Source organism: Castor canadensis, chromosome 5, assembly GCF_047511655.1.
Source record: "Castor canadensis chromosome 5, mCasCan1.hap1v2, whole genome shotgun sequence".
In the NCBI taxonomy this organism is placed as follows: Eukaryota; Metazoa; Chordata; class Mammalia; order Rodentia; family Castoridae; genus Castor; species Castor canadensis.
Window position 1 is genome coordinate 126,841,394 of NC_133390.1, and position 123,981 is coordinate 126,965,374.

At 44.4% G+C, this 123,981-nt stretch overlaps 1 protein-coding gene and 1 long non-coding RNA gene across 3 annotated transcripts; one reads left to right on the forward strand and one right to left on the reverse strand.

Annotated features, from left to right (window-relative positions):
- The first annotated feature begins 20,221 nt into the window (after window positions 1–20,221).
- On the forward strand, window positions 20,222–107,440 carry Cmtm8 (CKLF like MARVEL transmembrane domain containing 8). Of its 2 annotated transcripts, XM_020166070.2 has the most exons (4): window positions 20,241–20,569; window positions 97,860–98,033; window positions 105,686–105,802; window positions 107,028–107,440. In XM_020166070.2, exons 1-4 carry the CDS (start codon window positions 20,423–20,425, stop codon window positions 107,109–107,111), a joined length of 522 nt encoding a protein of 173 aa, XP_020021659.1. In that variant the 5' UTR covers window positions 20,241–20,422; the 3' UTR covers window positions 107,112–107,440. The 2 variants fall into 2 exon arrangements, with proteins under 2 accessions (XP_020021660.1, XP_020021659.1); XM_020166071.2 differs by lacking the exon at window positions 97,860–98,033 and having other exon boundaries at window positions 20,222–20,569.
- A 6,612-nt stretch (window positions 107,441–114,052) lies between these two features.
- On the reverse strand, window positions 114,053–115,540 carry LOC141423328 (uncharacterized). The gene is made up of 2 exons (XR_012448107.1): window positions 115,403–115,540; window positions 114,053–114,686 (listed from the first exon to the last, which is right to left on the reverse strand). It is a non-coding gene; the product is annotated as an uncharacterized lncRNA (long non-coding RNA).
- Between the last annotated feature and the right edge of the window lie 8,441 nt (window positions 115,541–123,981).

Here is a 123,981-nt window from a genome sequence, read left to right on the forward strand (position 1 = left end):
AATTCTATCAGACCTTTAAAGAAAAACTGATACCAACCCTCCTTAAACTGTTCCATGAAATAGAAAGGGAAGGAAAACTGCCAAACACATTTTATGAAGCCAGTATTACACTTATCCCAAAACCAGGCAAAGACACCTCCAAAAAGGAGAACTATAGGCCAATCTCCTTAATGAACATTGATGCAAAAATCCTCAACAAAATAATGGCAAAATGAATTCAGCAACACATCAAAAAGATTATTCACCACGACCAGGTAGGCTTCATCCCAGGGATGCAGGGGTGGTTCAACATACGAAAATCAATAAACGTAATAAACCACATTAACAGAAGCAAAGACAAAAACCAGTTGATCATCTCAATAGATGCAGAAAAAGCCTTTGATAAGATCCAACATCATTTCATGATAAAAGCTCTAAGAAAACTAGGAATAGAAGGAAAGTTCCTCAACATTATAAAAGCTATATATGACAAACCTACAGCCAGCATTATACTTAACGGAGAAAAATTAAAACCGTTCCCTCTAAAATCAGGAACCAGACAAGGATGCCCACTATCTCCACTCCTATTCAACATAGTACTGGAATTCCTAGCCAGAGCAATTAGGCAAGAAGAAGGAATAAAAGGAATACAAATAGGTAAAGAAACTGTCAAAATATCCCTATTTGCAGACGACATGATCCTATACCTTAAAGACCCAAAAAACTCTACTCAGAAGCTTCTAGACATCATCAATAGCTATAGCAAGGTAGCAGGATATAAAATCAACATAGAAAAATCATTAGCATTTCTATACACTAACAATGAGCAAACGGAAAAAGAATGTATGAAAACAATTCCATTTACAATAGCCTCAAAAAAAATCAAATACCTAGGTGTAAACCTAACAAAAGATGTGAAAGACCTCTACAAGGAAAACTATACACTTCTGAAGAAAGAGATTGAGGAAGACTATAGAAAGTGGAGAGATCTCCCATGCTCATGGATTGGTAGAATCAACATAGTAAAAATGTCTATATTCCCAAAAGTAATCTACATGTTTAATGCAATTCCCATCAAAATTCCAATGACATTCATCAAAGAGATTGAAAAATCTACTGTTAAATTTATATGGAAACACAAGAGGCCACGAATAGCCAAGGCAATACTCAGTCAAAAGAACAATGCAGGAGGTATCACAATACCTGACTTCAAACTATATTACAAAGCAATAATAATAAAAACAGCATGGTACTGGCACAAAAACAGACATGAAGACCAGTGGAACAGAATAGAGGATCCAGATATGAAGCCACACAACTATAAGCAACTTATCTTTGACAAAGGAGCTAAAAATATACGATGGAGAAATAGCAGCCTCTTCAACAAAAACTGCTGGGAAAACTGGTTAGCAGTCTGCAAAAAACTGAAACTAGATCCATGTATATCACCCTATACCAAGATTAACTCAAAATGGATCAAGGATCTTAATATCAGACCCCAAACTCTTAAGTTGATACAAGAAAGAGTAGGAAATACTCTGGAGTTAGTAGGCTTAGGTAAGAACTTTCTCAATGAAACCCCAGCAGCACAGCAACTAAGAGATAGCATAGATAAATGGGACCTCATAAAACTAAAAAGCTTCTGTTCATCAAAAGAAATGGTCTCTAAACTGAAGAGAACACCCACAGAGTGGGAGAAAATATTTGCCAACTATACATCAGACAAAGGACTGATAACCAGAATATACAGGGAACTTAAAAAACTAAATTCTCCCAAAACTAATGAACCAATAAAGAAATGGGCACGTGAACTAAACAGAACTTTCTCAAAAGAAGAAATTCAAATGGCCAGAAAACACATGAAAAAATGCTCACCATCTCTAGCAATAAAGGAAATGCAAATTAAAACCACACTAAGATTCCACCTCACCCCTGTTAGAATAGCCATCATCAGCAACACCACCAACAACAGGTGTTGGCGAGGATGCGGGGGAAAAAGGAACCCTCTTACACTGTTGGTGGGAATGTAGACTAGTACAACCACTCTGGAAAAAAATTTGGAGGCTACTTAAAAAGCTGGACATCGATCTACCATTTGATCCAGCAATACCACTCTTGGGGATATACCCAAAAGACTGTTACTCCAGAGGCACCTGCACATCCATGTTTATTGCGGCACTATTCACAATAGCCAAGTTATGGAAACAGCCAAGATGCCCCAGCACTGACGAATGGATTAAGAAAATGTGGTATCTATACACAATGGAATTTTATGCAGCCATGAAGAAGAACGAAATGTTATCATTCGCTGGTAAATGGATGGAATTGGAGAACATCATTCTGAGTGAGGTTAGCCTGGCTCAAAAGACCAAAAATCGTATGTTCTCCCTCATATGTGGACATTAGATCAAGGGCAGACACAACAAGGGGATTGGACTATGAGCACATGATAAAAGCGAGAGCACACAAGGGAGGGGTGAGGATAGGTAAGACACCTAAAAAACTAGCTAGCATTTGTTGCCCTTAATGCAGAGAAACTAAAGCAGATACCTTAAAGCAACTGAGGCCAATAGGAAAAGGGGACCAGGAACTAGAGTAAAGGTTAGATTAAAAAGAATTAACCTAGAAGGTAACACCCACGCACAGGAAATCAATGTGAGTCAATGCCCTGTATAGCTATCCTTATCTCAACCAGCAAAAACCCTTGTTCCTTCCTATTATTGCTTATACTCTCTCTACAACAAAATTAGAGATAAGGGCAAAATAGTTTCTGCTGGGTATTGAGGGGGGGAGCGGGAGGGGGGGGAGTGGGTGGTAAGGGAGGGGGTGGGGGCAGGGGGAGAAATAAACCAAGCCTTGTATGCACATATGAATAATTAAAAAAAAAAATAAAAAATAAATAAAAATAAAAGTAAAAAGAAAAAAAAAAAAAAAAAAAAAGTTCTGCTCCACCACAAACTGCCTACCATAATATCTTGCCTTACTGTAAACCCTGAAGCAATGGAGCCAAGCAATCATGAAATAAAACCTCTGAAACCATAACCAAAATAAACCTTTCCTCCTAGTAAATTGATTATCTCAGGTACTTTGTTACAGTAATGGAAAGCTGACTAACACAGCCTCTTTGTGTGGTTTGGGCTTCTTGAAGCATGGAGGCCTTGGAATTACCAAATTTCCTACAAGCAGCTCAGGGCATTGACAGTGAACATCCCAACAAATAAGGCAAAAGCTGATCTCCTTTTATGATCTACCTTCAGAAGTCTCATAGCATCATTTCCACCCATGTTCAAGGGTACAGCACACGTGACAGGGCCTAGACCTTGCCTCAGCATGGCAGGGCTGTCAAAGAATTTGTAGCCATGTTTTAAAACCACCACAAGAGTGGAACATGAATTTGATCTTATTTAGTGTCTAAGTTTAGCCACTGTTTCATTGGGAATGACCTGCAATTTGCACAATCCTCCACGCTACAAATCAGGCGCCTCCTGTGTGCAGGTTACCCCAGGGTTCCTTTTTCTTTCGTCTTTCCTTGCCTTCCTTTCCCTGCCCCCCTCCCTCCTCCTCCTTTCCCCTCCCCTCCCTCTTCTACCTTCCCTTCTCCTTTGCTCCTTTTCCCTCCCCCTCCCTCCCCCTCCCTTCCCCCTCCCTTCCCCCTCCCTTCCCCCTCCCTTCCCCACCCTCCTTCCCCTCTCTATCCTTCCCTTTCCCTTCACTCACATTTTACCACTTGAGCACATTCCACTCCTTTTGCTTTCATTTTGTTTTTCAGATAGATTTTTCTGCTTTTGCCTGGACCAACCTCAGACTATAGTCTTCTTACCTCCACCTCTTGAGTAGGTGGAAATATAGGCATTTGCCACCATGCCCAGCTTGTTTTTGAGATGGGGTGTTGCTAATTTTAGCCAGAGTGGTCTCTACTTTTGATCTTCCTGTCTCTGCCTCCTGAGTAGCTGGGATTACGGATGTGAGCCATCATGCTCAGCCTAGGCGGGCATTTTTATCCCTGTTCTATAGTTGAGGAAATCAAGGTGGTTTGGGGACTTATATAATTTGCTCAAAGCAGATAATCCTGACCTCCTGAGCCCAACTAGGGCTCTCTCCAGCACATACCCTGGCCTGTGAGGCAGAGGTACCAGTCAAACCACGTTTCAAAAATACCTCTCCCAGCAATTAAAGTTTCATTCCTCCGCGTGTGGAAGTCTCTGGGTCTTGTGCAAGACTGACAGTAGAGTCCCACGGAATACAAGTGGCATAAGCAAGCAGGAACAGTACCTGTCCTCCCTCATAGGGCAAAGCCCTGCTGGGAAGTGGCAAGGAAGAAGAGGTCAAGTGAGGAAGGGAAGAGCATCACAGACAGACCTACTGTGAGCCTACGGCCATGACAGCTGCTGCATACACCTCCTTTCATGGAAAGACACCACACATTGTCTCCTACATTCTCCTCTGCAGTTTGACATTGACACTCCTCATCTTGGGGTCTGATTCCTCTACTTTTGAATCTGATCTGATTTTATGACTCAGTGGCAACTAAAAGAATGTGAAAGAGATGGTGGAGTGGCTCAAGAGGTAGAGTGCCTGCCTAGCAAGAGTGAGGCCCTGAGTTCAAACCCCAGGACCACCAAGGAAAAATAATAAAATAATGTAAAGAAAATGATGTCACACGACTTCCCAGGTTCAAACAGAAAAGGCCATTCAGCTTCTACCTGGTTCTCTTGGGATGCTAGCTCTGGGTAAGCCAGCTGCTGTGTAAGAAGTCCAGATTTCCAAGGACTGCCATGCTGGTTGCCCCGCTCCATGTCCCAGCCCTGTCCACCAAGGTCCCAGACATGAGTGCCACCATTATGGACCCTCCAGACCAGTCATCTGCCAGCTGAGCAGCCTCAATACCATGAGGACTAAATAAACCACCCAGCCAAGTCGCCATGCACATTCTTGACTCACGGAATCTGACATAATACAGTGGTGGACATTGATTGGGTAACTAGTTATGCAGCAACATCCACCTTCATTTCCTGTAATCTTGATGGCAGCCATTATTATTTCTGGATTAAGAAACCAGGGGAAGGGAAGGTGAATAATTTGCCTGGCACCACCCATCTGACAACCAGACTATAATCCAGGTATTTCTGAATCAAGCTCTGCTCTTTCTACTGTCACATGCTGTTCTGGGGGCCGTGTATGTATGTGTGTGAATAAACCTGTATGAAAAATCTGCAGAATGCTAAGAAAAAGCACTGTCTCCTTTATGCTCTGTCTGGGTCACACTAGTTCCAGGATTTTTTTTTTTTTTTGAGACAGTGTCTCATTATGGAACTTGTGATCCTCCTGCAGGAGGTCAGCCTCCTGAGTGCTGGGATTACAGATGTGTATGACCGAGCTGGCTGGCTCCAGGATTTTTAATTATGAAAATAAATACCTCTCCCTGGAGCTCTAGGGCCAGGTTCCAGCAGCTACTATGTGACTTTGGTCTCACAAAGGTTCTGGAGAAAACTGTTGTTTGTTACACCTCCCTGGGTTTCACCTGGACAGAAAGCAGTTGGGTAGTGAGAGGTTTGTTGCCATCAGTGATGATGTTACTCCAGGACAGTGTAAAGTCCCCTTCACTGCTCTCTCACAGACCGACTTCCCACCCCACTGATAAGATTCCATCCTTCCTGAGGTTCAGGCTGAAAACCTTTTCCGAATTGTTGTTAATGCTTTCTTTTATTCCCTGAGCAACCTACCAGTGAATCCTGTTGACTCTGTCTTGAATATCTCTCCAGGACATAACCCTTCTCACCTCCTCCACTGAGACCACCAGGACTGAACTCCCATTATGTCTCCTCCATCCCCACCCATATTCCTCTGTAGTGCATAGCGCACATAGTAGTATGGAATGTTGTTGACTAAATGGGGTCACAGGCCCTCTTGAAAATCTGATGACAGCAAAGACTTTCTACTCAGATAAAAGCTTACACCTGCAGGATTTTGCAGTTTCTGGGGGTTCCCAGGTTCCCAGGACCATGAAGGTTAAGAAGGTCTTCTTTTAGAGTGGATATCTGTCTGTATTTAGAGTCTAGTTAAACATGAGTGATAGCTCATCCATACAGACATTCAACCCACATGAACTGAGACCAGCTAGGCATCAGCCCTGTGCTAATCACTAGAGGGGCACTATCTGCACAAAACTCAGCTCACTGGAAAGGCCACACATTACCTAACTCTAGGAAGATCGTTTCAAAACTGGAGGCTTGTGCATGGTCTGATGACAGCCTAAAGGATGCCATGACGAACTCTTGTTGGGAAGAACTCACTGACTTGAATTAAGTTTTGAAGGGAGAATGTATAATTCAGGCAAAAGGCCAACAAACTCCCCGGCATCTTCAAAGGGAAGACTAGGCATTTGGTCTAAAACCCCTTCCCTAACACTGAGACAGGCGTCCCTTTGTACCAATCAGGATGGCAGAAGGAGGGGAGAATATCCCCGGTTGCCTGGAGCCAATCTGGAGCCAGATGTGGAGCTGCGAGTCGAATCAAGGTCATCTCCTATCACAGCCTTCCATGGTGGAGGAGTATGATGGATGTTGGAGAGGTGACCTCAGTGTCCACCAAACCCACCCCCTCACACATGAACCCATCCTTCAACTTCATGACCTGGTCAGAGGAACTGTGCCTCAGTGTCGGTCCCAGGAGGCTGTTCATCGGAGCTGATTTGGGGAGATGACCAAGGTTCTGGTCTGTTCCGGTGTCTAGCTCTGGCCCCACCATAGCCCACAGTCACTGATGGCTGAAGGCTGCCCACCTCCTACAGATTTGAGTGCTCTGGTTTTGAGTTTCACTATCTGCTACAACCCATTTTAGGACACTCGATTCTCTCCCACAGAAAGAAAAAAGGAGGGAGTGGGGAAGTGAGCTCCCACTCCACACTGATTCGGTGATGATGGACATTGGAGAGAGGCAGCGCCCCTTTCCTAGAAAGCTAATATTGAGATGCCCCTTCCCCCTGTGAGAGCCACCTGCCATAAAAGGACAATTGTCCTCGTAGCTTTCAGCAATTCCCTTCAATGCTCTCTGGTGGGAGAAAACAAGGGCCGCCTGATGGGCTCTGTGCCTTTCAGCTTAGCTGCTCACAGTGGACAAAGGAGAAATTAAGGCTGAGACCTTAAGCAAAATCGAAAGCTTCCTCCAGCTGAGATGTTGAATCAATAGTGAATGGACACAGGTGAGCAGCAGGAAGCCTAATATTTGTTTCTTTTCTCCCCGTTTTCAAAAGGTGACTTGGAAGAGAGAGAAATGCATGCTGACTCTCAGGTGGAACTCTGAAGAGAGGAGGGGGAGGGGCAGGCAGACATTTCCCAGTCTATACTGATAAAGATCCAGGGGTGGGCTAGTGGAGTGGCTCAAGTGGTAGAACACCTGCCTAGTAAGTGTAAGGTCCTGAGTTCAAACCTCAGTACTATCAGAAAAAAAAAAAAAAGATTCAAGGGGAGCCCTTAAGGCTATTTTTTGCCTGGAGTTACTTTCTGCAGCCTAAATCAAACTGCACAAGAATGCAGTTGCTTGGAACTCAGTATCCTAACAGAAATGGGGTTTCTGCCCCAATTCCTACTTTGTGGGGAGGTGGGAGGTGAAGGAGAAAAGTATGAGGTGGGGAGCATAGGAAGGGAAGACCTCAGGCCAGGACTCCCAAGTTTGCTGCCCGTTTTGGTGTCCTAGGGAGCTCTCAGAAAGCCAGCACCTCACTGATTCAGTCAGAGACAGTCTCCAAGTGGTAGTACTGGGCTGGATGACGGGCATGTGTCACCACACCCAGCTTTATTGGTTGAGATGGCATCTCACCAACTTTTTGGCAGGGCTGGCCTCGAATTGTGATCTTCCCAAGCTCCACCTCCAGAACAGCTAGAATTACAGGCATGAGCTACTGTGCCCTGCCAAGCAGCTGTGTTTCTAACAATCTCCAGGGTGACACTGGGCACACTAGTCTGTGGATCACTCTTCAATGAGCAGAAGTTTCTTTAATCTCAGAAGCAAATGTGGCCACTGACAAATGACCGAGCAGAGCAAACAGCTTCTCAGAACACACAGTTCCTGACGAGATTGTTCTGGAAGGGCTCCTCCTTGCTGCTAACACCTGCCATACCCATCTCACCATAGCCTGCACATTGTCATCTGAACAACTTTTCATAAAACACCAGTCACAGTCTCTGGGGTAGTTTTTAAGGATAAGGTTTGTGTCCAGCCAGGGTTAAGGACTCCAGTCCTAAGTCCTCTGTCTCCTACTGTATCCATGGGAACCTCTCCCCATACCCACAGTTGCACTGGCCACTATTGATTGGATGGGGGACAGGCAGTTGGCCTAAGTCACCACACTGGGCCCCTTCCTGGGGAATGAGGCATGAGGCACAGATCCCAGCTGGGTCTGGCCTTCCTCCTTAATTCGGGAATTATGTAGTGTGGAACTGTTGACCACCATTCGTACCCACGAGGCAGCAGAGCAACATCTAGGACTGGGCTTCCCCCATCCCCCCCTTGAGTCTATGTGTGACAGAAGGAACAGGCACCTCAGTAACCATGGCCTTTGACCCTAGAAGAGAAGCAGCTTTCAGACTGGGGGACTCATGTGGCTGGTCCTACACCCTGGAAGGTGTCACACGACCAGCATGCCTTAGACATTCAAGTCTTTGAGAAAACTCAGACCACAGCACCATGTGTTCAGTAGTGACACCCTTCCCCATCCTTCTCCTGCAAAACTCATGAAAATGAGAATATAGGGACTGGAGGCACAGAGCACCGGCACGTACCTAGCAAGTGTGAGGCCTGGAGATCAATTTCCAGGAGACAGAGAGACAGATTTTGTAAGCAAGCTTCAAGAAGAGCGTGCAGACTGGTTTTACCTGAAGAGCAATCACCATCCTTGAGTCTCCACAACTGTGACTTCCCAGCCTAGGCCCACTGCTGACTTCGGGTGTGTAATTGCTTGTCTTGCCTGTTTTCTCGTCTATAAAATGGAACTAAGAGTACCAAAACTGATTAGTTGCTGTAAAGGGTAACAATAAAAGGGTTATAAATCATGGCACAGATGTAGAAATGCCTCTTACGAATGAGTCACTGCCTGCCAGATGCGTGCTGTGGAACAGTGAAGAAGAGGCCTTTGGGGAAGATGTGTTAAATCCCAGTCTCTCCAGCCACCTGTGTGATCTTAGGCAAACTGCCTCCAATTCCTCACGGCAGACACTGGCTAGCAGTACCGACCTTGCAGAACTTTTGCGAGGGTTGAATGAGATAATGTGTGGAGACTGGGGGATAGAATAGGTGCTGGAAGCTATGCTTCCCTTCCATTCATGACCTCACTGTTAATGTAAGGTAGACTGCACAGGATACAGTCATTGTTACAGTATCTCTGCAACAAACACTAGCTTCCTCACCAGCAACAATGACTATAGTCAGATAAAGCTTTCTGTACTCTGAGCATAAGGCTGATAAGATGTTTGCTGCGTTGGACACCCAGGCTCTGTTTCCTGTTGTCTTCCCGCCCTGTAGTTTAAGACTGTGATTTCTAGCTCACAGGAAGGACAGACAGTAGGGGGATGGAGAGAGGCAACCTCCCTCAAGAGTCTGGGCTGTGAGCTCTCTCCTGTTGGGCTACAGCCAGTGAGAGAGCTCAGTGCAAGCTCAGATGCCCGCTTTTGGGTCTGAAATCCCAGCTCTACCACAACCTATCTGTGTGGCCTTGACCAAGTCACCCTATCTTTGTGCCTCTGTTTTCTAGTACTTCACGAAGTATTGGGAAAATTAAATAGGTCAATGTATTGAAAGCACTTAGGATGGCTACCTGGCACATACACAAGAGGGTACACTATTGTTTTTATTCGTTCAGCCACATGGCCGCACCTAACTCCAAGGGAGTAGGAAGATGCCTTTTACCAAGTGGCATTGTGTTTAATTAAGACTTTAGGATTCTATTTTTGAAGAGAGGAGAGTGGACATTATGGGGCAACTAGAGTCTCTGCAAAAGGGGGGGAGGTCACAAAGACCCCTGCAGAGGTGTGATTGCAGTTTCTAGGTCATAAATAACCTACCCACTCTCCTCCCTGTGTGACGGGGCGAATGCGTGTAAACCTGTCGTAGAGACGGAGAAGAATGAAAATAATAATGTGTGAAGCTCTGTCTCAGTTGTCCACCAAGACTCTTTGAGTCCCTCCAGTGCTCTGGTTTGGGGAAAAGCGCCATTTCTTTCTACCCCGGAACATTTACCATCTGCCAGGCACTGTAGACATAGGCTAGGTGTCCATTTCTCTCCAGTTTGTGATATATCCTAAAGCTGTCATAGACAAAGACCCCATTCAGGCAGCTCCCCACCCCCCTTCTCACATCAGCCCTACACTCTGAGCGCACCAGGAGATCTAAGTGGCTTCTCTGGTTACAGATGCTCCAGGTCAAGGGAGGGGAGGAATTCAAGCACAGTTTGTCATCCAATAGTTATCCTGATGCTAATATTACTTCAACTCAGGCACTCAGGGCCTTGGTAGCCAGGCCCAGACTCTCTCCCTCAGCTCCCAAAGCAAGCCCATGCCAGGACCAAAGAAATAGTTATCTTCAAGCAAAGGGAATTTAAGTTGGACATCAAAATCAAACAAAAACCAAACAAAACAAAAATCCTCAAAGCACAGAGTGATTTTTAGCATTATAAACAAATAGGCCATAGACTTTTTAGAACAAAAAACTTTTATTTGCTAGCAACTCTTCAAGAATACATAAATAGCTGGATGCATGGCTCAAGTGGTAGTGCACCTACCTAGCAAACATGAGGTCCTGACAAAAAGAAAATAAAGGAATAAGAATGCATGAATATATGCTTTTGTATAAATTTGGTGTTTTATTGATGTTTTGTGGTGATGAGTATTTGGCTAAAGACCTTACCTCCTTTAAATTCCTCAGCTCCATGACCTCTCGCCAAATAGTTAATTGTCTATAAACATTTAAGTGCTTGTTGGCGCGTGCTCAGAAGAACCCTCCAATTATTTCTTTCTGAAGCAAAAGTACTTGGTAAGCAAATAAGCACTCCATAAATTGCTTGCTTCCTTTTGGAAAACACCTTGAGGTGAGGTGCATTGTGCTTTCCATCTCTGCTCTCCAACTTCTGGTGGCTTCTGGTGGCATTTGGGGGTATTCTTTGGGTGTGGTGAGTTTGGAAAGGGCAGATCCTTGCTTACCCAGCACCTTGGGCTGAGGAATTCACAGGTGGGTGCCTAATGAATGCTAATGAGCAAAAGGGCAGGGTATTGGGGCTTCAGATCCACCACTGTTCAAGTCCTTTTAAAAGAGCAGAGATTTCTTCTCAGCGCTATAAACAAATCATGTAGGTTTTGATCCACAGGAGCTCAACAAGGTGCTAGTAACCGGCTCGAGGTTATTTTAGCCGCCCTGCCTTCCAGTTTCCCAGCATTCTATGGAGCTGCTAGGGCAGCCCTCCGAGCTCAGCTGATCTCTTCTCAAAACCAGAGTCCATCTCACTTGGGCCTCCCGCACAGACACAGGTCATCTATGGGTCTCCTGCTTGTGAGTTATGCTGTCTGTTTCCTTGTTTGAATGTGACAAATAGGCTCCTGCCAGATATGTTCCAGGAAGACTTGCCCTTCCTTCAAAACACCTCCGTCATTTGGCATGGGGGGTCCCTCAGGCTGCCCTATAGGAGAAAGTTGACTGGGACTTTCTCCTCTCTTATCAATCCTTGTTTTATACTAGTTTGCTGAAGTAATTGCTGAAAAAAAAAGTATCAAGTCTGCAGACCAAGAGAGACTCAAGTATTTGACCCCTCTAAGAAGATTATAATATAATCTGCGCCCCTTCCCTCTCTTAGACAGCAGTGAGTGTGGTCAGACCTCAAGCTTCCTAATTGTCTACCCATGGAATTCCTCCAAACCTGCCCCTTCACCAAGCACAGTTCAGTGAGTGTTCATTGGAGGAGTGGAGAAGGAGCGGGGAAGGGCACTGGTTCCCCAACTGAAAGCAGGAGGGTGGATGCTAACTCTAGCTGCATTGCAAAGAAAACCAGCTGGTCCAAAGCTTCCGGCAGTGAAGGTTGTATCCCTTTTGGAATTTCCTCCTCTCTCCCCTTGCTTTTGCTTAGCTAACTCTGAATGGCCCTTAAAACGGTGAATGTCTGCTCCCCCAGAAAACTGTATCTATACCCCAGGCTGATCTTGCTACCCTCCCCCTGGGTGGGACTGACCCTGGGACCACCTCTGGGCTGGCAAGGGTTCCACTAACTGCTGCCAAGTCCCACCACCTTGATGTCATCACTGAGGGATGGGACAGTGTCTAATCGAGCTGTGTATGCCAGAAGTGAAAGGCACAGCTTAGGTACATCAATGTGGAGCCCATGAATGCAGCTAAGAACTTTGAGGAGTCCATCTTTCTCATTGAGATCGAGACCACTAGAGATTTTTTAGGGCCTCATGCACACTAGGCAAGCGTTCTACATCTGAGCTATACCCCAGAGTTTTCAAGATATTTATTTATTTATTTATTTATTTTTGTTGCACTGGGGCATGAACTCGGGGCCTTCACCTTGAACCACTCCACCAGCCCTATTTTTTTTGTGAAGAGGTTTTAGAGATAGGGTCTCATGGAACTATTTGCCTGGGCTGGCTTCAAAACGTGATCCTCCTGATCTCTGCCTCCTGAGTAGCTAGAATGATAGATAGGCGAGAGCCACAGGCACCCAGCATATTGTTATTTTTAATTGTGTAATGATCAGAACAGGGTAATTGACACATCTATCTCCTGAGACAGTTATCATATCTTTGTGTTGGGAACATTCAACATCCTGTCTACTAGCTATCGTTGGCATCAACTATGGTTACCCAACTATTCTATAATTTATCCTTCCTATTCAACCAGTACCCCTGTACTGGTTAACCATCCTCTCTCCATCACCCTCCTCTACATCCTTCCTAGGCTCTGGTAATCATTGTTCTATTTTCTACTTTTGTGAGATCAAATGTTTAGCTTCTGCATATGAGAATATGTGGCTTTTGTCTTCCTGTGACTGACCTATTTCACTTACCATTATGTCCTCCAGTTCCATCCATGTTGCTGCAAATGACAGAATTTCATTCTTTTTTATGGTGAAATATCTATATATATATAGATATATATAGATATATATATCTATATATATCTCACAATTTCTTCCATTCATCTGTGGACAGACACATCAGCTGATTCCACATCTTTGCTATTGTGAAAAGTGCTGCAGTAAACATGGGAGTGTGGTATTTCTTTGATTTCATTTTCTTTGGGTACATTCCCAGTAGTGGATTGATGGATTAAAGGGTAGTTCTAGCTTCTCCATACGGTTTTCCGTAATAGCTGCATTAGTTTACTTTCCCACTAACAGCGCAGGGGAGTTACCGTTTCTCCACATCTTCACTGACATTTGTTAGTTTTTGTCTTCTTGATAATAGCCATTCTAGCTGGGGTGAGATGATATCTCTGTCATTGAGGTTGTGACTTGCATTTCCCTGATGATCCAGGCTGGTAAGCATTTTTACTTATACTTGTTGGCCCTTTGTGTGTCTTCTTTTGAGAAAACTGGATTATTTGTTGGTTACTTATTCATTTGTTTGCTGTTGCGTTGTTATATATTCTGGATGTTAATCCCTTACTGGATGAATAGTTTCCAAATATTTTCTCCTATTCTGTAGGTTGTCTCTTTACTCTGTTGATTATTTCTTTTGCTATACAGAAGCTTTATTATTATTATTATTATTTTGGTGGCACTGGGGTTTGAACTCAGGACCTCGAACTTGCTAGGCACACATTCTACCACTTGAGCCACTCAAGTGGCCTAACCCGCAGAAGCTTTTTAGTTTGATTTAATCTCACTTGTCAATTTTTGTGTCTGTGGCCTATCCTTTTGGGGTCAAATCCAAAGTATCTTTGCCCAGACTAAAGTCCTGAAGCATTTCCTTTACATTTTCTTCTGAAGTTTCATTCAAATCTTTAATCCACTTTGAGTTGATTTTCATATATGGTGATAGATACGGGTCAAAGATTTTTTTTTTTTTAAACCAGTGACTTAGTAAAACCATTTAAAGACCTAAAACACGGCTTGGGACAAAACAGACCAACAATCGATTAGTTATTGTTAATCTGTTAAGCACCCCTATTTCTAGAGAGGCTGACTCTTTGCCTCCTTCCCTCCCCTCCCAATCTCACCTTTCTTGGCTTCCCTCTTCTGCCCTCAGCACCAGCCCAGGTGTTTCACAGTTTATTTGCCTTTGTCTTTAGCCTGTCCTCCAGCTACTTCGCTCTTAGCCACACCCTTTCTATGTGAACTGTTTTCTCTGAGGCCTCTGGAGCGCCCCAGGGGGAAGCCAGGGTCTGAGGGAGCTGGGAAGCAGAGAGGGCTCCGCCCTCTTTGCTAAAGCACAGGGTATCAACTGATGTTCTTAGATATGTCATGTTTGACCCACAAGGAAGGCATGTACCGTTTTAAAAATAACAAATTAGTTGCCAATATCAAAAGTCAGAATTTCTGGCAACACTAGTCCCAAATTCCTAGATGAAAACAATCAGGTAGTACAGAACCCAAGAACCCATTAGAGTGTTTATGCTCCTGTTTACCACAGACTCCACCACTCCCTATAACTCATCAGTTTTGAATGTTGGGGGCTGTTATTGCATGGCAAGTCCCCAAAATGTTCCTTTCCTTATGGAAGGAGAAAAGTGAAAGATTTCTTGTCCTGTTGTCTCAAACTAAAGCAGAAAAATTACAGTGAGACTCAGGAGGTCATATATTCCAAGAAAAATTAAGACCAAGTATACTCTGTGTTAAGCAAAGAGTTTTCCACAAAGTTAACATTTAAGTCCAAATGTGGCCCCAAAGAATACAGTTCAGAAAGCCACAGTGAAAACAATCTGACCTGGTCCTCTTATCTTATCTGCCTATCCCTGTGGTCTTTGGAACTTAAGACCTCTGCTCATATTGGTGGAGCCTCTTGGAACCCAAACAAACACCAGGCCCAAGAGATGGTTGGCCAATGGATTTGGCCTCATCGCTGCCTGTGCTCAAATTGAAGGCAGACTAGACGGGCCAGCAGCAGCTTTCCTGACTGGCGTGGGGAGAAGATAAATGCTTCTCAGCAATGTCCTGGCTTCCCTACAGTCGGGACAGTAATGAGCAGAGACCACAGAATACAATGGGTCTGGAGAATGTGCACTACAATGAGGATTAGAGAACTTTACTTTTAACCATTCATGAATATTTTTATTTTCTTAACTTTCAGTTTTGAAATAATTTAAGACTTGCCAAAGCATTTGTAAAAATAGTAAAAAAGGTTTGCTATAAACTTTCATCAGATACCCTGTTAACATCTTACTTCACTAGCTACAAGAATCAAAATCATGAAATTAAAAGACATGTTGTTGTCTGATCTACAAAATTTACTCCGATTTCCCCTGTCGTGCATTTGTGTTCTTTTGTGGCCGAGGATATAGTCTAGAACTTCACATTGCATTTTGCTGTCAGGCCTCCTTAAGTCTCTTTTGGTGTAGAAGAGTTTCTCAGTGTTTATCTTTCACGAACTTGACACTTAATAAAATGTCCCTCGATTTTGGGCTGTGCCTGCTCTTTCCTCATGATTAAACACGGGTTATGCGTTAGGGTGCAGACACTGTGGGGCTGATGTTGCATCCTTCTTGATGCATCATATCAGGAGGAATGTGGGGCTCCTGATGTCCCAGTGAGTTCTCCACTGAAGTTACGAATTTCAAAGGGAGAAACTTTGAGGTAATGTAACTACCCTTTTTCTCATCTACTTACACCCACTAATTCTACCATCCATTGATGATTCTTGCCTGAACCAACCAGAATTAATTTTAAACTGAAATAACGAGGGAAGCATATGGTAGGTGAACCTATGAAAAGCACCATATGAATGAAAATGTCCTGTTCTTTCTCACATAGCAGACAAAAGCCACAAGTGTTCACTTATTTCTTGGCATTATTGGTGAGTTCTAGGCCCCTCACTGGTTGGCCTAGGCCCTGTGGACCCTTGGGAGTGCAGTGTCTCATAACTTTTGCTTGTTGGGTCATATACCTTATGACAACCATATCTCATACCATGCAAAAACCTCCACCCTAACCTCATGCAAACAGATCTCCTCAAAAATTGACATTTGCACATGAACTGTTCTCCTGGCATCATGTATCACTCAGGCTGTACCTACAGGCTGAGTGATGGCCTACCTTTCTGCTCGCTTGTGTGTGTGTGTGTGTGTGTGTGTGTAATGGGTTTGAACTCAAAGCTTCGCTCTTGCAAAGCAGGTGCTCTACCCCTCCAGTTCATTTTACTCTGGTTAATTTGGAGAGAAGGTCTCAAAAACTATTTGCCCGGCCTGGCCTCGAACTTCAATTTTCCTGATCTCAGTCTCCCAAGTAGCAAGGATTATAGATGTTAGCCATTGGCACCCAGCTCTGTTTTTTTTTTTTTTCTTTTTTTCCCATTTTTATATTTCCCACAAGTCCCAGCTCTAAGTTTTGTCCTTTATTAAGTTTTTTTGGACTGGGCTGGGCCTTGCTTTGCAAGCACCAAGCACTGAGTTCAAACCCCAGTTCCACCAAAAAAAAAAAAAGAAAGAGAAAAGAAGTGGCAAAGAGGACATAAAACTAATGAATTCTGGAAAAAAAGAAAAGAATGACCATAATTAAAATTCAGAGGAAACCATAGAAAATGGGGCATTTGCAATGGGTTTGGGGATTTTTTTTTTTAATGGTACTGGGGTTTGAACTCAGAGCCTCATGCTTACTAGGCAGGCCCGCTATCCCTTCAGCCACATTCCCACCCTTTAATTTGCTTGACAGGGTCTCACTATGTAGCCTAGGCTGGCCTAGAACTAGTGACCCTCCTGTGTCAGCCTCTCAAATGCTGGGATTGCAGGCATATACCACAATGCTGGCTAAGGATGCAGATTTTGAGCTGTGTGTGAAGGTAACAAGCTTTCTGGGCTCAGGTTGAAGCTCTGGACACAAAGTGGTCATACTTACAGAGATAAATGAAAAACGTATTTGGACCAGAATGCAAAGCAGTCTAGAATGGCTGGGAAAGGACAGGTCAAACTTCTTACAGGGGCTCTTACACTGTGCACAGTGGGACCTTAGTGTGGGGTTTCAGGATAATTATTTTCTTTTTGTGGTGCTGGGATTCAGACTCAGGGCTTTGCACTTGCTTGACAGATGCCCTTCTGCTTGAGCCAAGCCTCCTGCCCCAGGATGATAACTGTTAAAGGAAGCTGTTGAGTGGACTGGATAGCATGTTACTGGAGTAATGGACCCGAGCAGGAGGATTCCATATAGATGAACACTGGAATTTAAGCAGATCTTGGAAAGGCACAGCCAACTTTCAGGCAACCATGTATGACCACTTCTCTGCAATTCTGAAACCCCAAAGCTGAAAAATGAAAGTTTCTTCTTAAATTTGCAGAAATGTGACGGTAGAAAATGTAGCTGAAGCTGGATGAGGCGGCTCACACCTCTAATCCCAGCTATTTGAGAGGTGGTGATCAGGAGGATTTCTGCTCAAGGCGAGCCTGAACAAAATGTTAGTTGAGACATCATCTCAACAAACAACCCAGGTATGATGGTATATGTCTGTAATTCCAAATATGGGGGAGGTGTAGGTAGGAGGATTGAGGTACAAGGTCAGATTGGCAAAATGCAGGAGACCTTATCCAAAAAAAAACTTAAGCAAAGGGCTGGAAGTATGGCTCAAGTAGTAGAGCACAAGGCCTTGAGTTTAAACCCAGTACTACCAACAGTGTGTGGGGGGGAACCAATGAAATTAAAACATTAGTGGAATGAGTTCAAAAACTCAGAACCTCCCAAAAGTAAACAAACAAAAACCACAACACACACACACACATATACACAAACAAACCCTAACTGAATCTGCTGTGAAGCTATTTGTCATCTTCATTTATCTCACTTAGCGAGTAGGAGAGGACCACAATTTTCTGCTGCCCCTCAGTGCACAGATGGGATCTGTTGCTTGTTTGAATCTGGGCTGGTCTTGTGTCTGCTCTGGCCTTGTGTTGGTTTTGCCCAGCAGAATGTTGTAGCTTGAGGGTCTGGGCCTTCAGAAGTCTGCAGCTTCTGCTCCTTTTGGAAAGTCCCCTCCGTAGTTGGCTGCTGCAGAAGTCCAGCTACCCTCAGCCTACCACGCTGTGAGAGGCTAGCAGAGCGAGCCCTAAAGGGCCTGAATGGGAGTGAAGCCTTTTTGGATATTTTAGCCCAGCCCCCAGCAAAGTTGCTGAGTGAGTCCCATAGGGAGGCTGGGGATGTAGCTCAGTAGTAGTGTGCTTGCCTGGCACCAGCACTTCAAGAAAATGGAGAAGAACCTGCCGTCCACGCCCTTCCCAAATTCCTGGCCCACAGACTCTTGAGAAAATAAAGCAGTTCTTTTAAGCCACTGATGTTTTGGAAAGCTATGTTTATGCTGCAATAGATAACCCAAACATAGGCTTACAACATTCGTGTATCTTCAATGCAGAAAATCAGTGTATTTCATTACAGTGTCACTCCTGACCTGAGAGTGTTAATTGATGTATACATACATTCTACCTTTCTAAATTAAAGTCTCAATTCTGAAGTCCATCTAGTCCCTAGGGTTTTAGAAAGGGACTGGTCTTTGTATTAAGGAACTACAACTGTCTAGACTTCCTTCTGATCTTGGACATTTGCTAAATGTCATGTTGTCTTCCACTCCTTCAGCCATTTTGCGTGGGTGTCTTATTTTCCCAGCAGCACCAGCCCTTGCTCTAATCAGCTGCTCTCTGGCTTCAGCTTCCTTCACTTTTTCAGAGTCTTATTCTCACAAGCCTTCCAGCTCTTCACTCAGAGGTTCTGATTCCATGGGTCTGAGGTGAGGGATTCCAGCAAGTTCCCAGGGGAGGAGGCTGAGGCTGCTGGTCCAGGGAGCAGCTTTGAGAACTGCTCTATTTAACATTTTTACTTTATTTACCCACCAGCCCTAGGTGCTTACCAAATGCTTACTAAATATTCACCCTTGCCATGCTTTTCACTTTGCTCCCTTTGGTCCTCCTGGCTAGGTCCCAGACTTAAAAGAAATTTAGTGCTTTCTTCTTAGCTCAGCTGATAAGACACTGGATAAAAGGCCCCTTCCAACCTCTTTTTTAACCTGTCTGTTGCCTTGGAACAGATCAGAGGAACGCCTTCACTTGTGAATACAACTTGGTGGTTCTGGATAAAATGCTTGTTGTCTCTCTTCACAAAACGGGAGGGGCACAGGGAAAACAATCTTTTTGGCCAGAGACCCATCCATCAAAGCCTGTCATTTTTACAGATGGCACCTCTGAGGCCCAGAAAAAGTAGAGCCTCTTGCTTGGGGCATAGAGCCGACAAATGCAAGTAACCGGGCTTGAGCTCAGGTTTCACCTGACGGCTAACAGCCACTCACTCAATAAGGGGGCCCATGTGTCCCCCACTCCCATCGCAGGAAAGCACAGCCCCTCCGTAAGCACAGACCACACCTCTCAAGCCTTTTTGAAACTCCTCCACCTCTCCAAGGGTGATGGGCCGGTCACAATGATTCATGTTAACTAGGGACCTCCAAAACGCCTCCCTCCTCCCTCGGGCCCTGGCGACATCACCCCGGCTCTACCGGTCCCCGCCTGGAAGAGTCTTGCCCTTGCGGCCCCGCGATTAAGTGGTTCCTCAAATTGTTCCCGACAGGAGAGGCAGGAAATAACCTCGGGCTCCGGTGGCTGCCGTGGCGGGAGGGGGAGAAGCGCCTCCGGGCGGTCCTGGGGGCCTCCATCGATCTCGGGTCTAAGGTCCGGTTGAGTCAAATTCCAGCCACCACCCAGCCCGCCTCTCTCCTTCGGCCACTGAGTCCCGGCGCCGCGTCACCAGCAGGACTGGGCTTCCCGGGACCGGTGCGCGCGGCCCCCGCGCGGGCAGATGAAGGAGACAGGTCGGCGACGGGCCGGCCGGCGGAGGCGGGGTCCCGGGAGGCCGAGACCTCGAGGCCCCCTCTGAGCGCCCTCTTGGCAGTGGTATCGGCCGCAACAGGTGACAGGCAGGGCCGGAGCGGCGGCCCTGGGCTGGGCGGTCCGTCTCCGCCGGCCTCCCGCCCCTCTCCACGCCCCTCCCCTCCCCTCCCCCGCCTCCGCCGCGTCCCCGCGGCCCAGCAGCCTCCCCTCGCGCCCCTCCTCCCCCCGGGCGGCAGCGCAGCCCCGGAGCCCGCGCGCGCAAGAGCCGGACACTCGCGGGACGCGCGCGGCGCCCGCATTGGCCGCGAAGGCGACTCCCGCGCGCCCCACTCCCCCTCCAGCTGTGCTCTCCTCCCGCTCGCCGGCGACCCCGGGCGCAGCGCCGCGCGTCCGGCCCCGGACACGCTGGGGGTCCCCAGGGACCGGCCAGTCGGGCCCGGGCGCGACGATGGAGGAGCAGCAGCGCACCCGCTCGCACACTGTCACCACCACCGCCAGCTCCTTCGCCGAGAACTTCTCCACCACCAGCAGCAGCTTCGCCTACGACCGGGAGTTCCTGCGCACCGTGCCCGGGCTCCTCATCGTGGCCGAGATCGTGAGTGCCCGCGGCCGGCCCCGGGGCGGGGGAGGCAGACGGACCCCGTGCGCTCGCGCCCCGCCGCGCCGCCCCTCCCCTCCCCTCCCCGGAACCTGCTGCGGTTTTCGGGCGGGCTTTGGGGGACGTTTTTTGCTCAGACGTGCCTTGTTCACAAAACTCAGGACCAGGTCGTTTTAACTTGGGCTCCCTTAAGAAGAGAGGGTCGTGGCCCGCAGGATGTTTACTGAGGGTGACACCAGCTTGCTGGGCCCCCTAGGTCGTGGTAGCCTGTCCTGGGAGCGGATGCTTGCTGGACATTGAATTGAGTGCCAGGCATACTGGCGCCTCCTTCACCTGATTCCCCACGTGGATGGCTGCTGTCTGAGATCCCTTGGAAGGGGGAGGGCTCACTCTTTTCCTGATGATCTCCCTGTGGTGAGATTGAAGTGTGTTAGGAAAAAGTTACTGAATAAAATCTGAGTCTCAACCTCCTTGAAAACCAAAAAGCGTCGCCAGTCTGGTGCCGTGCACATCCTAGTGTAGGCTTCAGAACATTCCTAGGGCTGGAGGAGTGGCTTAGGTGGTGCAGTGTCTACCTCATTAGTGTGAGGCCCTGAGTTCAAACCCCAGAACAGCAAAAGATAAAATAAATAATTAATTAATAAAAATATCCATGGGCTGGGGGTATGGCTCAAGTGCCTGCCTGCCTACAAGCTCAAGGCCCTGAATTCAAACTACAGCACACACACAAAAAAAGGCATTTTTAGATCTGGAGTGTGACTCAGCGCCTGTGTAGCAAGGGCTGAAAATTCAAACCCCAGTATTGGGGAAAAAAAATCTCAGGGAGGGGGCAGAGAGCTTGGAGGCCTAGACTCCCTAGATGTCTCCAGAAGTCCTCACCAGTCTTTCGTGGCTTAGAAAGGACAGGAGCCCTGCTGACAGCTACTGGCCATCACTGTTCTTTGACTCTTCACCATATGCCAGGGTTGCCAAGCTGTGTAGATGCTTGGAGCTCTCATATAGTCCACATAACTGTGAAGGAAGTGAGGCCTAGAGAGGGGAAGTTAAGCACACCTGTGATGGTGAAGGACTGATTCCAACCTAGGCTCCCCTTTTTCCTGGTCTCCGAGCTTCACTGCTGAGAGGCATCTTTTCCAGCTGTGTGACAGTGCCCCTTCTGCTATACCTGGAACAGTTGTGGAATAGGAGTGGTGCAGATGTGGCTGACACTCAGCTCCTCTGAGGGCCTTCTGCTCAAAATTTGTTTGCTGGCTCCAGTAGAGTCCCAGATCCATCCCAGACCCATTGGATTCACCTCCAGGTGGTTCCAGACACAAGAAAGTTTGAGAAGTGTTGGCTTAGCGTTTCTCCCGGCTGGATTCCTTAACCAGTACTGAGGATATCAGGAGACCAAATAAGTAGCTGAAAGTATTGGAATCACTTTGCCGGGTCTGGCTTTAAAGAGTTCAACAAATATTTGCTGTGTGAGCAAAAGGGTGCCAGCCCCACTCACGTCAGCAGAGCAAACAGAAGCTGAAGCAGAGATGGGGCTGGGGTGGGTTTGGACCAGGCACAAAGTAAAATAAATGCCTCATACTTTCTGATTTCAGATCAATCCACACTTTTTCAGGAAATGTAAAAACAAACAAACAAAAAAAGAAATGTAAATGAACTACACCACTAGAAATAAACACTGTCTATACATCGTATATCTTTTTGGATTTCAGTAAGCTCTCTTTTTTGATGGAAAACCTATAGCAAAACCATGCTTATTACTGCTTCAGTTGAGGGGTTTTTTTTTTTTTTTGGGTACTGGAGCTTCAGCTCAGAGTTATACACCTTGAGCCACTCCACCAGCCTCTTTTTTTTTTTGGTTAGGGTCTCGAGAACTATTTGTCCCAGTGGGTGTTCCTCCTGATCTTTGCCTCCTGAGTAGCTAAGGATAACAGGCATGAGCCACTGGCACCCGAGTTTTTATTTTTGACAGAGCTAATTGTGCAATTGTGAGTCAAATAGTTCTCCAGGCAGAAATACAAGTTTTGCCCACTATCTCCATACCTATAAGTACCCACATTCAAATCTCTGATTTAACATTTATAATGCTGTTTCGTGGAGGTCCCCACCCCCATCTCAGGCATTGCCTACTGCCTTTCCACTCACTTTCTTGGGCCAGCTCCAATTATACATATACCCTTTCTGTCTCTCAATATAGCTATCAGGCGGCTTGGGTTAAACCAGTAGCCAGTGTTGACCTATGACACCACAGACACTTCACTGCTGAACCAGGGAGTAACCTATGAATACTGTTTTTCCCTTGCCAAATTTCTTATTTTCCCTGGTGTTAGTAATTTACTTTTCCCATGTCTTAGTTCTTCAGATGTTTAGTCACTTTAATTTAACACAAGTGGTCTAAATTTGCTGGGAAGCAGAGAGATTGCTGTGTTCTAGCATGGTCACCCCCATGACCTTCCTCACTGGGAGCCTCTGACGGTTCCCCCTGCCTGATGGCGCCCTGTCACCATGGAGGCTCTCTGCCCCTTAGAGCCCTGCTCCCCTGTCCAGTATCCTTCTCTGATTTGCTCTGGCTTCCTTACTCCCATGGGAGGACACACGGCCTCTTCTGCTTTCCTAAGAAAGGATGCATGTGGAAACTGAAACTTGGATCTTTCAGAATGTCTCGACTCTACTGTTATACAAAATTGTTTGACTAGGTAAAGAATGTTAGGTTGGAAGTTACTTTTCTTCAGAATTGCAAAAGTATTTCTCTATTGTCCTTTAGCTATCCTGACTTTTTTTAAAAAAAATTATTCCAATTTATCATCTTTCTCCCAACCTGTATTGGAAGCCTGTAGAATATTCTTTTCCCCCAGAGATCTGATGCATGACAGTGAGAGTCTTCATATGAGTGTGAATTCTTCCCTTATACTGGGGCCTAGTATGTTCTCTCAAAGAAAGAAAAGTTGTTTAAGGAGAGTTAAAAATTTTTTAACTCTTTCCATTATTTTGGTTCTTCAAAAACTCCTGTTACACTTTTTTTTTTTTTCTTCCATGCATGTTTCCTTACTGATTTACTACACCATGAACATTTTTTAGTCTCTGATCTCTGGCATTATCAGTTTTCTGTCATAAGGAAGAACCATACTTGATCTCCTCCATCTTCCATTTTAAGATGAATGTGTTTCTACCTTTTCCTAATATGACCAGTACTATAGCAGTTGTCCTTTGTCCACCTGTTCACATTTGTCCAATGATTTTTCTTGAGAAAAAGTTCCTTAAAGTAGAATTGTTGGAGCTGGGTGCCGGTGGCTCACGCCTATAATCCTAGGAGTCAGAGATCAGGAGGACTGCAGTTCGAAGCCAGCCCTGGCAAATAGTTCCTGAGACCCTATCTTGAAAATACCCATCACAAAAAGGACTGGCGGAGTGGCTCAAAGTGAAGGCCCTGAGTTCGAGTCCCAGTACAGCCAAAAAAAAAAAAAAGTAGAATTGTTGGGTCAAAAGGTACACAAATTTAAGGGTTTTGTCACCTTAGAAGATATCTTCCCTCAAAGTTCTTTCCTCAAATCCCCTGTAAATGATCATCAGTAGTATATGTCTATTAAGCTAAATATGCTTTAAATTTATTTTTATTATTGGTATTGGAGTTTGAATTTCAGGCTGTGTACTTGCTAGGCAGACACTCTTCCACTTGAGCCACACCTCCGGCCCTTTTTGCTTCACTTTCCGGGGTCTCATCATTTTGCCCGGGGCCAGCCTTGAACACTGACCCTCCTCCCTAGGCCTCCTGGTATAGATGACGGGTCTGAGCCACCATACCCAGCTTCATTGGTTAAGATATGGTTTTGCTAACTTTTTGCCCAGGCTGGCCTCCAGCCATGATCCTCCCCATTTCTTCCTTCTCAGTAACTAGGATTACAAGTGTGAGCCACTGCACCAAGCCTAAATATACTTTTTAAAAGGATTTTGGAGGAACTCTTAAAATTCGAAATGCTAAGGATCACCTGAAAAGATATACTGTGTTTTAATTTGAAGATACTTTTTAGTTCATGGTTTAACATCTAGATAAGGATGCAGCTTATCATGAACTTTTTTTGATGTCATGAAATGATACCACTGACTCTTTATCTGCAGATGGGGTGTGTGTCTTAAACTATTCCAGTCCCATCCCTGAGATTAAGATACACCCGCCCACAAAATGCTACTTTCAGCCCTGTAAAAATACTGAGACAAAGAATTGTAAAGACTCGGACTTCTGCTTGAACCTGAGGAAATGAAATAATGGAAATCAAAATACAATGTTTCTCCCAATCTCTTGTCAAATTGCTTGCTCTGGCCAGTTCACAGGGCGATTGGTAGTAGCTGTTCCTGCTAAGACAGACAAGGCTTTGCCAATTTAACACTGTGTTGCCGCCAAATCGTGCTTTCCTTCCTTTTAAAGTTCTATAACAAGCTAGAAGCAGTCCAGTACATGACCTGTGAATTGTAGGATGCTGTGATCTCATAAGTATTACAAGTACTTGAAGAATAAAAGTGATTTGTAAGAAGCTGAGTTAATTGTGCCCTTCCTATTATTGGTGACTTTTAAATGAATTATAGCATGAATGCAGTAATGTTAGCTCACCTTTTATTTACTTACTGTGATGAGTAAACTTAGTTGGGGAAGGATAAGTAGGGTTTACTGAGAGCTACAATCTAAATAACTCTACCGTTTTATTGCGTTCCTTTTAAAAATAACAAGCAAAAGCAATGCTCAGTCCATAGAGAAATGCAGGTCAGAAAAACATCAAAAACGAGTTCTTGCTCCTCACAGTGGTTCCTCACAGGCATGGTACACCCCCAGTCTAGACGTGGGTATGGTTTTGAGGTTAGTTTTGTTACAGTAATGCCTGGGATTTCTCCTGGAACTCGGGACCCTGGGGGCCCGGAATGCTGACCGGCCTGAAGTGCACGGTGCAGTTTCCAAAATCACAAAGAGTTGCTTCACCAGTTGCCAGAGCTGTTGGCTCACAGCTCACTGCTGTGGAACTCTGAGTGAACCATCATTTACCCTTAGAGTAAACTGTTCCAGAATTTCTTAAGTGGTCATGAATTATTTACCGTAATTTTTAGGGGAAAATGTAATCCCTGGTAAACAACTCTTTGTTTCTTGCTATGACCGTTTGTGCTAGTTTCTTTCTTTTGTTTCTCAGATCCACTCTTCCTGCTCTCACCTGGGAGGCTGAACTGTGGAACTCTCAGGGGCTCCCCTGCCCTCTTATGTGCCTGTGGTGTTATCCTCTGGGGGCACCCACAGGTGGTTGTAGTCAAGGACAGCAGGTTCTGGGCATCCCTCCTCAGGATTCTTGCCTGCTGAGTTTCAGCAGATTGGCTGTGTCCTCTGTGAAAGGCAGAATTGTGGCTGGCAGCGGGCAGCCCTCTCCATGCTGCTGTTTGCTCTGGCTCTGATCGCCATGCATTCCCCTCTGCTTTCCCTTGCCAGGCTCTACACTGTCACTGTGGTTTTCCTGCACTCAGCTTTACAAATAACACCTTTATTCAACTCCACTCAGATTACCCAATCTGGCCTGGTTTCCTGCTGAGACTGGTACACTACCTTTCCTCATCAATCATTAATTTCTTACCACATTCTTAATGGCCACATAGTATTCCATTAAGGTCCAGGTTCTTCCCCTTCTTTTGACAACATTGTAACAAACATCCTTTAAACTAAACCTTTCTGGATGCTCTTTAATGTTTCTAAGGATGAATACTTAGAATTGACTTTAAAAAAAAAAGGGTAAATGAATCTTTAAAGCTGAGTATATTGGGTATAGAGTAAAACACACCCTTTTTAGTGTAGAGTTCTATGAGTTTGGTTATGTGCTTTTCAAAAAAAAATTTTATTGAGATAAATTCGTATATAAAATTGACCTTTTTAAAGGCTCTGATTTTAGGATAATCAGGGTTGTGCACCTATCACCGTTATCTAATTTTAGTACTTCACCTCAAAAAGAACATACGGGTACTTTATTCCTCTGTTGTCAAATAGTGTTCTCTTGTATAGATAGACGCATTTTGTTTATCCGTTCATCCACTGGATATTTGGGTTTTGCTTCCATATTTTTGCTATTATGAATTAATGCTGCTATGAACCTTCATACATGTTTTCATTTCTCTTGGGCGTTTAGCTAGGAATGGAATTACTGAGTCATATGGTGACTTTGTTCAATATTTTAAGGCACTGCTAGTTGTTCCCAAAGGCTGTACCACTTTCAGTCCCACCAGCAATATGAGAATTCTGATTTCTCCACATCCTTACTAAGATTTACTCTGTCTTTGATTTGAGCCACCTCACAGGGTGTAGAGTGATTTCTCACTGTGTTGTTTTTCTTTTTGGCAGTACTGGGATTTGAACTCTGCTTGGTAAGCAGGCACTCTGTCTCTTAAGCCATTCCACCAGCCTTGGTCATTTGTATATCTTCTTTGGAGAAATGTCTATTCAAATCTTTTGCCAATTTAAAAATCAAAAATTAGATTCCTTTGCCTTTTATTGCTGAGTTGTAAGAGTTCTTTATTCTGGTACAAATTCCTTATCAGATACATGATTTGAAAATCTTTCTCTTCCATTCTGTGGGTTGTCTTTTCACTTTTCTTAATAGTGGCCTTTGAAGTGCAAAAGTTCTTTATTTTGATGAAATTCAGTTTATGTATTTTTTTTCTTTTGTTGTTTGTGCTTTTGATGGTATAGCTAAGAAAACTTTGTCTAATCCACAGTCACGATTCACTCCTGTGTTTTCTTCTACGAGTTTTATAGTTTTGGGTCTATATTTATGCTTGTGATTCATTTTGAGTTCATTTTAGTGTATGGTGAAGTAAGGGTTTAACTTCAGGCTGTAACATACAGATATCTAATTGTCTCAGCACCATTTGTTTAAAAAATGGTTTTTTTTGTTTGCCATTCTATTTTCTGGGCACCCTTGTTAAAAATCAAATGAGGGGGGCTGGTGGAGTGGCTCAAGCGGTAGAGTGCCTGCCTAGCAAGCGTGAGGCCCTGAGTTCAAACCCCAGTACCACCAAAAAAAAAAAAGAAAAGAAAAGAAAATCAAATGACCATAAATATAAGGGCTTATTTCTGGATTCTGAGTTCCACTTGAAGGGTATAGTGTACATCCTTTATGTTAGTACCACACTGTACTGATTACTGACATTGTCAGAATATGTCCCTATCATTAAGCACCTCCTTCCCCTTTTCCCTTCTTTTTCTCAAGAGAGTGTTCTCTCTCTCTCTCTCTCTCTTTTGCAGTACCGGGGTTTGAACTAGGGGCCTATACCTTGAGCCGCTCCACCAGCCCTTTTTTGTATTGGGTTTTTTCGAGATAGGATCTCATGAACTGTTTGCCTGGGCTGGCTTTGAACTGTGATTCTGCTGATCTCTACTTTCTAAGAAGCTAGGATTACAGACACGAGTGCTGGCAAGAATATACTCTGTTACCTTTCCACCTTCTGCCATGGGATGACTCTGCAGGAAGCCCTGGGCCCCTCCACCTTGGACTTCCCAGCCTCCAGAACTATAAAATAAATCCCTGTTCTTTGTCTGATCTCAGTATTCTATGATTGCAGAATAAAATAAACTAAAGCAGTATTTGACTTTAATCTTGTAATTTATTTTAGCAGAATGTATAAAGTTGGGCTGTAACTTTGTTTTCAGATGTCAACTCAGTTGCCTTGACAACTGATAAATGCATTCTTCATTCACTGATCTGGATTGTTTGCAGTTTTTCATTTACTTAGTTCTTGTATCTCCTTGGTTTTAACTCTATATTTCATAGTCCATTCCACTTTTTGTTCCTGTGTTTAATATCTATAGCTTTATAATACATTTTAGCATCTGATTGGGTAATCCCATCCAGAAGGATGCTTATTCTCTATTTTCAGATGTTTATTCTTCAAGTTGTAATTTAGATTTTTTTTTAACTCATTCACTGCTATGTCCCCTGTCCCTTGTCAAATTATATTAAGTGGTTTTTTTGTTTTTTGTTTTTTTTTATAAAATACATAGACTAATTTTGGGAAAAGGGGTTCATGCTCTCTAGCTCCTAGCAGGGAAATTCCCTAACTATTGTCCTGTCTCAGGTTATGTGTTAAATCTTATACTTCTTAAGGTCTTTCCTAGCCTAAAATGCTAAGAGTTCTACATCATAAATTACGATATCTTGTTTATTCAGGCATCAAAATGTATTGAATATTTACTGTATGCCAGAATCTGTGTCTAGCACTTAGAATATATTGGTAAATAGCACCTTTCTGCTCCTTTTGTGTGTGAGCTGGACTAGGGTTTGAACTAAGGTCTTTCAAAGCAGGTGCTCTACCGCTTGAGCCACAGCTCTGGTCCAGTTTGCTCTGGTTATTTTGAAGATGGGATCTTACCAACTACTTGCCCAGGCTGGTCTCAAACTGTCATCCTCCTGATCTCAGTCTCCCAGCATCCTTCTATTTTTATTTTATTTTTCCTTTTTATTTTTTATTTATTTATTTTTTATTCATATGTGCATACAATGCTGGGGTCATTTCTCCCCCTGCCCCCACCCCCTCCCTTACCACCCACTCTGCCCCCTCCCTCTCCCCCCCACCTCCGGTAGATCAATGTTTAGCTTTTTAAGTAGCCCCCCAATTTTTTTCCAGAGTGGTTGTACTAGTTTACATTCCTACCAACAGTGTAAGAGGGTTCCTTTTTCCCCGCATCCTCGCCAACACCTGTTGTTTAGTTCACTTGCCCATTTCTTTATTAGTTCATTAGTTTTGGGAGAATTTAGTTTTTTAAGTTCCCTATATATTCTAGTTATCAGTCCTTTGTCTGATGTATAGCTGGCAAATATTTTCTTCCACTCTGTGGGTGTTCTCTTCAGTTTAGAGACCATTTTTTTTGTTGAGCAGAAGCTTTTTAGTTTTATGAAGTCCCATTTATCTATGCTATCTCTTAGTTGCTGTGTTGCTGGGGTTTTGTTGAGAAAGTTCTTACCTATACCTACTAACTCCAGAGTATTTCCTACTCTTTCTTGTATCAACTTAAGAGTTTGGGGTCTGATATTAAGATCCTTGATCCATTTGAGTTAATATTGGTATAGGGTGATATACATGGATCTAGTTTCAGTTTTTTGCAGACTGCTAACCAGTTTTCCCAGCAGTTTTTGTTGAAGAGGCTGCTTTTTCTCCATCGTATATTTTTAGCGCCTTTGTCAAAGACAAGTTGGTTATAGTTGTGTGGCTTCGTATGTGGGTCCTCTGTTCTGTTCCACTGGTCTTCATGTCTGTTTTTGCCAGCACCCTTCTATTTTTATTTAAACAAATGATCAATGATAGGCTGTGGGACACAAAAAAAAAATATGCTTAGGAAGATCTTGAATCATAGTAGGAAAAAACTCCAAGTTTTCAAGTTGAGCAGAACTGCAAGAGGCATTTATTCCTTGTAGGCCTCTGGTCCTTTATTGGCCTCATGGTATTAAATCTAAAATAGATGCAAAGAGATGCCAAGTACAATTTGTTTCCCTTTTCCCTGAGATTTATGACCAGTGCTTTTCCAGGAAGTTGACAGTCCTCTTTCTTAGATAAGCATTTTTACCACTTAAAGGGTTTTTACATTTATTATCTCACTTGATAATATACCAGCCCCAGGTTCTGAGGAATCCCTCCTTTGTTTCACTTTCATTTCTAGGTGAGCCATTATTTGAGGAAATCCTTCCCAAGTTATACATGAATGAGTCAACTGTACTTTTGAAGTAAAAGGTGAAACAAATCCTGTCAGATCGCTTGTGCCCCTTCCATATCCAGCCATCAGACTCAGGGTAACTAGCCCAGTAGCCTCTGCCTTCCATTGAAAAGTAGGATGTCCGTTGTCTTGGTCAGGGTTCAGAGGACAGGACCCATCATAGGTGGCTGAAGCAGCAAGGATTTACTGTGCATCACTGGATGATTTTCAGCATATTGGGGAGGGTTGGAGGAGCAAACTCTAGGCTGAACTTCCAGGAACACTTGGTCTGTCATCAGCAGGAAGGTGAGGAAGCAGGATCTGCTCTCACAGCTTCTGGGTCCTGGACCTCCATTGTCTCCATTGTCATACATGTACCAAATCGTAGAAGCCCTCAGACTTGCCTCTCAATCTATGAAGCTAGAAACAGGACACTGGGATTTTTCACTTACAGCACCACGGAAAAACTAAACGCCTTCTTGGATGTGTCTGCCAGACACAGAAGCAGCCAAATTATGTCCTCCAAATGTGATGTTGTGTTTTGCCTTCTAAATCCTGGGTGGGTGTGTCTGCCAAAGCTATGTCAGAGCTTCCCAGCCTCCAGTGAGCAGTAAGGTAGTCAGGCACACTGTGAGGGGAACAGTTAGAGGAGAGTCAATCCACATGGAGTATTTACTAATCTACTTTCATTGGATTCTGCTCAGCCACTGTGTTGAAGGTACAGAACACCTGCAACTTGTGCTTCTAGAACATTCTAAGGACTTGTCCTTTGTATTTAAAATATGCATTTGCGCTAGGTGCTGGTGGCTCTTACCTGTAATTCTAGCTACTTGGGAGGCTGAGATCAGGAGGGTCATGGTTCAAGGCCAGCCCAAGCAAATATCTTGAGACCCCCCCCCATCTCCAAAATAACCAGAGCAAAAGTGGACTGGAGGAGTGGCTTAAAGAGTAGAGCACCTGCTTTGCAAGCATGAAGCCCTGAGTTCAAACCCTAGTCCCACTCCACCCCCCAAAATGCATTTGATTCCTTGCTTTGTGCTGTTCTTCAGCAGACCTCGTATTTCCTGAAGGCCCATCTATAATAATGAGAAAGGTAATGATGACTTCACACTGTAGCAGAAGATCAAGTGAGCTAGAATATATGTAAGCCCTGTCCCAACAGTAAATATTAGTTTATTTTTTGGGCAAATGTAGGTTTATTTCTTCACTTTTTCCCACAGTGTATCTAGACTCATAAGATTAATCCTGCTTGAACAGCTGCCGCATTTGGAATGAGCTCTTAGTGTGTTTCCACAAACCCAGCAATGGGCACAGAATTTAGACCCTAATATGTGCTGGGTTTACAATTAGGTCATACATTTCAAAAAGCTTAATGCTTAAAAGCTACAGTAAGAACCAAAAAAGACCTACTTACTTTAATTTTTAGTATGTTGAGTTCATTTAGACTTTGTAAAAGATGAATAGAATGATCTAGCCACAATGATGAATGTTGTGCGGCTTTGTACATACAGTAGGAAGAGTGCATCAACTTTCATTCCCCTAGGTTTTATTCGAAGAAAGCCTAAAAAGTGATCAGGTGGTTCATTTTCCAGAGGTCTGAGTTTAATGACCTGTGCTGGAAAACATGCAAACCTCCAACCTAGTCTCACCTTGCCCTTTCCTTCATGTATCCAAAATCTAATTATAAAAAGTGCTGCTTGCTGGGGGAAAAGAATTTGGAGGAGAAAGACAACTTTATTGTTTATTTGAAACCTGCCTTGTTTCCCAGAAAGGTCTTGAGGCAGGACACAAATCATTAAATTGAGGCTGTAAAAGGCTGCAACAAGAAATTTGTGTCAGTCAGGGATGGAAAAGCATTGGAGATGACTTTACAGAAGAAAAACAAAATTGGAAGGCTAATCATTGAGCATGTTTGCAGGGGCTTCTGGAATAACATACTTGAAGACGGAGTGAGTGCCTGTGCTGCCCACCACCGTGCACAGTAGTGCACAGAGAAAGCACTAAGAACTTGTCTGCTAATTGCCCTTGAACCCTATCTTTGCTGCAGTGGGGGGATGTCTACGCGCTGAGGCTCTGGGCTTCTGGTTCACAGGCCCCAAACTTCTTAGAAATGGAGATGTTTGAGGAGATCTGTACTGAATTTTCTACTTGCATATATGTTGGAAAGTTTACTAAAGTTTCTTTAACTGTAACATGAATCTTGAGTGGTTTTCCTTTTCATTCGAATTTCAGGTGATGAGCTAATGTTTATACTGCCCTGGGAAACTGATGTTGGAGTTTTTAATTCCTTTCTGTGACTAAGTTGGTTTAATGAAAGGTGGACGGTGGAAGTTCAGTTCACTAGGTGCTGGTCAAGGCTGGCTTCGCTGCTCTGCAAACAAGAGCTCGGGGGGAGCGGCCACTTAGGCTTTCCCATCTCCCAAGCACTTGACAAATCGTACCAGTTGCTGACTTGCACAACTCAGAAGTGGGGTGGTGGCTTCTGTGGACTTTTCCCATGCTTCCAAAACTAAGATTCCTTCCTTTTTTAGATGAAACTTTCTTATGTGTGAAATATCATGAAGTTCTAAAACCCATATACAATTTAAAGTAAAATAAGACAGTTCGTAACCATATGCCACTTTAGTCTGTGCTGCAGTAAGGAAGACCCGAGACTTATAATTTATAAAGAACAGAAATTTATTCCTCACTGTTCTGGAGGTTGGGAAATTCAAGATTAAGGTGGCAGCAGGTTCATTGTCTGCTGAGGGTCAGGTCCCTGCTTCCAACATGTGCTGAGTCCTGCAGAGAGAGTGCTGTGTCCTCACAGGACAGAAGGCAGGAGGTCAGAAAGGACCAAATTCCCTTTGTCCAGGCTTTTTATTCGTGAGGGGCAGATCCCCGGCATGTAAACCCTACTCCAAACTCACCCACCCAACAGTGTTGCATCAGGCATTAAGTTTCCTCCACATGAATTTTGGGGTGGCATATTCAGACTGTAGCACCTGCGACTGCATTTAAGAAGCAGACATGGTCACCTCTTGGAGGCCCCAGGTAGGCCTGCCCTGTCACTGGATGCCACCACTGCCTTGTGTTTGGCTTTCTTTAAGCACGTATGTTCTGTAAAGTTCAAAATGTCCCGGGTACAGTAAACCCAGCTTATTCATGGATTTATTACATTTATCCAGTTTTGATCAAACATAATAAATAAATAAATAATAAAAATAAATTTCAAAACCAAAAACTTGAACTTCCCACACACATTCCACAGCTTAGTGGCTTCCAGCAGCTCTCAGCCAGTTGGCATGATCCCCAGCTGTGTTGAAATTGTGTGAGCTGCTGAGTGTTCCCCTGCCCTTCCTTTTGTGAAAATCTGCCTCTCAAAAGCCAGTGGTGTCCTTCAAGCAAGGTAAAGGTAACAAGTTTAATTGAAGTGACTGAGTGAGAATTTGAGACCTGTTGAAATTGGAAGTTGGGTGGCTGATTGGGGAGGTTTTCCCTCCATGGATGCTCCTGGTAGCCATAGACCTGTGAACACCCAGGGTCTCCTTTATTGTTAAGCCTGATTCATTTTGAATGCCACAGAACATAGGATCACTTGGGTGTTTTCCTCTGTGACTTGTTCCTTTCATTCATCAGTGGGTGTTTCACATGTTGATTCATTGTAACTGTTTCTCATTAACTTTAAAGTTGTGTCATTCTGCTTTATGAATGTACCACAATTTGCCCCTTTGGTGTAAATGACCTCTTGGGTTCTTTCAGACTGATTAATTTTTCCTTTTCTATTTCTTGTTCCCTTTTCTTCTGTTTATTTGGAAGTGATTCTGTCTATTCTTGCAGTAGATTCCCTCATGCTATTTAGCCAGTTTACAGGTTAAGTTAATCAGTGTTTTTTACCCTGCTCCTAAACAAAAGAAAGACCTTAGAACTCTTACCTCAGGTGACAGCCCTCACAACTCACAGTATTTCTATTGTTTAGTTCTATCTGCTTTTCCACCTACAAGTTAGGCATTGAATTGCTTTGTGCAGTCAGCAATTGAGCACTACCCACAACCGCATCGTGTCTTCCTTCTTATGCCCCAGATCTCCCATCTGTTTTTGTTTTTCTGAACATCTTTTTCTTCCTCATTTGTGAAAGATAATTACACAGGTTATGGGATTTGAAGTTGACAGTTATTTTTGTGTCACTGCATTGACGGTGTCATTCTTCTGTCTTACTGGTTTCCGTGATTGCTGTGAAAGTTGGCAGTCAGTTTTTAAATTGTTATTTCTTTCTACTTTAGCTGCTTTTGCTTTCAAATTTTTCCTTGCTTTGTATATAGCATCTTCATTATGATCTATCCAGCAGAGTAGAAGGATTATTGATCCTTCTACTGGAAAAGTCTCAGCCGTTATCTCTTGACATTGTGGAAATTGTTTTTCCTTCAAGTCCTTCTGAAGCTCTGATTATGCGTTAGATTCTCAGATGCTATCTTGCATGTCTTTTTTTTTTTTTGGTGGTACTAGTGTTTGAATTCAGGGCCTTGCACTTGTAGGCAGGCACTCTACCACCTGAGCCACTCTGCCAGCTTCCATGTCTTTTAAACTGATAATTTCCAGCCCCGGCTTCCTGGGCTACATTATTATTGTTGATACATATATATTTGGCTGTACTGGAGTTTGAACTCAGGACCTTTTGCTTGCTAGCCAAGCAAGCCCTCTACCATTTGAGCCACTCCCTTATTTGCTTTGTTTTGTTCAGATAGGGTCTTATGTTTTTTTCCTGGCTACTCTTTAACCTCTAACTGTAATCCTTCTATCTATGGCTCCCTCACAGCTGGGACCACAAGTGTATACCACCACACCCAGCTTTTTTTTTTTTTTTCTTTGCCTCAAGCCTTGATCTTTCTTATCGCTACCTGCTGAGTGGCTGAGATTACAGGCATGAGTCACTGCACTCAGCTACATTTTCTGTTTTAATAATTATGTCCTTAGCTGTTTAATTCACCCATTGATTTTTTTTTAATTATATTTCTAGAAATTCCCTAACTTTAAAAAAAAAATCTATTTTTTTTATTTTTGGTGGTACTGGAGTTTGAATTCATGCCTCCAGCCCTACGATGTTCTTTATGGCCTCCATAGACCCAGACCCTACCCAGTTGAGAGACTGAATGTGGCTATAAATTAAAAGTATGTGTGTGTCTTGTTGTGCCCCTCCCCCCTCGCTTTGCCTTTTGCCAAGATTCAGGTAGCTGAGTTTTCCTCACTCCCCATGGAGAGTGAGTTGACTCACCATCTTCATCTTAGAGGGATAGTGTTTTACTCTCCAAGCTTTGCGTGGGGCGGGGGTGGGGGTGAGTGTTACCTGTTAGACTGCTCACCATGGTGGGCCCATGGCTTTGTCTTGCACTGTCCAGCATCGAGATGGAAGCTTGGCAAAGGAAAAAGCTATTTGGGAAAAAAAGATGGACACCCAGGGGTCCCCAACGTTCTACAAACTCTCCTGTGGAACCTGGCTTTGGCATACAGCTACTCGTGGAGTTCCTGTCTTACTTCATTTTCAGTGCCTCTGCATCCTCCTTTCTTCTCATACTAGCTCAGCAGCATGTTTTAAGATGTTTTACATTTTATCCATATGTTTTCATTTGGCAGGATACCCAGTCTGTCCATACCACCAGAAACTGAAGACAGACTTCCCTTAATTAAAAGAAAGTTCAGATTCCTCAGGAGAACTGTAAGGGCATTGTAGTGAAATCCTCATCCACTCACTGGTTTCTCTAACACAGATATCCTCCATCACATTCCTCCCTGTCTGTCTCCTTCGCATTTTTGTGGAGTCATCTTGAGAGTGAGATACAGACATTGTGACCCCAAACACCCCAGGTACTTCTCCCACAAACAAAAGTACTCTTTACTTAACCGCCATCTATCAAGTTCAGCAAGGTGACCTTTGGTACTAATGGGGTCCATACTCAGGTCTTACCAGTTGTCCCTGTAATGTTCATTCTGTTCTTTGTCCCTGTGCAAGTTGAAGTCCAGGATCATGTGTTGTTTGTAGCCACCATGTCTCCCAATCCTGTGGCCTGGAACACTTCCTCAGCCTGTTATTCATAACCCTGTCAGTTCTGAAGACCACAACAAGACAACTGTTTTGTGGGATGCTTTGCAAATTGGGCTTGTGTGAGGCTTGCTCATGGATAGACTTGGGTGTGTGCTGGTGGTGGGAGTCCCACGGCAGTGATGCGTCCTCTGCAGTGCAGTGTACCAGGAGGCACAGGATGTCAGTGAGTCTAACAAGAGTCCCGGCATCTCTGTATAAGGAGCCCACGGGCCTCTGATTATTTCTTAATTCTCAAAAGCCAGTGTTAGGGCTGGAGAAGTGGCTCAAGTGGTAAAGCACCTCCCTAGCAAGTGTGAGGCCCTGAGTTCAAACCCCAGTACTGCCCCCCGCCAAAAAAAAAAAAAAAAAAGGCTTAAAAAGCCAGTGTTGGTGTCTCTGCCCCCTCATGGCTGTTGCTCATGTCTAGTGTCCACAAGAACCCATGCACCATGAAGCCCACGCGAGTTGGTTTTAGGTGCTGACCAAGGATGGGGAAGGGGTCCTTAGAGAGTGCATGCCTACCTTCCATTTCATGCTCCTCTCCCTCTTGTCACCCTTTCCTCTGGTATTGCCCATCCTCCTCACCTCCAAGTCCTTCTGCTACTGTGCAAGGATATACTCCAGATCCTACCTCCAAATCTGTATATTTTAACCCAGGGAGGGTGTCCCAGAAGGAAGGCTCATGACCAGACCAGGCCCAGCTCCCTGGAGGGTTGTAAGCAGGCTCTCCTTTGTCTGTAATATCATGGCTGTGACTGTGCTCTCTGTGCACTTCTGCAGACAAGGTGAGGGCATCTCTCTTATCTTCCCAGCAGTGTGTGGGCTGGACCTGTGTGGACAATACCTCTGATGAGGCACTGCCCAGCTGGCAATTACAGCATTTGCCTGTGGCACTCTGTGAACGTTTTTTAAGCTGTTTAACCTGAACTCTGGGGAAGAAAAGTGGGCTCAGCTGAAGTGGGATCACAGAGATCTTTGTTTATGGAGGTATGCATTGCCATGCACAGTGCTGATGCCACTTGAGTTGTGTCCTTATAACCTATCTCGTCATCAGTTGCTACATAATGAGCAATGGACATTGTGCTCACAGTGTCTGTCTTCTCGCGCCTCCCACTCCTTTTCCAAGGAGCTGTTTATCTGGGTGAACTTGTTTGGTGAGGCATCCAGAACTTCCATTTCATTTTTCGCCTGTTCTTTTGGCACAAGTGGCTAACATCTCGATGGACTATTTTCTAGCCATCTCTGGAGAAATTCTTTAATTTCTGGTTTGAGGGACCAGGTTGATCCATTCTCCAGGGACCAGACTGCCCTAGGGCATTGCCCCCAGGTGATGAGAGTTGGCAGGATCTGTCTCAGGTTGCCCAAACTGGCAGGACTGTCCTTTGTCACTGTTATCACTCTAAATTCCATTCTTTTTTCTAATGGAACAGAAGTGATACTGTTCCCCAAGCCAGTACAGGTCTTCAGTGTTGAAAAAATCACAATTAGTTGCCAATATGTAAAAGTCAGCTACAAGAAAATCTAGATTTCTCTTGGAAAATTAAATGTACAACACTGACCCCACAATCCCTCATGACAAGGATTTTTTTTTTTTGGAGTCAAGAAATGGCTGCCTTCTGCCTGCAAGAGATTGGGCGAGATGCCTATTTGAGTGCTGTAACAAAGACCAAGGTAGAAACCTGTTTTTCTCTCATTTAACAGTCAAAGTGCTGGTTGCCCAGGGCAGGTACTGTGGCCCCATTGTGTCAGAGACACAGGCCGTCTCTGTCTCCTACAGTGGGTCCTTCTGGTCCCAGATGCTGCTTTGTTTCCCACTGTCCTGTGGCTCCAGCCCACATGTCAAAGGGAAAGTGGAGAGTGAGCCCCGTTGGGGCCTATCCTGAGAATGAGAGTTGCATACTGGCATGGCCGCATTTGACTGCAAATGAAGCTGGGGACATGCCTTCATCTATGTGGCCATGTGAACAACTAAAACCCCCTTCTTACTGCAGCAAGAGATAGGTACTCACCTATTTTCTATTTGTGCTGCTGTGCTGTGTGGGCCTGCACGCACCTATTTTCTGCAGACCGTGGCTCCCTCTAGGCCTCCGTGTCTGAGGCCAGGAGTCGTTGCTTGCCTTTCATTGCCTTGTTCCTCACGTGCTTCACCCATCTATGGTGCCTGCTTGGACTGTAGACCTGAGAAGCTGCATTCTCACATGTGCCCTGGTAATCTCTGTCAGTGCACCCCATGCTTTATACTTGTGCTCCCTGTCAGACCTACCGAACTCTACCTTAGGATAACAGACAGCCCCTTGCTGCCTTTCCCAGATTGGGTTCTCTCTCCCTTGTCCATCATAATGCAGAAACTTCTTACTTCACTTTTGATTCCTTCCCTTCATGTACTCAGTAGCTGGCCCAGCACTTGGTTCATAATTGGCTAGTGATGGATCCATTTCCTGAGTGCCCATTCAGACAAAGACACTTTCTACAACTTTTGCAAACATTTTTAATATTGCACCATGAAATAGTACACACAATTGTGGATGATGGAAATTTGGCCAAATTGGCTTAAACCACCATAAAAGAAGACTGATGTATCTAGCAAGTAGGAGTATGGGTCTAGATTCAGTATGGCTGGAACCAGGGCTCAGTGATGGGGGACTTAGTCTCTCCATCTCTTTTCTCTCTTTCTCTCTTTCTCTCTTTTTTTTTTTGGTGTGACTGGGGTTTGAACCCAGGGTTTCACACTTGCAAGGAAGGCACTCTACTGCTTGAACCATGCCTCCAGTCCATTTTTACTCTGGTTATTTTAAGAGATGGCGTCCGTTGAACCATTTGCCTGGGCTGGCCTCAAACCATGATCTTTCCGATATTTGCCTCCCAAGCAGCTGGGATTATAGGCATGAACCATTGGTTCCTGCCTTCTCTTCATCTCTTGGCTGTGTTTTCTTCCATGTGGACTTCATTCTCATGAAGCCTCCTCAGCATAATGACAGAGACGCCACCAACAATCTGCATTATCCTTACAGTTACTGGTTCTAAAGAAAAAGAACATGATTCCTTTCTTCAAGGTGGAAACCAAGCACTAGAGGAGGTCATGAGTGACCCAGCTTGGTCACATGGCCATTCCTAGCTCTGTCCTTGTGGCCCGGGGCAGAGTACTCTGGCTATACCTAGGTCATTTGCTGCCAGGAGGTAGAGTAAACTCTACTCACATTACATTGACGGAAAGGTAGGTCTCCAAGGAGAAGTGAAAATGCAGTATGCTAACTGCATTTGGGAATACCCTTGTCCCATTTTACAGATCAGGAAGCCAGGCTGAAAAAGCTCGTGGAGACAACTAGGAAGTAAGAGAACTGTGATTCAAGCCAGGTCTTTCTTATTTCAAGTAGTAGGCTCTTAATTCCCCACAGTCACTGTTTCTGGGGCCATGGTCCTAGCACCCTTGTCTCTGCAAGGGGAAAACACTAAGGTTGACTCACTTGTGTATGGCCATCAGAAAGTGGAGACCTCCTGAAGCCTTGCATGGCAGGGCATTGTGTAAAGTACGAGTTTGGCCTTAAGCTCTTTTCCCAGAAATACTTCCAGTGGTTCTGCCTGAAAAGTGTGTTCCTTAGTCAGCGGAAGAGCTCTTGTTTCATATTAGTATGGGTAGGAAGAGTCCAGCAGCTGGGTTCTTCACTTCTCTTGGACCATTCTGGTTAATTTAGCGTATGCACTCTTACTCTCTCAGAAGGGTTCTCGGGTGGGAGGGCAGTGAATAAAGTGCATAGACACATGTGAACATGTAGTTAGACATACGGTTTATTGTGGCTTCAGTTTCCACCACAGCCTGTGCTGTGATGAATGCCATCTTGAAAACAGTAATAGATCCCCACCCCACCCCACCCCCATCACCTCATTTCTCTACTTTCTTGCACAACAAAACTTGAGGAAAGACTTGCTTTACTTTCTAACTAACTCCTCTCATCCCATGCACCTGGACCCCACTCCATCCTGAGCTCTGTTCAGGATCCCCAGTGGCATCTGCTTTCCTAACCCAGGGTAAGCTTTCCATCCTCCTCTTCCTGAGTCGATGGACCACGGGACACAGTGGACCCTCCTTCTTTCACTGCCTTCTTTATTTGACTCTGGGGTCACTGTCCTAAATTTGTTCTCTCTTTGCACTCTTTCTATGGCCTCATTTGCTTTCCTGGTGCCTTCTCATCTCTCCAACCCTAAATACAGGAGTGCCAGGGCTCAGGCCTTAGAATGCTACTCTGACTACCTTCAGTCTCCCAGTGGCTCTTCCAGGATCATTGTAACAATCACTGTTTATTTATAGAATCACCAGTTCATCACTATTAGTAAACTACATGTCTGCCACTTCTAATTTCTGTCTTTGGCTCAGGCTATTTCCTGAATCCCAGCCTTGACATCTCTGGAATGTCTCAAAGGCAGCTCAACACTAAGTACCAATTTTTGGGAAAAGGGGACAGAAAAATATTTAAAAACCCAGGGAGATACAATTAGCAAAATCCAGAGTGTATCTACAGGACAAGTGACCCAGTTTCTCAATAAATAAATAAAGAAACAAACAAATAAATAAATTTTAAGGAAAAAAAGGAGGGGAGAAGTAGAGAGGAGAAACTTATAGATTAGAAGAAACTTAAGAGGTAAATGTCAGTTCCAATGCATAAATCCTATTTGGATTCTGATTCAAACAAGCAAATGGTAAAATAATCATGAGATGAGCAGGAATATTTTAATATTGTGTAGATATTTGATGTTAAATAATTATTGTTACTTATTTTTAGCTATGATAATGGTAATTCGGTTATGTTAGGAAAATATTAAAAAAAAAAAACCTACCCAGAACGTTATCAGTTCTCACGACCTGCAGTTTTACCACCTTCAGCCAAACTAGCATCCTTGCTTATGTTTACTTTTGTCCTCACTGATTTGCCTGCTTCTGCACAGCCCCTCCGCCCCCAGCACACAGCAGACAAGAGATCCTGGTAAGACATGTCATAGTGTGTGTCATCTCATTCGTAGAAGCTGAACTCTGCTCAAGCTACAAGACCCCTGGGACCCTGTACCCCTGTGACCTCATGACTACTCATGACCTCCTGACCTGTCACCACTTTGGCCTCCTTGTTGCTTGGTAACAGAGCAAGCATGCTCTGGCCCTTTTCACAGGAGGGGAGTTATTTGGGGAGGAGATGTTTAGAAAGGTTCTTTTAGGAGTCACAGGGGTGATAAGAAAAAAAAGAGGTAGAGAAACACTGCCTTAGCCAAGCCACGGGGCAGCACCTGGTTGTTTTGGACCTGTTATTCAGTCAATACCGTGTTTGCATTTTTCTCTCCTCTTTTCCCAGCATTCCCGGGGACTATCTGTGCCCTGTCTATAACATCTGCCTGTCACACAGCAAGACTTCAGAGCTGGCTCTCATTGGAGAAATTTTTGTCCACTTGGATTTCTTCTTTTCAGGCTGGCCGCTGTCTTGAGTTCTTGCCGTGAGGCTTGTTTTCTCCTACGTTTTGTGGGAGCTGCAACAGACATGGACACGCTGGTGTCCAGCTCTCTGATGGAGGTGTCGTCTCGTAGATGAGGGTCCTACCCGGAGTGGGCATGTGTGACCAGCACCTCACAGGGCAGTGAGTATCCTTCCCCACGCAGACTGGAGCCTGTGCAGGGTGGGCAAATAACTGAGATGCTATCACCTGGGACACCTGGCATTTCAGGCTGCACAGCTGACTGTTGGTGGGACTGTCCCCCATGGCAGGATGTGTGCTCTCTCTGGTTCTAGGACTTATCTTGCCACCAAAAAATCTTCAACTGTTTCACCCATGTGTGAACACACCCCTCTTGAGAAGTGAGGTGTCAGGGAGGTCCTAAGCAGGAATGATGAAGATAATCTATACAGGACTCAAACACCTTATTAGTTGTTTTTTTGAGATCGTCTCACTATGTAGTTCAGACTGGCCTGGAACTTGGGATCCTCCTCCCTCTGACTCCTGAGTGCTGGGTTACAGGTGTGTGCCACCATACCCAGCTACTCTGTTGGTAGATGGTTCAAAACAATGCTTAGATGGAGGTGCCTGTGTGTCTTTTCTGTAAAGCCCCATGTATAAATATTTATAGGTTACTTCTTTCCAAAAAGGATACAAAGTAGCTTTATGTGGCTGCTTCTTCCTCCCACCCCACATATTCTTAGATTTAATAAAATAGCAGGGGATAAAAGAACTGTGGCTTGGGAGAACAGGAAGAAGCTGGTAAGTGAGCCCTGAGGGCAGGGCAGGGCTATAGGCTTTCTGCCAGCTCTAAGGGTATGCCTGGCTGCCTCAACCTTAGCCTAGGTCCTGCAGGATTTTTCATTATCATTCGTAATGTTTTCTCTTTTCATCAACTTGGGGTTTTTATTGAAAGTCTAAGTAACTAATTACATAGTATCATATTTGAAGTAGACATTCTAGATGATTCTTGTCTGTCTCCACCTCTGGCCTGTGATCACAGCCCCTACAGGGCGAGAACTGATTGTCTTTGTATCTGGAAGTAAAAACATTTCACTGAGTGAATTCATGGTGTTGTGGTTCTTGTTGGAAAGGAAGAAGCCTGTCCGTTACTTGAGGGAAAGGTCTTGTTTTTGTTTCTTCCTGGCCCTATTTTGGGAGTTCTCTGTGTGGGCACTTAGGTCAGGAATGTTGAGTGGTATCCTGTGCCTGATTTTGAGAAAACTTGGGAAAAATGCAGACACAGGACTGATGTGGCCTTTCCTTGTGAAACGGGGAGTTGATGCCAACACTGGAGACCATTTTGATGGGGTCCCAGAGGCCCAGCCTGTGTGATGTAGGTACCTCCTTTCTGGTGATCCAACCCTATCCAAGAACAAATGCAGACCCCACAGGAGAGGAGAGTATCTGCACTTTTATGGCAGCACTGGATACACACTGCAATAGTAAAATGCAAGGACCTTGTGTTATAAATGAAGATAGACCACACAAAAAATAATCAGTATACACAAAAATGGGTGAGATCCCTGTCAGCTCTGTAGACTAGGTAAGTATATTGCACCGTCTCCACTGCCTGCTTTTGATGAAGTTCCGTGGTTATGTAAGATGCTTCTGTTGGGAGGAGCTGGGTGATGGGTATATAAGATCTCTGAGTTATTTTCGCAACTTATGACCCTGTAATTAATTCAGGATGAGAAGTTTGTTTTCAAAGCAGGGCATCAGCAGCAGAGCTGGGTTCAATCCCATGCTATTCCTGCTGAGTGGTCACTTTTTCTCTTAACACTTACCATGATTGGTAACTACACGCAGTCATGTGTCACTTAATGACAGGTGTATTCTGAGGAACGCATCACCAGGCAATTTTATCATTGTGTGAACATCATAGACTGTACTTACACAAACCTAGATAGGCTAGCCTACACACTTGGCTCTGTTAGTGTATCTATATGTGCTAGCTTAAGGCTGCTAGGGCCGTGATGAGACAACCATGAGGTTAAGGCAGGTACAAAGAAAGTGACACAATCAAGAGACATAAACGTGAAGTGTTTGAGGCTGCTGCCAGCATAACACAGCATTTGTTTTATAGTAAACTTCATTTACTTTTTTTGCTTTTGGTTTTTGGAGGTAGGTTCTCACTATGTAATCCAGGCTGGCCTTAAACTCACTATGTAACCCAGGCTGGTCTCAAACTCATGATCCTTCTGTTTCAACCTCCCAAGTGCTGGGATTAATGGCATATCCTGCCACACATGGCCTGTAAATGTTTTTTTTATAAGTAGAAGGAATATGTTGTAAAATAATCTTGAAAAACATAGCGTAGACCAGTAATTTGGCCAGTAATTTGTCATTACCATGTGTAACGCTCTGTGCTATGCTTTCATACAACTGGTAACACGCAGGCTTGTTTGCATCTGTAAACACATCAGCAGTGCATTGCGCTTAGATGACAGCTGTGATGTCACTAGCAATAGGATGATGTTACTAGGCCATAGCAATCTCTCAGCTGCAGTATGAGCTGATGGGACCACTGTCACATATGCCACCCTTTGTTGATCAAAACATCATTTTGTGGCCCATGGCTGTACTTGCACTTGGCCTTACTCCCCTATGGGAATATAAACCCCTCAAAAGCAGAAGCCATGTCTGTTTTGTTCACTGCTTAATTTCTGCCTGCTAGCATAGTGCCTTGCTCCCATACTTTTGAACTCAAATGTTTGTAGGAATAACAGTGACTAAAGTGACTTAACCCTTTGAGGCTGTCCTGTCATCGCTTCAGTGAGGACAATACCATCTCCTCTGGGCATGGAAAAATCAAGTATCTGTAATGTTGCCAAGCTCAGGACCTGCTACAGAGCGAGTGCTCAACTCCAGAGGTCACAGACTTTCCTCAAGGGCCAGATGCAGCTTCTCAGGCTTCCCAAGGAAGGCAGCTATCACCACATGTGGATGAATGTAAACTTAAAACATTTTAAATCTTAAAAATAAGACTTTCTTTATAGACACTGAAATGTGAATTTCATGTGGTACAAAATACTCTTTTTATAAGCCATTTAAACATACTAAACCACTCTTAGCTCATAAGCCATACAAAAGTTGTTGGTGGACTGGATGTGGTGTGAGGCCTGCAGGTAGTTTACTGTGGCATCAGGGTCACTTTGGACAACCTTGTTCTCCATCTGCTGGCCCCAGGCACGTACAGCCACTGTGGAAATGAGGTACAGTGGTTCCCCTTCCCCTTCAGTTTCCTTTGCCATGGTTTCAGTTCCCTGAGGTCAACCACGGTCAGCGCAGTGCAGTAAGATATCTTGAGAGAGAGACTACATTTGCGTAGCTTTTATGATAATAAGGGTATACTGTTGTGGTTGTTCTGCTTTCTTATTGGTTATTGCTACTCTCTTCCTGAGCCTTATTTATCAATTAAGTTTTATCATGGGTACACACATACAGCAAAAAGCGTAGCTATGCAGGTTCAATACTGCCCAAGGTTTCAGTGTCTGAGTGGGGGTGCTTCTTGAATAATGTTTAAATCTCTATCCCTATGGACAGAGGGGACCCCTGTACTGGCCATGTCAGTGTTCCCTACAAAGTGGGTCTGTGGACCGAGTTTCTCTCTGGGCTAGAAGGAAGACCACCGAAGCCTGGGTTCCCTCAGGAAGTGTTAGAGGTTGGACTCCATTTCCATATGAGGATGTGACAGGACACCGCCAGCTCTACCTGCTGCAGAGTGCTCTCTTGGTGAACTTGTCTGGTGGAGAGGCCAGCGAGCTGCGGCCTCCGAGCCTGACTGCACAGCTTCCAGCTGCGCACTGGCATGGCATGAAGGCATGGCAAGATGCTCATGCCTTCAGAGCTCAGTGACCCTGTGCAGGGACATGAAGTGGGGTCCCGTTTGTACTGCTCCCTGCTGCATCCTGGATGAGCTAGCGTCTACTAATTGTCCTTTCTGCCTATGGGCTATTTACTGACCCAACATTAGGAGGTGGCTCTGAGGACTAAAATGAAGTAGTATGCAAAGGCACAAGCTCTCCTGCCATTTGTATTGGGCACGTTCTATAGTGCTTAAATCTAGATGAGATGAGAGTGTCTGTTTTTTTCAGACACTACACACAGCCTCTCAGTTCTCTCAATTCGAAGTTTTGCTACAGTTTTTTATTTGCTTTAATTGGAATTAACATGACACAATCACAAATTTTTCAAAGTTTCACTTAAAACTTAAAGAGTAAGTATTGCCCTTATTCTTAAACTGTTGAAACACTTCAGCTGTCAATACTATTCAACTTTTTCTTTTTTTTTTTTCTGGCAGTACTGGATTTTGAACTTCAGGCCTCTCACTTGTAGGCACTGTACCACTTAAGTCATGCCCCAGGTTTTTTGCTTTTAGTTATTTTTCAAATAAGGTTTTATGTTTTTACCCTGGGGGCCAGCTCAGACCTTGATCTTCTAAATTATGCCTTCCATAGAACTAGGATGACAGGTGTGTGCCATCACACCTGGCATATTGGTTGAGATGGGGTCTTATTGACTTTTTGCCTAGGATGGCCTCAAACCACTATCCTCCCAACTCTACCTCCTGAATAGCTGAGATTACAGGTGTGAGCCACCATTCCTGGCTATTAAACTATTTCTAGTTGCATTATTTTTGTAACCCTCAAAATAATTTTATTATGGTTTGAGTGAAGTCTGCTAGTGAGGTTTTATATTTTTTTATGTTTGAAAAATTACAGAGAGGTACTGATTCATTGTAAGGTTAAATTAAAACATTGGAATTGAGAAAACAGTGCTTTGGTAGAATACACAAATGCCTTTTGAGATTGAGTAGATGGGTATAGTCAGAATAAACATTTTAGCAAATCTTTAAATAAAAATGCACATTATTTTAAGTTTTTCCCCAACCTTATGGATATGGCCAAATAAAAATAAGATAGATGAGATGTTGATTCAGACTTGGTTGTTTGTGGAGGAAGTATGAAAATTATCTGGAGGCTGTCGGTAAGATTATAGAGGAACCATCAAAGAATCTGAAAAATATATGCTGACTGACCTTCACAAAACAGGATTTTGTGCTGGACGTTTGGCAAGAAGGGGATGATTCATTTACAGCTTTAAAAACTATTTATGAAATATTAACTCATAGGATATATACTGTTTATATATTTTATTTTGGACCATAAAAGTTTCAGAAAATCATGTCACTAAACAAACAGAAAGTGAGAGAGAAAAAGAGAGAGAGAGAAGAAGAAATAAAAGAATTGGAATGAAATAAACCAAACTGTCATTATTCATAGTATTGTCTATAAAGAAAATTCAAGGCAGGCTCCAGAGGCTTATGCCAGTAATCTTAGCTACTCAGGAAGCAGAGATTAGGAAGAGGGCAGTTCAAAGACAGCCCAGGCAAATAGTTCTCAAGATCCTATCTCAAAAATATCCAACACAAAAAAGGGCTGGTGGATTGGCTCAAGTGGTAGAGCACTTGCCTAGCAAGTGTGAGGCCCTGAGTTCAAATCCTAATACTGCCAAAAAAAAAAAAAGAGATTATACAAATTATTAGAATTACTGTGTTTAGAAAAATTGCTCGACATAAGATGAAAATACAAAAATCAATTCTGTCTCTGAACATAAGCAATAAACAGTTTGAAAATGTAATTTTAGAAGCCTAAAATATATATGATCTTGGTAGAGCAAAACCATGAAGCATCATTGAAATATGAAGATCTAAGTCATGTTCATGAGTGGGAACCATCAACATTGTAAAAATGTCAGTTCTCTCCCAAATAAACATATTTGATATAATTTCAGTCCCAATTACAATTTGTGTAGGTGTATATGATGTGTGTTGGTGTTAGGCTGCTTTTAAAATATGTTGTAAGTGAAACAGATAATATAAGGCCAAGTGTGGAGGACTTTGGTCCCAGTAGATGGAGTTTAGATCCAACGTGCTGGTATTTTTAGCCAGTGGTCCACGTTTGTATTTTCAGGAATTAATATTTTTGTGTTATTTTAATGATATAAGCAAGTTCTGGAATCCTAAATTTGCCTAAAGTCTGACAGGTTATTTCAGGACAGACACTTGTGTTTGTGTTTGTAGTCACCTTGGTGTTGAATTGTAGTAATTTGACATGGGCTGGTGACAAAGGAACAAAGAAGACTGATTATGTAAGTATCTGGTTAGACCAAGCATAGGCCAAGTAATGTCATGACCCAGAAAGGGTGTGCAGATGGAGAGTGGTCAGAGAATTACATCCTATGTCATTGTCACATAGGATATGTTAGATGACACAGATATGGTAAACTTAAAAGAACCTGCCTGTTGTCGTTATCAATTTGAGTTGCAAATAGTGGTCCAGTTTCATAAAAATAAATGAGTTTATTTATTTGACTTTCATTGGGCTCTTGGTTTTGTGTCCGATTTAATTTGCAAATGTAATCTGGTTTTCTCAGTGTAGAAGAATCATAAGTAAAAGATGTACATTTGATTTTTTTTGTTCATGACATTACATGACTTAGCCATTACTGAGGGTTGCTTTAAGAATTATTTTCACTTTAAAGAAGCCCATATACCATTCCATATTGAGAAACACTGAAATAGACTATTGAAAGTATGAATAGGGGTGTGTGACAGATGTCGATTTTAGTTTTAAGGTTTCACCAGTGGCGATTTTTAGACAGATGGGAGGTGAGAAGCAAAAATGAGTTTGTATAGAGAAGCATGTTTACTGAAGGTCAACTGTGCATGAGTCAGTCACTAGGCACTTATCCCTCTTGAAACAACCCCTGAGTTAATTTTCTCATTTACAAATGAGGAAATTGAGACTCCAGAAGCTAAGTAGTTCATTGAAAGCCATGGAGCTGGAAAGTGAAGCAGGTAGGATATTAGTTCAGACTGCATTCTACCATTAATAGGGCAGGGATGAGTGGGGCCACACTGGGATGATTGAAGGTAGATCAGAGAAAGGAATGAATCTGGAAGCCTTGCTTCTTCAATTCTTTCATCAGAAAACCTGAGATACCCAGCCTTGCTTGGTGTAGCATGAGTTAAGCTATTGCCCTGGGTACCATAAATTCTGGGACCACAGACCCTGCTTCCTTCTACCTGGTTTCTGTAGCTGGCTTTGCTAAGCTGGGGAAACTAGTTTCCTGTCCTGTGTTAGAGTTGCAAGTTATTACCTGGTGACTGATCATAAGATGTAAAAATTTTGTTGGAATTTGAGAAGTAAATTTGGTAAGATGGTATCTACTTAAATTTCTCCAACTGATCAGTAGCTTTTATCACCTTCTATCGAGATTTACCTTCTTGTTTGAGTTTTAACAGCCTGGTTTAGAAACAGAAGTTTCCAGTCTATCAAGGTACTTATTGGAGAAAATTTCAGGAGAATCTGAGAACTCATAAGCTAGGATTTGTTTGTGGTAGAAATGCCTATCTCCCACTGACTCCCACGTTGGTTTGTGAGTCCCTTGTCATCCAGGGCAGCTTAGATAGGAGATTTAGAAAGTGGAAATTTCAGAAACCTTGAACAACTCTCTTCTAGATGTGTCAAGACAGGGAGATGGAGCCTTCAGACAGGGACATGACAATTTCCTGAAAGAGTTGGGTTCAAAACTCAGATTCCTGAGTCCCAGTCAAGACCTTCTATCTCCCACATGTCACAGCTGTGTGTTTCTCTTTTCTTTCTTTTTTTTATTCATTTATTCATATGTGCATACATTGTTTGGGCCATTTCGACCCGCTACCCCCGCCCCCTTTCTTTTCTTAATTAAAATCAACTTTCAAATAAGTGTAGAAAAGTAATATGTCCACATGGCTCAAATGTCCAAAGGATATACATAGAAATCTATCATCCCTGCCATTAACCCTGTTAAGTTATAACGTGACAACTTGAGGTTTTGTGTTGATCTGTCCTCTGTCTTGGGCTGGATGATCTCTGTTGGGGCTTGGGGGACTGTCCTGTGTGCTGTGGGATGTTTGACAGCATTCTTGGTCTCTACCCACTAGATGCCGGTAGTAGTACTCTCCTGACTTGAGTCATGACAATCAAAAATGTCTCCAGACATAGCCAAAGGCCCTGTTGGGAGCCTATCCATCCCCAGTTGAGAATCACTATTTTATGCAGATAGAAGCAAATGGGAACATATGTTTTTATTTTCTACCCCAGTCTTATTCAAATAGTAGCAGTCTATATACATAGTTCCTCTTCCTAATTATAAATCCTAATAGATATATTAATATATAATATTTAAAATAACATGTCAAGGTATATATTTTGCTTTTATGTGTATAGCTGTACTAGAGATCTCTGGGTCAGTGCATAGAGTTTGTCTCACTTTGGCAGCCTCTTAGCATTTCATGATGTGCAGGCGCCATATTGACTGGACACTCCTCTGCTCTTGGGCACTTATTTCTGATCTTGCATTAAACTGTTCTCAGTAAGGAAGCCTAGACATATCACTCTTCCTTTTGCAATTGTATGTGTGGGGTAGATCTCCAGAATAGGGATCAAGAGTAAATACATCTCATTTTGGTGACGACTGCCAGATTGCTCTGCCATGAGGGCTATACCCTTTGACACTCCTGTCAGCAGTGATCTGACAGGCCTGTTTCCTCAAGGCCTTGCCAACAGGGTCGTAAAACCTTTGGATTCTTGCTAAACTCATAGGTGGGAATGCCTCATGTTTCTACTAGACCAGCATGATATTTATTCAAAATAGCTTTGTTCCACTTGAGCAAAATGCTGAGTGAACTCAGCCTCATTTGCTTTCCCTGAGTGGCAGGTGTCCCATGTAGGTCTGTTTCTAGACCTTTGCTTTTGCTGTGCCCTCCACCAGGAATGGTTTTCCATCTGACATTCAGAATTTACACTATTCTTTGACACATTCAAATGCCATGTTCTCTAAGAAGCTTCCTGGTTTTGCTTTACACCTCACTTTTCAGCCATTTCTTTCTCCTCTGCATTCCCTCTGCCTTACTATAGCTGCTTTGTGCTATTGTTAGTCATATAGTTGTCCTGTTGCTCAGAGTCAAGTGGGGGCTGAGGTTAGACAGGTCTGGTTTTGAATTCCTGCTCTTCCACTTAGTAGCTGTAGTCACCATTTATTAATCTGTCGGAGCTTCTGTTTTCTCACTGGTAACATGAGAACAATACTTCCCTCATAGGATCATAGAAAAGAGTAAAAGCAAGAGAGCCCATGTAGGCTATGCAGCCAAAGATAGGCATTAGGACAGATCCTTTCGTCATGCTCTGTACTGTACCCTTGCACATAGTAAATGAAGATATGCTGTCTGTTCTTTAAAAACCAAAATGAATCACTATTCACTTTGTTCCTACAGTGTGATTTATTCAGCAAGTATTTAAGCATCTGTTCTGTTCCCCAGGCATTGATCTCAGAACTGAGGACTTAGCAGTGATAAGACAAAAAGTCCCAGCCTTTGTGATGTTTGCGTTCCATGGGGGTGACACACAGTGAACAGAAGTAAACAATACAGTAGCAAGTATAGATCCATCTATTTCATACAATCTCTGAAATCCTGTAGCAGTAACAGTCACCTTTATGCCACTGTGACAATACGAAAGGTAAACAACTTAAAAAAAGAAAAGCTTTACTTTGGCTCACGTTTTCAGAGGTGTCCTCTCAATATACATCCTGGTGGCGAGAGTGCATAGTGAGGGAGGCTTTTCACTTCGTGGCAGCCAGGAAGTAAAGAGAGAGGAGGAGGCCAGGTCCCAATATCCCCTTCAAGGGCACACTCCAGTGACCTAACTTCCTTCCACTAGTCCCACCTCCTCAGTGTACCACTGCTCCCAACAGCACCATCAACCGGGGGACAAAGCCTTCAATGCATGAGCCTTTGGGGAATGTTTAAGATCCAAAGCTTAACAACCATCGTTTGTTGATCATTTCAAGAATCATTTATTTTTTGGTTATGACACTGTAAGCTCTTTGGATCAAGAACAATAATTGCTCTTTGAAGATCCTCCTTGGAGCCCAGTATGATGGAGGAAACTCAAACCCAAATCTATTGATGTCTGTCCTCTGCTTGAACCTCTGAGCAAAAACTCATGGCCTTCAGGGTATGGCCCAGACTCCTTTTGTGGTCAGTGAGGCCCTTTGTGGTCTGGGGTCTGTTTTCCTCTCCATCCTCACCTACTGCCTGGCTACCTACCTATCCCTGCACCCTACACTCCAGCTCACCTACCCCTGCACCCTATACTCTACTCCTTTTGGACTCCATGTTCTAGAATGCTCTGTGCTCTCTCATTTCTGTTTCTTTGTGCATACTGTTTCATTTGCCTGAAATAGTTTGTTTGCCTACCTCACCTGGCCAATATCTATACATCCTTTTGGTGTCTCTTGCATGTTGCTTCCTTTCAGAAAGCCATCCTTGACTCATTTATCATGTCATATTCCCCCCATGCCACACCCCTGGTCTGGGCTGTGCACCCTTCCTCTGTGCTTAAGTAACAATCAGGATTTGCCTCTCATCAGACTTCTACAACAGTGCATCGTAATTGCTAGTTTTTGTCTGAGTTTCCCTGATTGCTAAGCCCAGCAGCAAGTAGGCAAGTCCCTCTCATCTGTGGTGTACCTGGAATAAATGCTGTGAGTGATGGATGGACAGATGGAGAGTCAAAACATAGGACAGGTCATGGATACAGGTTCTAATGCTACAATTTGGATCTTAAGTGGCTCCTAAACGTCTGTGTGGTAAATAAAGGCTTACTGCTTAGCTTGGTGCTGTTGGGAGGTCCTGGGGTCTTTAGGAGGGAGGCCCCAGTGAGAGGTGTTTAAGTCATTGGGGACATCCCTTGAAGGGGATCATGGGACCCTGCTTCTTCCTCTCTGTCCTTTTGCTCCCAGCCATGATGCCCTGCCTTATCACAGTGACCACCTCTCTCCCCAAAATAGGAATTATCAACCATGGACCAAAACTTCTGAAAATGTGAGCCAAATAAAACTTCATAAGTTGATTATTTTAGAGATATTTGTTACAGTAACAGAAAGCTAACTAACACATCTAACTTGGCTCTATTCTCTGGGCCAGCCCGTTTGGAACTTGTTTTCTTTTATAGGAATCTGTTTTCCTTTTTCCACCCCACTGAGATAGATTATGCTTCTGGTCTATCACCGACCCGTGCCCTGAAAAGATTACTTGCCACTCGGAGGCATTTATTAAATGACCCACTAAGGTTGTAGGATTGCTAAACTCTGGAGCTCTGTTGATGACAGATTCTATGGGAATGGCACCCCCTGTGGTTGTGTGATGTGCTGGTGGTGGTCTAGGTATTCTTGCCAGATCTGAGGTTCTGTGCTGGGGGCTCCTGCCTTTCTCACAGATATTTCTTAGAAAGAGCAATGCCTAATTCAACCACAAAAGGATAAGAGGGGAGGGCAGGTGTGTTGATGAGAATAACAGTGCTTCGCCTAGCCAGTAGAGGGCAGCAGAGCTATCCTCCATAATGTCCACATTGTAATTATTTTAATAAGCCATCACGAGAATACCTTTTCCATTCACTGGACCACGTGTTTCCCGATGTGTTTCCTGTAAAAAAAAAAAAGATGTCATTTTGCTGGAATTTTTGTGATTTCACTACTGAACAAAGAGAATAAATACCTCTAAGATGTATTAAATGATTTTAGGAAAATTACCCCCTAGATTTGAAGAAAAATCGTACTATTTCCTCACCTTGGATATATGCAGTCCATTCCTACACTTTTGACAAGGCTCTTTTCTTCTGTGAACCAGCACTTTTGACATTGTGGATAAAATGGTAGCCTCCCACAGAAAATGGCAGCTGGCATCATCCGCCTCTGCTGCTGGGGTGGACACTCTGGGCTGCTCTGTCTTCTAGAATCTCAGTAGAGCCATCATGGCATGTTGCACAAATGTTGAGGGTGAAAGATAACAATTTCTTCTATTGTTCACCAGCCTTGTCTGGAGAAACATTTAATTACCAGCTTGTGGTAGTTAAGGGAAAATAAAGTTCTTAAACTCAGAGGAATTGGCAGTTTAAAATAAAAGCTTGCACGTGGGTAAATGAGGCCTGTGTGGGGGCAGGATTTGGGAAAATGTTTGAGTACTAATTAAATGACTTGAAGGGTTTCTTTGAGCCCAGGATGAGAATAACATTTCAACAGTCAAAGACAAGAGAAACTCAAGGGCAAAGGTAAGGGGGTCTGGTTTGCATCCCCCATAGGTTTCACGGTGATGAGCAGAATTTGTCTCATAGAATTTCAGCAAAAGCTCCATAATCCTCTAACCTTTTACAAATATTTGAGAATCTAAAAGACAGAGATATTATAAACACATAACTTTTTGGCTTTCTGAAATCTTTCACTCTTTAAAAACATTCAGAATGAGACTCTTAGTTCCTTTCTAGGGAGACCCTAGCTAAGTATTTTCCTTCCATTCAGCTTCTGTCAATTAAATTGAAACAATCCTAGCTGGAAGCCAGCACTTGGAGGCCAAGGCAGGAGGATCCTGAGTTCAAAGCCAGCCTGGGCTATATAGTGAACTCCTGTCTCAAAAAACATACAAAGAAAAGCCCAAACAACAAAATCCTGGCTTCATATTTCATTTGCTGTCCTCTCTTCCAGCCGCTCAATCAAATTGCTACTTTCGGTCCCTCTTGGAGGCACACATCTTGAAGAGTCCTGCTATATTTTCAGAGACAGCAACCTATGGACTTGTATGGTCCCAATGTGAGATGAAAGCACTATTTCAAAATGTAATTGTTTCTTCTTTTCAACCCTCTTTTTGGAAAAGAATTTAAAAGGAAGCATTGGTTTGAATGGATGAAATGCAAGCTTAGGTTACCCTGTAGTCTGTAAATGGGTTTGGAGTGCTTGCGTTTAACCAGAGGAATGCAGGATTCTGTCCAGCTATTTCTGTGCCAGAATGCAGCTTCTCTTTTATAGGAGTCATTGACGCAAGGGGAAAGCATAATAAACTGATAGAAAACTATTTGTAAGAAAAAAAAACTATTTGTATCCAAAAAAAAAAAAGGTGACTGATGAAGGATGCCTTTTAATATCCTGATAGAACACTGACAAGTTATGCCAGAGACCACCTCATATTCTAGGGAAGACACCAGCATTATTTTTTTCCTGCAGAAAGCAAAATAGGAAATACTTTAGGCTTTGCAGACTATTTACTGTCTGTAGCTACTTGACTGTCATTGGTGTCTGCAAGTGGCCAGAGGTGATACTAAAAATGAATGCTGCTGGTGGGGTCCAGTAAAACTTTACAGACACTAAAATTTGGGTTCTGTATCTTTTTCATGTTATGAAATAGTATTTTCATTTTTTACCAAAAAAATAAAAATAAAAATCATTCTTTATTTGTGTGCCTTGCAAACCAGTCAGCTGAGAGTAACAAGTTGCAAATAATTTTTGTCCAGTTGAGATGTAAATGACTTTCCCAAGTAGGAAAGGCCCATCACAGGCACTGCCTGTGTGACATGTCAGGCACTAATCTGTTCTGAGTCTGAGTTTCTCATGCCAGCATTCCGTTATCCTTAGATTCTTTCCCCCCTTAGGTGTTTGTATCTCACATTGAGCCAGCTTTGTCACCCTACTGACTTCATCAGTGACTCACAGAAATTGTTGGCATGTGAAAACTCTATATTTGTATGGGTCAAGTGTGTAATTTCCAAAAATTATAATTTGACAGTCACATGTATAAAGTAATATATAGGGCATTTGAGATAACAATATATAAGTTTCTGTCCATTTGTTTTTAAAACTAAGAGTAGAAAAATTAAGCAAATCGTTTAATATGGGAAAAAAGCTTATACCTTATCTTTCTGTCCAACCAGCTGGGTATAGAAAATGGCCAGGGGACCCTGAAGGTAGGTGAACAGGGGCAGGAAGACACACCTTTGAACAGGGTCCTCCTCATGCACAGTGGAACTTGGTTAAGCTCCAGGGCGGCTACCCAAAGCATCAGTGGTGACACTATACTGGGGATTCTTAAAATTTCATATAATTTTCCACAAATGACTTTGGTTTCCTATTAGTTGTTATCATTGATAGTATTTTTTCAAAAAAAAGTAAAGAAAAATACACTTTTTCAAAAAGACAGTAATGTAAGGAACTAGGTGATGTCCCAGAGAACCTGTATGGAGGATGGAGAGGTTTTTGGTTTTGAATGTGTGACTTATCAACTATGTGACATTGGGTAAATCACAGTACTTTTGGTTTTGCATATGTAAAGTGAAAAGCTTGAATGCTGCAGCTGGTGCTGAAATTTTTATAACAAAGTAGACTCCAAAGTAGACTTTTGGTGGAATTAAGAGTGGTCAGTGATTCTTTCTTGCTTTTTTTTAAATGTAAATAGCATAGTTCATATTTGGAATCTAATGGTTCCCCTCATTTTCAGTTTTGACTTCTTTTATAAAAAATAATCTGATCGGCCAGGTGCTGGTAGCTACTCAGGAGGCAGAAATCAGGAGGATTGAGGTTCAAAGCCAGCCTGGGCAAATAGTTCTCGAGACCCTATCTCAAAAAAACTCCTCACAAAAAAGGGGCTGGTAGAGTGGCTCAAGGTGTTGGTCCTGGGTTCAAACCCCAGTACTGCAAAAAAAAAAAAGATAAAATGATCATATATAATAAATAATATACAAAAGATGAATAACCACTTTTGCATTAATTCTCTCTTTGGAACAGATAACTGTGATAGAAAACTACAAAGTTCCTAGCTGTTCAGCTTAGGAAGCAAATGCCTTTCAAAGGATCTTTCGATTCCCTATAGGGAGTAGAATAGGGTCACTTCCTGTTCAAAGTTAGTTTTAAGTCTGAGAGCAAGGGTTTCCTTGGCTAAGAGAGGACAAGAATGAAATAAGGTTTCCAGAAGGCAGGTTGGCATTCTGACAGACTGGAACAGTGGCAAGACATGGACAGGTGGTTCCTCTGAAGATAAGGAACCAGAGAAGAATTAGAATTTAGACATAGGTCTGTGGGGCTGGAAATTCCCTGGGCAGTGTGAATTTCAAGCCAAACCTCACTGGTCCTTATAACCATATGAGGAGGTCAGGGATCTGTAGAGACAGGAGAGCTGACGTCCCCAAGTTTTGCAGGTGACATCAGGATCTTTTGTGTTGCCTGACATAAAGAGATTGACTTTCTGCATGGTACTGAGGAGCCCTAGGACATTTGGTATAGAATCTTCTTGTCTTTGTTTAGACAGCCAAGTGGCCTCATTTAGTTTATTAAATGAATTTTGTCTTCTGAAACTTTACAGACAAGTGTGTGCCTGACTGAGCAAATTCCCCTTTTCCAGCAAAATCCTTTTGATCACTACCACAAAAACTCTAAACTGCACAATCCAAAATAAATTTAGGACACAAATACGTAAGTTTTTTTTGTGTGTGAGAGTGTGGTACTGGAGTTTGAATTCAGGACTTTGTGCTAACTAGGCAGGTGCTCTCCACTTGAGCCATGCCTCCAGCCCCGAAAGTAAAGTTTTTAAAGAAAGATCTTTGTCTTCTTATTCTAAATGGCTGATCGACACTGCTTCCTGGGAGGTGAAGGCCTTTCCTGGCAAGATTTCTCTCTGTTCTCACGAGAGCAGTTCTGTTAACAAGTTACAAAGATTGCTTCAGTGCTGTGCCTGGAGTTCGAGTATTATGCACGTAAATCTTCAAGCCCATTGTCTTATCCGTGAGAGATTTCTAGGGTTTTTGAGAGCACCAATGTGTCAAAATGTAGGATTTCAGTTTATTTGATGAAAAAGTCAAAATTTTTTCTGGTTAGATTCAGGCATTTTGTTTTGGTTTTGTTTTTATGATTCCAAATACTTAAAGTAACTCAGGCTACCGTATCTTCACATTTGTGGCAGAAAATAATATTTTGTTCTTATACTTTTTCCCTATGTGATACATTTCTGAAACCTTCTGGCTTGATTAAATGTTCATAGCAACAGATCTATACCTAATTGTATTTTCTACTCAACTTTAAGTTTGAAAAATTGCAAACCAGTAGGAAAACCAAAAAGAACAGTATAAATGCCTTTATATAAATTTGTGAGTTAACATCGTACCACATATGCTTTATCCCTCTCTGTGAATATGTGTGTTATTTTACTTTTATTTTTTGTTTAATCACTGAAGGGACCCTTTTCTCTTGTGAAAATCCACATGGCATTCCCCCACTGCAGCATCCACCCATGTCCCTCTCAGCCTTCTTTTGATTTGGTGCTGGAGGTGGCTTAGGGAGAGGAGTGTATCCAGTCAAGTCATCATTGAGCCACCATGTTGCCTTTTTCCTTGGATAGTTGGAGGAAGTGAATGAGATGAGTGTTGTGTATATTCTAGATTGTTATACTCAATCTATGAACAGAAGAAGCTTAGTGTACTTCTGTCTCTCCATACAGAAACCTCCAAGGCAAATACTTGTCTGGAGCCAGCAGCCTGCAATGAGCACCAATGGTCTGGATGAGGTTATAAAAGTGCCTTGTGTTTGCCCTGGTGGTACACACAAGATCAATGAGACAGGGGTCTTTTAGTTTCGTTGTGTGTTGACTTTTCATGTTTTAGTTAATAGGACAGAGCAGGAATGCCTGCTTCAGGAACTCAGCCTCTGAAGAATAAAAGAGAAAAATCAGCAGCATATAGCACTGACTTAAGAGACAGATTTAAGCTTTATAAATAGAAGGTTTCACTGAAGCTTATGAGAAGAAATATTTTTGTGTAGATAGGAAAACTCAAGTGAATTTTGTATTTAACCTCTCCCCATAGGGTGGTGAGCTAAAACACTAGTTTTGGGCTAGTAGGTGAAAACCATCTCTCTAAGCCAGAAAAATGGTGGCAATCTAACTCCTCCTTGAGTGCTACTAGGGATAGGATGATGTCATTTAATAATCTCAAACATTATTTATTTCAAACATACTAAATGTTTCTACAAAGTCATCTTAGAATTGTAGCTTTGTGTAGTCCAGTCTTTCACAGTAATGGTTCTCAACTGGAGGGCAATTTTGTCCCCAGGGAAGATTTGGTAGCATCTGAAAATGTTTTTTATTGTCACAGCTAGGAGAGTGCTGTTGACATTTGGTGGGTAGAGGCCAAGGATGCTGCTAAAATATCCACAATGCTCAGAAGAGCCCTCCCTCTCTCTTCCTTTCTCAACAAAGAAATACCAGGTACAAAATGCTACTAATGCCATGGTTGGTGAAATGGCTTTATGGGGGTAGTTGTAGCTCTTTTATTGACAAATCGTTGCAGTATACAAGATGCTAGGTGTTCCAAGAAAATTAAGACCTAGACCTTGGCTTCAAAGCTCACTGTCTTGTCAGGGCAACAACTATAGAGAATCACAAACAATGGTAAATGTCCTTTCTTACTTTTTTTAAAAGCCTTCGTAACTGAGGTAAGATGGTGTGGTAAGCTAGAAACAGAAGCGTCCTTTGGGTTGTGGCTGGCAGGGTGAGCAGGCATCACTAAATGGGGAGGGCTGAGAAGTAACTCCAGCTCCTACAGCATTGTCTTTGGCCCATGGGGGCCTCTCATTGTTTCCCACTCACCTCCTCCTTTCCCTCCTCGCAACTGGTAACCACATTCATGGGTTAAGTGTAAAGCTTGGATTTTCAGTGTTTCAAAGAATGAACCTGTGTTATTGGCAGCGTCGTGTCTTACTACGATGCCGTTTGCATGTATCACCTCATTCAGTTTCTCTTCTTGATAGCCTTGTGTTAAAGTCACGTCAGGTTTTATGGACTCATCTGTTCTACTGCTTTCGACTGCTTTCTTGTAATCCTTAGGTTGTTTCAAGTAGTTTCAGTTATTCAGTTAGTGTGCTTTGTGATAATCATCCCAAACCTCAGTGACTTAAAACAACGGAGACTCTTTTTTTTTTTTGTTACCAGGGTTTGAGCTGCTTTGGTTATTTTTCGGATAGGGTCTTACGGTTTTTGCCCGGGGCCAGTCTCTAACCGCCATCCTTCTACCTATGCCTCTGGCATAGCTATGATAACAGGTGAGCATCACCACATCTGGTTTACTGGTTTCCAATTTTTTTTATTATTATTATTTTGTGGTGGTACTGGGATTTGAACTCAGGGCCTCATGCTTGCTAGACAAGCGCTCTACCACTTGAGCCAGTCTACCAGACCAACCTCTAGGTTATTGGTTGAGAGGTGGTCCTTGCTAACTTTTTGCCTGGCTGATCTAGAACTGCGTTCCTTCTAATCTCCACCTCCCAAGTAGCTGGGATTATAGGCAGAAGCCTATAATCTTGGCCCTACAATCATTTTTCATGACCTGATGGGGTTTGGTTGAGTGTTTTGGCTGATTTGTACCTCAGTCTGCTGATCCCAGTTGGTGTCACTCAACTGTGATCTGCTGGAGACTGCATGACTTAAGGAGCCTTGCACAAGTTGTCATCCTCTATCAGGCTAGATTGAGCTGGGTCACATGATAGCAGGTCAGGAGCCCCAAGAGAAAAGAAATGTTCAAGGCCTGGACTTGGAAATTGAACAGGGTCATGTTCTACAGGCTCGTACCTATACTCCATCTATACTCTGTTGGCTAAAACAAGACATAAATCCAACCCAAATTCATATGTGGGGGAATATTCTCCACCTCGTGATGGGAGCAGCTGAAAAGTTACTTTGCAGAAGATGTGGTGATAGCATGTGAGGAGGGGTCTATGGGGTGGCAAGGCAGAGATGTCCAGAGAGCACACCTGCCTGTCTATATGCAGCTTGAGAAGTTGAAGATAAAGGTGAGGATGGGGGGTTGCCTGACAAAGAGGAGTGAGAGCCAGTGATAGGTTTTCTAGGGCAATGGCAACTTTATGTTTATCGGAATCACCTGGAAGCTTGTTAAATCCTGGATGGCCAAGCTCTATGACCAAAGTTTGTGATTCACTCAGTAGAGAATAGGGTCAGGGAATTTGCATTTCTAACAAACTCCTTGTGATGTTGCCATTGCTGGTCTGGGACCACACTTTGAGAACCAGTCTGAGGCGAGAGTGTAAATGGAGAAGATCTTGTAGAACTATGTTCAAGGAACGCAAGGAAAAGAACTCAGCAAAGGGATTTGAATAACAAGAAATAGGGTTTCAAGGTAAGACTAGTTCTTTCAGAAACTCAACTCAAAAAGACAAGACTCGGGGTGAAGCTCAGTGGTAGAGTGTTTGCCTAGTGTGTGTAAGTAAGACCCTGGGTTCAGTCGCCAGCATTGGAAAAATAAAAATTAAAAAAAAAAAAAAGGGAAGGAGAACAGAAAATAGAAGAGCCATAGAGTAACAAGAATGTCTTCCTTGCCATTTAGCTGTTAATTATTATCATCATGGGCATTGTTGTTCTTTAGGATGGAAGAGACTTAAGCATCCTTTTAGGACAAAAGAGTCATGATTGCTCTTCTGTAACTTGTCCCAGGCGGGAGGAGACATTCAGCTAAATGGTCCTGCTTTCTGCAGCATCAGAAAGCACAGAAGCAGATCCTCGTCTGTGACGTTAGAGACAACACATCACTGTGAAGAAAAGGAAAATCAAGATCACCTGGGCATTTGCACCCTCAGGACCTCCATAGCCTGGGAGGGCTTGGGGGCTTGGGTAAAACAGTGGAACAGACACTGGAGTGGAAAGGGCAATGGTGTCAGGAAGCCTGCTGAGTGTCTCCGTATAGCTCCTCTGTAAGATGGAGCTCATGTGCTTCCTACCTCAGAATCATGGTGAGGATTAAGTAGGAATACTTAGAATAGAATACTGGCTGAGCCAGCGATCAAGTAAGTGCTCAAAATAGATGTAACTTCCTTCCTTCCTTTTTTCTTTTTGAAACAGGATGTCACTATAAAGCCTGTGTCCCAGGCTGGCCTGGAACTCTCCATCTTCCTGTGAAGATGTGAAGCCTCTCAAGTGCTGTGATTGCAGGCATGAACCACCATGCCTGGCTGATAGAAGTATTGATATATTTTAATATGGGTGGATAGGCTCCGTGGGGCTTAGTGTGCTTTAATGTCATATCCATCAGATCCCACACTGTAACCTTTTGTGAAGATGTGATAGAGTGCCTCTAGGGATCTCACAGTTGTGTACAGTTGTGTTTACAGTAGCCCCATGACTAAATGTGTCCACTCTTTGCATGCAGTTGCTGAAAGGTTGTCTGGATGGCTGTGTGTCAGCCATGACTATAGGTCAACACCCATCTCAGCCACCACCTGAAAGGTGATAGCAGTCTAGGCTTGGGAGAATCAGGTTGGACAGGCTAACAAATGCTTTTGGGTGAACCTGTAGATACCTGGGCATGTCCTGTGGGGAGCTTGGGACTTGAGTCACACATGGGCCGAGTTGCTTCTTTCTACATGAGCATCCTTAACCCACTCACTGCTGCGTTGCAGGCACATTAGGTAGTGTAGCCATTCTTTACTTGTCCAGGTATGGTGGCAAGACCTGCAGATTTGAGTTTACGCTCAAAAGGGCGAAGCTTCAAGACACTTTCTTCTTTTGCCTTCATGCTGGACTCACGTGCCCACAAAGTGCCCCAGACTTGGAGCATCCAGGCATCTCATTTTCCCAGCCCGCCCAGAGTCCAGCCACACTTTTGTTCTAAGTCAACCTTTGGTCCCTCCAGAGCAGATTTGCAAATTTTGCACTAGCCTTGTGTTCTCTAGAGTTTGTGATTTCCCAAGTCACAGCAGGGAATGATGCGTCCTGATTGTGATGCAAGCATTCCTCTCTGTCCCCCGCACCTCCCACCCCAAGGTATCTGGTGACTATTCCTCCTTGCCCTTGCTGGATCAGCCCTGCTTTCTGCAGGATCCCTTGAGACACTCCCAGCCAATCTTTATTTTCCTAGTTCAGTCCTTGGACAAGAAAATACGAAGCAAAATGAGACTGAGAAAGTAGGATGTTTGTCCACTCTAATTTTTACTGTAGAGGCCACATGTGGAAAGAACTGATGAGTTATAGATGATTTTTTTTCTGTGAGATTGTTTTTCAGTGAACCAGATTTCTCAGCGTTAAAGTATAGCTGTGAAGGCTATGGGAAGATCACTATCAGAAGTCTACTACGGCGGGCTGGGGAGAGCAAAGCCACCTGCTGGCATGGTCAGGCTGCATTCTGAATTTACAGTCCACCTGTGGTTTTGCTCCAAGGAAAACACATCTGAGTTGTAGCCCCCTTTCTGGAGGTGCTTTAGAAATCTCCCAGCCAGGGACTGATGGAGTGGTAGAGTGTCTGCCTAGCAAGTGTGAGGCGCTGAATTCAAACCCCAGTATGGCCAAAAAAACCAAAATGAAACAAGAAATTTTCCAGCCAGAAAGTAACATCTTAATCGAGGCCTTGACCTTGCCAAGGGGGGCAAAGGAAAAAATGGGTCCAAAGAAAGTAGGCTGGATTTAAAGGCCCTTCCCTCTTTCTTCCAGAGTTTTTCTGCAAACAAGGGAGAATCACAGGTCAGGTGCAACCCCACAACTATGCACACAGTTTCCTTCTAGGACTCTGCCAGAAGTGTCCTTATGGTCACTGTGGGCAGTGGCCACAAATGGTGCCAGACATATCTCTGAACATCTAAAACAAAGTATTCAGGACAGACTCTGACTTGTTTATTGGGACTGATTTGCATTCTTGAGTTATACAAGTAGAAAGAATTGTAGAAGGTTGAGGAGAAAATACAGAAATTTATAAATGCAGGAAGTTGGAAAAAATGTAAAGATACTTGTGTTAGTATAGCTACTGTCATTGCTATTCAGTCTGGACATGTATAGAGCACATGCTTAATAGTTTAACAATTAATTCATTGTGATAAAGTATAAATGATCAGGTCCCTCTGTCAACAGGTGGACAAACAATTGTGGCTCAGCTGTGCAATGGAGTGCCACACAGCAATGTAAATTACTGTGTCCACAGCTGCACACCCTGGTGAATTTCAGACACTATGTTAAATAGAAGAAGCCAGATAGGAGAGCACATACTATATCAGGTCAGCAAGCCACAACCAGTAGGCCACGTTGGACCCACTGAGTGTTTTCGTATGGCTTGCAAGTTAAGAATGACTTTGATTTTGTTGTTGTTGTTGTACTGGGGCTTGAACTCAGGGCTATACTTTGAGCCACTCTACCAGCCCTTTTTTGTGATGGGCTTTTTTGAGATAGAGTCTCAAGGACTATTTGCCCGGGCTGGCTTCGAACTATGATCCTCCTGAGTAGCTAGATTTCATTACATGAAGTTCAGATCACAATGTCACTAACTGGAGTTCTATTGGAACACAGGCAGTCATTTGTGAACTGTCTCTGGCTGCCTTTGGGTTTCCAGGGCAGAGCCGAAGAGCTTTGACAGAGGGTGACAGAGGCCATAGGGCCTACAGAACCTAAATATTTACTGTCTGGCCCTTTACAGGAAAAGCGTGCTGTATGATTCTGTGTGACTCTACAAACCCCTCCTGACTGACGGATAACAGACTGGTGGTTGCTAGGAGGCGGGGGTGGAGCACAAGGGACCTATGGGGCCATCCTGAGGGGTGATAAAATGTTTTGTGTTTTGATTGTGGTGATTACGTGGATGTATGAATTTTTCACAAGTCATGAAATGCTACTTTAAATGAATGCAGTTTACTGTATGTAACTGACATTTCATTGAAGTTGTGGGGGGAACATGGAATCCGAATCCCCCAACCCCCACAGTCCTGCCCATCGTGCTTTGGATATGTTGAATTTTGATCTCTTTTCTCTTTATTCAGACATACAGGCATTTCCCACAATTCTACTTCAGTGTGAAGATATTAATATCTTCATCCTCAGTGTCCCTTCCTGGGTCAATTATATTTGGATAAAATTTGTTGCCTTGCTTGAGGTGGTGCTATTGTAACTAGGAGTTCTAGGCCACAGTCCCAACTTCAGGGGTTCCACATGTCAGGTCTGGCCACCCACCCCCAATATGCCAAGAAAGAGTGGAGTAGTGGTGAAGGGTAGAGAAGAGATTTATCACACTGCAGGGCTGTGCACCACAGGAAGAGGCAGTCTCCACTTCAGCCATCTTCAGAGTACAGGCATGAGCATTAGGTTTAAATAGAGGAAGGATAAGGTCAGGGGGAGAGAGGTGTATGTAAGTATTAAACAGTCCCAGCCACAAGTGTGTCTTGGTGGCCAAAGATGGTGGTCCGGTTGTCTCAGGATTGATCAGGTGGGCCCTTGGCCATTGTTGCCTGGTGGGTGTTCTGTCCTGCAGAGGTTCTGCTGTTCCTTCCCTTGGGGGTAGTTTCTAATCAAGAGATGTTATTGATTAGTCCTGTCCTTTCTGGAACCCAAGCAGGGGTGGGGAGGGACTGACTCAGAGTGAAGGAGACAGATATGCAGTGGAAGCAGAGATATCAAGCTTTCATCCTTCTGACAGTTACCCTTTGCACATTTGCAGGCCCAAGTGAAGAGTCCAGTGCTTTTCAGCAAAAGCAGTTTCTAAAAGCACCTGTTGTACTATCAAAATCAGTTTCCACATCTGTGATTGTTTTGCTTTCTGGATGAAGAAGAGCTGGTGAGCACGGGCATGTGGCCCTTGGGCCTCTCACAACAGGCTTACAACATGAAGACAGTCACCTTGGCTGTTCTGGACATCCTCAAGGCCACACTTGAACACTACCTCTTGCCATCAGCCACCTGGCTAACGTAGACCTCCTCCTTCCCTTATCTCACTCAAAACAGCTTCCCACCTCAACTAGGTTTCCCTCCCTCACTTCAAGGTCCCTTGAAAGCCACCATTCCTATTTCACTTGTTGTTGCTGCCCCCTTTCACTGGGATGTAGCTTCCTCATATATATAGTAGTCACCTGCACGAGATCCAGTGATTTTATACATGAGAGCTTAGGGTGGGGCCTAGGTTAACTCCACTGCTCCTGCCTCAGTCTTTCTCTCCCTTTAGGGCCAAAAGCATTTTCATCTCTGAATGGCTGGCACTTTCACCTAAAACATCTGCCTCTTGAACATCCTTACTACAGCGCTGTTTTTCTCGGGTTCTCCATAATGTGAATGTGTTAGTATCCTATTGATGTAACAAATCACATTAAACTTAGTGGCTTAAACCAATACAATTTTATTTTCCTAAGTTCTGGAAGTCAGATGTCCAAAATCAGTCTCACTGAGCTAAAGCTGAGATGTCAGCAGGGCTGTGTTCCTATTGGCTTTCAGGGAGAACTGGTTCTCTTGCTTTTTCTAGTGCATTCTTTGGCTTCAGATCTCTCTTCAATTGGCTCTTATGCCTTTGTGTCTCACTCATGTGTATCATTGGGCCATCCAACAACCTAGGACAATTTCCCCATCTGAGGATCCTTAGGTTAATCACATCTGCTGGATTCCTTCTGCTCTGTAAGACTCTGGAGATCAGGATATGGACGTCTTTGGGTTCCCGTGACTCTGCCTCTGAGAGATAACAAGTGGTCCTTTTCTTACTTTCTCTCTTCACAATCTTCTAAAGCAGTCCCCTGCCATCAGCACTTGTAAATAATTCACCTGCCTTCCCAAGCCCACCCAAAGGCTCTCATCTGGTAGTTCTGAGATGGAGCCCAAGCATCTGCAGTTTGAACAAATTTGCCATAAATCATTGAAACTACCTCCCTGAGCTCCACCCACTCCACCCATCTGCTCTCACAGGGGCCCAGACATCTGCATTTTGACAAATTTGCCAAGAGATTTGGATGCTGGTAGGCTGAGCCCCGCACTCAGAGGTGCTGCCTAGACTAGTTCCTACAGAGGTTCTATAGGATTTCTTTCTCATATTAGAGTTTGGCACAGCTGCAGTACAGCCACATCCCACAAAAGTCTTATTGACACCTGGTTCTGCTTGAACCAGGGCCCTTGTGGAGAAAGGCAGCAGTGTGAGTTAAGAAAGACAGTGGTAGTTTCTGTGGTTATGCCGGCTGAGAACAAACACGGGCATAGGAATTGCAGGAGTCGGGGAGGAGCTGGGGGAGTGTTGGAGGCTCCCACCTGGGCTTTGTGGAAGTTGTCAGGGGTGGGAGGGTTGGAGCATGATCTGCAGGAGCCAGCCTTTGGAGGATCAGAGGTGTGGGACAGATCCTGCTGGGGAGAGGGGGGTAGGCAGGTAGACCAGAAATTGTCAGTTTGCCTCTTTTCTTACTTTCCATTACTGGCAAGGAGGATGAATTGTCTAAGGATAGGCTTGGGAGGGTCCAACTGAAGCATTGCTGATCTTGATTGTGTTCAGTGAATGCTTCAGTAAATGCTGGCCCTAACCCTGGTTTACTTCCTGGTGCTTGGGGGCCACAGTGAAACTTTGCCCATTCATTGTCTACACAGTGAATTAAGTGCTGGGGGGAAACCAAAGTAAATAAGGCACAGCCCCTATCTGCAAATATTTTGCAGTCCAGGAAAGAAGAGATGTGGACTCTGAGCCCTGAGACAGGCAAAGTGAAGCAAGAGCTGGAAGGGTGAACTGCTGGCCAGGGCTTGGAGAGGTGCCTGCAGTGGGGTCCCTGGGATGTTATGAAAGAGAAAGGGACACCATTGCAGAGTGAGTTTGGAAAAAGCTGTCTTGCACTAGGTAAATTTTATTACTACGTGGTCTTGAGATAGTGTGTGGTGTTAGATACTAATTCCTAAATGATCTGGGGTTGATGACTTAAACTTTATAACTTGTAAGAAAGCCAAATGCCTCTCACCTTTTTTTTTTTATTCACTGCTGGGGATGGAACCCAGGGCCTTGCACATGCTAGGCAAGTGCTCCACCACTGAGCGACACTCCAGCTTCTTCTTTTTTTTTTTTTTTGAATGAATGAGATTCATTTTGACAAAATTGTAACACTCCTTGAAATAACCAGACATCCTCTGGAAGGTTACAAAAGAAAATTAGTGATATCTAATAAAATTATACTCAGTCCTTTCTATAATTCCACTTTTTGCTCACATGGACCCTTCATACTTTAGCAGATTTGATGAAGTTTTGGCCATTGTCTTTTTAAAGAAATTCCTTAGAGATTACCTCGGACTTTTCCAGATATCCCCTGTTTACATTGTGTCCTCAGCCTTGACAGATGGCAACTTAGAGCACCTTAGAAGACGATTGACAGGAGGCAGGACAGGAATGCGCCTTTTATGGTGGGAAGGCTGTGGCTCAACAGCTCAGGCCGGGTGGAGATTTTTAATCCATTACTGAGGTCTGTCTACCTGAGTAGGAAAGCGAAGTATAAAGACACCTGCTTGCTTGTTTGGGGATTGTTTTTCTTTCTTTTTTTTTTTCCCCAAGACAGCAACAATTTCAACTGGGACTCAAGATTTCAAGAAGAGAAGTATTTGGGTGAGAGGAGAAGCCAAATTTTTCCATGAAGTTTTTAGAAATCACTGGCCCCTGGCTGGACAGCAGCCCCCTTAGCCTACATTTCTGTTTGTTTGTTTGTTTGTTTTTCCCTGAGGCACTAAATATATGAACTGTTGGGATTTTTTTCTTTGGTGTAAAATTCTTTCCATTTATATATATTTACTGAGTCACCATTCAGCTCAAATCCCTGTTTTTGAGTCCCGATTCAGCAGTCTATTTGCCAGTTTGTTAGATGTTTTCCTCCGATGGAGAGGTGCTCTTGTGCATTATTAAAAAATGCAAGACAAGCCAGTGTTTGGACACTGAACTGAGCATTGGGGAAAGGCTCAGGGTCTTAACTCGTAAGCTCTACAGCCCCCCAGAGTGTTGTCACAGACAGGCACCTGGTGTCAGCTTGTCACTCTTAAGCCGTGGGACCTGGAACGGGGACCCATGTCTGCCACTCCCTTATCTGGAATCCAGGTTGGTGACAGGATTGACCTCAAGGTGTTGCTGTAGCCCTGGCTACAAGTCCTGGCTCTGGGCCCAAAACTCATTCACACCCACATTAAGAGAAAGTGACATAATATATAACGAGAAATGGATTTCTTTATAGTTTGGGCCAAACTGGAGAGAGAGAAATTCCTGATTTGTCTCCACCTTGTCTATAGCAGAGATACAACTTACAGGAAAGATGCCACAGAAACCACGGCATATCCATGTGGAGATCAGCTTTCCTCTGGGAGGTGCTCATGGTGCCTTCCCTCCCAGCATGGAATTTCCTGTAGAAAGCCCAGTTCCTAGGCTGTGCAGAATTACACTTGAAATGACATTTCAGAATAAATGTTAAGGCTGAAGGGAGGGAAGTAGGAGGTGGTTATAACTTTGTCTGGTTTTATTTTTAAATTCACATATCCTTGGTGGGAATATAAATTGATGTGACCGTCATTAGGGTCATTGTAATGAGTGGTGTGTTCTTTGACCCAGTCATTACTTCTGTGTAAATCTATACCAGGAGGCACCTGATGGTAGGTGTACAAGGTGATGTTTTGCAGTACTACAGTCAAAGTTTTAGACTCCAGGCCCAAACTCCTGCATTCCACTTTCCAGGTCCAGCCACCCACTCTTATATGCCAAATAAAAGGCATGGTGAAGGCAGAGAAAGGTTTATTACACACCTTGGGACATGCTGTGGGAAGAGGCAGAGGAAGCACTCAGCCATCTTCAGCCATCTTTGGGGTACAGACAGGAGCTCTAGCTTTAAATAGACAAAGAACTGGGGTAGGAGAGGAAGATATGTGTAATATTAAACAGTCCTTGTCAAAGTGTGGCCTGATTGATTATTTTCTCAGTTCTGGGTCTCCAAGGGTTCCGGAGGAGTTCTCATTACTGACTGTCCTCACTTGAGGGGAACAAACCGATTCCTATGACATGATTACTCCTGTACCAGGGTACAGCCTCATTACAGGTAATTGTCTTCATTGGGAGAAGGAGGTGTATCTGTCCCACAAGCTGTGCTGTTCCTTAAAGGTAGTTTTGATCCCCTGAATAAAGATGTTATTGGTTGGTCCTGTCCTTCCTGGTACCCAAGGTGATTGCAAAGTGACTGCAGAGAATACGGCTTAAAGAAAAGACGTACAAAATGGAAGCAGGGAGCCAGGTATTTCTCCTGCTTTTAGTTAATTCATAAGGCCAAGTAAGGAGTCAGTGATTTTCAGCAAAAGCAGTTTAAGTACCTGTTACAGCACACCTTGAAATAGCTAAGACTGGAAACAACTCAAAATGCCAGCCCGTAGGGTACTAGGAGAGTCAGATATTGGCATATTGAGAATACCACGTAACAGTTAAAAAAAAGTAAGGATGCTTTCTGAAGTTCTTAGAAAAGACCTCCAAAATGCATTAAGTCAGAAAACAAGGGATAGGGAAGTGGAGGGTTGAGTATAATTTTGGAAAGACTCACAAACTAAGAAGCATTGGCCTCTAGGGAGTAGGGAAGCTAAGCTGTCCAGAAAGATCCCAAATGCAGTTCCCAGAAACAAGGACTCTTCTCCCTGCCTAGCGCCTCACACCTTCCCATTTTTTAATCATGTAATGTGTTAATTTGAAGAATTAGGATAACAAAAAAGAATTTCGACCCACCCTTCTCTTGGATAGGTACCTCTGTAGCTCGCTGTAGCCCCGTTCACAATGCCCAGACCCTGGGGGCTTCCTTACATTTAGATCACAGAAACGGGAGTATTATTTTTTTGATAGTGAGAAACTCGAAACTGAGCGTAATAAAACTCCATCTACCCAACAACCAGGTCCAGTGATTTTTAATTTACGGTTCCTGTTTTTCATCCGTATTCCTACTCAGTCTTCCTCAGTTGGGATTTTGAAGAAATACTAGATGGCATATTGTTTAACCTGTAAATATTTTGGAGCTCTAAAAGATAGGAACCTCCTTTAATGTTTTGAAAGTATTATATTTTGCAATATAAATTTTTGAATTATGTTTCACTTCTTTCTCTGCCCTCATACAGAGTCACATCATTCCCACACTTGAACGTGACCAAGGTTCCTCCGCTTCATCCATCCCTTTACCTTGTTTCTCAGGTGCACGTCCAGTTCCTTCCAGCACTTCCTACTGTTAAGCCTACGCTTAACCTACCTAGTGACATCATCATCCTGTGTCTGTGTTGTTAGCCAGCTCCCCCAGTTCCACTTTTCCAATTGCCCACTCACTTTAAGAGGCTAATAAGGGTGAAAGGCAACAAAATACCCTGGTATTCATGCAAACCAGCACTGTCACGAAGGCGGCCATGGCAGAACTCTCAAAACAGCCCTTGGTTGGTTTGCCAGCTGATGTCAGGATGCTTACCATAAAAGGGGCTTGGGATTGTGATCAGTAAAGAGCAGAACGTAAACTTGCAAGTGGAGGCCCATGTGCATCTGCTCACACGGCCACACTGCTCCATGCAGCTGGTGGGAAAGGGCATCAAAAACACTTTCCTCCCTTCAGACTGGGGACTTAGTGATTCTGTTATCTAAAAATCTTCTCTAAACTAACCCCAAACAGACCCCTCTCAGCTCCTTGGCAAGCTGCCCTTATGCATTTGAAATAGGGTTGGATTTTAAAGAAATGAAAACATGCCTACTCAAAAACTTGTGATGAATATTTGTAAGTAGCATTCTTCATAATAGCCAAAACATGGAAACTACCCAAATGCCATCAGCAGATGAATTTATAAACAAAACGTGGTAGATCTTACAATGGAATAGTGCTCAGTCATTAAAAGGATAGACTCTCAACATGCCACAACATGGCTGGACCTTTGGTGACACTGGTCTCAGTGAAACAAGGCCACAAAAGACTACACACTGCCCAGTTCCATGTGTGTCAGATGTATGGACTCAAATAAAGACAGTGGGGTGGTTGTGGGAGGAGAAAACGAAGAGCAACTGCTAATGGGTTAGGATTTCCATAGTGATGACAGTGCTCTAAAACAGATTGTGGTGACAGTTGCGCAACTCCAAATACACTACTATCCACTGAATTCTGTACTTTAGGTGGTTGCATTTGTGATATGGAAATTATATCTCAATAAAGCTGCCTCAAGGGTTGCTTGAGCCCAGGAGCTCCAGGCTAGCCTGGGCAATGTAGCAAAACTCCATCTCTTTAAAAAAGGAAGGAAATAATTTTAAACAAGAATTAATTTACATATGATGTCCCAAGACATGCCCATATGTCTTCACGGGCGTTCATTTTTTTTCCTGGGGTTGGAGTGGAGTGTGGCATGGGGAGCTGCTAAGTAGTGTGAGGAAGCAGGAGAGGCAGCTTCTGTTGGAACTCTGTGTTCACATAGCTTCTCTCTCCAGAAGTACACCTGTAAATCAGTGGTAACCACGCAGCTCTGCCATCTTTTCTACTTCCACTCTTTGCTTGGGGTTGTGATGCTCGTCCTACTGTAGAGAATAGCTTCCTTCCTTCTCCACCTGCCCTCCACATACATTGTAAAGCATTTTGTTCTTTCTGGACATAGTCAGTGACTTTCCTTTTCTGAACTTTTCCTGTGTTGGTAATTGCTTTGGTCTTCAAAAAACAGTGCTGGTATCAGCTAGGGACAGACCCTTTTGTTTGTATTGTTTAACAAGCAGACAGGGTTTAAAAATAACACCCATACATGTGGTGTGTTTTCCTACTGATGAGACAGCTGGACCAGCCCCGTTCCCAGGGAAAGATGGCACTGTTTAAACAACCTCAGGGACCTGGAAGAGGCTCAGGTCACCTGCCAGCTTTTTCAGTTGAAAAGCTGCTGCATAGAGGAAATTGTGGTGGGAAGAGGGGCAAGGATGCACAGCCAGCAGGGTGTGTGTGTGGGGCGGGGGTTGACAACACCGGTGGACAACCACTTGTGGAGCCTTGTACATACATAGGAGGGGGAGACCCAAGCTTTGCAGGGTGTGCTCTGCTGTGGCCAACTTGGGGGGAGTCCCCACCATGCCACCCCAGATTCCATTTGACATGAAGGGAAATGGTGGCTGTAACCTGCTCAATCAGCAGTTGGCAAACCACACTTGGGGCCAAATCTGACCTGCTACCCACGCTCCAATATTTCCTTTTAAACACAGTCCTGCCTGCTGGCTTTTGTGTTAGCTGCTCTTAGGCTTCGCTGGCAAAGATGAATTAGTGCCACTGTTTGGCCCTGTCTGAGAAAAGGTTTGCTGATTTCAGTGCTGCTGTAGTTTGGATCTGGAAGGTCCCCAAAGCCCATGTGTTAAAAGCTTGGTTCCCAGGATGGTGCTTTTGGGAGGTGGTGGAACCTTGGGTAGGTGAACCCGGTACAGTAGGCTGTGTGTGGTACCGGGTATTGAACCTAGGTCTCCACACGCTAGATAAGCTCTAGACAAGTGCTCACCACCTGAACTATGTGGGGGTGTGCTTTGGAAAATAATTGGAAGCTCACTGTCTCGTCTCTTTTCACCTCCCTGCTGCAGTACTGGGGATTGAACCCAGGGCCTCACACTCTTTAGGCAAGCACTCTAGAAGGATATTGTGAGACTTCAGTATCTTCCTCTTTTTCTTCCTTTCATTTTATCCCCATCAGAAAAATGTTATCTGGAGCTCTCCTTCCGAAAGAGAATGTGGACTTGTTATAAATATTATCAATACAGTTTGTTAAAATTTGAGCAGGAAGTTTCTGTGTACAATGGGCAAGACACTGGTTTGGTGTAATCATCCCAGTCTCATGAGCCTGGCGTGGATGTGTCCTGCCCTGCTATCATCTCACATTCCTCAAGTGGGGAGGTATTCCTGTCAAACCTGGAGGCTGGGATCTCCCAGCTGCATCTCACCCAGGAAGGGGCTTGGTGATGCAGATAACTCAGAACACCACCTTATTAAGGCCTCTGGCTGGGCCTGAGAATTAAATGGACATATGACACATTAACAGGAAAAAAAGCACACAGGTTTTTTTTGGTTTTGTTTTTGTTTGGTTTTTTTTTTTTTTTTACCAGAAAAATTCTTTTATTATACAACACTACTTAACAGATTTTTAAAAAATCCTTTTCACATTTACATGTGTATACATTGTTTGGGCCTCCTCCCCCCGCCCCCCTACCCCCACTCCCCACAGGTTTTACATATATTTGGGATTCCCCATAGGAGCATGAAGGCCCAGTGAAGTGGTGTTCGTGTTGTACCAGGGTAACAAAGAAGCAACTGTGGGAAGTAACTAGCACTCGAGAACACATGGGGAGACGGAAGGAAGGGTTGTCGTGGAAGTTCTGCTCGTGCAGACTCGGCCTCACCTGCCTGTCTCTGTGATAAGATGTTCCTGTCTTTCTGACGTAGGGATGGCATCTCCCATTAAGGGGTTTTGTCCCTGTTTTCAGGAAGAAAGGGGTGGGGACAGAGTGCCTTTCTCATATCTGCTGCTTTTCAGTGCCTTTAACTGCAGATAATCTTCATGCCAATGTGGTCTCTTTTGGGGTAGCACGTCCTGCCATTCTTCAGGGAACTTTGAAATCTTAGCTCATTTGGCAACAGTATATCTTCTGACTATGTTAGTTGGGGCACTGATCTATGAACATCCCAGTGGGTCATTATAGGCCTGTTTAAATTGGGAAACAGCCCAAAGGGTGCTGGGGTGGGAAAAAAGTCCCAATAATAGAGATGCAAAGCCATTGGCAGGTTTAAAAAAGCCTCTGCAGTCATCTGTTCTTGGATGAAAGGCCACACAGAGCCACTCCACCTGCTCCTGGAGCAGGGAAGGGAGGTGACTTCCCTTTTTTAAGACTTAATGGAAGGGAAATTCACAGTTGGCGTCTAAATTAACAAGTCTGTTTTCTATAAGTCTGGGCTTACAGAGTTTTTCAATCAAAATATCTCAAACCTCTGAGGGTGAAATTCTCTCAGGGATCTGAGTGGAAAGCCTGAGACTCCCCAGGTTAAATTTTTTTGAAGTTTGATTTATTTTTTACATTTCTTTCAGCTATCTTCTCCCCTGTAATTTTCTGATTTTGATTTTTGAATGTAAAGATACTTAGTTATTTTCCCATGATAGCACTTAACTTCTTCTTTGAATAAAATTGGTGCGCCAAGGGCTGGCAGAGTGACTCAAGCAGCTAGAATGCCTGCCTAACAAGCCTGAAGCCCTGAGTTCAAAACCCAGTGTTGAAAAAAAAAAAAAGTGTTCCAAGATAACACAGATCCCATATTCCAGGACACTGCCGGGTCCCTGAGTCAGTCATGGGCTGCGTAATACTCCTTCTCATCTCTCAGTAATTGTAAGGGAGTTCCAAGGAGCCTGTGGCTGACTGGGAAATGCCAGGTTGAGTATTGGCGCCCACAACACAGAGGGATGTAGCTCTCTCAGGAGCTGACACAGTCAGTATCATAAACTAGGACAGGAGTGCTTAATGGGACTTGTGAAATGGCCAGCTTAAGATGCCCAGCAGGGACCTTCTCTCAGGAATGTCAGTGTGGTCCCAGGATGAGGCAGAGGCAGCCAGGAAAGGTGTGGGCACCCAGCAGGGCCCATCCCTTGGCATTTGAGGCTTCATTCCACTGAAACTTGCCCTTCTGATGACTAGTCTGTGCTTGAGGCCATGACTAGTTCTCCTCACATAGCTGTCACCAAGGAGGTTTGGAAGATATGCTAGCTGTGAAACACTGTGGTCAAAAGGGGTTTCCAAAAGTGCCTCTAGCTCCACCACCACCCGCCCAGTGAATAAAATCTGAACTCCACGTGCCATTCCAAACTCCACAATGTGGCCTCAACAGCCCGCTCTCTCCTTCTCACCCAGTCATCCCAACCATTGCCAATCCCATGGTTTTCTGCCCCTGTCCCCAGTGCAGGTGGTGCCAAATTCCAGCCTCATCCCTGGCCAGAGTGTAGCTACTCATATGGAGGGCCTGACCTTCCTGAGGTGGCACTTCTGCCGAGAACCCACAGCCATCTCTTGTTCACTCTGAGTGAACCTAGCAGCATGTTTTGACATGAAGCCACTTGCTTGACCCTTATTTGGCTGTGCTGGAGTGCTTTCTCTGTTTTATCTCCCTGGCTACACTGCTCATTCTTCAAGGGAAGGGGCAGTGTTGTCTGCTAAGTTGGCCTGGTGCAAGGCCTTTTTGGTTGTCCTGGTACCCAGTAACCTTAGTGACCCTCAAGCAGCAGTGAAAAATGAACAATGGACTCTTTTGCAGATGTGCTATATAGAAGTGCAATCCAGGAAAACTAGTTTACATGGAAATTAAATTAGAAAGGGCTAATGCTCTCAAAGAGGATTGCATGCATCCTCTTGTGAGTATCTCCTCCCTACAGCTCCTAAATTTGGATTTACAGTGACTGAAAACATCTGTTAGGAAAAAAAGCTCTTACCTAGATTTAAAAGCACAATTGTTGCTGCATTTTTAAAAGACATTAAAAGGAAAATATTGATGGTTCTATTTTAAAATAAAACATACTCTTACAACTTAATAATTCATTACCTGCCAAGGAAATTTTTATTTTAAATGAGTTTCTCTACTTTGATTGCTTCTCTACTTTGCTTGCTTCATTTTCTTGGAATGAAGTTTGAATTTGAACCTCCAAAGAAAATTACCAAAATTATCCCCCTGCATATTTCTTAGTTGCAAAATTTCGGATTCAGCACATAAGGAGTTTTCAGAGAGTAACTGCATGGTTCCATTCTCATATGCTAAATTATATAAGCTATGCTCTGGCCTCTTCTGGTACTTAATGTAGGTGGAAATTTTATCTTTTATATGGCAGGACAAAAGGACTGACCTATGTAATATGTTGATTAGTCATATGGCAAATTGGCCTCTCTCTCTATATAGATTCTTTTCTTTTGTAGTACTAAGTGAATATTAGAACCCACGAAGGCACCTGATACCGTGGTACACACCTGTGATCCCCACACTTGGAAGGCTGAAGTAGGAGGATTTTAAATTCAAGGCCAAACTGAACTATGTCATGAGACCCTATCTCAAAAAACAAAACAAAAACAAGGACTGGGATGTAGCTCAGTAATAAAGAACCTAATTAGCCTGTGAAAGGTCCTGAATTCAATCCCTAGTATCACACACACATAAACACACGCACACACACACACAAAGAACCCATGAAAATATACATATAACTGTACGCAATGCTTGTAATCAAGAAAGTGACACTTAACTGGTTTTTTTAAAAATATCAACAAAATGACAAACCTGTAGCAAGACTAAGAGAAAAGACAAATAGCAAAAATCAGAAATAAAAGAGGACACACTGTAACTAAGGCTATAGAAATAAAAGAATCATGAGACTACTATGAACAATTACTCACCAACAGATTGGGTAACCTGAAAGAAATGAATGAATTTCTAGAAACCTAACAACCTACCAAGAGTGAATCATGAAACAATTAAACATCTAAACAGACCTGTAACTAAGTGAGGACATTGAATCAATAATCTCAGACCTTTCAATAAAGAAAAATCCAGGACCAGATGGCTTCACTACAAAATTCTATTAAACACATAAAGAAGAATTAACACCAATCCTTCCCAAAGTCCTCAAAGGGAGGGAGGGTGGTGGCAATGATTAGACAGTATCTACTATAAGAAAATTACAAATGAACATCCCTAATGAATACTGATGCAGAAATCCTCAACAAAATACTAGCAGAACATGATAAAGGGCAAAATGATTATACATCATGACCAAGTAGGATTTATTCCCAAAATGTAAGGATGACTCAACATGTGAAATTGTCATATACCACATGCAAAACAGAATGGATGAGAAAACGACATGATTGTCTCAATTGATGCAGAAAAAGCATTTGACAAGATTCAGCACCCTTTAATGATTAAAAAACACCCTCAACAAAGTAGAAATGGAAGGAAATTACCTCAAAATAACAAAGGGCATGTATGACAAGTTCATAGCTAATATACTCGGTGGTGAAAACTGAAAGCATTTTGGCTAAGATCAGGAACAGGGCAAGGAGCCCCACGCTCACCACCTCCACTCAACATAGGGCTGGAGGTTCTAGCAGAGCAGTCATGCAAGGAAAAGAAATAAAAGGCATCCAAATAGGAAAGGAAAAAGTAATTTTGTTCACAGATAACATGATCTAGAATGTAAAAAAGGTAAAACTCTAAAAGTGCTACAACAATTAAAGCGTCAAGAGCTAATAAATGAATTCAACAAAGCTGAGTAATACAAAGTCAGTTCTCATGTCCACACACCAACACTACCCACAGTGAGCAAAAAGGAAATGAACAATCTCCACTTAGAACAGAATCAAAAAGACTTACTTAACCAAAGAGGCAAAAGACTTGTACACTGAATGCTAGGAAACATTGCTGAGAGAAATTAAAGGCGATGTAAGTAAATGAAAAGACATCCCATGTTCATGGAGTAGAAGGCATCATATTGTTAAATGTCTAAGCTACACATTCAATGCAGTCTCTATCAACATCTCAATGGCATGTTTTACAGAAACGGGAAAATAGTCAAATTTATATGGAACCAAAAAAGACCCTGGATAAGCTATATCAGTGGTATGAAAGAAGAACAAAGCTGGAGACCTCACACTTCCTGAGTTCAAAACATATTACAAAGCTATAGTCATCAAAATAATGTGGTGCTGGTGTAAAGAACAGACACATAAAGCAGTGACACAGAACAGAGAGCCTAGAAATGACCCCTCACATGTGTAATCAAACGGGCACAGCCATGATAGTGATCAACATGTGTCACTTATGTATGATAGAGCGTCTTCCAAATGGTCTGTGGAGGCTGGAAATGTGGCTTAAGTGGTAAAGCCTGGCCTAGCAAGCACCAGGTTCCGAGTTCAAACCCCAGTCCCATCAAAGTGTCTAAGGAAAATGGACAAAGGTGCAAGGGCTCACAGTGGGAAATGTATTTCAAAAATGGTGTGAGGGAAAGTGGACGTTCACATGCAAAAGAATGAAGGTGACACTTCCCTCACACCATATATAAACTCAAAGTGGCTTCTAGTCCTAAATGTCAGAGCTGAAACTCTGGAAATCCTAGAAGAAAACAGGAAAAAAGCTGCCTGACATTCGATTTGGCAATAAAGCACGGCAATAAAGCAAAAAATGGATGAAAGCTGCATTAAACTTACAATTTCTGCTCACGAAAGGAAGCAATCAGTGAAAAGGGAACTTATGGAATGGGAGAACATACATGCAAACCATACAGCTCATAAGGGGTAAATATCCATAATATCTTGGCAACAACAAAATCCAATTAAAATGGGCAAAGGGCCAGGCACAGTGGCTTATGCCTGTTATCCCAGCTATTTGGGAGGTGGAGATTGGGAGGATCACAGTTCAAGGCCAGCCTAGGCAGAAAGTTAGTGAGACCCCTCTCATCTCAATCAATAAGCTGTCCATCCTCAATCTGTACCAAGCAGCTCTGAAAATAGAGCCCATTCAGCAGGGCCTCTGGACACCAAGAGGACAGAGATCATCGCTTGAAACACCGCCTTGGTTAATGAATCTCCTCCCCAGGTCATGGCAACAGACTTACACTGCTCTTTTTCCATTTGTTGCCTTTTATCCTCATCCTGTGCTGCCATTAATGTGTGTGTGCAATGAACAGATTGAGAAAGAATGTAGGAAGATCATTCCATTTACAATGGCCTCAAAAGAATAAAATACCTAGGAATAAACTTAACAAAGAATGTGAAAAGATCTCTACAAGGAAAACCATAAACTATTGAAGAAAGAAATCGAAGAAGACTACAGAATATGGAAAGCTCTCCCATGCTTATGGATTGACAAAACCAACATAGTAAAAATGGCTATACATCAAAAGCAATCTACAAACTCAATGAGATTCCCATCAAAATCCCAAGGACTTTCATCACAGAGATTGAAAACTCAACCCTAAAGTTCACTTGGAAACAAAAGACTGCAAATAGCCAAGGCAATACTGAGCAAAAAGATAACACTGGAGGTATCACAAAACCTGACTTCAAACTATACTACAGAGCCATAGCAATAAAAACAGCATGGTACTGGCACAAAAACAAACACAAAGACCAGTGGAACAGAATAGAGGACCCAGATATGAATCCACGCAGCTACATATACCTGATTTTTGACAAAGGCACCCAAAACATATGATGGAGAAAAGATGGCCTCTTTAACAAATGCTGCTGGGAAAACTGGATATCTGCTTTCAGAAAACTGAAACTAGATCTATGTCTGTCACCCTGTTCAAGTATCAACTCAAAGTGAATTAAGGAGCTTAATATAAGACCTGAAACTTAGAAGCTAGTCCAGGAAAGAGCAGGGAATACACTAGAATAGGCATAGGCAATGAACTCAAATGGCTCAGCAACTAAGAGAAAAGATTGACAAATGGGACTTCATGAAATTAAAAAGCTTCTGCACAATAAAAGTTATGGTCCCTAAATTAAAGAGGTCACCCACAGAATGGAAGAAAATTTTTGCCAACTATACATCTAGCAAGGGTTTGATAACCAAAATATACAGGGAGCTCAAAAAACTAAACTCCCCAAAACTCAATGACCCAATGAAGAAATGGGCAAAAGAACTAAACAGAGCTTTCTCAAAGGAAGAAGTCCAAATAGTTAAAAACACATAAAAAAATGTTCAGCCTCCCAGACCATAAAGGAAATATAAATCAAAATCACATTAAGATTCTACCTTACTCCTCTTAGAATGGCTACCATCAAGGAAACAAACAACAACAAATGTTGGCGATGATGTGGAGAAAAAGGAACCCTCATACACTGCTGGTAAGAATGTAAGTTAGTACAACCACTAGGGAAAACAGAATGGAGGCTTCTCAAAAAAACTGAAAATAGAACTGCCATATGATCCAGCAATACCAGTCCTAGGGATGTAACCAAAGGAATGTACAGGTTACAGTAAACATCTGCACACCGTATTTATTTCAGCACTATTCACAATAGCCAAGCTATGGAAACAGGCAAGATGCCCCACTACTGATGAATGGATTAAGAAAATGTGGTATTTATATACAATGGAATTCTATTCAGCCACAAAGAAGAATGAAATTTTGTCTTTTGCAGGTGAATGGATGGAACTGGAGAATATCTTAAGGGAAATTAGCCAGGCTCAGAAGGCCGAAGGCCACATTTTCTCTCTTATATGTCCAATATAGACCTAATACAAATGTAGTAATATTATGAAAAACACATCACACCAAGGGGAGGAGGTCACACATAAGAGAGGGAAGGTGTAAAAGAAGGAAGTTAGGATGAATATTGTTGATGTACTCTTGTTGCGGGAAGAATGTCGGACCAGTGAGAACAAGACTCAAACCCAGGTGGTTGGAGGAAGGGAAAATTTATTACACTAACAGGCCAGCACCTGGATCTCTGCAAAAATAGCACTGGCCCCCTTAGCTCAGGGCTGCAGGGTTTTTATGCCTCAGAATGTGGAAGCAAACAAGTGGAAGGATAAAAGCAGATGTGGCAGTTAGCCTCTCGCTGGGAGGTTACAACATATCATACTAGCACAAGGTTACAACTTACCACACTAGCACAAGGTTACAGCAAACCACACTAGCACATCTGTGAAACCAGGCCAGCTCAGGGAGCGAGCTTGCCTTCATGTCTTTCCCCTGGGTTTCTTTATCATCCTCTTAGTCTTCATAATTCCTTATGGCCATTTTGGGGGAGTCATCCAGGGGCAGTCTTTGATATTGCCTCACTAATTGCAATCTAACAGCATTCATCTGTTTGCGAATGAACCTGGGGAGGAGGTTTACCACACAAGGTCCTAAGAGTAATAGCATAAGAAGCACAGTAAGTGGGTCTGGGTGTGGGGGGGCGGGACACGACACTACCCATGGGGCCCAGCTCTTGCATCCTGTATTCCAAAATGTTTCCTTGTTTCTTTCCCTTGCCTTGATCCTCTCTAGTAATTGACATGCATTTTCTCTCACTATCCCTGACTGGTTTGTATAGAAGCAACATTCTTTCCCTAAAAACATGCAAATTCCTCCTTTTTCCTCAGTAATGAGGTCTAAGCTTCTGGGGTTCTGTAAGACTAGGGCCGCCAGTGAGTCCAACTGATTCTGTAGGGTGACGATGCTCTGTTGTACTAATCTTAAATCCTCACGGATTTGTTCAGACAGCTGGCTGTGTTGGACTTGTTGGAGGCCAATAGCGGTAGCTCCTGTGGCTGTTGCTCCTGCCAGGGTGACTCCCAGAAGTACCGGCAGGAAGATGGGGTCCCATCGGAAATGGATCTGGCTGTCAGCTTTTTGGTTTAAGTATCGAGCAACTTCAGTCTCAGGAAGTATGTCCAAGTCCGGGACTAAGAAAACCAGGGCACAACTCCCCTCCCCACCTTGGGTAACAGGTGTGAATCCCGCCCTGACAGGCAAAGTAAGTTCCATTAGGTGCTTTGGCTCCTTTTACCAGATTGGTACAATTCTTTTTGTCACCAAACCCAAAATATTTAGTTTCTCCAATTATTTGGATAGCTGCTGGGCCTGTGAGACAGGTATTGTCATTTTGGGTTGAGTTGTCCAGGCCCAGCTCATGTATCTCAGATATGTTCGTCAGGCCAACCCCGGCATATGACACTTGGCCAGCCCTCAGGCAAATCCAACAGTCTCTGCCTAGTTCAGGGTCTGCTCATTGTACTAGCTGGTGGCTGCTGTTTGCCAAAGCTATCATTTCAAGAAGAGGGGTGTCATGGTGTAACAGGGGCCAATCAGTCCCATCCGGGAAGGAGGGAGGATTTGCCCCTGTGCCCAGGAGTCCAAGGAGCTAACTTTACTAACCGAGAGAGAGACGTTGCTGCTTTAATCTCAACCTTCAGGATCTTTAAGACTGCAGGATCTCCCCAATGATTTTTTAAGGAATCCTCCCAGCCAAAGACCCTAGTTTCCCACTGTTGTGGTTCACCTATTGTTAATTGGAAGTAGGTCTCCCTTTCCTGCTCCCTGTGCCTTAGACCACTCGTTCATGTTGAAGGGGTTTGAAAACCTCTGAATGCTGACACCCTGGCCTTTGGGGGGGGGCCCCTCTCCAAGCCCCCAGAGAGGCAAAATCGACACATGACCACTGTCGTAGAAAGGACCATGAAGACCCCCCAGATTCATCCCAGTGCCACGGTACTCGGTCATACACATTGGATAGGCGGTCTCTGGATGGGCCAGAGCAAGTCATGGTAGAGGGCCCCAGTTGGGCCCATCTGCTGGCCTCCGGGCCTGGGCAATACCTAAAGGAGACAAGACAAGGGCCTGACAGAGCACAGATGGTGCTCTTGTCCCTCTTGTCCTTCTGAGAGTTTGACGTCCCAAATCAGTTTATGAGAGACCCCAGCTGGGTCTGGGGGGTTTGTTTGTGAGTCATTGATTATTATTACAGCTGTTAGTAGAGTCAATAGGTCTGTCTGGGGCCTCATCAGCACTCCCTCGGGTGAAGGACAGTTTCAGTGGCTGGTCCGGGTTGGCTCGGGATTTCCACTCCTGGCCTGGATCCTTCACTGGCTTGGTGTGCGTGTGGTGAGTCCATGGTTTCAGTCCTGCAACCTTAAGGGTTAAGGAGTGGTTAGAATAACTTGGTAATGTCCCTCCCATTGAGGGTCTAGACCCAAACCCAGTACCTGGCTCCATGGGTGCAAAGGCCCGAGGATCACAGGAGCTGGATCTGGGTGTCCTGGGTGCCCAGCAGTCTCCCTGGAAGTATGCACCAAGCCTTTTAGGACCTTGTGGAGGCCGATCTGTCCATACTCCTGAAGGTCTCCAGCCTGTCCAGGTGTTAGTGATGGCAGCTGTCCATATAAGACTTCAAAGGGAGAGAGACCACATTTTTTAGGTGTACACCTAATTTTGAATAGTGCCAAGGGTAGTACATCTGGCCAGGGTAGCCCTGTCTCTTGACGTTGTTTTGCTAGTGCTGTGTTGATAGTCCTGTTCATCCTTTCCACTCGACCTGATGACTGGGGGTGATACTGGGTGTGCAAATCCCAGGTCAGCCCATCTGCATGACCTTTGACCACCTGGCTGATGAAGGCAGGCCCGTTGTCTGACCCGATGCTGCTAGGTACCCCGAACTGAGGAATAAATTCCTTGGCTAGCACTCTTGACACTTCTGTGGCCTTTTCTGTGCGGGTGGGATACGCCTCCACCCAGCCTGTGAAAGTGCAGACCACCACCAGGAGGTATCGATAAGTTTTACTCAGTTGGATCTCAGGGAAGTCCATCTCTAAGTGTGGGAATGGGTAGACCCCTTCTTCTGAGAGAGCAGTGGGGGCTTGGGTCCCTGTCCTGGGTTGTGTTGGGTGCAGCACAGGCCAGTCTTGCTGGATGACTGAGTTAAAGTTGCCAATCAGGGAATAACCAGGTATTTGTGTAATAGCCTTTGTAGGGAGGTTTTACCCAAATGGGTGATGTCATGTGCCCAGCCTTACCAGGCCTGGAGCTGTCTTTTCTGATATTAAAATCCTTCCCTCCGAGGTTATGAACCAAACCAGCCTTCTGAGTTCTCTTTAGCCCCTGCTTCATGGGCCTGTTCTCTCTCTTGTGGGCTGTACTCTGGTCAGTCTAGGAGAACAGGGAGGGTGAAGCATACTTGGGCTGGAGTAGCATCTTCCTTTTGTACTTCTTCTGAGAAGGCCGCTTCTTTTGCTGTCCTGTCTGCCAATCCATTTCCTTGGCTGATCTTGTCTAGTCGGTTGGTATGGGCTGGACAGTGGATGACAGCAATGGCTCGGGGCTTCCAGACTGCCTCTGACAACTGTAAGATTTGTTGACTGATTTTTTGATCTCTTTACCTCTGGATTTCAATAGGCCTCTCTCTTTGTAAATGGCCCCATGGATATGTAAGGTGGCAAAGGCCTAACGCAAGTCAATATAAATGTTGGCTCTCTTTCTACTAGGGTGAGGGCCCTGGTGAGGGAGTATAACTGCCCATTGGGCTGACCAGTGGTCTGGCAGCCGTCCATGTTCCACTACTTGTGTGACGGTGGTCACTGCATACCTGGTCTGGTATCCTCCCTCTTTTGGGCTCCAGCTTCCATCAGTGAAGAGCTCCAGATCGGCGTTGGGAATGGCGGTGTCTGTGAAGTTGGGCCGGGAAGAAAAGACTTTGTCTAGAATCTCCTTGCAGGAGTGGAGAGGTTCTCCACTCTTCCATATTCCATATTCTCCATATTCTGGCAAATATGTGGCCGGATTGAGAGTCCTCACTGCTTTGACTCATATCCAGGGATTCTCGCCCAATAAAGCCTGATATCTGGCCACTCGTTCCCTGGTCATCCATCGACTGGCAGTGCCGTCGAGCAGAGAAGTTACTTGGTGGGGGACCCAGGGTGTGAAGCGCTGTTTCAGAGTCAGTTTGTCTGCCTCTTGTATTAAGAGGACCGCCACTGCCAATGCCTGGAGACATGGAGGCCAACCTGAGGCCACAGGGTCTAACTTCTTGGATGGGTAGGCTACTGGCTGGTTCCATGGTCCCAGTGACTGGGTCAGGACGCCTAATCCTACACTTCCCTTCTCATGGATGTAGAGGTGGAAAGAACGAGTGACATCCAGGAGAGCCAGGGCCGGTGCCTCACCCAGGTGTCATTTAAGTTTTTGGAATACGTCCTCTTGGTCAGGGTCCCAGCGCAATAGTCCTACGGGGTTCCCCTTTAGTGCCGCATAGAGTGGCCCAGCAGTGACTGAGAATCCGGGGATCCATAGGTTTCAGAAGCCCAGAAACTCCTGGAGCTATCTCATACGCTGGATGGATTGGAGCCCAGTGGGAGTGTTTGGATCCCAGTCCAGTCTGGTGTCCGGGATCCTCTCATCTGCCCAACACTCCAGATTTGTAGTCTGCAGTGGAGCTTGGGTAACTAGCCGTGCTCTGGCTGCTTGGTATACTCACCGGTGCTCATCAGAGGTGAAGAGGGTAGACGTGAGCTGACGGCCATCAACCCAGTTGGGTTGGTGGCTGTGCATGATGTTGGTCAAGAGCTCTATTACAGCCTGTGGGTCCTCTGGGTGTGCTGGGGTTTGCTGCTGCTAGTTCAGGAGGTTGGTGATAGTAAAGGGCTGGTACATATATTGCCTGGGTCCGGCCACATATGACCCGTCTGCCTGTGGTAATGGTGGCCTCGGAGCCTAGCGCAGGGGGCATAGCACCACAGCCAGGGTTCCTGCCTCCTTGCTTGTTAGCCTCCCAGAGTTTGGTGACCTTCCATCACCGATGGCCTTTCTCCAGGGCCATCGAAGGCAAAGGGCGGTATAACGAGGGAGCTGTTGGATGATATGGATGGGGGTTCGGCTCCAATGCCTCCTCCTTTCTGTTGGGGTCCTCTGAGTCAGACTCAGACCTCAGGGAGGCCAGGGTGGTGGGGCGCACCAGAGGAACATATGGTGGCGGGTCTGGTGGCTCAGGTTCCGAGGTGTGGTGGACCTCAAATTTCTTTTCTTTTACTTTTCCATTAACCAGAACAACTGTGTGTCTCCAGGGTGCATGAAAATGTAGCCAGTCAGGTGGACACGCGGCCAGGATGTACCAGGAGTCAATGTAAGGAAACTGGTCTGGATGACCTGGATCCCCAGCGACTATATCTCTCACATGGGTGACAGTGGCTAGGTCCAGTGTGCCCTCTGTGGGCCATCCTACATTGAAGGTGGACCATTCTACCTCCCAAAAGGTTTGGAGCTTTGCCAGCTTCATCCAGACTCCATAGTCACCCGAGAAACTGTCCCTAAAGTTAGCAAGCATGGTCTGGAGCACCGTCGGGCACTTTGACCCAGAAGAACCCATTTTATATGTGCCTGGTGATTATCGATGCTGCAGGACAGACAAAGGGAAGGGGGTGCCTCTCAGTGAGAGGCCACACAGGTGCTCGTCTGGCTGCAACCCCAGGCATGGGGTCAGGTGTGGCTTGGCGGTAGTGGGTTCAGCCCAACAGGGTAACTTACTATTGGACACTAGTCCGATCCCACCATAGACCATATGCCAATCACTATGAAGTCACAGATTGAGCCCACTCGGACTCTATAGCCTTTAGGGGACCTTAGAGGTGCCCAGCCGCAGAACCACAAATTCGAGCTTGAAACGCAAGCGAGTCAAGCTGCTCACTCACGCACCATTCACTCAGAGTTTAAAACAATCAGTTCCTATTTATTTTCCCCTAAAATCTTGGCCTGCCCTAGTCCCAGTTGACCAGAATCCCATCGGTCACAGAGGAAGGGGATGTGTCACCCTGGATAGTCTTCAGGGTTTGGCCGGTCCCCTGCAGAGGATCAGTCCTCACAGGCTCCTTTCACTGACTACCCCAGGGCTTCCTACCTGGTCCTACATCTGGCACTGATCTCCATTTCACTCCACCAGTCCAAGGGCCTGGTCCGAGGTTCCGCAGCCTCCTTCAGTCGTCTGGAAGGAGACCTCGGAATCCCATCGGGTGTGCACACTTCCTGGTTCCAGGGACCCCTGCAGGCTGCAGAGCCAGGGAGCAGAGACCCTTTACCCAATAGGGCTCAGTGGTCTGATCTTGCTGGGGCCTCCAGAAATGTTGTGGGAAGAATGTCGGACCAGCGAGAACAAGACTCAAACCCAGTTGGTTGGAGGAAAGGAAGATTTATTATGCTAGCAGGCCAGCACCTGGATCTCTCCAAAAATGGCACCGGCCCCCTTAGCTCAGGGCTGTGGGGTTTTTATTCCTCAGAATGTGGATGCAAGCAAGCGGGAAGGACAAAAGCAGACATGGCAGTTAGCCTCTTACTGGGAGTTTACAACAAACCACACTAGCACATCTGTGAAACCCGGCCCGGCTGGGGGAGGGAGCTTGCCTTCAGATCTTTCCCCTGGGTTTCTTTATCACTCTTTATACAAGAATGAATATAGAATTTTTAAACTGATTGAAACAATCATAATAAAGAGGCTAAAGTAGAAAGAAGAATAGAGGAAACAAACTAAGTTGGGCTATAATACATATATACGTGGAAGTACCACAAAGAAACTCCCTGTGTAACTATCTTAAATAAGCAAAAATGTCATTTCTTTTTCCTTTCTTTTGCAAAATCAGAGAACAGGAGGACTGAACCCCTGGGAGGGGTTGATGCTGTGCTACTGTCACCCAAGAGCAGCCAAGGGCATGTAAACGATTGAGTGTGGCTGGGTTCTTTATATGTCACAAGATATTCCTCTCTTGATTTTTCTTTCAACCATTTAAAATTATGAAACCATTTTTATGTTGTGGGCCACAGGAAAACAGGTGTGACCAGATTGGCTGAGGGTGGGAGGTGCTATTGGCTGATCCCTTGTCAAGCCCCTTGCTCTCAGTAGTGGACTAGCCGCACAGAATCACCAGGAGCTTGTTAGAAATCCAAACCTGCACCATAACAGGATCCCCAGCTGATTTGTGTGCACATTTACGTTTGGGAAATGCTGGCCACATCTCATTTCTTTCCTCCCTGCTTGAAAGATGCAGCTGTACTTGACATCTCACCTGTTGATTTTCATGAGAAAACGGAGATGGAAAACAGCATAGTTCTCCATCTTCACTTTTCCAAAACACCATGGGGGAAAAAGCAAAATGGTGGAGATGTTAAAAGATCAGTGGTTGCCATGGTTTCAAGGGGTCAGAGTAGCTGTGTAGCCAAAGGAAAGAACTCCACCCTACTGGGGCTTTTCTGTCAGAGATGGAGGGAAGGGCCAGGCCTGGCTTGGTCTCCATGGCCACCTGTGGTCTTTCACTTGTCACACCTGTTCTCAAGTGTTTCTGGGGTGACCACCCTGATTTACAGCTCCTTCAGATTTTCCTCTGTTTGAAACAAAAAAGGGTTGGCAAACCCAGAATGACAGAATTAGAAAGGGCCTGAGAGGATGTGCGCCTGAAGCAGGGAGACCTGCAAAATGGGAGGTCACACAAAGGCCAGCAACCTTATTTCCTGCCTTCAAGGCAGCTCCATGTCCAGAGGGAAGGACAGACTCCAGCAAACAGCAGCCAGACAATGCTGGGAGCCGATTCTAAGCGCTGTGATGCAGGGACTCAGTGAGAAGGGGGCTTCTCACACCTGCCAGTGGCCCAAGTGTTCGCCATCTGTGCTGGAAGAGACAGCTCGTAATCCTCATTTGATTTTTACTTTAGTTCCTTTGAGAGTGACCTTGAAGGGTGGTTGTGTGATGCTGCCTGCACTGTTTAGCATCTGAACCTTTCGTATGATCTCCCTGGAGCCCCAGGGTTGGGGGACAGATGGGGCTATCCCCACAGAAGTGGGTCCTCATCCTGAGCGGGCCCTCCTGGTGTTGTGAAGCATGGAGTCAACACAAATCAAGGCTGTACTGTGAGATGTTGTCATGATCTCAAATGGGCCTGTGGGCAGTCCTGGAGCAGAAAGGACTCCTCCAACCTGGCATTGAGGTTTTTCCAGCTTTGAAGACTGGATCTGGACACTACCTGCACTGCTCAGAGCCTCAACTCCCCTCTCTAGAATGTGTACTATCATGTATACATCCTAAGATTGCTGGGTATCTGACAGATGCTGGTGATGGTGGCTAGTAGCAAGATTCTGATTGTAGTTAGACATTCAGTGTCTCCCACACAGACGTGGGAGAAACTGTTTTGACTCTCCTCCCCCTAGCTTCTTTCTCACATTCTGCTAGAAGCCCTTAAATCTCCTCTGTTCCTTAAAAAATACCCTTTTTCCTGGTCTTTGCCTTTGACACACTGCTTCACCAAAGCAGAAGGAAACAACATTCAAAGAGGAAAAACATTGAAAGGAGCAAGTAGAGCTGTGACCACAAACCACTCTTTCCAGACCTGCATGCAGAGATAACCTGGGCTGTCACACAATCCAGACCTTTCCCTCTGAGAGCATTGTTACCACAGGGCCCTATTTCCTTCCAGACTCTCTTTGGCATGGTCTGCCTGCCATGTGGCCATTGGTGACCGGGTCTGTGAACCAAGCATTCTTCACTGATGACTGGAGTTTGAACTCAGGGCTTCACACTTGCTATTTTAGAGATAGTGTCTTACTTTTTGCTCCAACTGGTCTGAACCTTGAGCCTCCTATTTTATGCTTCCCGCCATCCCTGGAATGACAGGCCCATGTCACAACATCCAGCCTTTTTCCATAAGATGGGGTCTCACATCCTTTTAGCCCTAGTTGGCCTGGACTGTGAGCCTCCTGATCTTAGCCTCCTGCATAGCTGGGATGACAGGCATGAGCCACCTTGCGTAGCTATTATAGGGAAAAGGCCAAAAGAAGTTTTTGCCCTAGCTGGCCTCAAACTGTGATCCTCTGGATCTCAGCCTCCCAAGTAGCCAGGATTACAGGTGTGAGCCACAGCACCCGAAATCTTTGGGAGGCCTGAGAAAATCTTTGATTTTTGATGTGGGTCACTGGCATCCAGGATCCCTTTAAGCCCCTGGTGTGTGGAGCACTCAGTGAAAGGGAGGGAAGAAGGGGAGGGCTGGTGCAGCTGGAGCTGCTGACTTGGCAGGTCTGTGTGGAGCCTGGGTGTCTGTGTTTCTAACAAGCTATGGGTGATACTGATCCCCTTCCCATCCCCACCCCCGTCTGGGACCACACACTTGAAGAAGCAAGGCTAATTGCAGCCTTCCAGCCCAACCCAGCCTGCCGCCTGTTTGAAAACAGTTTTGGAGGAACACGGGCACTCACATGCAGCTGCTGCCGTGCTGTAATGCAGGAACGAGTGGCTGAGACAAAGGCCATATGGCCACAAAACTGAAGATATTTATTATTTAGCCCTTTACCAAAAAAAGTGTGCCAGCCTCTGCTGTAGAGGTCCCTCGTGCCCCTGAAACCAGAGTTCTAGCTATAGTCACACGACCCCCGGCCCTCACTTTCTTTCACTGGCAAGTCCTCTAAGACCCTTCCTGCCAAGACACCACTCTGCCAAGCATTTAGACACGCTTTCTGGAAGAAATGCACGAGCCTAGAAGTCATTGCTGTTTACCTGCATCATTGTATATCACAGAACACCCTCACGAACTGCAGCAACCTGGATGGTGCTACAACCATCCTATGGAGGTACAAACTGAGGCTTAGAGAAATGTCACCTGTGATCACACAGCATGTAGTGACAAACCCAGGACTCCTGTCCTTTCTACCTTCCACACTTCCTCTTGTATACAGGTGATATTGGATTGGTACATGGAATATTAGTGGCTTGGTGCTATGTAACACATTTTCCCCAAATGTAATGGCTTAAAACAGCACCAGACATCTGTTATCCCCTAAAGTTTCCTTGGGTCAGGAGTTCAGGATTGAGTTGGTTGGCAGATCTGCTCAGGTGTTTTCCTGGGGCATGGTCAGGTGTCAGCCAGAGCCTTCGTCATTTCAGGCCGACTGCAGCTGAAGGATGCACCCCCAAGGTGCTTCACACACCGTGGCTGGCAAGTCAGTGCAGGCTGTGGAGGAAGGAGGGTCACAAGTTCAAGGCCAACCCAGGCAAAGTTAGCAAGACCCTATCTCAAGAACAAAAGGGCTGCCTAGCATGCAACTGTCCCTGAGTTCAAACCCCAGGTACTGAAAAAAAAAAAAAAAATTGGGACACAAATTCCTAACAACACCTAGACTTCAAACCATGTCCTGTTTGTAGCACCTGAGGGACTCCATAGTGGAACTGAGAAAGGGAGGCCCAAAGGGAGACATTCACCCTCATGGTGTGTTTGAAAGTAGGAAGAAGGTCCATAAGGTTTGAAATCTGCCTCCCTCCCCAGGTTATTCAGATATGCTCTCCTAGATGTTGGATCCCCACTCCCATTTGCCTATTTCCCCCATTTCCCAGATTGGGAAAGCAGAGGCCCAAAGAGGCCAAGTCCCCTGTTGGAGAAAGTTCCAAGGCCTGAAGCACTGTGGTTGCTCTGGCTGATGCTCCACACAGTTCTCCCGTAGAGCATGAAACACGCCTCAATTAAAACTCTACAGGGCACAAGGAAGAGGCTGTGAACGTGAGGATTCAATTTGCCTTCCAAGTTTTGTATTAATTCATCCTTATTTCACGTGAGCTGGGTTTCCAGGCAACATGTGATTTACTGGGTGAGAGTCAAGCTTATCTTTCCAGCCTCCTCTTGTGATGCACCTTCTGCAAATGAGCAGAATTGGCACGGCCCTTCGTCAGCAGTGTTTGGGTACCCTCTAGTGGATAAGTAGAGATGGACACCATGCTTGCTGAACAACACCACTAACCTGAAAGGCTGTGGGGTGATTGACTTGAAAACCCTTGATTCTGAAGAAACTATTACAGAGATGTTGGGAGAGGAAAGTGTAGAGTAATGTGGTCCCTTGATAGTCTGGGGATAGGTACATTCTTGTCCTATTATCTCTAGGTTGATGGTTTTTTTTTACATATAGATAGTACTGAGGCTTGAACTCAGGGCCTTCACCTTGAGCCACTCCACCACCCCCTGTTTTTTTTTTTTTTTTTTTTTTGTGAAGGGTTTTTCAAGATAGGGTCTCGAGAACTTGCTTGGGTTGGCTTTGAACCGCAATCCTCCTAATCTCTGCCTCCTGAGTAGCTAAGATTATAGGTGTGAGCCACTGGTGCCTAGCCAGTTGATGTATTAATAACTTGATGTATATGAAAAAATTCAGGGAACAGAACCATAAATGCACATCTATGTCTGCATGTGTGTATACTTCCTAATGCAGAGCATGTGTGATGGTGAACAGGAATTGGCAGCCTTTCTGTCAAGGACCAGATGGTGAATATTTTAGGCTTTGTAGCCAAGAGACAGTGGACTCTGCCTTTTTTACATGAAAACAATTATAGGTAATATGTAAGTGAGTGAGCATGGCGGTGTTCATTGTCTATATAAAACAGGTCCCCTCACATTAGGCCCTGAGCACCCAGCACCGTGCCTGGCATCCAGCCAGTGCTCACAACAGTTTGCTGACCCAAAATGGCTCCAAGGTCAAACCCTGAAACATGTCACCTTTCTTGAGGATTTCCTGGAATTTGAGTGAAGAGCAGGATACTGTCTGATCAAGTGATACCTGGCTTTCTTTCCATTTGTCTCTATGAACTAAAATGCTGTGTGAGAGACTCACAGATAAAAAGGTGGTATTAGCCCCATCCCGTCTGAAGATGGCCCTCCCAGGGGCTCAACCTCAGGGGCAGCTGTTGGGGTCCTGTTTTGCAGAAGCAGAAGTGGGTTTGCACCAAAGCATCTGCTACTTTACTAGAACTTACTGATTCCCAGAAGCCTGCACTTGGGTGAGGTGTGGCTGGGGACATTCTAGGTAATAATGCATCCTAACAGCAAGAGCCAAACACCAGCCTCTTCAGCATTGTGCCTGCTTCTTCCTCTAGGGCAGACTGATGGGCTGCCAAACTGCTCTGTTTCTTCAGTTGTTAATCATGGCAGCCACCATTGGTAGAGCATGTTGTCTTTGGCAAGCACATGGTATCCCTGGACTGTCTACAGGTGAAGAAGCTGAGGCACAGAGAAGATTTGGTCTCATACTGATATTATGTAGCACAAGAATTTAAAGGCTTGGATTAGTTATTTAAGGCACCATACCTCAATTTTCCCATCTGTAAAAGGATCACGTTCAAAGTTATTTCAGGACAAAATGCAATTTAAGTGAGGTAAGGCATGAGAAGTGCATCCATACTCCATAGTAGATGTTATGCTATTATTACCTGGGACTTGAGCCTATGGCAAATGCTTGTTATATATTGGTTTAAAGTTATTTTCCCAGTTACACAGTAAGAATTCAAAGCCTGAATCTTTCTATCAGACCTGAAAACCTTGACAGTATACCATGTAACCAAATTGGAACAGAGGTCATGTAACCATGACAATGAGGTGGACATTCAGGATGTCTGCACTGGGCAGGGAGGACAGAGGTTAAGGGTTGCACACCCCAGTTCATTGTGTTGGTATTGCTGCTCATTGGGAACCCTCAGGTTCAATCCATGCATCCAGGAACTGGAAATAGATATGATTCCTGGGCTCCATGCCAGTGCAGGAAGCTTGAATTACAGAGAAATGTAAGTTGTTTTTTTTAACCTGAGAAAGGGACAGGGGAGGTAATCCTGACAGTCATTGCAAACCCTGGTCATAACATTAGTATAATAATAATAATGATTGGCATATCCCAAGCACTGCTGTGCATGTACTGCTTAGCTCATTGTGTCCCCTTGACAACCTGTGAGGAAGACTTCTCTATGGCCATTTTGCAGGTGAGGAAACTGAAGCTCCAGGTAGCAACTTGTATGAGGGCAGGGAATGGAATTACAGGAAGACCCCAAGTACACGACATTCCCACTAAGCAAATCCTGCCTCTTGGTCCTCCAGTACCACAAGAGGTAGCATCACTCCAGTCAAGACAAAGGAGAAGGAAAGAACAAAGCATAAAGAAATCAGAACTTTGGTATAAATTGAAATAGCATCAGGGTAGAAGACACAGCTGAACCCTAGCTCTGCTCTGACCAGTAACTGGCTCTGTGACCCCAGGCTGGAGGCTCCTGACCATCTCACCATCTGTGAAATGAGAAGTCAGTTCCAGCACCAACATTCTTTGGCCCTCAAACCATTTATGGAATAAGCCTTTTTATTATTTTATTTTTGAATTAGCATACATTAATAGCATAGGAGATTTCATTATGATAATTTGGACAAGACTTGACTTCAGGAAAAGATTACATCCTTGAAGAGGGCTTTCCCTGCACGTACTGCTGCTTCTTTATTTTTATTTGCATATATAATTGTACAAAGGTGATTTCATTCTGGTATTTCCATACATATATATAATGTACTTTGATTATTTTCACCCCTTCCATTTCTATGCTGTAAAAGACAAAACATGTTTTTATTTTTTCTCTCTCTGTTTTTGAATCAGCCTAGCTGCTTGGTTGAGGCAAGAGAATCACTTGAGCTCCCAAGTTCAAGACTAGTCTGGGCAAAATAGTGGGACCTTCTCACACACCACCACCCCCATACACACACACATACACACCAATCTCAGGAAAAAAACGAGGAAAAGGGTAAATGGAAAACCATGCCTGTATCAATAAGAAGTGAGTTCAGGGTTTTTGGAGAGCAGTTGGGCAGTATATCTAAAGCTTAAAACATTCCAGAAATTCTGCCTCTAGAACTGGATCCTGGAACTCAGGTTTGCAGATATATGTATTGTAGAATGTTCCCTGGCCTTTTGTGTACAACATAAAGGAGGCAACCTGAGTTTCCCTCAATAGAGGGCTGGATACATGAATTATGGAGAAGAAGCAGCAGTTGAAATTGACCTAGCACTGTCTTAGGGAGTGTAGAAGGACGTGTTCCATGGTGTTGTTGAGGGAAAGAAGCAAGTTCTGGGCACAGTACAGTGATCCTTGTTTATAAAGAAAAAAGGATGGATGGTGGTTATAAATACAGGGAAAAAGCTTAGGAAGCGGAGAGACCAAATTGTTTATGTTGGTTTTTTTCTTCAAGTTTCCTTCAGTGGATGTGAAGAGGGTTTCATTTCCTTGTATACACTGGGTTAATTTTTTACCTGTGTTTTTCACTTTAAATGTTTCCCATTCAGAAAACCCTTGGCCTTAAAAATGCTTAACAGAGAAAAATACATAGTATTTGTGTAATGCAGAGATGTAGGACTTTTCTTAAATGCACACACACACACATGCAAAGCAGATGGGCATTTTAGGGTGATTTTCGTCAGCACTGGTAATAGTGGGAGATAAACGGTTTGCCTCAAGTCATTTCAGTTACCTAGGAAATGTACTGGGATGGAACAATCATTTCTCAATAGGGACGTTCTTTTTACTGTGTTTGCTGGCAAGTCATGGGCCAAGTATCCCTGCTCTTTGAGAGATGGCTCAGTTAACAATATTGTTTCTGTGAAAGATGACCACTACTAGCAAATGAGACAGTGCAACTCTGGACAGTAGGCTCTGCTTGCTTATTAATGAAAAAGTTTGTGTGTTCATAGCCAAGAGCTGTCATTTGAACATGTTTTGCTAGACCTAAGCTTGTGCAGGAAATATAAACCCTCATACACCCAGAAAAACACATTTGTGGTGTTTCTTCACTCACTCTGTTTCCTGTGTAAATCATCAACAAGGGGCTCCAGCCCTTTCAGTTTGAACCAAAAGAACCCAGTGTAGTTTCAGATGCTGCTATGCCAGACAGCCTCCATTTCATCTTGCTGATCCAAAAGAAAGTCATCTGTAGGTGTATAGATTACCTGTCCGTGAGGATAAATTCAGACCCAAAGACCTCATTGGTGTGAGGCTTCATGATTTCTGCATTGCATCCACTTTGTGCACCTTCATTTTCAATAAACTTCATTGCCACAGACATGAGCACAAAAACACATCTCCATTAAGCACCTTTCTTTGGAATTTGTATTCAGTATCAAGCAGATAGAAGAATGTCAACACTCAACTGTAAAGAGAAGCAACAGCAATGTTTAGAGTCTGTTTCCCACTCCCTGGTACAGGCATCCAAACTCTAAGGAGAGGTGGGTTTCAAAATGTCCCAGGAAACCTGCCTGAAGGCTGAAGTCTTTGCAGAAGTCTTCCTTCCTAAGAAGGGACTAAGGTCTTCTCCCTGAAGAATCTACTTCCTTCCATCCCTGCCTTAGAGGTCCCTGGCTCCCTCACACTTGTTAGGTTGAAACCTGAGCTCAGGAACAACACCCCCTCTTCACCTGTCCCTCTTTTACTGTTCCACCTGAACAATGAAACCCCAATCAACTTTATAAATCTTCCCAGAGGACTGGGATAAGTTGTTCTACTTTATCTCACCCCGATCACCACTACAACATCTAATCTCCTGTCTACTCCTGAGATCTGTCGTGATTTTCCTCGCTGCCACCATATTGGTTCTGAAGACCATTGTCTTCCACTTGGATTATCACGCAGTGTCTGAACTTGTCTCCCCACTCCCACCCTTTGCCCCCATGTCTTTTCTTCACACACAGCCAGTGCAGTCTTATAAAAACTTAACCTGATCTTCTCATCTCTTGCTTAAAATCCTCATACCACCCATACAAAATCCTTAGGTCTCCTGGGCCCACATAATCCAACCCATAATCCAACATTCTGCAGCAATGCCCTAACCTCCTGTGTCTTCTTACAGGTTCTAAAAGGCACCCAAGCCACTTTCACCTCTGCCCTCTGCTCATGCCACTCTGCTAGAATGTCCTCTTCCCTTCTGTCTTGGGAGCTCTCATCCATCTCAGGGTGTCCTAGACATGGCCCTTCTGAATTTCTTGTGCCTGCCAAGAAGGTTAGGTCCTCAGTGTACTCCCCAGTGACACCTTTTTTTTTTTGTCTGCAGAGCACTTTGTACAGTTGTGATTAGTCAGATGTTTCTTCCACTAGTCTTTAAATTTAGTTTGCAGCCCACTTTATCCTCAGGGCCTGATGCCAGATGCCTAGCATATTGTTGGTACCCAAGTGATAAAATGGACAAGTGGAGTCTATCTCCTCAGCTCTGTGGTTAGTGTTACTGTAGTGTTTTGTTCTCTATACTACAAAGACATCTAACACCTCAATAAAAGACTGTCCTGAGTCACACGGCTGCCAGCACCCACCAGAGCCCCCTCGACAACTAGTGGTGCAGATGCTAACTGTCCCGTGATGCAGGAATGAAGTCCTCCTGGCCCCTGGGAGGTGCTGGAAGAGGCGTGTACACCTTTCTGTGGGCTTCCTTAGATAGGACTCAAGGCACCTCCAGTTTAAGTTGGTTTCCTTGTCCATGTTACAGCCCTCCTTTAGTCAGTGAGTGAAGGTGACTTGGCCTGGTGTTGGGCCTTGCTCCAAGATGGTGAAGAATTGGACAATGGGCTGAGATAATGCACACCCAGTGACAAAATGCCTAGTGTTGGTAACTGCCCGTGCTTGTTCTCCCTTCTGGCAGCTCTCAGCCCATGCACTGTCTACCATCCACAGAGGGCAGCCATGGCAGGCAGTAAATGCCCAAGCTCATCATTGGAGAGCAGGTCAGGCCTGGGATCACTCTAAGTGGACTTGCAATTTTCTTTCCTTGATGAGTACCAGCCTGGGACCAAATTACAGACACAGAAGTTGTTTTGCCCCACATGGTGTTTTAAGACTCTTAATTAGTGCTAATATTTGAAACACAAGATTGTCATGGATACTCTTGAATTTCTGTGTCCTCCTGGACCTTTCTTATTTGCCATGGCCCCTGCCCTGCCTGCTTTGTTTCCTTATCTCACCCCCTGGCTTTGGTGGGCATGAGTACCCCTATTTTTAAGTCATGTGTGCTCAAGAGAGTTGTCAATGACACTCTGAATAATTACATTTTTCTCTGTTTCTGCTGCTTTCTCTTCATTTCCTCCTTTGTTTTCCACTGCCTCTGCCATTTCACAGATCCTGGGACTACTGGTGTGGACACTTATTGCTGGAACTGAGTACTTCCGGGTCCCTGCCTTTGGCTGGGTCATGTTTGTAGCCGTCTTTTACTGGGTCCTCACTGTCTTCTTCCTCATCATCTACATCACCACGACCTACACCAGGATTCCCCAGGTGCCCTGGACAACAGTGGTAAGGAAGCCCTGGGAGAAGTCTGGGAGGCGCCCCAGCCCAGACCCTGTGCCATGGGGTGACATGGCCTCTTGTCAATTTGGGATCATTGAGGGGGGCAGGGAGGAGGCCAAGCCTGGAAAGGCTGGTGCAGCAGATAGTCTCCTCATTATCTGACTGCCTCTCAAGCGTCTCACACCTGAGTGTGAAACTGGGCACATTAGAAGGTCCTGGAATTCCTTTCAGGCCCAATAGTAAACCAGTTCTCAAAAATCTTAATAAGAAAAGCTGTGTTCCCTTACATAGATACTTTCTTTATTAGCTCCCTCAAACAGTGCCACCTGGAAACAGATATGTCAGGGGACCAATTCCTGCAGGTCTTCCTTCCTTCAAACCTCTTCTTAACCCTAGGCACATCACAGCTCTTTGATGTTAGGGTATACTGTGTGTAAATACTGAAAATGGAAGGAGAAAATTGGTATTTAAAACAAATAGGTAGGGCTAGGTGGGGCTGGGTTCCATCCCAGTACTATCTCATACTCTCTCTCTCTCTCTCTCTCTCTCTCTCTCTCTCTCTCTCTCTCTCTCTCTCTTTCTCTCTTTCTCTCCCACTCTCTCTCTCTCTCTCTCTCTCACACACACACACACACACACTCTCTCTCTCTCACACATACACACACACTCTCTCACACACACACACACTCTCTCACACTCTCTCTCTCTCTCTCACACACACACACACACACACCCCAAATAGGTGTCCTCCCATTTGAAAGCAAGTGTAGTCAAGGGTGATTAGATTTTGTCCTGGCTCCAGGCACCTTACTGCAAACAGGCTAAATGAAGGTGAAGGCACGAGTTGGGGAAACAAAGAAGGAAGGTATGCAGCTACAGTGGCCCATGCCATTGCTGAGTGAGTGTGTACATGGGGATGGAAGTTGCCACCTCAGCCTGGGACAGCTGGGATCTCTGTAGAGAGGAAGTGATGTTTAGCTTTATCCTGAAGATGAACATGTGTGTTAAGTGGATTCACAGAGATAGAAGATGAGGGCTGCTTTGCCTTGGAGCATGGGCAGTCTGCATGGGGAATTTGAAATGGCCATATGATTTTTAAAAACCCAAGGAGTACCATGTATAAAACAGAGCTCTGCAGTAGTGTTTGCACAAGGCCCTGGTTTCCATCCTCAGCACCACACACACTCACCCAAAGAAATAAAACATACTTCATATTGAAATGTCAAAAAAAAAAAAAAAACAGAGCTCTGAAGTGGTACTTACTTTTGGATTGGTTTGTTTTCAATCAGTAAATCAGAAAAACATCCACTTCCAAATTAACTGATTTGAAAGACAGCTTGCTTAGGGGTTGTAGTTTCAGGTGAAGTGGGCAAGCATTCACACAGTGCTGTCATTGCTGAGTGTACCCAGCTTTGTTCTTTCTGCATTGCCCCATAAGAAACAAGATTGACTCACCTGTTTCCCCATATCCAAAGGTGAAGTTCTCCATTAGAGTTTTCAAGAATGTGTTGTATGTTCTGAAAGTCACTCCAAATTAGGTGCCCATAACTATCCAGGGCAACAGAAGCAGCCTTGTTGGAATCAATGTCCTGCTTCCCAGTGGGCACTGGGAAGGACAGACATTTAATGTTGGCTTTAAACACATCTGGCACCTTGCAGTAATAGTAACAATGGGAACACAGGGTGAGGAAGCAGTCAGAGTGAACTGTGGTGTTTAAGGAGTGATGAGTAGTAGGAAGTTGAATCTTAAAGTCGGTCTGGGAGACAGTGGCTCCGAACCTGGAAGAAGAGGAACCAGACAGTAACGGGAGCACAGAGCATGCATGAGTGAACTGCACCTTTTGTTTCCACTTTGGCTTGGTACTCGATTTCTAGTTAAGTTGTCTAGCTCAAAGCCTGGCAGACTTCCTCTATAAAGGACTACAAGGTAAGTGGTGTTGTCTTCTTGAGCCACACTGTCTCTGTCGCTAGTCAACTCTTGTAAGTGAATGAGCATGACTGTGTTCTAGTAAAACTTTATTTACAAAAACTAGTGGCGGGCCATAGTTCTTGCACAGTCTCTTCATCCAGCCTAAAGCTCCTTCCTTGGTTCATTCCATCAAATTTTTTAAAATATTGCCTTTAATGGTACCTTTCAAAAAAGTTAACACTACCTCCCTGGCTTTAAATTATTTGATTTACATTTTCGGTATTTATCCACATATTATGTCCCATTTTAGAGACAAGTAAACTGAGGTTTGGAGTCTTGTGACTGCACAGAGTCACATGGTGGGGGGGGTGAGGGGGATCTGTGTCTCTTCATTTCTACCCAGAGATTTTTCCTGACCTCCCATTCCGGGTGCTCCTCCGACCAAAGGTCAAGAGACTGGGACCTTTAGTGCCTTCAGAACTGTGTCATCACTCATCTTCAGCAAGGCCATCAGCTTCCCATCAGGTGTGACCCATTCATGTAGGAGGAACCAGACAGGTCATGCAAGTGAAAATCTCAGCCTTCTGCTGAGTTCTTGTTACCCCAGCATACTTTCTTAGCATCTTAAACAATTTGAGAGGGTTTTTTGTTGTTGTTTTTTCAGTCCTAGGGATTAAAACCAGCTCTCATGAGCGCTGAGCAAGCACTGTACCACTGACCCATGTCCCCAACCTGAGAATATCCTTCACATCATAAAAAAATATTCAGGAGATATGCTTCCATGATTGCTAAATTGTTTTTTTTTCCTCTAAGAATACAGAAATCTGTGAACTCACCCAATTATAAAATATTTACAGCCAGCCAGCCAGCCAGGCCCAGTGACTTACACCTGTAATGCTAGCTATTTGAGAGACTGAGATCTGGAGAATTGAGGTTCAAGGCCAACTCAAGCAAATAGTTCATGAGAGCCCATCTCCAAAATAACCAGAGCAAAATGGACTGGAGGCATGGCTCATGTAATAGAGTACCTGCTTTGCAAGCATGAATCCCTGAGTTTAAACCCCAATCGCACCAAAATAAAAACAGTCAAATATATGAAACCTCATTTTCTGCTGGCAGAAGCTGCAGGGCAAGCATGCCTGACCTGTAGTTGGGCTTTTATTTATGATGCCTATCAAAGCACTTGTGAGTTGGGTGAGCTGTGCTACCTGATGATCCAGAGTGGGGACTAGAAAAGGTTCCCATCTGCAAACACTGAAGGCTTACACTAAACTTCTGCATTCCTATTGCCCAGCAGAATCCCCCACAGAACGGTGCGGGACTTGGTGTTGGCCCTTACTGTCATGTCCCAGCTGTAATCAGGGGCGTGGTAAGCATGAAGCCTGGTCTTCATTGACACAGCACATGTGCTCCTGGAGCCGGATGGGCCACCTTAACTCTGGCTACACAAGCCTGTACCCCGGACCAGTCACACCAGTGGACTCTTGGTAGAAATGCAGCCGTGGGTCCCACTCCACTGACTGAGTCAGATGCTGCTGAGGGCATGGGCATCTCTGTTGTGACAAGCACTCCAGATTGTTCCTAGGTCCCTAACACATGGAAACACGATTTTAAAGATAATTATAGTCAACACTCCCCAAGTCCAAACATTTAGGCCAGATGTGAATTAAGTTGTTTTTTTCTTTTCAAATTTTAGAAAGATAATTAGGTAATTTGATGCATTTACTACAGTGTGTGACATGGACCTGTGTGTGTCGGGAGCAGGATTCTAGTAAGGGACATGAATGTTTCTGTAAGACACATGAATTAGGCCTGTTAGAGCAGCTCAAGTGGTAGAGACCTGCCTAGCAAGCATGAAGCCCTGAGTTCAAACCCCAGTCCCACCAAAAAAAAAAAAGAGCAAGAGAACGCATGAGTTTTCCTGCTTAAGGGACAACAAAGACCACACCACCCCTATGTCAGATCAAGTCAGTTTTTGCTGCTGAATGACTTGAATTTGCTTTTGTTTCTCAGACATTTAGGGAATCTAAAGCTGCAGAGAAGGGACTGGTAGTCCACCCAGGAACTTGCTAGGAGACTACTCCTGGGACACCAAAAAAAGCAGTTATACTACCTCGCTCCTTGACCAGCAAGGCCAAGCTTTGCACAGGACTCGTGTCTTAGTAGTCCACTCCCGTCTGTGTCTGGACAGGTGCAGACACCTACATCTGCCCTTCATATTCTGCAAGAGTGGCTGCTGTTTCCCAGGAGCACCTCTGAGCTCCTGGGCTACGGCTGTCCTAATACCATTGCTCAAAGAGGCCTGCGTGGGTTTTATGGCAAATCAGACTTGAGCTAAAAGTTCAAGGCAATAAAATTTGCCCTCGTCTTGGCACTGAGCACCAGAGCCTACAGAGAGCCTTTCCTGAAAATCCTCCAAAAGACCTTCCACAAATGATGGTGCCCAAACTGAGTGCAGGACTCAGGAGCAAGGGCTGAGGCCCACAGTGCGCCCCATCCTGTTGGCTCCATCTCCAGCCAATCTACCTTAGCCTGCGAGCTAAGTCCCTGCTGCTACTGTGGGACTGTGACATGACCAGGATCCACTGAGACTTCCTGTCCTGTTAACCTGTCCATTCCAGGGACTTAGTCTGGAGGGCGCAGTCGAGTTCTAAATGAGTGCCTGTAACTGGCCTCTCCTTGATATAGTCATTACACAGGGATGAGAAAGTAAATGGCACAAGTAGTGCACATCACAATTTCACAGCTCTTTAACAGCACTGACTCCTTTGAGATGGGTGAGACTTGTATAGTTTTTCCCATTTTGTAAATTAAGAGTATAGTAAGTTCGTTTATAAGTTTGATCCCAGCAAAAGAGAGAACAAGATACCATTGGCTTAAAACATGTTATTTCTTTCTCCCATAATAGCCCAAATGTAAGTCACCCATTTTATGAGATCAGCCAACATCCAGGTTTCTCCCACCTGTGGCTCATCCATCTCTAACACTTGGATTCTGGTCTGGAGTCCAAGAGAACAGCTTTAGTTCCTTCATCACATCTCTGTTCTAGTTAGGAGGAGAGAAGATTAAAGAGAGGCAAGGGGAGGACACACTTCTGTAAGCCACCATGTTGAAGTTGCATATGTTACTTGTGCTTGCAGTCTACTAGCCTAGCCATGGTCACATGACCACACCTTCCAGGAAAAGCTGAAATGTAGGATCTTTATTCTGTGCTCAGGTAGAAACTGCTACTATATGAGAAGAGAGAGCAGGTGGCAAAAGACATCTAGCAGCTCTGCCACAGTGGAAACAGCTGAAAGAGGTGACTCATCCACAGCCACACAGCCCATGAGCAACGAGCTGGGGACGGAAGTCTGCATTCAAGTCTCTTTGCTCATCCATCTCCTATATCCTGTGGCCTTTCTCCTTGTTGCTTGCCACATTCTCCCTCCTTTATTTTCGCCTTCAGTTGTGGATTTAAAACACAGCTCTTGTTCACGTGGCTGAGAATCGTCATGGTGGCTGAGAATCGTCATGCATGAAAATCCCTGCAGATCACACTTGGAATGGCACTTGGAGATCCTCTAGCAGCTGGCTGTGGGCAAAGAGGGGGTTTTGTTATAGCATCAGCCTGGAGCTTCTCAGCCTTTGCCTAGACAATATATTTTCCACAATAGGGATGTCTCTTGTCTTAACACTTGGTGATGAAGGCTAGAGTAAGAAAGGCACATGGAGGGTGAACAGGATGCCCCTATTGCCCTGAAGACGGACTCTGATGGAAAAGATGGGTGTGCACAAGGCTAATTAGAACATTAAGCAGAGTGACATCTTATAAACGTTAAAAGACTGGTGAAGTTCTAGGGGAAGAAGGACCTGTCCTCATAACTGCTCACGTAGACTTGTGGAAGTTTGAGAACTCAAACTCTGTCTTCCTGTAAGTTCCTGAGGACCTGGTGTCAGACACCAGCCTGACAGTCCTATGTTCTTAGCTGTCTACATAGACTCAGCAAAGGCTGGAGCATGCAGTCTCCCTCATGTCAATGTTCTTCTCCAGTCATAGTTTCCAGTTGGGCCCATAGCCATCCCCTGAGTCTTACCCTTGAGATAAGAACATTCTCTCCTGGCCTACATGGGGAGCAGAAACACCCCAGAGATGGCCAGCCAACATGACAAAAGGCTTGGTTCCTATTACCTGAGGCTGTCATGCCAGCTGTGGCTGCTTGAGCTTGTTCCATGAGAGAGGAGCAACTTTCTTAAGTCACTGGTTGTATTACTACAGCCAAATCCATGACCTGAAATTCCTCTTAGTGTTAGGAGAGTGGCCAGTGAGCTTCCTCTGAATGCCTTTTGTTGAGGAGTGGCAGGAAGCAGTTTCAAGGTTGGATGTGACCTTTGAATCAGTAGTGTTTGGTATCTCCATGGGCATCCACTACCCTCCATCGTGTGGGCAGCAGTAGTGGGTTGGCCGCCCCAAGGGCGGTCAGTTACCTCTTGGGGCAGCTAGGACAGCTGTTTCAAAAGTAGTGTCTGGCTGGTTGATTAAAGGAAGTAAGTTGAACTCCCAGTGTAAAAGGTGAGAAATGGAAGCTGGTCTCTTGTTCCTCAGAGGTGACTATGTCTAGCCATTCCTACATTTCTCAGAAAGTGGCAAGGCCTTCAGCTGGGAAACAGCTAATGTATGTAACTCCATGTTCTAAGAGGGGATGTGAAAAAAAGCTAGGTTTCCATTTTAAGAACATACAGTTGTGATCTTATACCCAAACCAGGAAAGACATATAGCCAGCAAATGAAAGGAGCCATCCAGAAGGACCAGGGCTTCTGAGGGACACATTTCTAAGGGCAGGTGGCATCAAAGGCTGGGACCTGGCCCTGTCTTAAGGACCCATTGCCTTAACCCAGGGCCGGCTGAGCAGTGTGAGGCAGATGGGCATGGTGTGCTCCTCCTCTCAGAGGGCTGGGCCCATATCTGGGAAATGAGGAAACTTTTCTTTGCAAAAAAGGAAGGTTGCTTCCTTTCTGCTCCCTAGCCATTCCTTTGTCTCTGAATTACCGGGGTGGGGAGGGGTGGTGAAGAGGGGGTGGTGCTCCCTGAGAGTCACCCTCTTCCTCCCTGTGTTGCTGTCGGTTTAAACCCTCCCCACCCAATCCCACACACAATTCAAACAAGGACCAACCTTTGCACATTTCAGAGCACGTTCCCTAGAGTTAAACATAACTGAAAACCAGTTCCTACTTGAATTTACATGGCTATTCTCTAAGAATAGGAAAAAATGGATGAAATTGTTTCCTGAAGGGCTGTGATGATACCTGTAGCCTCCTTTTTAGTTCTAAGAACTTGGCGCTTGCACAGACCAGCTCACTTGTGTCCCCCTAGCTTAAAGCCAGTGGCAAGAACAGCCGGGTGTGCCAGGGGACAGTCTCCCAGTGCTGCAGGGACGTATGTCCAAGGGCTGTGACTGGGGCCTTTGGATGAGGGTGACCTCGCTGTGCAGCCCCTCCTGCTGCCTCCTCCCTCTGTCACTGTCACTGCAGTTTGGAGGGACAGGATCAAGAGCCAGTTGAGGAAGAGTGGTGGCAGGGGGTGCAGCATGCAATCTGGGAACTTGGAGGGCAGAGGGCGTCTGACACCTGAGCTGGTGTGAAACCCTCTCTTGCTCACTGATTGTTCTGCCCTTCCCCAGCTGTGCCCTTGGGCCCCTCACCACACTCTGGTGTATTCTGGCCAAGTGTGGTCCTCCCCTCCCTCAGCACTGCCCATCTCTCTTCACAGGGCCTGTGCTTTAACGGCAGTGCCTTCATCTTGTACCTCTCAGCCGCAGTGGTAGATGCGTCTTCTGTCTCCCCGGAGAAGGACAGCCACAACTTCAACAGCTGGGCGGCCTCCTCGGTGAGTGAGCCCTTCACCTCCCTCCCCACGAGCAAGGAGAACAAGGTGATCTGCAGGAAAAACTGCCTCTTAGAATAGTGACAGCAGGGCAATTGGCTGGTTGGTTTGAAAACATCAAAAACTGTTGGGACCTCCAACTCTGTGTATGAGAGCCAGAGGAAATGACCAGAGCATTCCTGTCATTCCCAGGAACCCCACTGCCTAGAGCTTCCTAAATTGGAGGAGGTTGTGGGAAGTGACCTAATTCCATTTGACTTCTTAAAGAGTGGAAGTGTTTGTTTATGCATTGAGAATGCCTAGAAAAATAGGTTCCTTCCGGAGCCTGGGATCAAGAAATGAGGGGAAAGAGTGAGGAACTGTGACTTTTTACTTGATGAACTGTTTTTTAAAATCATAACCATGTATTCTTTTTCTATTTTGAAAAAAAAAATTGGGAACTATAGGCCAGGTATGGTGATATGCATCTATATTCCCAGCACTTGTGAGGCAGAGGCAGGTGGATTGAGAGTTTGAGGCCAGCCTGGACTACACAGTGAGACCCTGTCTCAAAAAAAGAAAAAAAATTGCTCTGCAATTAACCTTACACTATCCCATCCCCCAAAGAAGCCTATGGGGGAGAGGGCATTTAGATAGGAATGCCAGAATGGTATTTCTGGAAACTTGGTTACCTAGAGGTTCACTGTTACTATTTACTTTTCTCTGTACTTGAAAACCTATTTAAACATAGAGATGTGGGCACATAGCATTGAAACTCACACGCTTTGGTAAGATTGGGCTCACACAGCAAGAATGAGCTAGAACAGATGGCAGATGCCCCTACTCAAAATGGGCCTTCACTTTCCTACCCCGAGTGTGCTGCCGCTCTAGCCCTCTCAGCCCACTTCTGTGAGCTGACTGTCCGTCTGAGGTTGGCCCCTAATCTACATTTGTCACTAAATCAGAAGTGATACAGCTTTCTCAGATGCATGGCCACCATATTCACTCCCAAGTAAACTCCCTGAGGCTATTTGAATAAAACTATGGGCTTTCCAAATCTGTTCCAAAAAATAAAAACAGCATGGCCAGAAATCATTTGGAAAGGAAGGTAATTGAACCAATAAAGTAATTTTATGTGAAAAGGCCTACGCCTAGGCAGTATTGTGAGCACAGGATTCTGTGGGGGAGATAACTCTTGCTAAGTAGGGTGCGTCCTGACCCTTTTCTCTTTGTGCTTTGTTTTCTGCAGTTCTTTGCCTTCCTGGTCACCATCTGCTACGCTGGAAACACGTATTTCAGTTTTATAGCATGGAGGTCCAGGACTGTACAGTGATTTACCATTTTGATAATTAAAAGAAAAACCAGGAAGAATCTCACTGTAAAAACAGCTGTAGGTATAATGTATATTTCCACAGAATTGTATTTAACTAATGTTTTTATATAGTTAGTTAAATTTGCTGGCAGTGGTTTGTTACATTGAACTGGATACTTATTTGCAAAGTGCTATAGATTATAATGAACTCTTAAGTATCTGTTGGTGTAATCATAGACCCTATTTTCTTAGACAGTCTATAAACAATGCTAATATTAAGAATTTGTCAGGTTTGTAAACCTAATTTTTAAATGCCAGATTCTTTTGTGATTAAATATTGCAAAATCCCAGCTGATGTTGTGTCCATTGAGAAAGGAGACCGCCATCTGTGGGAAAACTCTAACCCTCCCAGGACTGCCCAGGTGCCATATTGTCAGGAGACACTTGCCCTCAATCAGGGCAGGATGGCAGGAGAGATTCATCTCCTCAGATCTTTGGATCTCAGCACCCCCAACTCTCAACGTCCCCACAAGTGGGCCCAGAAAGCATCCAATGAGACATGACCTTGAGGCTGGTAATGAGGCTGGCAAATGGTGCTGCCTGGTGTTTTTCCTATGACATATTAAAGTACAGAAAGAGCCATTGAGAGGACAAATAATGTGCATATGCCTTAAATCATCTTGCCAACCACAGTGACTGTGTGCATCATATTTTATGGAAATTTCTGGACCCAAAGTTCTCACCAGTGTTATCAGATGGGAAGAATGCAAATCAGCAAAGCAGATGTGCACTAGATGCAGTGGTTTTAGTCAGGACAGTTCTTGCTGGCACAGCAGGTATCCTGGGTGATTTGTTGGAAGAAAAAGAAAACAGACACACACAGAAATGTTAGAGTTGCTGACATGAACAGAGTTGAGCCATGGCTCTGTCATTGATCTCCCGTTGACTCCCAAGCCTTCTCGCAGCCTCTTATTGTTTCCTTCTCTTGTGTGTCCCTTGAGTTGGTCCTCCTGTTTATCTGGTTCTCCATACTCCATACTCCTACTCCATACTCTGTTTGCCCCTATGTGATAGAATTGAGATTTCTCTGGAAATCTCACTGCAGACCTTTGAAAGTATGGTGAAGAATGTTCTTGGGGCGTGACGTGGAGGCTCCAAGCATGAAGCATCGGAGTCGGGGAGGCATACTGGCCCACTCTTAGCCAACAGTTAAAAGCCTTGGAAGGTCAGCCTTTCTTGTTGCAGCCTGCAGATCGGTGCTGTGGTCTTTGGGGGCTGACTCCATGTCATTCCCTGGGTCAGTCTGAACTTGCTGGTTTTGCAAAAACAGCTGAAGTGACCAGTTGGTTGTGTGCTCTGCTTCTCTGTCCATGGCTCCTTCTGTATTCACTGAGCATTGGCACCCTTCACATGCCCTGTAGGGTTTCTAAAGTACTTTATGTTGCGATAGGCTCCATAAAAGGCAGACAAACAGTAACCTACAGAGGTCTGTTTCTATAAATAGTAAAAAGGAGGTCTGCTTTTATGTACTGTGGGAGAATGTGTCATTTCTGCAGCCATGGCCATTATATAGGAGGGAACTTCTGGGGTAAAAAGTGCCATAAGCTATACTTTTAGATGTTCTCCAAACAGACATCTGAACAGTTTTAGGTCTTTCTTATTTGGTACCACTGAAGAGATGTTCCAAGGCCCAGGGTCAGGTACATCCATGGAGGGGCTTGCTGTCTTGTGTTTATTTGTGGTTTTTCAGGAGCAAGACTCCGTGCTGTCCTGATTGTTCACCAAACAAACACAAAAAAGCATCTATTTTTAACCAAAGGGAAATTATTATTTCCTCTTATGGCAACTGAGAGACCTTGTTCACAAATAATTTTTAAGTGCGGATGGCAAAATGATTCTCCATTATTAGATGAAGCTGTTTATTTTGAACTGGGTTTGCTTTCATTGTTTAAGAAAGTAGAGGCTGTGTGCAATGCCTATAATTCCAGCTACCCGGGAGGGAGGATCAGGCAGTCAGAGGCCAGCCGAGACAAGTACAAATGTGTATGACTCTATTTGAAAAATAGCTAAAGCAAAAAAAGGGTTGGAGTGTGGCTCAAGTGGTAGAGGTCTGCCTAGCAAGTGCGAGGCCCTGAGTTCAAACCCAGTACCGCCAAAAAAAAAATTGGTTTCTGGGTGGTTGAAGAATATTATTACAGGGGAAGTGACAGCGTTACTTGAAGTTGACTCTACCACCATCTGTGCTCAACATCTGTGTTCACCTTAGCTGCACATGGCCTCAGAGACGCAGCTCGATGGGTGTTAGTTTGATGTATTTACGCACTCATGGCAAATCAATAAAATGCTCGTGGCAGTTAATCTCTCTTCATTGCTATTTCGAATTCATGCTCCCAAAAGATAAATATTTAGCAAATATTTGAAAACTACAAGAAAATCTAGAGAGAAGAATGTTCAGTAATTTACTTTCAGATTTTTAAATTGCTCGCTTCACAGGAAAATGCCTTCAGGATATTACCACACAAAAGATTTTAAATACCTAAACTATCTCTGTGTACTGCATGGGCATTTGGAAATGGCCTTACATAAATGTCCTCCTAGCAACATTCAACTGCCAAATATGAGTTGTAAGCAAAAACCTCAAAGGGGCTGGAGGAGTGGCTCAAGTGGTAGAGCTCCTGCCTAGCAGGCGTGAGGTCCTGAGTTCAAATTCCAGTATTGCAAAAAAAATAAAAACCATAATCTGCAAAGGAAGATCAACTCCCTGCCCCACGGTGAAGACAGAGAGTGGCAGTGGAGGTTTTAGAGATCACTATTGTAAATTGGAGAGCTACATGTTTGTTATGTGCAAAAGAAGCTAGAGTCTAGGAGAAGTGTTTGACTTCAGAAACTCAGGAAGAAGAGTGGGAAGAAAGTTGACTGAGGAGACCTTCCATTTGGAAGATAGGTTTTGAGAAAACTTTCATGTCAGGAGGTTTTTTTTTTTTTTTTTTGCTAGAACATTCAGATAAGCCAAATTAACCTAGAACATAGCAGACCTTGTCACTACCTCCTGGCATCTTTTCTCCCTCTTACTGGTTGCCTATCCTAGTTTTTATTCAGTACCCATGCCACCTGCTTACAGCCCAGGTACTTGGGGGAGGCAGACTCCACATGACTCCAGGCATGGAGCAAGTTGCTCAGCCTAAGCTAATCAATATAAGACCACCCTCTGGCCACAGTGATTGGTTCAGAGATGGTCATGTGACCTATGGCTTGCTTGAGAGTTCTGGGATAGAATCATGCTGACACTGTTTAAGATACCTGCTGAATATTGAGCCTTTACTGTATGTGGGCACTGTGTGAAGGTCTTCCATCTGTTATCTCATTCAGCTCTCAGAACAATCCTATGAAGCAGATGCTAGCTTAATCCCTGCCCCCCTTTTTTTGTGGGACTGGAGTTTGAACTCAGGGCTTCAGCATTTGCAAAGCAGGCACTCTACTGCTTGAGCCATGCCTCTTTCCTCATTTTAAAGATGAGGAAACTGAGGTACAAGAAGTTGAACTGTTTGATAAAACTCATCCAGTAATTGTAGAGCATGAGTGTATTAGCTGTAGGAGTTAATGTGAAGATCATATTAAATAGCATTTAATAATTTAAAGCATCTAACCTCCAGTAGAAAACTCAACAAATGTTTTATTTTTCCATTTTGGGGGGGGGTAGTTTTTGTTTGGTTTTTTGGTGGTAGTGGTGCTGGGGTTTAAACTCAGGGTCTTCTGCTTGGTAAGCAGATATTATACCACTTGAGCATTTCAGTCATGCCCTAGCCCTTGGATTTTTATTTTCAGTTGACAATTACATATATTTTGGGGGTGCATATGTTTTGATATCGGTATAGATTGTGGGATGGTTAAGCAATGCTCACACTTTTAATAGAGCTTCTAGAAGTAACAGTTCTCTCCTTGGATGGTGACTGAGGAAATAGGTGGCTGGGAATTTGTTTGCAAATATTTTGCCACCACAAGGAGGAGCGAGTTATAGGAAGGAAGATGTCTGGGAGCATGGATCAAGTGGTAGAGCACCTGCCTAGCAAATAGGAGCCCTGGGCTCAACCTTCAGTACCACCAAAAAAAAAAAAGAAAGAAAGAAAAGAAGCCATTGATGATAACATTATTGAGCCATTGAATTAATTCAGCCCTAAAAGCTACCAAACTCTGACCTTGCAATTACATGAGCTATTCTTCTTACTTTCCTTAAACTGACTTTGGTTCCTTGCAACAGTGTGTGTCCTAACCAGTAACAGCACATCCCGATAACATGGTGATGATGGGAGAAGTCAGTTTATCCAAGCTGCTACTTAGCAATGGGAAGATTAAAAAAAAAAAAGTTTGAGCAAGCAACTGCAGTTGTTTAGAGGGGTGAAAGCATGGGAGATTCTAGAAGGAGAGACAGCAGGGAGGGTGGGCACTCAGGAGTGTCTGGAGCTGGGGCAGGGCCTGTAGCTCAGTTGGTAGAGTGCCCACCTAGCACATGTGAGACCCTGGGTTTGACCCCCAGCATCACCACCAAAACAAACAAGGACCTGCAACCTGGCTTCGGTCATTGCCGTGGGAAAGCTGAGCGTGAAGGAGCAGAGTTGGTGAGCTGGCCTCCAAGAATTTAACTTAATGAGTACTAAAAGCATGTCATATCTCAACAACACGTAGATTCTCTTGAGAGCTGGCTTCCTTCCATCTCCATAAGAGATTTAACCAAAGAACTAGGCTGAAAGTTCTGGCATATAGCAAAAAGAACTTAGAGATCAAAGGTAGTACTTTTTTCCCCCCAAATTAAAACTACATACAATGAGTTGCTACTTCATAGCTTCTAAGCTAAAATTTTTCAAAACCTGACAGCACCAAGAGCTGGTGAGGTTGTGGTGCACCTGGAGTTCTCACACATGGGAAATGGCAGTTACTTATAAAGCTAAACAAACAGCTACAATATGATCCAGCATTCCATTCCTCGATCTTCACCCGTGAGAAATATGTCCACAAAAAGACTTATGCAAGAAGATGCTAACAGCTAGGTTCATAGTTGCCCCAGTCTGGAAACAAACCAAATATCTATCAAATAGTGAATGAATAAAGAGGTTGTGAGATACTATATTCACGAAATGGAATATTTCTCAGCAACGAAAAGAAACAAACTGCTGATACCCATGAACAACATAGATGAACCACCAAAATATTATGCTGAATGAAAGAAGCCAGACCAAGAATCCTAAGGTTAGATTCTGTCTATATAAAATTCTAGAGAAGAAAAAGCAAATCTTAGTGACAGGAAGTAGATCCATGGTTGCCTGGGGGTAGAGATGGAAGCTAGAGAAATACTATATGTCTTTATTGTGGTGGAGATTACATGGGTGTGAACATTTGCCAAATTTCACAAACTGTTCACTCAAAATGTGCATTTTTAGTGTAAATTTTCCTTGATGACATTTATTCTAAAAGAAAAAATTGGGATATTATGAAATGCCCCTGAGAGCCCCCACCGTCTGCCATGCCGGAGTCTGTACTAGGTGTGTAGTCTTGTGGAGAGCTGGATGGAGGGGTTTCATCCCCGTCTACCCACTGGAGCTCAGCAAAGTGCCTGGAGCAGAGTTCGTGCCCAGTACTGCTGCAGCGAGGAGAGCGGGAGGGGGAGCACCCAGAACATTTTGCAGGATCAGCAAGTCGGGGAATGAAGACCCACAGAGAGGACAAGCCTGAGAGGGACCCAAGAAACCAGAGTAGTGAGAACCGGAGCGCCGAGGGGGCTCAGGAGCTCAGACCTGGGCCAGCAGGCTCTTGTGCACCACAGGAACCCAGTACCAAGCAGGTCAGCAAGGACCTGGTGACAAAGAGCCAGACCTATGGAGGCACTTATGGTGCTGGGAAATAAGTTGGCAGAAAGGGACTTAAGAAATGAGCACTACTAAGTGGTGAGTGAGCTGGGTACCTGAGAATACACACAACCGACAGTTTCTAGGACGTATAAATGGCTGTCCGTTTATGAGTCATAGGGTTAATAACTTCCAACCATTTAATGACATACTGTTAGGTCGAACATGTGAAATTACCACTGTTAAACTCTTTGACCTACAAAAATGTAATTTCATGTGATTCAACCTTGTACTTGACAAGTTGCTTTCACATACAATGTGAGTCGATCCACAAAATACCTTCTCCCTGGCTTGGGTTTGTAACCCTGTGGTGGAGTACTTGCCTCGCATACACGATGCTTTGGGTGTGACCCCTAGCACTGAAAAAAAAAATCCCCTTAAATTAGGCAGGTATCCACAGCTCTGTTTAACTCATAAAGACAGTCAAGTCCCCACTGAGTGGCCAGTGACTTGCTCAAGGTTACAGAGTGAGCAATTAGAATTGCTTGGACTGACATGAGACTCATCTCACTCCTGGCTCTGGCTCCTCCAGCCTCATCTACTGAAAACATATGCAGGTAAACTGCAGGGTGTGGAGATAGCACTTGCAGTGACCTATTCGGCAATAACCTTTAAAATGTTTGTTCCCTAGGCTGGGCACTGTGGCTCAAGCCTATAATCCAGCTACTTGGGAGGCAGAGATCAGGAGGATCATGGTTCGAGGCCAGCCCAGGCAAAAAGTTTCCAAGACTCCCCCCTCAACCAGTGTGCTCGGTACAGTGGCACATGCCTGTCATCCCAGCTATGTGGAGAAGCATGAGCTTTTTTTTTTTATGCTTGGTCCAGGCCAGCCAGGCATAAAAGTGAGACTCTATCTCAAAAATAACCAGAGCAAAAAGCACCAGTAGAGTAGTTCAAGTGGTAGAGCACCTGTCCAGCAAGCAGGAAGGTCCTGAGTTCAACCCCCAGTACCACAAAAAAAGTTTGTTCCCTTGGACTTGGGGGTGGCCTCTCAGGAGTCTAGGGTTTATGCAAAAAGATGTTTTGATCCTGGTCTTATGTAGGGAAAAAAACTAGAGTCAGTCTAAAACCTTAAGAGTAGGAGAATGCTGAAGTAAGACATGGCCTCACTCCCACCAACCCTCCCAAGTTCAAGTTCATCCAGAATCGGACAGTCCCACCAGCTCGGATGGATTCACTTTGTGTTTTCCCAGACGCGTTTCTCGAGCTGTGCTGAGCTGGCGTTGCTAGGTTGGTTATGAAACTGAAGAACAGCTGTTAAAGTGCAGTCTTTCCGAAAATATCTAACGGAGAAAGTAAGCTGTACTCACACAAAAAAATCAATGCCATTAAAAACAGTTTAGGAGACATTTTTCAAAGGAAGCGTCTGTAGCGTAACTTGAAATTTACAAGTGGCAGAGCACATCAGGTAGTAAAGGATCATGGGGGGGTTGATTTTCTTTGTTTTTCTGAATTTCCCCCCAATTTTCTCCAATGAGCATGAAATACATTCACAATCAGAAAGCAGTAGTTTCAGCAATTTGAAAAAGAGCAGGATCTTCTTAGTGGAAAATAAAGATCTTCCACCCTCTCATAAAAGAGGACAGTGGCCAGAGCCATCTCAGATGAACCACGTAGAGGCTGTGCCCACTACCGTTGTCTCCTTCTGGAAGGAGGGCTGGTTGTCTGGACATCCTTTTTCTGTTTACAAAGGGTCCTGTGGGTAAAGTAGAGAGAACTAGATGAAGGAATGGGGCTGTCTTTGAAAGGCTGTGGTCTATTCCAAACACCTGACTTCATTTTCAAATTTTGATAAAAGATTAGTGAGAGAGTACATACCTGTATACCGATGTGTAACAGAGAAAACTGAGGATCTACGTCTGTACAGCCTGGCCTGCATGGAGAGGTGTTCTTGCTGTCACACTAGTCTGCTGCCTTACATAATTCTAGGACATTCTTCCAGCATACTTAGAGCATGCTTCCTTCTACAAATGACCAAAACTGACATTTTGGTACGTGAAAAACTCTCAACTAATTAATTCCCTAATGTTTAGGGAAATGTAAATTAAATCCACAGTGAGCTGTCACCTCACACCTGGTAGAAGGGATAATATCAACAAGATGAAAGATACATCTTTGGGGGGACGTGGAGAAAAAGGAACGCTTGCACATTGTGGTAGGAATGGAAATTAGCCCAGCCATTGTGGAAAACAGTATGGAGTGTCCTCAAATAATTAAAAATAGAACTGCCATATGACCCCCTTCTGGGAATATATCCAAAGAAAATGAAATCAGTATGTTAAAGAGACATCTGCACTCCCATGTTTATCACAGTGTTGTTCACTACAGGCAAGAGAAGGAAGCCAGCTAACTGTCCATAACCACCAAGTAGATTTTAAGTGCCATGTTTCTGTACAGTGGCATACCACTCACCCTTTAACAAGAAGGAGACCCTGTCATTTTCAACAGCATGGATGAACCTGGAGGACATGTGCTAAGTGGAATAACCCAAACACAGGGAGACAAAGACTGCAACGATGTCACAGCCATGTGGAACCAAGCAGCACAGAATAGAATGGTGGGGGCAGGGTAGAGAGAAATGTTGGTAAAAGGGTACAAAGTCTCAGACAGGACTAAAAGGAAAACAGAAGTTTAAGCTTTAATTCCAAAGCTTTTTTTTTCCTTGTTTGTTTCCTTTTTATGAGTATTTTAATGTTTACATTTTATAGTGAACATGTATTATCTTTGTACCCAGAAAAAAGACAAAAATATTACTCCCAATTTTTAAGGATTAAAAAATACAAGTTTTTTAATTAAAAAGTTTAATTTCAGAAACCAAGTTTACCATTTATAAATGATAAACTAAAGCATAGTGCCATACAAAATTAGTAAGCTATTATGTTTTGGAAATGATTAAGAGATTTGTTTTCAAAAAGAATTCTTGATTTTGAGTTAAGACATAAATGGTGTGTTAGTTTTCGAAGGCTAACATAAGTACCACAGGTGAATTGGCTTAACCAACAGAAATTTATTTCCTCATAGTTCTGGAAACTATAAGTCCAAGATCAAGGAGTTGGCAGGTTTGGTTTCTTCTGTGACCTCTCTCCTTTGCTCGCAGATGGCCACCTGTGCATTGTCCATGTCCTAAACTCTTCTTACAAGTCTCTCTCTCTTTCTTTCTCTCTCGCTCTCTCTCTCTCTCGCTCTCTCTCCTCTCCCTTTCTCCTTCACTCCCTCCCTCTTTCTCTCTAACATATTTCTCATATTTCTGTTCAAGTATTTCACAAATGGAAACACTGAAGTCCACACAGCCTCACTTGCAGACAGACCAGAAGCCAGAGCCCCACCTATTTATTCCGAGGGGTGCCCAAGAAAAACCAAGACTTTCAGGCAGACCTTCTCACTGTGTTAAGTGTGGGGAGTGGATTATGAGAAGCCTATGAGAACGTGACATAAGCACAGTTGTGCTCAATGATCTACAGGCTGAGTTTAACATGGCCCCAGCTGCAGAAGAGTGAAAAATGCAGCACAGCTGCTTTTCCTAAGTTGTTTATGTTCAGAGAAGTAGGAATGTGGGTTTCTCTTGTTACAATGTCACACCACCTCCCTAAGAACTGGTGCTTCATGAACCCTTGTTTACCACTGGATATAAAAGACTCAGTGAGGGAGGACTCTGGGTTTTCTGGTGGAGGGTTTTTCCATGGGGGGATGGATTGATTGGTGGGCTGCTTGGGAGAATGATGCCACTGAGTTATGCTAAAGATTAAAGGGAACATGGGACAGTGCAAGTCTGCACCGAGAACTCTATACATAGGACTTAGGAAAGCTAAGCTAAAGAAAAGCTGAAGAGCACGTGGGGCAGTGCGAGTCTAAGGACCAAGGCTTTAAGACTTATGCTAATGTAGTTTTTAGATGCTGCTGCCATTGTTTGTCTGCAAGTCTGAGGGCAAAGACTAAGAGAGATTAAAGGGAACATGGGACAGTGCAAATCTGAGCACTGAGACTTTAAGAAAGCAAAAAAAGAAAACGGGACAGTGCGAGTCTACGAAAAGAGACTTTAAAGAACAGAAAAGACTTTAGAAGTAAGGTTTTAAAGAATAGTAAGGAAGCAAGGCCTTGAAGAATAAGAGAAAAGGAACAAAGTGAAAGAAGTGAATAATAGAGTAAAAAAGCAACAAGGCTGTTGTGCGTCTCCTTCCAAGCGCCCAGCACACTTGACCCCAACTTTGTGTGTGTCTGTCTTCTATCGTTTGTCTTTTCTGCATCTCCTGTCACCCCCAGTTAGCCCAGTTGGGTTCAGTAGCAAGAAAAAGCTTGCTCCACTTAAGGAATTAGGGAGTCCTCCCTGTGACTCTGCTTCTACATGCACAGCCCAAGAACATCGTTAGCACCCCATCTTCAGGTTACACTAAAGAGCATGCACAAAGCCAAACATGGTTGTGCACTCCTCAATCCAGCTACTTGGAAGCCATGACAGGTGATTGCTGTCTGAGGCCTGCCTAGGCAAAGTTAGTGTGAGACTGTCTGAAAAGCAAACTAAAAGCAAAACAGCTGTGGGCATGGCTGAATTAGAACACTTGCTAGCTAGGGCAAGGGCTAACTTCAATCCTCATTACCACAAAAGAAAAAAGCCATGAGGCACACTCATGGGGAGACATGGCAAACACAGGAAACACCCAGAAAATGAAAGAACAGTGTCATAGTCTTTGCTGTCTGCACCATCAAGCCCCCACAGGCACCCTCGCCAGCCGATGCCAATCTTCCCTCTTCGGTAATGGTATTGAAGTAGGCAAATGAGCTGGTAGCATTCTGCTAGTCAGCAGTCCACCTTCTGGTAGCTTTTCTAGGGACACATGGGGTGGAGGGCGGTGCCAGGACCCCCTGTGCGTAATACCAAATGATCTCATGTAAGCTAGTACTAAGAACAAAGGGTCTGAGCAGTGAAGCAAGTGTTAGCTGCTGCTTCTGTCTCTCCAATTGTGACCCAGTTCCCTTGGTACCTGAGTGCACTGGACGATACCTGTAGCCTGGACAAGGTGATGGACGACGAGGGTAGATGTGGGTCAAGGGCAGTTTTGTTTATGTTTGCTTCATCCTGGCTCCAAATGCTTTGCATCTCTGCTTCCCTAACATGCTAGGTCCAGCTGCCTTTCATCCCAGCCTAGTTCAGGTTTGCCTGACCGCATGAGGTCTCACTGAGTCCTCACCCAGCCCCATGAAGGAGCCGTCACCCCTACTTTCAGATGTGGGGATTGATCACAGGGCGGCTCTGAGACATCCACAGTCCAGCCCAAGCCCTCTACTCTCCATGTGCCTCCATTCCTCTTTTCTTGAACCCCCAGATACATTTCTCCTATTTCTCCACGTTTTCCACTAGAGGACGTTTCTGTATGCACAACAAACACTGCCAGCTGAGCACTCATATTTAGAGTCAGTTTTAATTTAATATAATAGTGAAGTTGATCTGTCCTGTTTAATAATACTCACAATAATTCTTAGGTAATTAAACATAAATGTTAGACAATTCTCCCGCTGTCGAGTTTAAACACTGTAAAGATGTAATGTACACACCAGGCACGGTGGTTGTGCTGAGGATGGCAGGATGAAGGCCAAGGTGAACCAGCAAACTTTTGAGGATATGCCAGGCACCTGCTAAGAGCTTTCCAGACTTAATTTATTGAACCCTCACAGGAACTGTGGCATCACCACACACCTTCCTAGTCACATGGTGGAGTTTGCTTCTGTCCCCCACCGTCATGCAGACATGCCCTCTGAATGCTTCACCTGGCAGAATACAGAGAAAGCAGTGGTGTTCCCCTCCCAGCAGAGCCCCTCACTGTCGGGCAGTCTCCTTCTCTTGCTTCCTGGAATCCAAGTTCTGCAGGACTCCCCTCAGCACTAGGCTGCTATGCTCGGAGAAGCCCGAGCCTGTGGACAGGCCGCATGCTGGCTCTTCGGGTGAAGCCCTGCTAAGCTCCAGTCACTTGCTAGCACCAACTGCAGCCACATGAGAGCGTCAATGTGGACGTCCAGCCCAAGTGAGCTCCAATGACTCCAGCCCCCGCTGCCATCTGACTTCAGCAGTGTGATGGAGTAAGAACGGCCTAGCATAGCCCACTCTAATCACAGAGCCGTGAGAGATGGTAGCAGGTAATTCTAAGCTGCTAGCCTTCGTGGCTCGAAGAGAATTGGATTGGGACGTCTAGGTACTTAAGGAATAGCCATAACACAGATGATATAATAGTGTTACCAGGAGCTGACACTATTGTAGGCAGTTTCCGTGTGTATTTTCCTGTCTGTGTCTCATAGTCACCCTAAGGGTTCTGTTGTTCTTCCTCTTTAAATAGGAGGCAAAGGAAGCTCAGAGTGGTAGTCATTTGTCCAAGGCCCCACACCTAGCAAGTGATGGAGCCAGGAGCCAAATCCGGGTGGTCCTGCCCCTCAGCCACACAGCCAGGCAGCACAGAGACAGGTTTCAGGGACTCGCATGGTTGGCCCATCAGCAGTGAGCAGACTGCTCCCCATCTGCTGGCCTCAGCCACTCTAATCTGCCAAAGCCCTCCTCATTTCTTCTCATGGCCCATCCGGCCTCATACCTTCCACCTTCTCTCTACATCCCAATGCCTTTGCTTCTGCTGCCTCCACTCCCCAACTGCTAACTCTCTCCCCATGACTCTCATTCAGACTTGGCAAGAGAGAGGATCTGATTGATGTTCCAATAGGTCTACTATTCTGATTGGGCAAAGTTCTCAGTAAGGCCCTCCAAGCACCTGCCACCACACCTGGGATTGGCTGCTCCTGCTCATGCACCACTGTGATCCGATTATGGCCACAGAGCTAGGGACAGCTGATCAGCATTCCTCAGAAGAGTTCCCATGGATTTGCTAGGCTGAACCTACCCCGTGGGTAGGTAGAATTTCGTCTGTGCAATAAAAATGTTCCATCCCTATGTTAGTTGGAGTTCCATTGCTGTAACATAATATCTGAGATCATTTATTTTTTAAAAAAGAAAGGTTTGTTTTAGCTCAGGGTGTCAGTTTTCAGTCCATGTTTGGCCCCAGCGCTTTGACCTGTGATAAAGCAGTGTATCATGGCAAGACTGCATGGTGAAACCATTAGCCACAGAGCAGGTTTCTAGAGCCTAATAAACTTTTAAAAATTCATTTGATGAAGACTCAAAGGGAAGTATTGGCAAAGTGTCATGAACACCTTATGCTTTCGCCAGCCTTAGTTGGCTCTGCTGCCATAACAAACTACCATAGACTATCAGCTTGAACAACAGAATTTCTCTCTCACAGCTATGGGTCTGAGTGGTCCAAGGTCAAGTTCTGCTCTATTTAGTTTCCGGCTGCAGGGTCCACTTGCTTGTATCCATACATAATCGGTGGAGGAACAGCAAGTTCTCTGGTGCCTCTTATAAAGGCACTGATCCCATCCCCGCCTTCATGGCATCATCCAATTACCTCCCAAAGGCCCCATCTCCAACCACCACCACACTGCAACTTAGGACTTCAATTTATGAATTTTGGGGGAACACACGCATTCAGTCCATGATACTACCAAATACTCACTCCCTTTTTATGATACTTGTTCCCTGATTTTCCTTTTTGGTATCACACCTCCCCATGGTTCTGCTAGGCTGAACCTACCCCACCCCAGCTCTATGGGTAGATAGAACTTGGCCTGTGTAATAAATATGTTCCATCTGTGTTAGTCAGTTTCCCATTAGTGTAACAAAATATCTGGGATAATTAATTTTGGTTCACAGTTCAGAGTTTCCAGTCCGTGGTTGGTTGGCCCTTGCTTTGGCCTGTGGTGAGGCAGTATATCATGGCAAGAGTACATGACAGGACCATCCATCACATGGCATTCTGGAAGCAAAAGAGAGGAAGAAACTAGGGGCCCACAATCCCCTTCAAGGACACGCCCCCAATACCCAAAACCTCCCACCAGGCCCCACCTGTGAAAGGTTTCCACCACCTTCCAACAGCATCAAGCGAAGTGTCAGGCATTCACATCTGGGCCATTGGGGAACACTTATCCAAATGCTAGCAATCCTCCCCCACAGAGTGATTGGCTCAGAGATGGAAATACGGTTTGTATTTACCAATAAGAGTTCGTGTCTGGTATGCTGAACTGTGTCATCTTCACATTCTTAGGTTGAAGCCTTAACCCTCAATGTGACTGTATTTGGAGATATACCCAAAGGCTAATTTGATAGCTAATTAAAGGCTAATTTGATAAGCCTGCTATCCATATAAGGAGGGAAATACCAGAGATCGCTGTCTCTCTCTCTGTCTCTCACTCCCCACAACCTTCTGTGCATACTGAGGACATAAATAGAAGGCTGTCTATAAGCCAGAAGATAGGCCTTGTCAGAAACCGGCCCCAGTAGCCCCTTGAGCATAGACCTCTAGAACTAAAATAAATCCCTGTTGTTTAAGTCGCCTTGTGTATGGTTCTTTGTTATGGCAGCCCAAAGAGACTTAAAAAGGGTACCAGAACCAGGTGCAGTTATCAAGAGGCAGCAGCCTGAGCGGTCAGAGGTCACCAGAGGACCTCCCAGATGGAAAAGCCAACACAGAGGAGAGTGCAGCCAAGACACAGAGGCCTGACCAGGCCTGATTTGAGCACCTCCATCCAGCCATGCCTGAACTCGACGTTCACCTCTGTGTGTTGCTGTTACATAGCCAATGAATTCTCCTTTTGGCACAAATTTAGTTTCTGTCACTGCAACAAAAGCACTGTGACTAATACAGATGACCATTCATTTCATTGTTTTTCTTCATTACATCTGATCAGATAAATCATCATAATCACATTGGTGTAAAAGAACTGTGGCTAGGGCAGGCGGAGTAGCTCAAGTGGTAGAGCGCCTGCCTTGCAAGCATGAATGAGGCCCTGAGTTCAAACCCCAGTACCGCAAAACAAAACAAAACCCTGTAGCTAAACAGTACCATGGTAATTGAAGCCTGTTAAGTACCTGCACCCTTCAGAGTAGAGGAAAGGAGAGGGATTTGGGAATTTGTGAATACTCACCGTGTATTCAGAGACTGACTTTTTTTTGGTGATGGTACTAGGGATTGAACTCAGGGTTTCGTGCTTGCTAGGCTTGCTATCTACCACTTGAGCTACACCCCAGCCCTTTTGCTTTGAGTTTCTTTTTCAGGTAGGGTTTTGCACTAACTTTGCCTGGGCTGACCTCGGTCTACAATCCTTCTACCTCCTCCTCCCAAGGACTGGAATTAAGGCATGAACCACCAGTGTGCAACTAGTGTGCAATTTTTAAAGAGGCTGACTGTGAAATCCTTCACCTCAGCTCTTGCTCCATCAAGGGGCAGCCATCCTCCCAGCAGTCAGGGCACTGGGGTAGATGTCTCTGTGTTTGGCAAGGTCTGATGTCTGCAGCCTTTACCTGTACATCAAGCCAGCAAATGTCCTTGCACAGCAAGCCTTGCTCATGTCCTTTCCCAGTAAAGTGAGTGGCACAGTGACAGCAGCTGTGATGCTCTATCCAGGGTTGGCTGGATGTTGGACACCACCAGGCAGAGAAACCCAGTGATGTCTCAGCAGTGTTTCCAGAGTGACAATGGCTTTCAAACTTGAGCACATGTCACAGTCACAGGGGGCAGGATGGGAGCAGGGTGGAGGTCAAAGTGGGGAGCACCACACTGGCTGCTGAGCCCACCCCCAGTTTGATTCAGCATTTCCCACAAGTTCTCAAGCAGTGCTGTGCTTTTGGGCTGGAACCACATTTGAAAGTCACCAAGGGAGATGGCCCTTCTGTCTCCCACAGAAGAGAAATCACCCAGCACCTATTTTTTCACTTCTCTACAGACCTCACTTCAACAGAAATCTCTCGTTCCATTGTGGGATTGAAAGTAATTGATAAGTACAGGAGTAAAAATGCAAATCTATATGAAAATGACACAAAACACCAACGTCATGCCTGTGGGCAAGAGCCAGATGCCACATAGCTGCATGCCTGTCAAATTGCCACAGCAACTCCTAGGTGCCATTCCTCTTTTAGAGAGAAAGGAATGGAGGTACCAGGTGACTGTGACTGTTGTCTAAAGAGAAGACAGACATTGAAGTTGATTTTTGTTTTGGTCCTGGGAATTGTCAAATGTGCACAAACATAGAAAAATGTAATGGATCCCCAGATGTCTCAACTTTAGGGGACTCCAGCAAGGACAGTGCTTCTCAAATGTGAGTGTGCATCAGAATCACCAGGGAGACATGACAAGACAAAGATTGCCTGGGAATTGCCCGCATTCTAGAATTATTAGGACTTATATAAATACGAGGGACTGCTGAAAAGGAACCTTGTAACATAATTCATTTGGGACTGGTCCCGGTAGTACAGACCGATAGTCCCAGCTACTTAGGAGGCTGAGGGAGGATTGCTTGAGCCTAGGAATTCAAAGCTATAGTGAGATTCCTATCTATTTGAAGATAACAATACAATGCCCTGGCATGGTGGCCATACCTGTAATCCCAGCACTCAGGAGGCTGAGGCAGGAGGATCTGGAATTTGAGGACAGGCTGGGCTACATTAAAATAAATAAATAAATAAAAATAAAAAAACATAAAAACAACAAAAAAGATGCAGATTTCTTTTATAGCCCTGAGTGGAAATGGTGAACACAGTTTGCGCTTGGATAACTGATGTGTCTAACAGAAGTAAGCATATGCTTACCTTACCCTGCCACCTAGCAGTGTACTTGGAGATGGTTACCCCCAAAGAAATGAGAGTTTATGTCCACCAAAAAAATGTGTACCGGAACATTTACTGTATCATTAATCATAATAGCCAAGAAAGAAAAAAAAAAAACACCAAAACAGGTGTCTACCAACAAGTAAATGAAGTTTGTTTGCTGTTCTTTCAGCTTAAGTAATACAAATTTATTGAGAATTCCTGGGATGGCGGATAACTCCTCCCACATTGAGGGAGGGAACACCATTTTAGGAAATCAATGAGAAGTCACACACTGGCAACACGGAGGAGGAAA

Coding starts and splice junctions, on each gene's coding strand:
- Cmtm8 (XM_020166070.2), top strand. CDS start 20,423: ATGGAGGAGCAGCAGCGCACCCGCTCGCACACTGTCACCACCACCGCC. Junction 20,570..97,859: donor TCCTCATCGTGGCCGAGATC/GTGAGTGCCCGC, acceptor GCCATTTCACAG/ATCCTGGGACTACTGGTGTG. Junction 98,034..105,685: donor AGGTGCCCTGGACAACAGTG/GTAAGGAAGCCC, acceptor CTCTCTTCACAG/GGCCTGTGCTTTAACGGCAG.